Genomic DNA, 131,006 nt, shown 5'->3' with positions numbered 1-131,006 from the left:
CTTTCATGCACACAAGGCCGACTTCCTTGCTGGTACTCCAGGCCCTGTGCAGAGGGCGTTCTTCCCCCAGATGGCCCGGAAGTGCCAGGCCTGCACCATGGCTATCAGGAATGTGAGGATAAACCCCTCGTCTCCCTTATCTTCAGGTGGGAGGGCCCCAAGGCACGTTCTGCATTGTGTCCCAGAGCTCTCCCATGTAATGGGGCCCCGGTCACCCACAGTGGCCATCTGCTTAATAACATACTTTTCACTGGCTGCTTTCGTTTCTCTGTGTCACTTCCCCTTGCCCTACTGCTGTTTCCCAGAATCACCTCCCAAATAAATTACCCCTGAATCCTTTCTCGGGGCGAGCTTCTGGAAGAACCTAAACTAAGATATGCAGCAAACTAAGATATGCATAAAGAATCTCACACAGGCACACATACACATGCAGCAGACACATACAGCCATGTAGAAGTGCTCAGTGACACGGCCAGGCACATGTGGTCAGTCGTACTCAGACACGCACACATATGCGTGCACACACAGATACGCTCATACTCCTAGACACACGGACACATCCTCAGTCATGATGCAGACACATGCACACACAGCTAGGCACACACCTGTGTCCATTCCATGTGTGCTAGAGAGGGGACCAGAATGAACTGACTGGACCCTCCCTCCAGAAGCACAGAGATCCTCAGAAGAAGACCCAGGCCCGGTAGCCACAGAAGCGGAGGATCTGGCCTGAAGGAATCTGAGCAGCTTGAGCCCCATGGGGCCCGGAGGAGAAGCAGCCTTTCCTTCTACCTGTGGAGGGTGGGGGCATTTGAGCCAAGGGTAGAGGGTAGGATTTGCCCTGAGGGCTGAACACTGGGGTGTCCCAGGCAGAGGGAATAGTGTAGACCAGGCACAAGGATGGGAAGGTCTGGCCCATGAGGTGGGATGGGGTGCAAGGCAAGGCTGGAGCAGGGACAGAGCAGATGGGCTGTGGAGAACCTTGCCTTATTCTGACAACCAGAGGGGAGCCATGGATGGGTTTTGACTGAGGGAGCACACGGCAAGCCCCAGGGAATACTGACAAGTGTAATCATCCCACATCTACGTCAAACCCCTTCTCGCCTCCTCGAGGACCATAAGACAAGTCCCATCCCCTCTGGAATTCAGTGTCTCCCTTGCACAGGTGGATGCTCAGGCCCCACACATATGAGTAATCTGTTGGGGGGTGAACCTACCTGGGACCCAAGGATGACTCACCACAGGAGGCCTTTGTCACCTGAGTGAACCTCTTGGCTCCTGGCAGCTGGGATGGGAGGGGCCAATCCCCAAGGAGCAGGGGAACAGATGGGTGGAAACTAGGCAGTGGAGGTGAGTCCACACCAGGCAAGCTTGTCACTGCCTACCTTAGCCCAGAGGAGCTGTGTATCTCTTCCATCCCATAACTTGCCCTTCTGGGGCCTGGGATGCCATTTCTCTGTGGAAGACCTGCTTGTCCTTGAACCCCCCTTCTCACATGCCTCCTCCTGGAAGCCTCCCATCTTATCCACAGAGGGACACCCCAGTGCTGAGCTGGATGGAACCCCTCAGAGGACACTCACTGGGCTCAGCTTGCTTGATGGCTCCTTCTATCTGATTCCCCTGATGAGCCAGGCACAAGGGCTCCTGTGTACCTGACCCTCCATAATGTAGTGATCCCAGAATAGGGCTAGGCACACAGCTGGTACTTCACAGATGCTTGTGGAATTGAATTTCCTGCTACCAACCTAATAGAAAGCCCTTCTCTCTGAGTCCGGGCATCCCTGGGGCCCTTGAAAGGGTTTCCCAGTGTCGCTTGGGTCCAGTCAGTCGGGTGACTGAACTGTCAAAGTTCTGGTGACCTTTCCCTGTGTCAGGCTGATGATGAGTGCCCAGCACTGCACTGGGCAGGGTGACCCAGCAGGGTATGGTTCCTGCTCTACTGGAGCTCATGTTCCCCAGGAAGATGCACAAGAAAGCAATTGCTCATAAGCACCCTGGAGGATGGAGGCAGGAGAGGGTCCCTGGGGTGGGCCCGGAAAGAGGTGTCTCTGAGGGGTTAATGTTCAGGCTGAGACCTGAAAGTCCATGCATGAGACAAGCCATGATCTCAGAGAAGGGCAGGCCAAGCAGAGGAAACAGTCAGTGCAAAGGTCCCTGGGAGGGTCTGAGCTTGGAGTGCAGGAGGCCAGTGTGACAAGATGAGGAAGGAGAGACAAAGGAAGTCTGGCTAGGCTTGCCTCCAGCCACTTCCCTCAGGAAGTCTGCCCAACTACATCCACCCATTGAGACCAGAAGGGCCTTAGAGGTTCCCTATGGATGTCCTTATTGGACAATAGGGAAACTGAGGCCTGAGTTGCCCTCAGAGCAAGTTGGGACCACAGAGCAAGTTGGGGTCAGAGTTGAGACTTGTCTAGTCTTTGGTGCCTGGCCAGAGCATCATAGGTAGGTGAGAGCTCCCTTTGAAGGCAGGGCAGGGCTGTCCAGGTCCCCACTGTGCCCAGGGCTTCTTGGTGAGTTACCAGGACCATTACATAAGAATCACCCAGACCCATGGAGTCAGACTCTACAGCTGGCCTGGAAATCAGCATTGAAACCAACTATACCCTGGATTCTGGAAACCCTGTGCCCTAGGCCCTCTGAGCAAGCTCACACCCTTTGATGACCAGCTGGGAGACTCTTCTACAGTCCTGCTTCTTTTTTTTTTAATTAAATTAAATTAAATTAAATTTAATTTAATTTAATATTATTTAATTTTTTAAATGTTTCTTTTTTTTGAGAGACAGAGACAGAGACAGAGAGTGAGTGGGGGAGGGCAGAGAGACAGGGAGACACGGAATCTGAAGCAGGCTCCAGGCTCTGAGCTGGCAGCACAGAGCCCAATGTGGGGCTCGAACTCATGAACCATGACATCATGACCTGAGCTGAAGTCAGACGCTTAACTGATGGAGCCCCCCCAGGTGCCCCTCTACAGTCCTGCTTCTCACAATGATGGGTGATGGAGGGGGGACACGAAACTACAGGATACACTGGAGCATATTCCTGACTATCAGCATGACTTGGAGTGAACTGGTCCATCATCGAAACATTAATTTGATATTAAAAAGATATTAGAAGAGAAGTAGATGCCAAACCGACTTGACTAAGATAAAATATGAGACAACAAAGGACTTTCTAGCGTGGGGTCAGTCACTTTGGGACTCTTCGGCCCCCATCTCTGCTTGTTGGGGGTTAAAGTCTTAAGACCCTTTTAAGTTACACTGGGGCCTGAACTATGTAAGGGTTCTTAGTTTTTCCAATATGTGTTAGAATTAAAGGTTCTGTCTGTGCAGGCACACAGACTTGGGTTCTGATCCTGGCTCCCCACTTACTAATTCTGCACCTCAGTTTCTCCATCAGTAAAATGGACAAAATACTGCATCACTCCTGGGGTTGGCGCTAAGACTTCATGTGGTATTTGGGGTACAGTGACTCTGGTATATTAAAGTTATCAGTTATTTTATTGCTGACCTTATTCGAGGCCAGTTCACTGCACTGTAATTCAGGATTCCCTGGATGGGGGAAATCCAATTGCCTTGTGACTCTGGGCCCCTGACCCCAGCTTCTCACTCCAAATGCTCTGGGGGCAGCCAGCAGAGTCCTGCTATGGGGCCCAAGGGGCTGTGGCCTGCATTTTCCCGTCTTGCCCCACATCTCTGGAGTTGTGCTGGTAACTCCAACCACCCCCACTCCTCCAGCTGGGCAGTGGGGCACCAGGACAAAGAGTTACCTTGGCTACTGTGGACTGGGTCTATGTTCCCCGTGGCCTCACCAGAAGACTGAAGTCCAAAACGCTCAGTGACTTGCCTAAGACCACAGAGTCAATTCATAGTCTGGGGCTGTGCTGTCCAATACAGTGGCCACTGGGCACATATGGCTGTTATATTGAAGTTAATGAAAATTAAATATAATTTACAATTCAGTTCTTTAGGCACAGTGGCCACATTTCAAATGTTCAATAGTCACATGTAACCAGTGGCTACTGTATTAGCGTAGATGTAGAGAACATTTCCATCATCACGGGAAGTTCTCTTGGTCACTCTGGTTTAGAGCAGCTTGGGCCCAATGGCCTCACCTGGGGATCTTGTAAGACACTGGTACCTGGCCCCACCTGCAAAGGTTCTAAATGGCAGCCAGGGCTGAATACTGCTGCTCTCAAGCCCTGTCAGCATTATCTACCAGGAAGGTTCTCACGTTTGTGTTCAGACCTTTGATGGCATTTGCACCCCACCCCCAGCCCACCTGTGCAAAGCCAAGGCCAGGTGGCCTCAGTTTTTTGGGGTTTGTTCTATCACAGCTGGGCTGCCCTGGGTCCTTCTCTTTTCCCTGGACAATGTGAAGGGGAGGGCCAGCATCTTCCAAGGGGTTGCTTGGGGCTGTGAGAGGGAGGGCATTGGTCATGCTCACGGGAGGACTCAGCACACAGAGGCGTCCACATCTGACTTGAGTGGATGGTGTGGCATAGTGACTCTGTATCTTCACACCTCCTGGAAACTGGTCCCAGATCCACTGACATCACTGTCCCCAGGAATTGCCATAGCAGCTCTAGTCACGCATTCACTGTTTGCAATGTGGAAGGACAGGCTCAAGGTGGACGCTCACCTAGAGGGACACCCAGTGTCCCCACGGGTGTGGGCTTCTTACCAGAGTGGCCAATGCTGTTGGATGGAGGAGTAGGCCTGAGTGAGGACAAAGGCTTGTGGCCCCTTAAACCCCTCCTGCTTTGGGGTATGGCCTGTATTTAGAGAAGTTTGGCTTGTAGGGGTGTGCCATTTCCACAGGGGGTAAGACTGAGGCCCAGAACTGCAATGAGACTTCAGAGGGAAGGTCCTCCTGCAGGGGTCACTCCCAGTCCTGATAGCGTAGCCTCATCTGTGAGGGGTCTCTTTTGGCTCACCTCAGCCCAAGGAGGGGACAGACATGTGGCTAGTCCCCTGACCCGTTGAAACTGTTCCCCATGATTCTTGTCAACATTTGTGTCCTTATAATCTGGCCCTACTTCTGAGGCCATCCACTTTGTCCCTGGTCTCCAGATACTCCACCCTCAATCCTGTTACCAGACCTTTGCCTAGTCTGTTCTCTGCACTGGAATTGTGCCCATCCTCTCTCCTGTCTACCTATGCCCTCTTTGTGCTCTGAAGTTCAGGTTTTCCTGCCCCCACAGAGAAGCTTTCCCCAATTACCCTAATCCCTTCCCTTTCTCTCCTGCTGAGAACAAGTCCCACCCTTCACAGACCTCATTACCTTTTCTTTTATTTTTTAATGTTTATTTATTTTTGACAGAGAGAGACAGAGCATGAGTGGGGGAGGGGCAAAGAGAGAGGGAGACATAGAATCCAAAGCAGGCTCCAGGCCCTGACCTGTCAGTAGCACAGAGCCTGACACGGAGCTCGAACTCACAGACCACGAGATGATGACCTGAGCTGAAGTTGGACACTCAACCGACTGAGCCACCCAGGCGCCCCAGACCTCATTACCTTCTGTGAGCAATCTTGTCACGATTCATTTACTTAATTGGCAAATATTTACTGTGACCCCACTCTCTCTGGGGCCCTGTGCTGGGTGCAGGAATATAGTCACATCCTTTCCCTGGAACTGATGTTCTTTTTTTTTTTTTTTTTTTTTAACGTTTATTTATTATTGAGAGACAGAGAGACACAGAGCGTGAGCAAGGGAGGGGCAGAGAAAGGAGGAGACACAGAATCTGAAGCAGGCTCCAGGCTCTGAGCTGTCAGCACAGAGCCCAACGCGGGGCTCGAACTCACAAACTGTGAGATCATGACCTGAGCCGAAGTCGGTCGCCCAACCAACTGAGCCACCCAGGCGCCCCTGGAGCTGATGTTCTAAGAGGGGAGAAGATAACAAACCATCAAGTCCAGTGTGCCAGATGGCAATGCCACTTGTGGAAAATAAAATAGAGGGAAGGTAGGTTGGCATTTTAAGTAGGGTGGCCAGGGAAAGCCACACTGAGAAGGTGACATACAAACAAAGTCCTGAGAGGAGTGATGGGTTGAGCCAAGTGGACACAGGGACAATAGCCAATGCAAAAGTCCTGAGATGGGAGAACGCTTGGACATTCCTATTCAAGGAACAGCAAGAAGACCAATGTGGCTGGAGCAGAGGCAGTCGGGAGAGAGGTAGGAGCAGAGGCAGAGAGGTGTCAGCGAGATTGTGGGAACAGAGGAGGTATGTGATGTGGCTGAGGTCACAGTAAAAAGTCAAATGTATTAAGTGGCAGCTCAGTATCCAGCTCTGATACTGATTAATAGCTCACGGAATCCTTCCTCCCCCATTGTGGCAGGTATGTTATGGGTATTTTACAGTCAAGGACATGGAGGCTCAGAGAGATGGTGTAACTCCTGGTAGGTTACCCAGCATGAAGTTGGCAGGGCCTGGGCTCACCCCAAGATATGCCTGATGCTGGGACAAGCCCTGAGCTGCCGTGCTCAGTTTCAAGCCAGGCCGCAGTGCAGGGTTGAGTGACAGAACTGATGGGGCTTTCCAGGCATGGGTTGGACTGGGCTATGCAGGTGGGTGTGATCCCTACCTTTCCTCCTGCTTTCTCTGTCCCACCCTGAGGTGTTGGCTTTTGGGCAGAGGGTCTGGGAGTGATGACAGGGGGACAGTCTCTTGCAGGGGTGCCTACCCATGGGCTTTATACCAGGATAGAAACATTCTTGCCACAAGGGGGCTTGAAAAAGAAGCTCTCTTCTAGTCCCCCTCAACATTGAGGCCAGCAATGTTGGCTCCTCCAACGTTGAGCAACTTGAGGGACTCCCCAACATGAGGGACTTAGATAGAAATGGAGTCCAATCTGATGGAGGTGGCACAGGGTGGGAGTATTCAGTCAAACAGGGGAGGCACCAATCTTGGTTTATGCAGGTTGTGCCAGTGGTGGATTCTGGCTTGTCTCTATGGCGTTGGCGGAATGTGGTGTTGCAATTTTTGGAGACTAAATGAGCCAGAGTGGGTGGGGCACCCCCAGCTCCTCTTCTGATGGGTAAGGATAGAAAATAGTGGGATCTGGAAAGACCAGGGAGGATGAGTAAAATCTTAGAGTGCCTGTAACTTTGAGCAAGCGTGACATTTGAAAATCATTTTACAAAAGGGTTTCTCTAAATTCAGTTTTGTAGACTGTGAGCTTCTATGACCTGATTCTAAGTTGGTCGCTCAACTGACTGAGCCACCCAGGCGCCGCTGCCCATTTTTAATTGGATTATTCAAATTTTTGGTGTTGGGGGCGCCTGGGTGGCTCAGTCGGTTGAGCGTCCGACTTCAGCTCAGGTCACGATCTCACGGTTCGTGAGTTCGAGCCCCGCGTCAGGCTCTGGGCTGATGGCTCAGAGCCTGGAGCCTGCTTCCGATTCTGTGTCTCCCTCTCTCCCTGCCCCTCCCCCATTCATGCTCTGTCTCTCTCTGTCTCAAAAATAAATAAACATTAAAAAAAAACTTAAAAAAAAATTTTTTTTGGTGTTGAGTTGTATAAATCATTATATATTTTGGATACTATAGCTAAAATTATACAAACAAAACAACAAAACAAAAACAAAAAACACTACCAATAACAACAATAAAAGAACTCTGAGTTTAATGGATAGATTTTTCTGTATTTAATTTTTTTCCTTAATTTTTTCACCTTAAGTGTTTGCATAGCAGGCAATAGAATAGCTGACTAAGGTGAAGTTGGTGGGAAGACTTGAAAATCATCATTTGAACAGTGTTGAACAACTTCTGGGTATATGAATGATACAATACTTGAATTTTTAAAAACGTTTATTTTTGAGAGAGAGTGTGTGTGTACCACGCGCATGGCTGAGGCAGAAAGAGACACAGAGGATCTGAAGCGGCTTTTGCGCTGACAGTAGAGAGCCTGATGTAGGGCTCGAACCTATGAACTATGAGCTATGATCTGAGCTGAAGTCGGATGCTTAACTGACTGAGCCACCCAGGCACCCCACAGTAAATGTTGTTTTAAGGAGAATTTTGATATCTAAGTTAAATGAACCTGAACATTTGTAATGTAAAGAAACCTATGCCAAATCACCTTGAAAATGAGATTAAATGTATCTCCGTTTCTTCTTTATGGCTCCAGACTTTTCAGGTCCAAAGGAGAGATCCACTCCTCTCCATGCCAGCTATCTACATGTGCCTTTTTCTGAATATGTTCTGGTTTGAAGGTCCACGTAGATACCACCTTAGGTCTCAGGATGTAGTAAGAAACCTCAGGGCCTGGCCAGATCCTAATCAGTGTTGGAGTCTGGCCAAACTGGCCTGTCCAGGGGAGGTGACAGAAGGTTCCTGAATATTGCAAAACATCCGGTCCAGGTCAGTTCCAGGTTGGGAAGATGCCCGGAGCAGGGTTGAAGGTCTAGACAAGGACAGCCTGGACTTTCCACAGCATAAAGTGAGCAGGGATGGCCTCTAGTGGCCAGGCCCCTAGAAAGTCTCCTTCTCTTTTATTTTTTAATTTTATTTTTTATTTTAATTCTAGTGTAGTTAACATACAGTGTTATATTAGTTTCAGGTGTATGATATAGTGATTCAACAATTCTATACATTATTCAGTGCTCATCGCGGTAAGTGTATCTCTTTACGTATTTCACCCATCCCCCTACCCACCTCCTCTCTGGTAACCACCAGTTTGTGGGGTTTTTTTCCTTTGTTCTTTTGTTTGGTTTCTTAAATTCCACATATGAGTGAAATCATATGGTATTTGTTTTTCTCTGTGACTTATTTCACATAGCATTATACTCTCTAGATCCATTCATATTGCTGCAAATGGCAAGATTTCATTCTTTTTGATGGCAGAGCAACATTCTATTGTATAAATACAGCACCTCTTCTTTATCCATTCATCTACCGATGAACACTTGGGCTGCTCCCATAATTTGGCTATTGTATATAATACAGCACTAAACATGGGGAGAGGCCTATATCTTTTCAAATTAGGTGTTTTCGTATTGTTTAGGTAAATAAAAATATGGTAGTTCTATTTTTACTTTTTTGAGGAAACTTCTGTTCTCCACAGTGAGTGCACCAGGTTGCATTCCCATCAACAGTGCTTGAGGGTTCCTTTTTCTCCGCATCCTTGCCAACACTTGTTGTTTCTTTTGTTTTTGATTTTAGCCATTCTGACAGGTATGAGGTGGTATCTCATTATGGCTTTAATTTGCATTTCCCCTATTGATGAGTGATGTTGAGCATCTTTTCATGTGTCTGTTGGCCATCTGTATGTCTTCTTTGGTGAACTGTCCATGTCTTCCACCCATTTAAAAAAAATCTTTTTTAATATTTATTCATTTTTGAGAGAGAAAGAGAGAGCGTGAGTGAAGGCGGGGCAGAGAGAGACAGAGACACAGAATCTGAAGCAGGCTCCAGGCTCTGAGCCATCATCACAGAGCCTGATGTGGGGCTTGAACCCATGGACTCATGACATCATGACCTCAGCTGAAGTCAGACGCTTCACCCAGGCGCCCCCAAATTATTTTTTTAATGTTTATTTATTTTTGAGAGAGAGAGACAGAGCACAAGTTGGGGAGGGGCAGAGAGAGAGGGAGACACAGAATCTAAAGTATGTTCCAGGCTCTGAGCTGTCAGCACAGAGCCCGACGTGGGGCTCGAACTCATAAACAGTGAGATCATGACCTAAGCCGAAATTGGATGCTTAACCGACTGAGCCAGCAGGGTGCCCCCTTCCACCCACTTTTTAAAAATGTTTATTTTATTTATTTATTTATTTATTTATTTATTTATTAAAATTTTTAATGTTTTTATTTATTTTTGAAGGAGAGAGAGACAGAGCATGAGTGGGGGAGGAGCAGAGAGAGAGGGAGACATAGAATTTGAAGCAGGCTCCAGGCTCTAAGCTGTCAGCACAGAGCCTGATGTGGGCCTCGAACCCCACGAACTGTGAGATCATGACCTGAGCCGAAGTCAGACACTTAACCGACTGAGCCACCCAGGCACCCCTTAAATGTTTATTTTTGAGAGAGAGAGCATGAGCACACAAAGTGGAAAGGGGGCAGAGAGAGAGAGGGAGACAGAGAATCCAAAGCAGGCTCCATGCTGTCAGCACAAATCTGGATGTGGGGCTTGAACCCATGAACCCATGAGATCATGACCTGATTCTAAGTTGGTCGCTCAACTGACTGAGCCACTCAGGCGCCGCTGCCCATTTTTAATTGGATTATTCAAATTTTTGGTGTTGAGTTGTATAAATCATTATATATTTTGGATACTAACCCTTTTTTCAGATATGTCATTTACAAATATCTCCTCCCATTCAGGAGGTTGTCTGTTAGCTTTGTGGATTATATTCTTTGCTGTGTAGGAAGTTTTAAACTTGATATAATCTCAATACGTTTAATTTTGCTTTTGTTTCTCTTGCCTCAGGAGACTATCTAGAAATGTCTCCTTTTCTTTTAGAGATGGAATTTATAAACCCTTCTCAGGTCTGAGGAGTCCGGAGAGGGCCAGGCTGCATCACGAATTCCCTCCAATTATGGGTAAACTGAGTAAAATGGGTAAACTGAGGTCTGGAGCAGAGGTATTCCTCTCCCCCATCGCCCCCGCCTCCCTCAGGTCACAGGTCACACAAGGAAGTAGCAATAACAGAATAGAATCTAGGTTTCTTCACGTATGAATGTGATTCAGAGTGACTGGTGTTCTTTTAAATTGACACTTGTTTTTTTTTCTTAGTATTTATTCCTGAGAGAGGGAGAGATTGTGAGCGGGGAAGGGCAGAGAGAGAGGGGGGTACATTGGATCTGAAGTGGACTCACCGCTGACAGCACAGAGCCTGATGTGGGGCTGGAACCCACCCAACCGTGGGATCCTGTCTGAGCCAAAATCAGACACTTAACAGACTGAGCCAACCAGGCGCCCCTAAACCAACACCTGTTTTAAGTTCAGAGGAGCGAACCATTTAAAGAATCTCTGAGGGGCGACTAATTGGATCTTAAGGTATTGGGAGAACACCTGGCCTCCGGGGCCCTTTAAGAGGACAAGGCTACAACGACCCACGTGTCCTCCGCTTCCGGGATACTTGCTACAGGTGGTGAATCCCGGCTCACCCTCAAGGTATATTGGGAAGAGTAGTTCCACTTTCCGGCCGACGCATGGCGGCGGCCGTCTTGAAACTGCATTTCCCAGAAGGCTCTGCTTACCTTCTCAGGAACCGGGCTATGGGCCGGTGGACAGAATTCCTCATCCTGGGTTTTTAAATTTCTCAGGGGATGAGTGACGGTGGACAGATGCCTTTGGCGGCGGTGTTCGTGGGCTGCCTGGCATGTAGGCGCTGCGCGCTGACACTGTGGAACCATCCACACAGCTCTGCTTCCGGCCGGGGGCAAAAAGCAGAGGCGCTGCGTCTCCTTTAATCGTCGTGGGCGGGGCGGGGCAACGCGACCCGCGTTGCTATTGGCGGCGGTTGGGGGCGCGGAAACTGAACCTGCCGCAACGGCCGACGCTGCCTCGTCCGGCGCCTTGGGCGCCCCGGGCCCGCCATGGCTGCGCCCTGCCCTGTAAGTTTTTGCCCGCGGGTCTGCCCGGCCTTACTTTCCCCGCCCGGACTGTGGGCGCCTGGCCGGGGCGACGGCTTCGAGGGGGAAGCCGGGTTCCGAGCCAGTTCTCTCCGGTCCCAGTTTACTGTCTGTGCAGGGGGTGCTGGGTGGGGACACGTAGTGAGCACCTTCTGCGTGCCAGACCCTTTGCGGGCTCCCGGAGCCGACCAACCAGTCCCTGCTCCCAGGATTTGCATCCTAGCGGAGGAGACACTGGTACTGGTATGTTCCAACTGGAGGTCAAACCTGGGGTTAACGCAGGACCTCCCTTGGGCTCAGCCTCGCCATCCTGAGCAGTGGATAGCTGGGTAGGGGCCAGTTTAGCGTACCCCTTTATCGGAAGGGGCAGCCTAGGTCTGCAGCATGATCTGGGCCCGACGCCCTGAGTCTAAGGTTCCTCCAGAGGGAAGCACTCCAAAACTCCTCTTTCTGGCCTTTGGGCCGGGTTGAGAGGAAGATTGGGTGGTGCCTGTTGGCACCCTTAGGCGTGTGGGGACTTGAGCAGAGGGCCCAGGCATAGGATCCAGGCGTTTTGACCCCTAACCTAGTGCCCTTCCCTTAAGTCCCTCCCCACTTCCTTCCATATATAAGCCACCTTTGGGGGAGATGAGGAACCACAGAGCCTGGTGGGATGAGGTGGGAAGGGTGTTGGGAGGTTTCAGGGGCCCTCTGGTCAGAGGTGGATCTGAACTTGCTTCTTCCCACTGAGACTAGAGGTGAGCATTATCTTACCCTTGTTCTCCCAAGAGGTTCAGGTGAGGCAGTTGCTGTTCTCTTGGGGGCCCTCCCCCAGCTGCCACTCCCTTTCGTGTTGAAAAGGGGACTCTGGCAGGTGTGCTGGGGGTGGAGCTGGGCACAGGGCCTTTATTCTGGTTACAGCTCTGTGGAGGTGGCAGTGGCCTTGCTCTTTCCCAAGGACATTTTTCCCCCCCAAGGGGAGGTTTTGTGGGCCTCCCTGGTGTGCCTGAAATGCTTTTTTGAGGTTTCTGATATTTGGGGTAGGAGGAGATGTTTGCACAGCAGGGCTGTGATTCTTCAAATGCTAAGAAGCTGCTGTTGAGTGGACAGTCTCTGGACTATTATCTCCATGTCTTCCTAAGTAGTGACCTAAACTACTGCTTTCTTGACATTGGGCTGAGTGGAGATGATGGAAGCGGCCCTTGGGGCCTGTCCAGGCTGACCTTTGGGTTCACAGTGGGACTGAGGGTACGGAATCTGAATCCTGAGATGCAGGTTGCTGAAAGACTCCCCCATTTTCTCTCTTTGGTTCTTTTAGAAAAATAGCCTTATTGGAATATTATTCACACGCCATAAAATGTACCCTTTTAAGATGTAAAATTCATTAGTATTTAGTACATTCACATTGTTGTCCAATAATCATCACTATCTAATTTCAGAACATTTTTGTCACTCCAAAGGGAAGCCTGTACTCATTAAACAGTCACTCCCCTTCTCCTCACCAATCTAATTTCATTCTCTATAGATTTGCCTATTCTGGACATTTCATATAAATGAATCAGACAAAATGTGGCCTTTTGTATCTGGCTTTTTTCACGTAACATTTTCCAGGTCCATCCACGTTGTAGCATGTCTGTTTCTTCATTCCTTTTTACTGCTGAGTAATATTCTATTGTATGGAGAGATCACATTTTGTTTACCCACTCATCTCTCTCTTTTTTTTTAAGTGTTTATTTCTTTTTGAGAGAGAGAGACAGAGTCTAAGCGGAGGAGGGGCAGAGACAGAGGGAGACATAGAATCCAAAGCAGGCTCCAGACTCTGAGCTGTTAGTACAGAGGCCGACATGGGGCTTGAACTCACGAACTGTGAGATCATGACCTGAGCCGAAGTCGGAGGCTTAACCGACTGAGCCACCCAGGTGCCCCAACATTTATTTATTTTTGAGAGGGAGAGCATGAGTGGGGCAGGGCAGAGAAAGGGAGACAGAATCCCAATCACGCTCTGCACTGTCAGCACAGAGCCCAACTCAGGGGGCTCAAACTCATAAACTGTAAGATCATGACCCGAGCCAAAGTCAGACGCCCAACCAACTGAGCCACCAAGGTGCCCCTTTTTACCCATTCATCTCTTGATGGACATTTAGGTTTGTCCACGTTTTGGCTATTATAGATAATATTGCTATGAACACTTGTGTACAAGTTTTTGTGTGAACATGCTTTCAATTCTTTGGGGTATTTACCTAGAATTTGATAACTTTTTGAGGAACAATGAGATTTTTTTGTTTAAAAAATTTTTTTTTAAATGTTTATTTTATTTTTGAGAGAGACAGAGACAGTGCAAGCAGGGGACGGGCAGAGAGAGAGGGAGAATCTGAAGCAGGTTGCCGGCTCTGAGCTGTCAGCACAGAGCCTGACACAAGGCTCGAGCTCACGAACTGCAAGATCTGAGCCGAATTCAGACGCTTAATCGATTGAGCCACTCAGGCGCCCTGCAAAGTTTGTTTCCATAGTGACTTTTTCCATTTTTTGGTTAAGATTATTTTGTCTGTTCTGGCTGTCTCACATTTTCGTATGAATTTTAAGATCAGCTTGTCAATTTCTGCAAAAAGTGGCACCCGAGATTTTGATAGGGACTGTGTTGTATCTGTAGATCAGTTTGGGAAGTATTGCATTTTAACAAAATTGTTTTTCAAACTGTGACCATGGATATTTTTGCATTCATCTAGGTCTTTTAAAATTTCTTTCAATGACGTTTTACAGTTTTTACTGTGTAAGCCTTTATTTCTCTTGTTAAATTCTTTCTTTCTTTCTTTCTTTCTTCCTTCCTTCCTTCCTTTCTCCTCCCTCTTTCCTCTCCCCCCTTTATTTCTAGATTTTTTTTTTTTTAAATTAATCTCTCCATCCAACATGGATCTCAAACTTATAGCCCTGAGATCAAGAGTCATATGCTGTACTGACTGAGCCAGCCAGGCACTCCTCTTTTTAAATTATTTCGAAGTATTCTTTCTCACGTGTCATAAATAGAATTGCCATCATTTTTCAGATTGTTCATTGCTGGTGTATAGGATCGATATTTGTATGTTACTCGTGTTTATATCCTGCAACCTTGCTTAACTGGCTTAGTTTTTCTTAATGGATTCCCTAGGATTTTCTATATCCAAGACCATGCCTTGAGCATTTTTTAAACTCTTCCTATTATAGGAAGAGTCTTGGCCCTGGGGTCAAGCCCCATCCTCCTCCACATTTTCACTCATTTGACCCTGGCTGTCCCACAGGAGGACCCCTCGCTGGAGAGGCATTTTAAGGGCCACCGAGATGCAGTTACTTGTGTGGACTTCAGTCTCAACACGAAGCAGCTGGGTAAGAGGAGACGTCTTTTCCTAGGCCCTAGCTTATGAGCTGAGAAGGCTGATTTTCTACCTGTGAGGTGTGGTGTGGGGGAGGTAGGGCACAGTGAGAACCCGGGTGCTTTGTCTAGACCTGCATCTTGCTTCAGCTGGTCAGCTGTCTGGGTGCTGGGGGCTTTGTGAGCTTCATTCTACATGGCAGAGGTTGGGGGCCTTGCCAAGGTCACATAGGCTTTGAGGGTGGGACCAGCTTCTGGGCTTTTCACTGCATATATCCCAGCCACCTTTTGGGTCTGGCTTACGGAATGGCCCTAAACAGTGCCTTCTTTTCCTTGGGTCCTCCATTCTGTTGTCCATAGTATTATGGGAGCATCCAGGAGAAGGGGGTGGAGTAGAGCCGGGTACGCCCTCTTCTACCACTGCCCTTGCACACCAGCTGAGTACCCCTGCTCTTTGGCCGCTTAGGGATTCATACACAGCTGTCATGGCTGCAGCTTTCTTGTTTCTGTGGACAAGGCTCTCCCTTCATCCTATGGTCAAGGTCCCCTGTCAGAGGCTGTGGCCTTGTGATCAGTGTAGATTAAGAGCAAACTGAAGTTATTTGACCTGTCTTGGGGATCGCCAGGCTTCTGATTGATGTGGGCACTCTCAATGGTAAAAGGCCAATTGGATTGGACTGGCTGCCCTGTGTTGGGAGGACTTGCTCTCTAGAGCCCTTAGGGTGTGACTGTGCGGGGGCCCTGTGGAGGATAAGTTTTCTCAGAGGCCATGGGTTGCAGCCCAGGGCTGGCATGTGAAGAGCATCTCTTGGTCTGGCTCCCATGTGGGCCTGCTGCTCGGGGAGCTGACGACCGGTAGATTCTCCAAACACCAGCTCAGTGGTCACTGGAAGTGTGGCCTGTCCCCTGCCCCCTTACCCCTTTGTCTTGCTGGAGGCTCAAGGCCCACTGGACCTGAGGGTCACAGCATCCCTACTTTCTCAGCCAGCGGCTCCATGGACTCATGCCTCATGATCTGGCACATGAAGCCCCAGTCACGCGCCTACCGCTTTGCGGGCCACAAGGATGCTGTCACCTGTGTGAACTTCTCCCCTTCGGGACACCTTCTTGCCTCAGGCTCCCGAGACAAAACTGTCCGGATCTGGATACCCAATGTGTGAGTTATAGACGTTGAAGGGCTCATCTGAGCTTGGGGCCCTGGTGCCAGAGCTATCCACACTCAGGTCCCCATCCTGGCTCTGGACTTATTGTAGTGGGACATCTGCTCTGCTTCTGAAGAGGTGCCATCAGAAACTGGAGCTCTAGCTGGGCCCCTCCCCTTGGTGTTGGGAGAGGGATTCTGGGCTTACCCCAGCCATCCTGGAAGGGGTCCCATCTTGGTGCTGTTCACACATGGGCAACATGTGGGGCATGGGTACGCAGGCCTGTGTCAACTTGGAGGGGCTCCCAAGGGGTGGGGAGAGCTTTGATGTGCTCATGGGCCCTTGTGTCACTGTTATGGGTTTCCTGAGTTGGAGTACCCACTCCTGCAGCAAAGGCGAGTCCACTGTGTTCCGGGCACACACGGCCACAGTGAGGAGTGTCCACTTCTGCAGTGATGGCCAGTCTTTCGTGACAGCCTCCGATGACAAGACAGTTAAGGTGTGGTCGACTCATCGCCAGAAATTCCTGTTCTCCCTAAGCCAGCACATCAACTGGGTCCGCTGTGCCAGGTGAGCATTGTCCTGTCGAGACCTGGAGCTTGAGAGGTACAGAGACACTGCCAGGTGCCAGTATCATGACCTTGGGCAAACACTTTCACTACTCTTTTCTATTCCTGCGTCTCCGCTTCCTCATCTGTGAAGTGGGAACAAAGACGTTGTTACATTGTAAATTATTGAGAAGCTTTAAGCTCAGAGGTGACAAGTGCATGGGTCCTTTGCCAGCCGTGATTGGCTGCCCTGACAACTGTGCTGATGAGGCCCAAAGCAAGTCAGAAGGGGCTGTTTATGAGCACTAGCAACAACAGGATGATGTCACTGCTGCCTCTATACGTTTTCTCTTCACTCTTCATGGCAGCCCTGCAGGCTAAATGGTGTCGTTCCCATTATGCCGATGAGGATGCTGAGGCCCGGAAGAGTGCGGTTTCTGGTGGGGTTAATGGCAGAGCTAGGGTTTGAACCTGAGTCTGCTTCTCGGAAGTTGATTTTGCTTGAGCTGCCAGTTGGGGATCCAGGCTTCTGAGGGGGCTGGTCTGGAGGCCAGCTCTCCCTTTTGTGTGGCGGGGGGCAGTATGTAGATTCGGGGGGCCTGGGAACAGGATAACGGGGCTGATGGTGGGCTTTGGACCACCTTCATGCTGCTAGCATTAGGGGTCACCCCACACGGTGTAGTATGCCACGTGCAGTGCTGGGGGCTTGCGCGTGCAGTGCTGCTCCCTGCTTCCCGTAAGGTGGGCGCCATTCTTACCCATCTCACAGAAGGAAAGCCACTTGGCTGGGATCACTCAGGGTCAGAGCAGGGTGTGTGGCTTTGGCTGGTTCTGGGATCGGGGGGTGGGCAGTGCAGAGAGGTGGCTGTGGAGGATAGTTGTGCAGCACCCATGACAGTGGTGTGACTTGTGCCCTGCCTGGTTCAGGTTCTCTCCCGATGGGCGGCTCATTGTGTCTGCCAGTGATGACAAGACTGTCAAGCTGTGGGACAAGACCAGCCGGGAGTGTGTCCACTCTTACTGTGAGCATGGCGGGTAAGTCACCAGACCCTGTCCACCACCTGCAGGACCTAGTCGTGAGGGGCCCCAGTGGCCTCGTGTGGAACCACGTCTCTGCTGCTGTCTCTGAAGTTTTTCCTATGTGAATGGGAGGTTCAGCCTCACTCCCATCCCCGCAGATAACAGAAGTGTTTAACTTCAAGGCCTATAATTCTTGGGGCCTCTTTTTTCCCTTCATTCTCCAGTTCTCCAATTGTGCCACATCTGTCTGAAAGCAGGTGAGCCTGGACCCTCCTAAATCATGTTAGTATGTCACCTATGGTGATGGTTTTATAAAGGAAAAAGCTTGTCAGGTTCTTGTAAGTTCTTGGAGGCTATTCGTTTTGTGCCACATCACCAGGAGAGGGACTCACCTGCTCTGGGCTCCTCAGTGAACCCCAGCTTCTGCCTCCTCAGTTAGGCTGGGAGCCCCAAGGACAGGCTCCTCCTGAGAGCTGGCCACGATACCACTCTGGGTGTTACGTGTCGGTATATTGAGGGCCCTTGGCCTGTCTCTTGGAGATAGGTGAACCAGCGGCCCTGGGGCCCTGTTGGCCCTTTGGGACTGGGCCTCAGCTGGCAGGGCCTGCCCTGCCTCCTGCTTTGATGAGGGCGCCAGCTCTAACTCTGAAAACCCCTGAGCCATCAGCTGACCTTTGGGCTGAAGACACTTTCTCTACTTGTATTTAGAAGTGGATGCTGGGATTTGCTCCCTGGTGAGGCTACTTCTGGTTATTGCTAGCCACTGTTCTCACCCTCTCCTTGCTATTCCTTGGCCACCTGGTAAAGAAACAGGGCAGAAGGGAGGTGTTCTGGGTTGAGGGGACAGCCTGAGCAGGTATGCACGGGAGGGAAAGTGCTGGACGTTTTCAGGTCTGTTCTGAGCCAGGGCAGCCCTCCTGTAGCCTGCAGTGGCCCCTGTCTTTCCAGGTTTGTCACCTACGTGGACTTCCACCCCAGCGGCACGTGCATTGCTGCTGCCGGCATGGACAACACAGTGAAGGTGTGGGACGTGCGGACGCACCGGCTCTTGCAGCACTATCAGCGTGAGTGTCCACGAGCGGGACTGTGTGGGGCCAGGTGTCGGGCTCATTGCTGTGGTGCTTAAATGGGCCTGAGGATGGCCCCGGTCAGTGGAGAGAAGTCCCAGGCCTGCTGGGATCTCCAGGGGCGAGTAGTCCGTGTTGTAGCTATGCCGGTTTTTTTAACGTTGGCCAGGAGGTGAATCATGGCACTACCTGGCATCCACCAAGCCCTTTGGTGCCTGCTCACGAGCTGCCAGGGTCTCATATGTACTGCAGGGCCGGATGAGGAGCTCTCAGTGGGTCTCCGGCCAGGGCTCTGCTCAAGCGCCACTTCTCAGGGGCTGCCCGTGCTACTGGCCTCCAGGGCTAACTCAGGTGAGGGGGCCAGGTCTGTCAAAAGAGGTCAGTGTGTGTGAGACCTTGGCCACTTTGGGCCTCATGATGTCCTCCACTGATACGGAGCCATGAGCCATATGGAGGGTCAACTTAGGCTAGAGGCCAGGACGCAAGCCCTGGAGTTGTGTCCCCTGATCTAATTGTAGCCCTTGGGAGGCAGAGCCGCAGGCATTCCACGTGGGCCGGCGTCAGGCTCCAGCTGGGGGGCGGGGCAGGAGCAGACTTGGGTGTGATTAGGAGGCGCGAGCTGAGGGTACTGGAGTATGGAGCTGTCTTGAGAGCAGGTGTGACTGGGCATGGCCATGCATCACCTCAGTGGTGGGGATGGAGCCAGGGAAGGAAGCTGGTGAGGGGCCACGGGAGGAACTGGAGGCTGTGCAAGGAGCAGATGGAGGGGACCTTGGGGGCCTGGGGCCGAGACCAGGGAGGGGCAGAGCTGGAGTTGTTTGAAAAACTGTGGTTGTTGACTTGGGACTGAGTTTAAAGTCCATGGGCCACTTCGAGAATTCACACCTGAAGACGGGAAGGACGCATCTGGACAAAGGTGTCGGGCTTGGGGTTCAGAGCTCTGCTTTAAGCCCTTCCTAGCTGATTCTCAGACTGTGAGGACAGCACTTTCTTGAGGTAACCAAGGGAAACAGACCTCCTAAGAAGGGAGAGAGGCTCCTGGTCTTAAGAAGCACATGGTGGAGGGTGGGCTCTGCAGCCAGCCTCAGCATTCCTAGTTGTGTGACGTTGGACAGGTCACTTGACTCCTCTGATCACTCTGGGACAGTGATAGGGCTTCTCTCACAGGTGGCATTGGGAGGGTAATGAGTTGGTCCACATGAAGAACTCAGAGAGTGCCTGGCACAAAACAGAAAACAAGCACTATGTTGATGATGATGCTGTTGTTGCCAAGTCTTGGTCCTGGGGTCTGGTCTCTGGGCAAGGTGAGCCGTCAGTCACCGCTTGCGCTACTCTACACCACCACCAGGTGGCAGGGGCCAGCTGCATAACTGGTTCCTTTCTCTACAGTGAGCCCTGGGGTTTGTCACAGATGCCATTTCAGACAGAGCTTCTAGAACAGAGCAGATATGAGGTCTACCCCGTCCTTGGAGACCACGCCTCTCCTTCCCCTCCTTCAGGCTTAGAGGCCTCTCTCTTTTCTCGGCCAGGCCTAGATTGGAGATTGGGCCCATGTGCAAAGTTGACTAGGCGAAGTTTGGCAGGTGCAAAGGAGTGCTGGGCAGAGAGGTGCCTCTGAGTGTGGGGTCAGGAGAGATGGGAAGGTTAGGAGCATAGGCTGTTTCCGATCTGTAAAGGGGGTAGTGATAGTACCTTATGGGGTTTGTGAAGATCTGTTGGGGGAGTCCACATGAGAATTATAATAGAGTGCTGGAAATGTGGTTTGTACCACATAAGACTTTTATTATTACTTATTATTTTGTACTATATAAGTCTTGACACTGCAGGGAGAGGATCTCTAGGTGACCCTGGGAGGGTCCAGCCTCACCTCTGATGGATCAGGAGCCTGGGCCTGGTTGGTGTTTGTGGCATGCACCAGCAAGTACCCATTGGGGAGGACCTTGAATGCCGTACTCTGGATCATGGTCCCAAAGATGCAGCGGCAGTGGTGGGACTGTCCCATGGTTTGCAGAGTGAAGGTATGTCTGAGAGGACAGCAGTGCTGAGAGCCTATGGGAGTGGGAAGCCGGTATGTCTGGGTGAGGGCTGAGCATCCAAGTAGGGCAGGAGTCAGGCCCAGGGGATGGGTTTTGGAGATTGAGTAGAGTCAGAAGTTGATGCTGTGGGTAGGGGGCCATTTCTGCGGCTTGTGAAGGGCTCAGGCCATATCCTGGGTCCCTGTGATTGAGGAGCCATGAAAGGAAAGGTCCACAAAGCAGTCAGTGTGAGGGGTGGGAGCCCCCTCTCCCATCATGGGAGGGCTGAGGGGGGCAGAACCAGGGGTACGGAGGAGGACAGAGTCTCCCAAAGAGGGTGGTCAGGAGGTGGAGTGATGCAGAGCAGTTGAGGGGGGTGGCAGGTGCTGGAGAGAGGTCCCTGGGGTTTTTGAGGGAGCAGGCTTGGCAGTGGGTGGGGGGTGGGAGTCCGTGACTGGCAGGGCTGAGGAGGTAGTGGGAGGGCTCAGGTAGCATCAGGAGCCAAGTCCTGAGGGGACCTGGGGCACATGAGGTTGATAGGCTCTGCAGAGAGATTTCAGTGAGTTTTTGTTCTTATTTCCTCTGTGACAGAGCTACTCAGTGTCTCATTCCTAAGCCACCCCAATATAGATCAGAGACCTCGGGTGGCTTGGAGTACCCCATCAACAACTGGGTTTCCTCAGCTTCCTGCCCAGTGCGTGGTGCATGGTACATGGTGGGTATTCACGGTGCCGCAAACTCTTCCCACTACCTCTAGACTCACCCTCTGGGGCTCAAGAAGAGCCAGGTGGATCCGAGCACATTGCTTGGGGGACATGCCCCTCACCCTCTGTGCTGCCAGAGTGACTTGGCTAGGTCTGCTCCTGGCTGGTGGCTCCCCTTAAGAGCTCCATGGCTGAACCTCTACCTGAGAGACTCTCCCTAGCCCCTTAGTAGCAGCTGCTCCCCCACCCTTGGAGGTGCAGGGGCATCTGTTTGGAGGCTGATTCCCCAAGAAGGACTTCTGACCCTTTGACAGCAGACACCTGAGCTACTTTCTGTCTCCGATCCCTGGGAAACCCAGAGGAGAGTTCTTAGGGACACTGTGACACTTGGGGACTCTGGGTGAGAACCAGGCACTCCTGAGTGGGCTTTGGGCACATGAGGCTGTCGGGCTTTTCTGAGACACTTCGATTCATGCTACTGCAGTGTGTGGTCAGCAATCCTAGCCTGCCCGTGTCCAGCTGCCGCATGGTTGTGCTTTATGGAGGACACTTCCTGTCCCGTGTTAGGTTGTTGGGAGTCGCTTTAGGCAACAGCAGGTAGCTGGCACCATTTTTCTCGGGCAAGGAATTTCTTGGCTCTGGCCTGTCACTGTGGGGAGCAGTTCTGGTTTCCCAATTCAGCAAGGAGACAGTGGGGCTGTTAGAGCCCTGGGAGCACCAGTCCCCACGGAGGTGGGTTAGGCTTCATATGCTCTGAGCCCACATCAAGGCTGTTTAAACATCTGAGCAGCAGCCCCCATCCGGAACCCGTAATGTGGTTTGCGGTTTACAGGCACGTGCAGGTCCTGGGTGGATGTCAGGGGCTGCTCCCCATTTCACAGATGGGGAGTTTGAGGCTTGCCCATGGTCACACAGCTGGGAAGCTGGGAATCTGAGCCTCCCAGTTCAAGGCCTCCGAGTCTGACGTTCTGTCCACCACCCCTTGCTGGATTCTTACACTGTGTTGATTCTAGTCATTTACTTCCTGAGGCCTCTGGGAAGCCTTGGCTTGGCCCTCTCCAGAAATTCCAATTAGAGCTCAGAGTTCCAGGTTCTCTGTCCATCAGTTCTTTTTTTTTTTTTTTAATTAATTAATTTTTTTGAGAGAAGGAGAGCAGGAATGGGAGAGGGCAGAGAGAGAGGGAGACACAGAATCTGAAGCAGGCTCCAGGCTCTGAGCTGTCAGCACAGAGCCCGACGCAGGGCTTGAACTCACGAACAGTGAGATCATGACCTGAGCCGAAGTCGGTTGCTTAACCGACTGAGCCACCCAGGCAGCCCCTCCATTGGTTATTAACACACCCCTCTGTCCCACCCCAGCTACAGTCACAGAGAATTTTAAGGCAGCTATGCAGCTGGTGGGGCAGGCCTGTACCCTTTGCTTGGTTTTTGAGACTGAAACAGTTGGTCAGGAGGCAGTGCACTGTCCCACCTGATCTGGCCAACTCATTGGCTCTTTCCCACCATTCCTAAGTGAGCATTTATGTGACAGTCACAAAGAGGAGGGTTTTGAACATCCTTCCCTGCTAGTATCAGAGCAACTTCATTGTATGAATCCATAGCCCCTCACAAACCCAAAGTCACGGGTAGTTCCAGTTGCATATTATGAGAAGTCACCCCGGGTGAAGTTAAGCTGAGCCCTTTGTGATGAGAGTGGGGTGGGACTAGGTCTGGTGCGGCCTGCTTTAGGAAGGTACCTCCTACTTGGGTACCTGGGGGTTACTCTGGGCTCCTCGGTCAGTTTGAAGCCCACTGGGCAGTAGGCCAGATTTGCCGAAGGCTTGTACAACAGAGCTGTGTGGGCAGAGTGGCTTGTGGGTACCTGGGACTCTCCTCAGGCCATGTGCTGCCCGCAAGCTGTGGCCAGTTCCCAGGGCAGGGTCTGCAGTGGCCTCGATCCCACCCTCTCTGGGTTCCTGGTGGCCTGTAGAACCTTGATGTTGGTGTACCTCTGACCTTGAGTTGGAGTCTCTCTTTTGCCAGGAGCCCACAGCTGTGCCCAAATGGCAATCCGCCATCAGTTAACACTGATAACTGCCATGGAAGCAAGAAGAGGGCCTGTAAGTTTTGGGCTTGATGAAAAGTGGATTATTCCTGCACAGTCACTGCTCAGGACTTTATGGTGGGAGCCTACCTGGGGGACTGTCACGCAGGGATGATTCTTAGGACAGGGCCTCCCTAGAATGGCTGTCCCACCTCTGTAGAGCCAGAGAGGCTGCCCCAGGCTGGTGGGGCTGGTGGGCAAGGCAGGAGAACAAGGAGGGAAAGGCAGTAGGTCCTGGCGTCTGGTACATCCTCACCCCCAGTCTGAGCCCTTTTCTGGAGTAAATGGTTCCAGATGTTTCCACCCCAGCTAGGAGGTCTTTGATATTCCTGCCATTTATACTGGAGCAGAGCTTTTGGTGCCCTTTCTCTGGAGGAGATTCCCTTCCCTGGGGTGGACTTGCCCAGGTGGGAGGCCCTGGCATGGCATCCACATCCTGACCCCGCCAGCCTGGTGGTGCTGGGAAGCCCTGGGCTCCCTGAGCTCACCCTCCCCCGATCCACCCTCCTGACCCTGGCTGTTCCTCTGCCAGCTTTGTCTCAGGTGGGGTGGGGTGGGGTGGCGTTCTTTCCAGTACAGGCTGCCAAGGGTTGCAGAAACGAGAATAGAGTGCCCTTCTCCAGGCTCAGGGAGGCAGACATGCCAGGAGTAGCATTTGAAGCCCGAGGGAAGATGGGGCATAGGTAGCTGTTCTGCTGTGGGACTGAGGGCTTAGGGTGGCGGGGCTCCCCTGGGAGCATCTCCCAGTGTTTTGGCCCTCCTCGTCCCTCACTTCTCCACCAATGTGAGCCAGCAGTCTGGTGAGCATAGCTGGCCTCTCAGGAGTGCAGGGCACTAGCTCTTAGCCTGTAGACTTACAGCCTGAAGTGCTGCCAGGGCGATGCCAGGCTAGGCCTGGGCTCTGCCTCCCTGGACAGGACTCTCTATTGAGAGGAGAGAGGATTTGTTTTGTTTTTTGATGTTTATTTATCTATTTTTGAGAGAGAGAGGGAGAACACATGTGGGGGAGGGACAGGGAGAGGGTGAGAGTGAGGGAGAGGGAGAGGGAGAGGGAGAGGGAGACACAGAATCTGAAGCAGGTTCCAGGCTCTGAGCTGTCAGCCCAGAGCCTGATGTGGGGGTCAAAACCACGAACCGTGAAATCATGACCTGGGCTGAAGTCAGATGCTTAACTGACTGAGCCACTCAGGTGCCCCCCCTACACACAGGTTTTTTTTTTTTTTTAAGTTTATTTAATTTGAGAGAGACAGCACATGTGAGTGGGGAGGGGCAGAGAGAGAGGGAGAGAATCCCAAGCAGGCTCTGCACTGTCAGCGAGGGACCTGACGTGGGACTCGAACCCATGAACCGTGAGATCACAACCTGAGCTGAAATCAAGAGTCGGATGCTTAATGACTGAGCCACCCAGTTACCTCGGGAAGGATTTGCTTTTTATCATTCACCCAGTTGTGTAATCACAGTGACTATATACTGATGGTTAAAAAATTATTCTGGAAGTATGCAGAGTAAAAATTGCCTTATTTCTGTCCTACCCATAAGACTGTATAGGAGGGCCCTACCAGGAGCTTCTGTCCACATCCCTCTGCACATGTGTGTGCCCCTCTACATGTGGGTGGTGAAAGTCACACTCTGCACCTGTTCAGTTCCTGCTGGGGTCATCTATGACTGTATTCTTTTGTTCTCCATGCCCCAAATCTAAGTAAGCACTGAGGACACTGACCTCCCCGTCCCCAGACATCATCAGCCCCTCTGCAGGCTGGCTCCTGGAGTTCTGGTGCTTAAAGAGTGTTCAGACATAAATTGCCATGTTATGTAAAGCCCTGGCTGTCTCCCCCAAGTGTGCTCGGGAACATGTACCCACATTCCCCAGGCATATGAGCTTATCAGCTGGGCTGGTGTCTGAGGGGCTCCATGTTCCTCTGTGGGTTCTGCTGAAGGCCATTTTGCGGTGGATGTGTTTATTGCTCTTGCAGCCTCACAGTGCCAGGATGAGGGGTTGGTTTTAGAATTTGCCTTTCTGTTTGTGGCTGTTCTGATTTGGCAGGCCGCGGTTATCTTATCCCCGCTGATGTCCCCTCCCAGGCCTGAATAGTGGGTATGAAGGCACCGGGGTCGTCTTCAGCAGCTGCTTTAGAAGCTGCGATGTAGCTGGTGCTCACGTTGTTGTCCCCATGTGGCCTGCCTGGGTCCAACTCACCCACTCACCCGCTGCTTTCTGAGTCCCGCTCAGTGCCTGACACTGAGTCAAGCCCCTACCTGACAGAGCACACAGTCTAATGGGGGACCCAGCCCGGAATGAAATAGTTACACATAAATGTAAAACACTGTTGTGAGGAGTACACCCACTGGAGACTCGTGGTGCTTCAGGAGGACAGTTCAAGGGGGTGGCCCCCAGGAGGCCAGGAGGCTTCTCGGAGGAGGTAACTGAGTAATGAGCTTCAAGGTCAGGGGAAGAGGTGGGCAAGGGTCTCCTGGGCCCATGGGGAATACTTGGAGAGCTGTCAGCCTGGAGAGCTGTCAAGGGCTGGGCTGGCTGGATCCTGCAGAGTGAGGGACACCGGGACGGATAGTGGGGTTTGGGTCAGGCCAATGGGTAAAAGAAAGTCATGGATGGGATTGAGCTTTTGAGTGTTGGGACCTAGAAACTGCGTGTGACACCAGGGGCAGCCGAGAGGCACATCTGAGGGCTCACTCTGTACAGAGGCCCCATAGGCAGGCTTATCCCCACGGCACCCCTGACATGTGAGTGCCATGATCCAGCAGGAGAAACAAACTGGCTTAGATGTGTCAGGGTGCTTGCTCAAGGTCATAAAGTGGGCCAGCAGGGAGGCCAGGATTGGAACCCAGGCCTGACTAGTTCCTGAGCATGTCTTACCGTCTGCCTGCCTGCCCCACACTCTTGTAGGGCAGGGGCATGGTATTGGGACTTCAGGGGATTTCTTTTCCACCTCATTCCCCCTGAGTAGCAGTATGAAAGACAGACGGAGCATTACGTTTGAGCACTCCATTCTGCCCCAGCTCGACACTCTGTGTGCTGTGAGAGGTGGGGGAATCACCTGATCCCACCGGCCTTGTCGCTTGTGCGCCCGCTTGCCCTGCATCTCCCGCTGTTGGTTCTCAGCTCTGGATGAGTCTGCTCTTGTTCCTGTGCTGCACTTCTGGGAAAGCCTTGTGGGGCTCCCCATAGCTCCTTGGAGCCGAGCCTCGGTTGGTCCCGATTGCCCATCTCTGGGCTTCAGCTGTATCCCCTGGCCTCCCAGCCAGTGCCTGACAGATGTCCCTTCCCTAGTGCACAGCGCAGCGGTGAATGCACTCTCCTTCCACCCATCCGGAAACTACCTGCTCACGGCCTCCAGCGACTCGACCCTGAAGATCCTGGACCTCATGGAGGGCCGGCTGCTCTATACTCTCCACGGGCATCAGGTGAGGCCATCGGCCTGGCACTGAGTGGTGTAGAGGGAGGCGAAGGTGCCGCCTTGAGGCACATGCAGGGCTGTGGTTCATCTGAGGTGGGCCTTCCCTTGGAGCCCATTGGGGATGGCTTCTGTGGTCCCCTCACAGTCTGGGCAGTGGAGCGAAGGGCGGAAACAGGTTTGCCCCTCATGGGGCCCATGAGCTCCGGCAGAAGTGCTGGGCCTGGTACCGCAGCTGAGAAGGGGGTGCAGGAGCTAAGTGGGACGGAGCCATTCAGACATGGTTGGCACATTTATCCCAGGGAGCTACATGGAATCTGCCCCCTGAGTGACCTCAGGCATCCCTTGGTTGAGTAGAGCCCTGGACCCCATGCCCTGAATTGCCATTGGAGTCTCTTGAGGGTTCTGCAGATGTTGATGCCTTTGGAGATAGAAACTAACAGGTATCTCTCAGAGACGAGTGCTTAGGATGGACATCTTCCTGTGTGTTTGTTTGGGAATTCCTGAAATTGAATCAAGGGACCTCTCTGAGCAACCTTCGCCAATGCAGCTGGTGCCCTGGACTCTCTCAGTGGGCAGTGGCCAGGCACGGGGCCATGGTGAGGTGGGCTGCCTGCTGCTCTCCTAGAAGCCGGTCTGGGAGTCACTCTGTCACCCTCACCCCCACACCAGCCCCCAATTATGGCTGAGCTGTCTCCTGCTGGGCAGAACAGAATGTGTCCTGTTGGGACATAGTTGCCACACCCAAGTTGGACATGGGGTGCAGAGACCAGAGCTGTCAGTTTGTCACCTTCTCCACCTGTGAGCAGGGGGGCAGGCTCTTGAGGGCTGAGGGAGGCCCTGGGGTGCCCGTGTACCTTGGGCAGGGAGCAAGGTGTGGTGTCTAGCTAGGGCTCTGGATTCAGCGCCATCGGAGTCAGGCACATGGGGGCCATTGGCCATTGGCTGTGGCTTGGCGTGGGAGCATGGGCCTTGTCTTCTGCTTCCTTGGGACCTGGAAGGCTCCTGCTGCCCTCAGCCTATGGTGACCCCTTGTCCTCCATGTCACATGTCTGCAGTGCAGGACATGTCTCATTCTCCCAGCAACTGGCACATCTAGGTGTAATATGTGGCCCCGGGGCTGGGTGACCTCTGCTCTTGTTACAGAGCCACCTTTGTTATTTCTTTGGCAAGTCAGTTATTCAGATTCATGTGTAACCAGTTTGAGATCTTATAACCAAAGAGGGTATTTGAAAACCACCCGAATGGTGCTGTCTCTCCTGCTCCCCACAGAAAGAAAGCAATATGCAGAAACATGCAAACAGATGTGTGCCAAGTGATCATCCAGGGCTTTCAGTGTGTGTGTGTGTGTGTGTGTGTGTGTGTAAAGGTTCTTTAAACAGCTGACTCACCTCTTAGCCTGATAACCCTAGAAATGTGGTGTCTAAGTGCCTGTCCTGTGTTTGGGCACAGCATCAAGCACATAACGGAAACCCATTGACCTTCTTCTGGAGAAGTGAAACAGGGACCAAGTGAGACGGCGCAGCTGCCTGTCTGCCATTGAACCTGGAAATGTGGGAACTAGGCCAAGGGACATCTGGGTTCACATAGCCCCATGCAGATGTATAGTCCTCTTGGGCTCCCTGATCATGAAGTCCATTCCCTGGTCTACCTTTCCAGAAAGATTTGCACCTGGGCTGTTTGGTGACTTGAGCATTCACATTCTGTTCCAGGAGGTAGCTAAGTGCCCCCATAAGGCCCAGCTGCCACAAGCCACTTCTTGAAGTGTGTGACTGAGCGGCCCCAGGGGTCCCCACTGGGTCCTCAGTGCCCAGGGATTCCATCCCACAGATGAGGATGGCCGATTTGAAAGTACTTTTATTCCAGATGGGGCAACTGAGGCCCAGAGAGTGGTTTGAATTGTCGGGGTCCCATGCAGCTTAGGGTGGCAGAGCTGGGATAAGTATCCATGTCTCTACGGTTCGACCCTGAGTACTCACTTGCCTCACACACCCACTTTTATTTTACTTATCTATTTAAAGTTTATTTATTTATTTATTTATTTAAAAAAAATTTCTTTTTTCAACGTTTACTTATTTTTGGGACAGAGAGAGATAGAGCATGAACGGGGGAGGGGCAGAGAGAGAGGGAGACACAGAATCGGAAACAGGCTCCAGGCTCTGAGCCATCAGCCCAGAGCCTGACGCGGGGCTCGAACTCACGGACCGCGAACTCACGGACCGCGAGATCGTGACCTGGCTGAAGTCGGACGCTTAACCCACTGTGCCACCCAGGCGCCCCTAAAGTTTATTTATTTTTGAGAGAGAGAAAGAGAGAGCACAAGTGAAGGAGAGGCAGAGAGAGAGACAGGGAGACACAGAATCCGAAGCAGGCTCTAGGCTCCGAGCAGTCAGCACAGAGCCTGACATGGAGCTCAAACTCACAAACCATGAGCTCATGACCTGAGCCGAAGTTGGACAGTTAACCCACTGAGCTACCCAGGCACCCCCCCCACACAGCTTTTAGATGTCAAGTTGTGATTTCACTCTTGTCTTTAGATCACTGATCTGTGGAGGAGGCCAGCAGGCCTTGTGGCTGCTGTGTCCCAGCCTTGCTGCTACATGACCTCATTCTGATTCAGCAGGAGGGAACCAAGTGAAACTTTGGTTTGGACTTGGAGGACCTCCTTGTGACCATCCCTGGGCGTGGCCCGGAGAGAGCTGTGGGAGGGAAGGCTATTGAGTTTTTTCGGCCAACTGGAGCACACCCCCCTCCTGCTTTCAGTTCCACACCTGTGAGAAAGGCAGGGCCAGCTGGGCAGGGGGTGGCACACCAGCTGAGAGAAGCCAGCCACAGGAAGCCAATGCTGGGGGTGAGACAGCCCTCAGCTGGGAGGGGGCTCTGGGTATGTGCCAGGGAAGTGCCTGTGTCCTGCGTGAGGGCAGGGCCTGAGCCAGCTCCTGTGGGGGAGCACTGAGGGAGCAACAGCGTGGAGAAGAAGGATCAGGGGAAGCAGTGCTGTTGGGCTGACGCTTTCTTATCTGGGTTGAGGCTGGAAGTCTGATATGCCATTTAGTTGTGTTTTAATGTTTATTTTTGAGAGAGAGACAGAGTGAGAGCAGGGGAGTGGCAGAGACGGGAGGCATACACAGAATCCAAAGCAGGCTCCAGGCCCTGAGCTGTCAGCACAGAGCCCGACAGGTCTTGAACCCACGAACTGTGAGATCACGACCTGAGCCAAAGTTGGCTGCTTAACTGACTGAGCCACCCAGGTGCCCCATCTATTTAGTTGTCTTTTAAAGGCATGGGGGCACCAGGACGGAGGCACTTGCCAAGTGCCAGAGCTAAGATCAGGATCACCCAATGCAGCCTGGGTCTTCTGTACTGCTTTGAGGGCAGCTTGTCAACCTGGGAGTCTGACCATAGCAGCAGTTTGGTGGTTCTCTAGCATGCACTTGGTCACACCTCCCATTGGCCCATGTGAGGCTGGCTCACTTTGTGAGGTTAGAGGTGGATGTCAATTATAAGCTTATTGTGGGCCTCGAGGATTCTGGTGCTTTTCTTCTGAAGTCCTGGCTTTGGGACTCTGAGCTACAAAGGGCCATTTAGGGGATGTAGCTGGGGACAGAGAGACTCCTGTCCCATGGGTGTTTGATGCCACACAGACTGTACCCTGGGAATAGTTCCTTGGCTGCAGCTGTGGCCCTTGTGGCTCTACAGAGGCTTCCACGCATGAGTCTCTTCAAGTGCTTGGCTGCTGGGTGGCAGGACTAAGAGCTGAGCAAGCCCTTTGCTAGCTCAAGTCCTTGGGCCCCGGCCCCTCAATAGCTCTGCTGCTTCAGCTGTGATGGGCCTCAGTGATGAGGAGGCAGCGGGTGGCAAGTTACCAAATGCAACCTGAGCAGACACTGACCCCTTTGCCAAAGCAGGGGTTGGGGCTGAGCAGTTGGGTAGCCGTCTACCTCCAGCCTAATCTGCCCAAGTGGAGAGTGGACAGAGCAGGGAGGGCGCTGCCAGCCTGAATGTGGTACATTGCCCTCTTTCTTCTGCCTTTGTCCCTGGGAACGCAGGAGCAATTTCTCTCTCTGTGGCTTGAGCTGGTAAAGAGCCTGCACCAGTCACCTTTGCCAGCTTCTTTTTTTGAGGCCAAGTGCTAGGATGCATTCGGTTGAGGAGGGTTCATACAGCCTTATCTGGTCAGTGATGGTGCCAGCTTTTTAAGGAAACACCCCAGTATTTCCAGGAACAAATAGCTTGTACCCACCTGTTTCTGGTTTGGAAAAGCCATGAGTACTGTCACATCTTGTTCAGTTAAGTCTGGGTTTCAGGAGGCTGCAGATGAGAGGAAAGGCCTTGGGCATCAAGGTCAGGCCATTCCAGCGTTGCCTCTTACCCTGGGACATTGGGCAAGATCTTGACTTTGCTAAGACTTTGCTCATTTGTAAGAACTCCTGTATCTGCCTCATAACAGGAGAGGGTGTGTCTACATTCCCCAGCACCAGACATAGTAGATCCTCACAGATGTTGGTCCCTTTCCACTTCAGCTCTTGGAAAAGATCTTTTGTTGCTCTAGGTGAGAGCTCTTTAAAAGGCTGTTGAATGGGAAGCTTGGGTGGCTCAGTCGGTTAAGTGTCCAACTCGATTTGGCTCAGGTCATGATCTCATGGTCCGTGGGATCGAGCCCTGCGTCAGGCTCTGCCGTGACTTCATGGAGCCTGCTTGGGATTCTCTGTCTCTATCCCTCCCCTGTTCACACACACTTTCTCTTTCTTTCAAAATGAGTAATAAAGATTTAAAAATAAATAAAAGGCCATTGAACGTTTCTGTTATGGGCATGGTTCTGGCACCCTGGATGGGCAGTCAGTCTTTAGTAGGAAAATGAATCCATGGTAGGGGACTCTGATGGCTTCACCCCTTTCTATGGGCACAGGGCCATAGCCGTCAGCCCCTCCCCCGCTGGGATGGGAGTGCCTGTTTTCCTTCCACCCACTCTCCCACAGAGTGTTTCAAGGGTTTATCTGGCTTTTTGTTTAGTCTTGTCCTCATCTCCCCCAGAACATCCTCTTGCTTTGGTTTCTCTTTTGTCACACAGCTCCTGAAATCTGTCCCTGTGGTGACTCCTCTGAATGTACTTGTCCCCACCAGTTGCTCTGAGTAGGTGTGGCCTGCTGGTGCCTTGGTCCACAGGTCTGTTTGCAGTACCCATTATTAGTCCCGCCTGTCAGGCCACATTCTACGGCCCAATTCCTGGAGGACAGGCCAGGTATCTGTTGGCAGTGGCCTGGCAGAGGTGCCAGTGCCCTCTCTGGGGCTCTGGAAGGTCTTGCCCTGGGAATCTGCCACAGCTTTGACACTTAAGCAAGAGGAAAAGGAGCCCCTGCTTCTTTTTTTTATTTTTTAAATATATGAAATGTATTGTCAAATTGGTTTCTATACAACTCCCAGTGCTCATCCCAAAAGATGCCCTCTTCAATACCCACCACCCACCCTCCCCTCCCTCCCACCCCCCATCAGCCCTCAGTTTGTTCTCATTTTTTAAGAGTCTCTTATGCTTTAAGGAGCTCCTGCTTCTTGCTGAATCCAGTATAGACTTAGGGGTGTCAGGGCACACAGGGGCCTCTTCATCCTGTCCCACCCCTCACCTTGCAGCAGGGAAGAGCAGAAGAAGGAAGGACTTCCCCAGCAAGTACAGCTATTGTTTGAAACCTTGTGCCCTGAGCGAGGCCCCCATAGCTCTGGGTGGCAAGTGTGGGGGCAGTGTGCTAGAAATACAGATTTATTTTTCTGTATTTTCTGAAACATAATCTTGAGCCATGCTCATTTGGTTTAACTCCCCAGAGCTATTTGGGAGAGGATGGTGGGCGGGACGTGGGTGGGAGTTAAATCTGGTGTTTATGGCTATGCAGTTGGCGTTCATGTTGCTGTGGAGTGACTGAGCTGCACGGGAATCACTGAGCATGTGGTTCCACGCACCCCGGCTGGCTCATGGTGCAGGTGAGCAGCCATCCAACTAAGGGCCTAGAACCCAGAACTGGCGCTGCTGTCTGCACCTGGGGCTGTGCTCCTAGGCTTGTTTACTGTGAAATCACAGGCTCAGGGCACGGGATCCACCCACGTCCCTGGGAGCTTGTGTCATGCCAGAGCCTAGGCTGGGGCTGGGCAAGTGGCAGTAAAGGGGTACACATGGTCAAGGAGGAGAGGCGGCAGTGTGACAGAGTGGCCTGGGATGCATGGGCTGCCCCTAGGTGGCTCCAGGTGGAAGGAGGCTCTCTGAACGTGCTCCCCCCGCCCCCCCCCCCCCCCCCTGCCACCTTGTTTCTTCCGGCACTCTGTGGCCCCTTGTGTAGTCATTTCATTTTGAAAAATTAGGTTTATGCTTGGGAAGCTCAGACCTGGTTTGGATGGTTGGGCACCTCCTGGGAGAGGTGAGGGGACATCACGAGGGAGAACAGCTCATGTACTCCTACCTGAGTAAACCAAGAGGCCTGCCTGGCCTTCTGTCCCCTGCCAGCAGCTCAGGGTTGAGGATTGGGAGGAAGTGTCCTTGGCCAAGGTCAGGAGAGAGCCTCAGCATTTCTGGGCACCAGCTCTTCCCAGAGGCCACTCCTAGTCCACGGGGCCACTACTCAGACACAGGAGCCAGCCCACAGCAAGATGCTGGTGAATGAGTGCAGGAGCCTCCCTGGTGTGGGGCTTCTGGAAGAAGCAGCCTGGGGAATCAGAGACCAGGGCTCCCACACCAGAGGCCGCTTATGCCTCCTTGGTCTCCATGTCTTTGTTTAATGGTCACTCTTCTGTTACTTCTGACACCAGGCATGTGTTGTGACATTACTATTTGTTGGCTGGTAGCCAGTGAAAAACATTACAAAAGCCTCGTGAGGTGGTGGTGGATGGGGTACCTGGCTGGGTCTTTGCCAGCATAGCTGTTGTGGACACAGTGGTCAGAGTTCAGGTGCACAGGGGCCTCAGGGAGTCCGGTGGAAGGGAGTGAGGAGAGCAGAGGGGTCTGGACCAGCTATAGGGGCCCTAAAGGGAAAGTCACCCAGAAGCTATGGGAGCTAAACACCATGGGCTCCTTTGTTTTGCCTTTTTTTTTTTTTTTTCAAGTTTCTTGATTAACACCTTGCTGTTCAAGAGTGAAGAAAGCAGACTGTGCGGGGCTCTTGGTTTGGAGGTTGTCAAGGCAAAGATGGCGTTTGGTGAAGTGACTGGGTGTGGGCCTAGCCAACCTCGAGGGCCACATGCAGCTGCATCAGGAGGGAGAGTGGGGTGGGAGGCCAGGCTACATCCAGTGCTCATGACGACCAAGCAGAATGAATGGTCTCACCAAAGCTGGCCAGATCCAGAAAGGGAGGGAAGGATCTGGTTGAGCCTGTGAGGCATCCTACCTGTAGACATGGCCTGGAGCCAGAGGGAACCAGGATCTCAGGCAGATAAACACCTCTGGCATTCAGACCACACTGCTAAAGTCTCAGCAGAGGGTTCAGAGTCATATTCAGGAGTCTCTGGAGAGGCCCCTGGGTCTTGCCTGGGAGAAGAAACAATTTGGCAACATTCCTGCCCTGTGCTGGTGAACTAATGCATTGAGAGTAACTGATTAACCAAAAAGAATAAGCCACCTTGAAGGCAGAATGATCTCAACGTGTATCACATTGGATCAGTGTCTGTGACAAAAGCGCCCATCAAGCCCCCATGGTTTGGAAGCTACAATGCACTCCAAAATGTAACTGCTGGGCTAAAGAGTAAATCGCTGTAGAAACTAAATGTTTGGAGGTGGCCACCAGTGAGAATATTGCATATTGGAAACTTTGAGGATGTATCTAGGGTGGTAATCAGAGGCAAATGTGTAGCCTTAAAGGAGTTTATTTAAAATGGAGAGAGATTAGAAATAACTGAATTAAGAGCTCAATGCCAGAGGTCACAGAAAGATCCTGAAGCAAGAGAAGACTGGAGCTCGAAGTGAGGACCCCTGAGCAGGCCGGTGGGGCTGGAGCACCAGTGAGGGCAGGAGGAGGGGCCCTGGCGAGGTTGGTGGGGGCCGGGGTTGTCTGGGTGCCAAAGGGTTGGGATGATGTTTGTCAGTGGTGGAGAAGCTCGGTCTGCGTTCTAGTCCCTGCTGGTTTTGTCCCACAGCAGAGCCTAGGGCCACCTGCTCCCCGGGGCTGTTTTTGTGGGCCACAGACAGACAGGCAAGAGCGTTTGTGGAATGTTGCTCTTTCCAGGAACACCAAGGTACCTGGTGTGGGAGCTGAGTAATCCTCTGGGTAAATGGGCACTGCTGGGGAAGACCGTGGGTCTCACCCCCAAGATTCCCCTTACTGCTTGTATGTTGCTGGCATCATCCCCAGAGAGTTTCCTGGCATTTGGACTCCGGGGAAAGCGCTAGCCTCTGCTTTCTGGTCCCAGTCCCCCACCACGCCACAGGCTACCGGCCGCCTTCTTCAGTGGTGCTGCCACTGCTTGTCCTCCAGCAAGTTTTTTAAGTTTACTTATTTTGAGAAGGGGAGAGAAAAAGTGAAAGACAGGCTCCACTCTGTGTCAGCACAGAACCTGACATGGGGCTAGATCCCACGTACCGTGAGATCATGACCTGAGCCACAATCAAGAGTCAGACACTTAACTAAATGAGCCACCCAGGCGCCCTTGGCCTCCAGAATCTTGTCGGCAACTTGGCATCTGGTGGCTGAGTGACAACAGGAAAGGAGACTGGCTGATGAATATTTGTTTGGTTCCTTAGTTGCTCTGACTTCTTGGAAACCCGCTATTCCTCAGTGAGCTCTGGACAGGCAAAGAGCCTGTCTCTGTTGACACTGCATGTCCTGGTTTCCTTCTCTTTTCTCTCTTCCTTTTTTGTTTTTCCTCAAAATGAAAATAGCTTTGTTGTTTTGTTTTTATATTAACATAGTAATACCATATACTCACTGTTTAAGAGTTCGAAGTATGAGGAATTAACAAAGATTTCCAAGAATCAAGTGAAAGTCACCTGAAATTTCCATCCCGCACCCCACTGTGTTAACCCTTGGGGATTGTTCACCCGGAAGAGTATTAGGGTGATGCGTGATCTGCTCCCTCCCGCACTCGGCCCTGCACTTGTGGCTCACGATGCCTTGCACCTGGCATTTCACAGTCCCTGGCGTAATTGACATTCCCCATCATAAGAATGGATCTCCTTTGTCCTATTGGATGGCCATATAGGACTCCCGACTGCCCTGAACCCCAGGCCCTCGGAGACCCATCTGTGAGAGGAGGTGGGGAGAGGCACAGGCTGGAGGCTTTGTCTCTGACCTCTTGGGCCTTGGTCTCTCCTCTGGGACGCATCACCTGTAGGAAGGGTAAGCGTGCAAACCATCCTCTGAAGGTGAAGTGGGTAAGTGCAAGTTAGTGTTAGCTGGCCTTGTACTTACTTTCTTCTTCACCACCTTCATTATGGGCACCTTGGAGAGGAGGGGCCGTGGATACAATGGGGAAGTGTGGGGGTACATATTCCTTCCTGCCCAGCGTACCCAGGGGCATCTTTCCACCTGCCTGTCTCTTCTGGGCAGGCAGAAGCTGGTCTCGTTCCATGACTTCAGATCCGTTCTTTAGCCCAGAACTTCTCTGTCTTTTCCAGCATCGTGGAGGTGTGTCCCAGTGTTCCTCTTGTCCATGGCTCCACCTCCTATGTCTGCCCCATGGCCGGAGGCATCTCATTTGGGCAGTTGGGGCTCTTGCTGCTCCCTGCTCTGGTCTGGAGGAACTGAGGTGGCCTTTGTAATAGTGGCCATGCTGTCATCAGTTAGGAGAGAATCTGTTTTATCTGGTTTTTCTTTGGGAATGCCAAGTACTACCACACTGAAAGTTTGGCCAGGAGGAAGAGATGGTTCACGGTGGTGTGTGAACAGATTCTTGCTCCGTGCATCTTTCTGCAGCAGATTTCAGGCATGTGAGGAAGAGCCCTCCCTCTTTACTAGAGGATTATGCGCCCCTGCTCCAAGCCCGGATAAACTCATGGGCCCTCAAAGCACTGCGTGGCACAGGCCTGGCGTGTCCCTTCCGATGGTCATGTGGACCTTCAGCACCTGGGAAGCCAGAGCTGGTACTTCTTCCCCAAAGGTCCTAACATAAAGAAAGTGATTTGCACATTAGAGGGAGACATCTCGTTGCTCCTCTGTTCAGACACCTTTCATAACCCCCTCCCCAGCGTCCTTCCTACCCTGATTCTGGCCTCTTGTGTCACCTGGGCTCCCTGACTGCACCCCGTTTCTGCTCATTGGCTCCTCCTCAGGGCTGCACACTTCTCTGGTCAGCTGCAGGGTGGTGTCGGGGAGGAGCACGACCTGGGCCAGGGGGACCCAAGTTCTGGTGCCAGTGCTGGGCCTGGGATAAGTCAGTGTACCTGTCCGACCTCCATCTTATCCTTGGGAAGTGGGCACAGTGATGGCAACCCAGCAGGGCTTTCTGCCCACCTATGACCCCCTGGCTTGGCCTTTGTGCTGTCAGTGGTGGTGGGGAGCAGAGGCCTCAGCAGTGACACTCACGGCTGAGCTCTGCAGGTGTCTCTGCCAAAGGTGAGGGAGGACAAGGGGCTAAATGAGGCCCTTAGCCCTTTGTCCCGCTGCTGCTCCCATTCGGGAGCTTCTGGTTTTCTTCCTGTGCATTTAACATCTACGGTGACCTTTGGTGTTTTTTCTTGTTTGTTTGTTCTGACAGGGTCCAGCCACCACTGTTGCTTTTTCAAGAACGGGAGAGTATTTTGCTTCTGGAGGTTCTGATGAACAAGTAAGTAAAGATTGGTCTAAGACATGCTGACTGGTACTTATCAGAAGAGAACAGGAGGTCAGAGCATCTTGAGGATGGGCCAGGTTTCACTAGCTTCCTTGGTGTCTTTCAGCGACCATGAAGGCTGGCACTTGGGGTGGGGTACTTAGACCCAGGGTGCTCGTCTCCTTAAAGCAGGTCTCCTAGGGGTGCTGACCCCGTGGCAGCATCTTAAAACCCTAACTGCTCAAACCAGCATGGGTTGGAAGGATCCTGAGCTATCATTGCCATGAAAAAGTTAAAATGAAGGTTCTTAATAACTTCTTTTTCCTGATGAGATAATTAGGGGATACATACATAGCCTGGCAATGTGGGCAATGTGGCAAAAGCTTCATATTTCATTTAATCCTCATGGCGGCCCAGTGGACAGGGCCTCTGGTCCCTCCATTGTATGATGAGGAAACTGAGGCTCAGCAGATGACAGAGATCAGGCTGCCCTGGAGCCCCCACCTCTGTCATCTGCCCTCTTTGCTCCTATTCTGCAAATAGTTTTGAGGGATCAGATTTTCAGACTGTATGGCTGCAGGGAGAAGACACGTGTGAGGAGGTCCTGTCCCATTTTGTCACCCTGTGTGCCCAAGCTTTCTGCCCATCAGCCCAGGTACCTCCTGCCCAGAATGTTCTCTGTCTCTTTTTTTTTTTAACGTTTACTTATGTTTGAGAGAGTGAGAGAGTGCAAGCGGCAGAGGGGCAGAAAGAGTGAGAGAATCCTAAGCAGGCTCTGTGCTGGTGGCACAGAGCCTGACGCGGGGCTCATACTCACGAACCGTGAGAACACAACCTGAGACGAAATCAAGAATCAGACACTTAACCGACTGAGCCACCCAGGTGCCCCCAGAATGTTCATTCTCTTGATGCTGGGCCTCACAGCTCTGCTCAGCCAGAAAAGTCCCATTGGCCTTCCAATGAGCCCCAACCCCATTCCCGTGGACCGATCCGGGTCGAGTTTCTGCCAAGAAAGCAGAGGGTTGTTGGAGGCTCTTTCAGCATGGCTTGGATAAGAGGCAGTGTGTGTCTCCCCCCACCAGCACTGGTTTCTGTGCTAACCAGACAAGGGAGGAGGAAGACCAAGGGGACCCCTGAGCTGTCCCTGGGTGTGGAGGCCTGGCTCATTGCTTAAGCAAGAGAAAATAGTGCAGTAGAGTCATACTAGAAATAGTCATGGTAAAAGAAAGTCACATAGTACGAGAGGCAGCCTGGTAGAAAGTAGGGCTTCCGCCCACTCTGGGCCCTCCTCAGGCAGCCACTCCTATCAGCTCCCTGGCTGCTTTATTAAAGTCTGCTCTGAGAGCCTTTTTGGAGAGACATTTGAATCTTCACATTCGTAATACTGTTCTATTCCCGGGAATTTTTCAAGACTAGCACAGTTACAAATGGCCCTGTGAACAAGGGGGTGTGTGCTAATTCTGTTTGTAGGCAGGAGGAATGAGAGACCTTAATGGCCATGATTCAGGGAGCCATAAACGGTAGGCTTCTCTAGGAGTGGCAAACAGCCTCAGGAAAGTGTCCTGCTTATGCTGAGTTTTCGTCTTACCTGGACACAGGACTTTTCTGTGGTCTCACTTGAGCACTGGCTATGCTCCACAATTCCTGCTGTACTGGAAGTGACCCTGGCAGAGGGCAGCCACATGGGGCTGATTCTCTCCAATAGGAACGTTCTTGCTCCCCAGCAGGGCTGTTTGCCAAGCTTTTGTTGGAGGAGCCTTAGGATGTGAAAATCCTTCAAGTGGACTGTGGAATAAGGGGTGTGTTGCCCATGGCTCCCTGGGTACCAGTGTCTGTGCCAAGCTGTCTCTGTGAGGTCAGAAGATCATCCCCTTTTCACAAATGGGAAACTGAGTCACAGAGAGGTTGAATCCCTTGCCTAGAGCCACACAGTAAGGGACGGAGCCGGGAATTTGACTGCAGTGGTCTGGTGTAACAGGCCAGGCTACAACCCTCGGGAGCTTCTATTTTAGTGGGGAGACAGATGATAAATGAGGAAGAGGGACAAAGAAATTGAATAACTACGAAGTTTGATGCTATGGAGGAAATAAGTAGAGAGCTATGATAAAAGTTAGTAGGAGGTCAGGGAAGTGCTCTCTGAGAAGATGCTGTGGAAGAGGACACTCTAGCTTGAGGAGACAGCTACACTTGGGCTGGGACACGGCAGGGAGGGACCAGCAAGTACAAGGGCCTCGTGGCAGCATGCAGTGAGTCCATCCTGATGGCACACCCAGGTCTTCTCGAGGCCTGTCCGGAAAGCCTGGGAGGTGGGGCAGGTCCCAGAGTTGAACTGGGGTGTCTGGTGGGGACTATCCTGCCACTGGCCTAGAACTTTCGAGGTGGCCTCTGGGCTTGCATTTTCCATGAAGTAGGACTGGCAAGGGTTTTTCTCCTCCTGATTCTCTGTGCTTGTGGGTCTTGGCAGGTGATGGTGTGGAAGAGTAACTTTGATGTTGTCAATTATGGAGAAGTCACAAAAGTGCACAGGCCCCCAGCCACCCTGGCCACCTCCTCCAGGAATCTGGTAAGTGGCTCAGCGGGTATGTCCTGAGCCCTGAAACTCTGGTGGTCATGGCAAACGGTGAATAATACTTCGGCGCTTGTACTTTGTTTCAAATCTAGAATTAACAAGCAAGACGTGAGGACTGCAGGTGCCGAGGCCCCCTGCCATTTGATCAGGGGGTGTTTCCATGGCATATGCTACTGATGGTTGAGGAAAGGAAGGACCTGTCCCCTGCTGAGGCTTGGGCCACAGGACCCTGCAGGAGGTTCCTAGAGGGCGTGGGGCCTGGGCCACAGCTGGGACGGATGGGAAAGGCCCAGCCCTGTTGCTCTCACTTCCCTTTTTTTTTTTAAACCATGGAAAGGAAGTTCCTCAGCCACAAGCCATTTTTAGTACCTTTGTCGGTAAAAGGCCATTTGGTGTTCCCGAATTAAGATAGTTAATGGTATTTTTTGACAAATATTTTGGGGGAAAAATGTTTGAGAACTGATATGATCTCATTGAATAAAGTTGCATTCAGCTTTGGCTGAAATAAGCTTTAAAAGCTAAGGATGTGGAGCCCTGAAGGTTTTAAGTGCCAGTGGCCATAAGCTGTTTGAATCTCTCCCTCCTGGACCCTAGAGGCAGTGTAGCCTCTCCCACCCACGGAAACTGGCCTGAACAACAGGAAGCGGCTTGCCCAAGGCCCCCAGCAACTCAAGGCTGGCCCAGAATAGAACCAGGAAGTCTCTGAGTCCATCCTGAGCTTTCTTTGGCTCCAGCAGAGGGATCCCCCACCCCAGCGAGATACCCACACACACCCACACCCCCCTAAACATACCCATCCTGTGTGTTGGGGCTCCCTCTAGGAATAGGCCAGCTTGAGATTTAAAGTTTTCTTCCAAGGGTTGCCTTAGCTGGGAGGTTATGTTCTCCTCCACGTTTGCTAATGAATAGCTGATTATTAGCTTTGGGGTTTGTTGGGGTATGACTGGGTTGCATGGTGGTCTTTTTGCTGCTGTTTGGTCTACCTAGAAAGGCATCTATCTTCTTTCCTTTCCTTTCCTTTCCTTTCCTTTCCTTTCCTTTCCTTTCCTTCATTTCCTTCCCTCCCTCCCTTCCTTCCTTCCTTCCTTCCTTCCTTCCTCCCTTCCCTTCCCTTCCCTTCCCTTCCCTTCCCTTCCCTCCTTCCCTTCCCTTCCCTTCCCTTCCCTTCCCTTCCCTTCCCTTCCCTTTCCTTTCCTTCATTTCCTTCCCTCCTTTCCTCCCTTCCTTTCCTTCCTTTCTTTCCTTTCCTTTCCTTCCTTCTTTCCTCTCCTTTTCTTTCTTTCTTTCTTTCTTTCTTTCTTTCTTTCTTTCTTTCTTTCTTCCTTTCTCGAAATGTTTCTTTTTTTTTAATTTTTTTTTTTTAATGTTTATTTATTCTTGAGACAGTGGGAGACAGAACATGAGTTGGGGAGGGGCATAGAGAGAAGGAGACACAGAATCTGAAACAGGCTTCAGGCTCTGAGCTGTCAGCACAGAGCCCGATGCAGGGCTCGAACCCATGAACCGTGAGATCATGACCCGAGCCGAAGTCGGACGCTTAACCGACTGAGCCACCCAGGTGCCCCTGAAATGTTTCTTTTTTTAGAGAGAGTGCAAGGCAGGGTGGGACAGAGAGAGAGAGGGGACAGGATCCGAAGCAGGTTCTGTGCTGACAGCAGTGAGCCTGATGCAGGGCTCAAGCTCACAAACCACAAGATCGTGACCTGAGCTTAAGTCGGCAAAGTCTGACGCTCAACCAACTGAGCCACCCAGACACCCCTAGAAGGCATTTTTCAAACTGCAGGACTGGGATCCTATGGAGTCTGTAGCATCTATTCCCTATCTGTTGGGCATTCGCAATGAATGAGGTCCAGCCAAGGCCTTTATGTGTGCTGCCCTGTTTATCCCCTACCTTGGCCGGCTGGGTGGGCAAAGTTACTACTCTTACTCACAGATGAGACATCTGGGGCTTAGTCACTTGCCCCAGATGCCTGGACCTACAGACTCACCACGCTGGCCCCTCTGAGTGAGGCTGACTGAGCTGGAAGCTACAGGTGGCAGAGGGCTGCCTGTCAGCTTTTCCCCATCCCAGGGAAGGGCACTGCCACCTGTCTCTTGGGAATGGTCAGTAACCATCAGCAAGGGGAGAATCCTGTGCTCCTTTTCTTGTGGCTATTAGGGAAGTAGCTCAGGCAAGCCACCTCTTGTCCCTTCAGTCCTGCTCAGATACGGGGTGTGGAGCACCCTTGCATCCCAGAGCTGTGGGGCCTGATCATCTAGCATGAAGGTGTTCGGGGTGGGGGAAGCCAGCAGGACAGGGCAGTTTGGCATGGATGGGATGCCAGTGCTCACCAGTGCTCAGGAAAACCATTTGTTCCCCTACTACCTTCAGGCCCACAACAGAGCTGTAGTCAGTTCCACTGGGCATCACCACATGGTACTCAAACAGAGGAAAGGATATGGGCTCTAGGGTCAGAGAACTGGGTCTGAACCCTAGCTGTCTGGTCCCAGACAAAGCACCTGCTCTTCCCAAACCTCTGTTTTCCACGATGGGACCTGCGTACCCCTTTGGCGGGCTCTGAGGACCCCATGTATGACAGAGCTGAACTCTGCTGACCTACACCGTGACTTGACTTATTAGTCCTGAAATTGTTCTTTGTTTATGGCTCTTCCCTTATTTGTCACAAGCCCCTTTGGGACACTGAAGAGATGTATGGGCCCTCATCCAGACACACACCCATGCCAAAGCTTGCACACCATGTGGAGTACACTTGTAGGAGTGTGTCTGATCTCAGGACTCCCGGGCCAAGAGGAGAGCTAAGGGATTTTTTGTTTGTTTTGTTGCATTTTATATACATGACATAAAATTTCTCCTGTTAGCCATTTTTTTTAAATTTTGGTTTTTTTTAACGTTTTATTTATTTTTGGGACAGAGAGAGACAGCATGAACGGGGGAGGGGCAGAGAGAGAGGGAGACACAGAATCAGAAACAGGCTCCAGGCTCTGAGCCATCAGCCCAGAGCCTGACACGGGGCTCGAACTCACGGACCGCGAGATCGTGACCTGGCTGAAGTCGGACGCTTAACCGACTGCGCCACCCAAGCGCCCCCTGTTAGCCATTTTTAAGCGTACAGTTGAGTGGCATTAAGTACATTCATGTTGTTGCACAGCCATCACTGCCGCCATCCATAGAGTTATTTTGGTCTTCCCAAGCCTGGGAGAGCCAGCACCGCCTCGTGGTTAGGTTTGCCCCCATGGTGGGTAGGGAAGCTGACGAGTATAGTCTCAGCTTTCCTGCCCAAAGGCTTCCGTGGCACTGAGATGTGGTGACCGATCCCATGGCTGGCCAGGGCATCTCAGCTCCTCTGGGGGCCCAGGTGCTCTGCGGCCACGTGCCAGGAGCCGGTGCATCCGATGAGCCCCTGCCCCTCCGGCTATCCATATACTGTCCCTCCAGTAACCCAGTGGTTCTCAGCCTCGACACTGCTCATCTGTTGGGACAGATAAATCTTTGTTGTGGGGGCTGTCCTGTGCATTGTAGGGTGTTTAGCAGTATCCCTGGCGTCTACCCACTAGCTGCCAATAGCATCTCCCCACCCCCCTACTTGTGACAACCAAAAATGTCTTCAGGCATTGCCAAATGTCTCCTGGGGGGCAGAATGGCCCCCAGTCAAGAATCACTGCACTAACTCCTACCTCAGGAGTGAGCCCATAAGGGAGGCTGCTGCAGAAGCGGGAGGAGTGTGGGAATGAGCCTGGGGGTAGGGATGTCCTTGTGGCAGGAGGCATGGAGACAGCACAAAGGGTGGGCCACGCCGAGCCTGCTCGATTGGGCCAGATTTGGGCTTATCCCCGCAGCTGTGGCTCGGGTCTCTAGCCTATTTCTAGCAGAAGTCTATTTTATAAAAATGTCATTTGGCCTGTCACACTTTGGAATCTTCCAGAGGTGATGGTAAACAACAAAAAAAAGACCTTTAGCAACCTGATATTCTTCACTTACAATTGGAGTGTTCTTGTCCTTCCTGCCTGCTGGCTTCCCTGGCTCCAAGATAGTAACCAGTGAGTGGTTTGGTGGCTGGCCAGGGTGGCTTGGCTTGGTCTGTGCCCCAGGAGCTCTTGGATCTTATGACCCCTCCCTCTCTAGCTCCTTTTGTCCCCTGGCCCTTAGGCCCTAAAGCTGCATGAGACACACCTGGGCATTTGGGGCATCTTAGGAAGCCACCAGGCCAGGTACCTTGTGTCTGGTAGAGTATGGCAATCTAAAGCCAGAGGCAGGCCCGCCAACAGAGCATGGCAAGGGCAGCCCTACGAGCATGTGATGGCCCCTCTGCCCTGGAAAGCCCCCTGCCCAGGACCTTTGCTCGGGCCGCAGCATTCAGCTCTCACTCTTGGAATGAAGGCCATCCTTGAGCTCACTCTGAACAGAGCTCTGTTCACTGCCAGAGCTATTTTCAACCTCTGGTTGAAATTCACAGCTTATTTTTAGGCACATTTCATGTTGAAAAGCACAAGCCATTTCCCAGCCCTCCAGAATGAGAATAAAGGGTTCCGTTTTCTCTCTGTTCTTGGCTGAGTTGTGGAGGAGAGGGTTTAGGGCTGTGGCTGGGGGGCTTTCTCTGCTTGGAAGGCTGTAGAGGAAGGACTCCAGCCTAATAGCTGGGCCGAGGTGGGCAGGAAGCTCCATGCTCTGCCCCATGACATACTGCAAGGCCGGAGGGAGGTTGGGAGGGCTGCTTGCAAGCAGGTGAGTGCCTCCCAGAGGGGCTCATGTCGGGGCAGAGAGTGGGACCCCCACGAGTCATCTGCAGCAGGTGCTTGTGCTGGGGGTTTTAAGGGTCTGGTGCTTAACTCTGTCCTGTGCTGCAGCCCTGGCCTCTCTGTTTCCTCCCTGTACTCATCTACTCAAGTTCTAGCTCCTTCCTGCCGTTAGTGCTTCGGAGCCATCCCTGAGGTATCAGGGCCACTGTGTCTTGGCTGGCCTTGGATTTGGCCATTGCCTCCCAAGTCCCAGCTACCATAGGACTGGTTTTTACTTCAACCATAGAGGCATTTTTAAACCACTTTTAACAAGGATGCATTTATTCTGATTTACTCTTATTCTTGCCTTTCCTCCAAATACCTGAGAGCCCATTATGCAATTAGGAAGGAAGGTTGTGCTAGGCAGGTGGGAGGGGAAGAATGCAGAATTCTAGGTAATTCAGGAAAACTGAAAAACACTTCCTGAGTTGTCAGGGCTGGTTGCCTTCCAGTTCAGACAGTAACCTTGAGTTCAGGGGCCGAGGGCTTTTCTCCCTCAACCTCAGATGGGGAGGCACCAGGCCCTCTTTCATGAGATTTCACGAGGTGGTACATGCCAGGCAGGCACTTGGAACTGTGCCTGGCACATGGCAAGTGCTCACCAAGCTTTAGCTATTTTTAAAATGTTCCTCTTCCTTCCTCTGTCAGACTGAGGGCTGGATGAGCCCCCTGCCCAGTTGGGGAGATTGTTGGAGTAGGGAGACAACATGCAGGAAAGGGGGCAATTCTGACCTAGATAATTTTCGATGTTGACTCCCGTCTGCAGGTCGCCTTTGTGAGGTCCAGTGAGGGTTTTAGACCCTTGCAGGAATCTGTTGTGCTTCCTGATGAGAGACCGAAGTCCTCTGTGCTCCCCACCCCCATGACTCCTCAAAGTAAAGTGTTTGGGACCCCCAGAGCCTCAGTGCTAGAGTTGTCCCCAGGGGGAGGAGGCTGGGTTAGCTAACAGTATCTGAGGTCTCAGCCTTCTCTGAGGATGACCTGTTTCTTCCTAGTTCTGGTTCTGAGGGTGAAGCCCCCACCACCTCCCGCACCCATGTTTCTGCTCTCACATTTCTGTCTTGGGATGCTACACGGGGCTTGACTTAGGGGTTCTTGGGCTCTGATTCCAGTCTTGGCACTGGATCTTGCCCCATGCTGAGGATCTGGGGGTCCTGGGTTATCACCCCAAGCACTTACCTGGAAGAGTCATAGAGTTGAGGCAGGGGATGGGGTCCTTTTCCACTTGCCTTATGGATTTCCATCTGTTTGTGAGTGTGGAGGACTGGGGTCTCTTGCTGATAACACAGATTTCTGGCTGACATTTGCTTTCAGTAGTAGGGAGAAGTATGGATTCAAGGGGATGCTTGACAGGTAAGGCATTTTGGGTGTTTACAGCAGGGTTGAATCCCAAATTTATGTGTTGGAGGGGAGCCTCTCCTTTCTCCCACTGGCCCCCATTCTGGCTCTGAATTTCCCAAGATTGTTGTCTGGCTCTTATCAGCAGGTGAGTCGGAATATGCTCAGATACTTATGTGTCTTAGAAGAGGGTTGGTTTCATGGAAGCCAGACTCTCGACAGCCTTTAACAACTTGGTGGGCAGTTTAAGAGCTGTGCCGCCCCTGTGTGCTGGTCCACAGTGAAGCTAGGTCAAATCTCTCCTGTGACCTCAGGCAGTTCATCTTGATTCTCTGTACTCAGATTTCTCCCCACCGGTCCACATTACATCCTTTGGGCATTTTCCATTTTAGGGGCTTACTGTGGAAAAGATCATCCTGCAGGGGTGGGGGTAGGGTGGCCGCAACAGCCATTGCTGACTCTGGGTGGCAGAGGCCCTCAGACAAGATGTCTCACTTCACACTCAAGTTTCATTTTCGTCACCTTTACTTGAGAGGAAGTCATGGAAAGTGCTCTGGGTTTCTTAGTTTCAGTGGGAAGACAGAGACTAAAAATAAAGAAGATTCAATATTTGTTACCAAGTTACAATTAATTAATTTATTTGTTGTGTGATTGGGAGAGGGGCAGAGAGAGAGAGGGAGAGAAAGAATCCCAAGCAGACTCCTCACTGTCAGTGCAGAGCCTGCTGCGGGCCTCAACCTCACACACCATGAGATCATGACCTGAGCCGAAACCAAGAGTCAGACGCTTAACCGACTGAGCCGCCCAGGCGTCCTGTGAGCTACTATTTAAAGGAAGTTCCTGCTTGAATCAGAGCATCCTTGTACAGTGGCCGGGAGTAACATGGCTGTGTGAAGTCTAGAAGCACCAAAGATTCTGATGCTTCCCACGGAGGGGCTCTTTGGGCCCGGAATCAGTGTGGGGAGCTGGGCTCCTTCCCTCAGGGTCCGACTTGTGTCTGTTACCGGGAAGCAGGCAAGATCTCCTTTTCCTTCCAGAGGCTAAAACTGACTTTATTGGGAGGTGGGTCAGGGCTATCCCAGCACATGTTAAATAATTACCGTGTTTACCAGAAGGGAGAAGTTGCCTTTGGCAGTGCAGTGAGGAGACAGGCCCTTTAACATTTGACATAGATTGCAGTAAGCCTCTTGCAATGGTTCTCAAACCTTAATGTGCTTCAGAATCACCCTGAGGCCTTGTTAAACACAGCCTGCCCCATTCCCAGAGCATCTGATTTGGTAGGGAATTTGAAGTTTCTAGGTGATGTTGATGGTCCAGGGACCCACTTTGAAGAGTCACTGGTCTACTGGAAAACAGTCTAGCCAATTGTGACCATGGCATCCTGGGCAGGGACGTAGGGGGAAGAAGAGAGCCTCTGTCCATCTTGGGGAGTTTACATGCTCGTGGGGACTAACTATAGTTTGGGAAAAGCACTTGGGGGATTGGGTCCCTTTCAGCCCAGTTTGGAGAATTGTGGTCCACTTCTTTCCAAAAGAGGAAAATTGGTATTGCATTGGCTCTAATCTCAGTCTAGCGTTAAATTCCATCACTTCCCTGCGGGCTCTTTAAACCCAGAGGCACCCAGTAGGCCCTGCTTACAGTTGGGCAGGCAGATGTGTGTTTTTTTTAGCAGCCAGGATGCACTAGGAGGAAGGATGGTACCCAGGGCAGCCCTCTATGGGCCTCTGCCACCTGTCTTGCTGTCTTGGCTCCTTTTCTGCCCGTCAGTGCTGCTGCACCAGTCCAGTCACCTGCTCCTGAATCCACGTGCTGTGGCTCACCTGCCTCCTGTGTTGTCCTCAGTATCCCTGACTCCTGCCTCTTGCCCTCTAGACAGCGATGCCTATATCAGCTCCCATCCTCCAGAGCCTGAGGAGCCTTTAGGGAAGCTGACAGGTAAGAGTCTCTGGCACCCGAGCTTGAGATGGCCTGGTGCTCATGGCTCAACATCTAAGCCCCCAGGTGAAGGTCTTCTTTGTGGAGCCTTTTGGGGAAGTGCCTCCAGGCAACAAGAGTAGGACCAAGTCCCAAAATAGCAGCAACAGTAGTGGTGGCAAGAGGATGGGGTTGTGGGATGAGACAGAGGCTGCATCCCCTTCTCTGAGCGGCCCCTTTGAGTTGTAGTTTCCTGCCACTGGAAAATTCTCATCCATTCCACAAACAGGTAGCTCCCTATCCAGAGAAGAGTGGCAGGAAGGCCTATCCAGGAAGGAAAAAAGCCCTATTTAATGACTTAAACCAACAGGAGGCATGGTTTCAGAAATCCTGGGCAAGGCATGGTGAGATACTCACAGTGTCATGAAGATGGAAGAACCTGCCTCTGGAATCCTCACAAGGCCCGGGGACCCTTGCGTCTAGTTCTGCGTGTGTCAGGATACATTGGGAGCATAAACCTGGGCGCTCACACATACCTTTGAGAGCTCTGTTATCTCATTCAAGGCTCTCAGAACTATCTGCTTTCCTTTCGCTCTGGCAGCCATAGTGTGGGTTCAGGGTCAGTGGAGATTCCACGTTGCGTGTGGGGAAATGAGCCTAAATCTTGGGACAGTGTGCAGTGGGATCCTGAGACCATGATGCTTTGCTACAAAGCATGCATGACCCAGGGCCACTGCTGTGATGCTGCCATTTTGCTGACAGTGGTAACAAGTGTCTACAACCCTGTCAGGCCACACTGATAAGTCTCCTTCACGGAAGAGCCAACAGAGGCCATGTGTGGTTATAAAACAGAGAGGGTGGGCAAGAACTGAGACTGTTGGGATTTGAGAGTCTTCTTCAGTTCCATGCTATTTTTTTCAAACCCAGAAACCTAAAAATGGAGGAAATGAGCCACAAGTGGAAATAGACCCAGTTGCTTAAGTCTGACTAAGACTTTAGGCTGCCTTCGCCACCCCCCCACCCCCCCCACCCCCTGCCGCCCGCCCTCTGTTCTCCAGCAGAACTATACTCAGCCTTTCAGCTTCTTTCCAGATGACATTTCCTCCATGTGGCCTTCCCTGGGAGGCCCTCGGGTTGCGAATTCTTCCCGCCCCACCTACTGGAGCACTCGCTCTGCTTGCTGGAGCAACCCCTCTTTCCTGTAGTCAGTTATTCACTGGTCTGTCTGGTCTCCCCAGAGGGCTGGGGCCTTGGTCTTCTTGTGGTGCCCAGCATGTAGCTGGAACCCAAAATGCTCTGGAAATCAGAGCTCAGTGGACACGTGCCTGCAGTCTGTGGGCAGCATGGGTTGAACCTGTGAGGCAAGAGGCAGGCCCTGGCTGTTTCTTTTGGCATTTTTGATGGTCCCAGGCTAAATGAAGGAAATCACTTTCTGGCCTGGTTGGCCACTTTGGGGGCAGGTGCATGGGGTGGTATGGGCAGTGACTGGGCAGTGGAGCATGGTAGAATCTGCATATCTGGACTAGAAGTTTCAGTACTTCTCATTTTCAATGGAAAAAAGCCCTTTGCAGTTTATATTTTCCAGATTGGATGGCAGCGTTGGCCCATGTGTTGTAAGGGTGTTAGATAGTGCTTGTGTTTATGTTCTCATTGGTTACCATGGAAAAAATCAGAATAGATGGTTTCCATGGAGATTATCTTAAAATTAGTTTCTTTGAAGGTCTGGACATTGCTGCAGGGTTCACAGAATGCTTGTGGTGACATTGGGGGCTTTCTCTGCGGCAATGCCAAAGGCTGGTCTGAACATTCATGAATTGAGACAGATCTACCTCCTGGACTTGAAAGTGCCAGGACACCCGGCTGGGGACCCTCGTCAACTTCTTCCTAGGGTCCCACTTGCCTGGCCACCACTCATTCCAGTCACCTGGGAACTTTTTCTTTTTTATTAAATGAAACAAAACAAAAAACCTTTGAACTGTGGAAAATTTCAAGCTCACACAAAAGGTAGAGAGACTAGTATAACAGACCCCCATGTACCTTTCATCTAGCTTCAGCATTTTGCCAATCTGTTTTGTTCATCTCCACCACCCCCACCCCACACACGTTTTGTTTTTTTTTTTTTTAGTGGAGTCGGAGTATTTTTGTTTAATCCCAGATACATTATTTTACCCTAAATAAAGACTTTTCTTCGTTGTATAACTGTAGTGCTCTTTTCACACCCAACAAAATTAATAATTCCTTACTATCATCTGTCTAGTCCATATTCACATTTTTTCATATGTGTCAAGAATATGGCTTTGTGCTTCTTGTTCAAATAAAGATTTGGGAGGCTTTGAGAAAGTCCAATCTCTGCTCCCCACCGTGGTTCTGGAGCATGGAGAGATTGAGCAGTCTTGGCCCAGAGGTACAGGTAGGTTGGGGGCAGGAGGAGCTCTGGGATGCCTCTCTCCCACCATCCTTAGGGATATTTGTGTACTGTGAGCTCCAGGAACCCCTTGCTCCAGCCTGGAGATGGATCAGCTGCTGCCAGCTGTCCTGGGGCGGGCATCCGCTGGGGGGCGCTGTCCCTCTTTGCAGCCTGTGGGGGAGGCAGGGAGAGAGGTGATGTAACCTTGGTTCACAACAGCTGTATGCAAGTTAATTTTCCAGGAAGGGGAGGCTGGGAGACCCCACGGGATGCAGCCTCCCTAGACTCCTCCCTGGGGGTGAGCGCTTTGGCCCAGAAGAGTCCCGCCGCCTCTGCAGGGTAGGCAGAGCCAGTCATGGTTATCTGTCCTGGCAGGCTTTGCTCGTGTCCTGAGATGCTACACAAAATATGAATTGCCAAGCTTGGAAGTGATGCCTGGGTGTGGTCGTTGCCTCTAACACTCTCCATTGAACTAAGTGCAAGGAGAGTTTAAAATAGCCAGCCTTTGTTCCCGAGGTTTTAAAAATTCAACCCCAGTAGTTACAATGAGCTGTCTTCAAGTGGATCTATAAATAAACTGCTACTGTTCCTCTTTGTCACCGAGAGCTTCGGCGTCTTCCAGAGACGTCGGCTCTGCCGCTCATCTTCATTAGCTGCCTCTCATCTGTGGGGCAGCTGCAGCCAGCAGCAGGCTGGGCTGACAGCGTGTAGTTGTAATGACAGCAACACGTTCCCTCTTAAAAAGCCACATTTTAAAAGCCAAGATTAACTACACAGGGAAAGATGTATTTTCGCATAGGAGAAACCTGGCAGAGAGGTCACCATCACCATTGATCAAGGTCAGCACCACTAATAATATGTCCTGTTCGCATGAGTTCTGTGATGTCAGGTGTTTGGCTTTTGTGGTGTTCTTGTCAAAAATGCTAACCTCGATTCAATCCTGAGAAAACTTCGGACAGACCCTAATTGAGGGACATTTGACAACATAACTGATCAGTACTCTTTGAAAGTGTCAAGGTCGGGGCACCTGGGTGGCTCAGTCAGTTAAGTGTCCGACTTCAGTTCAGGTCAGAGTCGTGTCTCCATGCTGACCGCTCAGGGCCTGGAGGCTGCTTCAGATTCTGTGTCTCCCTCTCTGCCCCTCCCCTGCTCACGCTCTGTCTCTCAAAAATAAATAAATGTAAAAAATTAAAATTAAAAAAAAATGAAAGTGTCAAAGTCATGAAAGACAAGAGAAAACTGAGGAGCTGACCTAGGTTGCAAAAGACCAAGGAGAAATAACTAAATGCAGCATGAGGTCCCAGATGGGATTCTGGAACAGCAGGATCCAAGGACATTAGTAGGAAAACTGGTGGAGCTCAAGTGGGGTCCTTAGTTTGGTTAATGGTATTGTCCCAAGATTAATTTCCTGGTCTGATCATTGTACTAATGGTTATGTAAGACGTTAGCACTGGGGAAGCCTGGGGGAGGGATATATGGAAATTCTCTGTACTATTTTTTACAACTTTTTTCTAAGTCTAAAATTAGTTCAAAGCAGTTTAATTTTTTTAAAAGAAAGTCTCCAGTCAACACTGGGCTTTAGCTCCCTCCCAGAGTGCCTCAGCCCAGATGTTTGCTATGGAAGGGTAGGTGTTTCTGGCTCAAGGGAGGGGGTAGGTAACCCTGAGGTGCTCAGTGCGCAGCCTGGAGTGGGCCCTCAGTAACATTTGTGGAACGGAACTGAGCAAGAGCTGGCCCCAAGAGAAGCAGGTCATGTTCAGAGAGAATGAGCTGGCCGAGGTATTGGTCACTGGCATGGAGACTGTGCAGTGGCTTCATCTCGTTGTCTGTGTTGTCACGTGTGCGAATGCTTCAGAGGTGCATTGGCTCCAGGAGCCCCGGGGCAGACTCAGCAGATGTCCTCTAGCATGAGCACAGGCCCGTGACCGGCCTGCCTTCTCCCGAGGCCTCTTGGGGTTGTGTGGAAAACTCTACCCCCACCGCTGCCCGGTTCCTCCTTGGCTCTGGCCCTGGCCCCCAGCTCTGCCTTGCGGCCCACTTGTGTGAGTTTCTGGCTATACTGGGTATGATGGCCTGGAGGGCTTCAGTGCCTAAAGGCCTGGGATGTTTCCCTGTTCCCTCAGAGCCCTTCCAGAGAGGAGGGCCAGGGACCCCCTCTGTGCCAAGGGAAGTTCTTGCTGCGTGATAGCCTGCTTGCTTTCTCATGGCCTCCACCCATTTGTAGTTGCTTAGCCTTCCTCTCCTGGCTCATCCTTGCTCCTTTCTCCCCAGAGTTTCCCTCACCTGGCTGTGTCCCTGCAGTGAGACAAACCTTTCCAGTTCCACTGCTTTCTCTTAGGGGCATATTTGGATGTCGGAATGACTTCCCAGGTCCTGCTTATCAAGGCAATGCTTTCACTCCTTTGAAAACTTTGGCGTTTATACATCAGCCCTCTTGTATGTGGGGCAGTACTTGGAAACTCCCAGAGAGTGTGGCTGGGGGATAGCCGGAGGTTGCGGGGGCTAGAGCCTGGGAGTGGCTGTTAGACCCTGGGTGTGGAGGCCTCAGTCTTGATTTGGGCCTGGGGGAGGAGGTGGGGCACCTTGGTTTGTGCAGTTAGCATCTCCCATGTGCCAGGCGCGTCTGTGAGGGACACAGGTGTGATAGGATGCCACCTGCCTCAAAGGGACCACTCCCTGAGGAGAGGACTGTGAGGTGAGAAAGTGCGCCCTGAGCTATCTGCAGTTCTAGGGTGGGTCAGGCACATGGATCCCTCATCCATTTTAGACCCATCCTTTGACCCCTTCACAATTCTCACTTCAAAGAATACTCTTTCCCCTTCCCATCAGTGGGGGCCTGGAATCAAAGGGTGGCTTTTAGACCCAAATGTGATCCATCGTTATGGAGCGTTTGATTCCATTCTGAGGCTGCCCTGTTGGCCCCAGGCCCCTGTGCCCCTGAGCCTGTTGGCTCCCTCTGTGCACACAGATGACCCGGCACCCTACCTTCCTTGGGAGCCTACTGTGGGGAACACACAAAGGCACCCTGCACATTCATACTCTAGATGAAAGCCAACACAGTAACCAAATTCCATACTGATATTTAGGCTGGCTTGGAAGAACATTGGCAGGATTGCCGAACAATTAGATGATTTTAAGACACCAGAATTCCTCCTGGGTTCAGGGCTATGTTTAGAACCAGAAGTTTTCTCTCTTGTTGGACTCCAGGCCGGAACTCTAAATTATAGGGCAGACAAGACTGTTGTATATCTAGTCCACAAATATGTGTGGTGGATTCAGTACCAGGTTTCTTTTGAGCTCTGATTTGAGAAAATGGCCATGACTTTTTCCATTTGAAGAGCTGGAGAGGAGGGTGAGCTCAAGTGAGCTCCGTCCTATTTTCTGCTCTCCTTGCCAGCATCAGGTTTAGCAAACAGAGGCAGGCAGACATAGACACCTATTAACTTTTCATGAGGGCAAATTGTCAAAGCCAAAGGCCTGAGGCAAAGACTGTAAGAAACGTGTCCTTGAATCTCTGTACCTTCACTTAGCAGACTATGCAATGAGCAGTTGAATGAAAGATTAAGTTGAAAAGATTTAATCATGGTGCGTGTGTCTGTCCATTTCTTTCAGTTTTGTGCTCAGCCCTGTTTTGGAAACACAGTGACACACTTCAGTGTTTTTAGTGGGCGGTGGCCAGTCGGGCTGCTTCCTGGGTCTGTATGAGTTGGGTACCAATGAGGCAGCCTAGATCTTGGGCCCAGGTCACCTTCCTCTCCCTTTTGCGGTCCAGAGTCAAGCCGTGGACCAGTTCCTGGATACTTTTGTCTGTTACAGTTTCAGTTTCCAGAATAGGCTGAGCAGGGGGCAAGGTCCAGTGTTAGAGATTGAGAGAAGAGGAGAAATTTCCATCTTGAACAGGTGTTAATAATTGACCACCCCACTTACCATAGTGGGGAGTTCTGTCACGTCGGCTCACAGCATCTTTGTGGTAAATCTCCAGCCACTACTGGCTGCCGGCCAGGTGTTTGCAGACCTTGCATGTTCATGACTGTCAAGCTGCATAGGGACCCCTAAGTGGCTGGGGCCTAACATTCCATACACCTGGCAGCCGCTGCTTGGGAAATGCTACCTGGGCACCTCCACTGATGACCAGGGAGATTGAGGCTTTGGGAATTAAACTGTACTGAAATGTGAGTCTGGTTTGGAACTATAATCACCATACCAATGGTGGACCTCATGGACCTCACCTGGAGTCTTCAGCCGTGGGTTTTGCCCCCTGGTGATGTCCAATGGAGACGTAGTGATTTTCACCTTGAGTACAGAGTGACTGTGATGGGTATGCAGTGTCATGATGGGCAGGTCGGGCTTCAGGGGCATTTCAGTTGTAACTGCATCTTTTTTTTTTTTTTAAAGTCAGGCTTGCATGGGGTGCCTGGGTGGCTCAGTCGGTTGGGCGTCCAACTTCGGCTCAGGTCATGATCTCGCGGTTCGTGGGTTCGAGCCCTGCGTCAGGCTCTGTGCTGACACCTTCCAGAGCCTGGAGCCTGCTTCGGATTCTGTGTCTCCCTCTCTCTCTGACCCTCCCCAGCTCACACTCTGTCTCTCTCTCTTTCTCTCAAAAATAAATAAACATTAAAAAAAATAAATAAAGTCAGGCTTGCTTATTTACTTCTTTTAAAGCTTATTTATTTTGAGAGAGAGAGAGAGAGAGAGAGAGAGAGGGAGGGAGGGAGAATGAGTCCCAAGCAGGCTCTGCGCTGGCAGCATGGACCCCAATGCAGGGCTTGATCCCACAAACTGTGAGATTGTGACCTGAGCCAAAATCATGCATTTCATGCTCTACTGACTGAGCCAGCCATGAGCTCCAGCATTCACCATTAAAAAAAAACAAAAAACAAAAAAAACTGCTCTAGGAGTTTGGACAAACATATACAGTTATGTAATCACCACCACATTCAAGGTGCAGAATATTTCCATCATCCCAAAAGTTCCTTTTTGCCACTTTATATCAATCCACTCCTTCCACCTCCAGCCCCTGGCAACCACTAATCTGCTTTCTGTCACTACAGATTGGTTTGTGTTTTTCCGAATTTGATATAAATGGAATCATGTAGTTATATATTTTTTCTGGTCTGTCCCCCCCCCCCCGCCCCCGCGCCCCACTCAGCCTAATTATTTTGAGATTCACCCTTGTTGTTAACATGTATCAGTAGTTCATTTGTTTTTAATGCTGAGGAGTACTCCATTGAATGGATTATAGCACATTTGTCTGCTGTTGTTGAACACTTGGGTTATTCCCAATTTTGGGCTATTACAAATAAAGTTGCTGTTAACTTTTATGTACTTATATTTCTATGGACATAATTTCCCTTTTTCTTGGGTACATACCTAGCTGTGGAATGGCTGGGACATATAGGTATATGTTTAGCCTGTCAAGTAATTATCAGACTGTTTTCGAAAGTGGTTGTACCATCTTACATTCTCCCCAGCAGTGTCTGAGTTTGAATTTCTCTAACCTCCTTGTCAGCACTTGGTATGGTCAGTCTTTTTAACTTTAGACTGTTCTAATAGGTGTATACTGGTATCTTACTGTGATTTTAATTTGCATTTTGCTAACGACTAATGATGCAGAGCATCTTTTTATGTATCATTGCCATTTTTATATGTTCTTTGATGAAGTATCTGTTCACATCTTTGCTTATTTGTTTTTTGAATATTAAGTTTTTTTCTCATTGGTTTTGACAGTTCTAAAATATTCTTGATATGTGACTTATAAATATTTTCTCCCAATCTGTAGTTTGCGTTTTCATTTTCTTTATTTTTTAATTTTTTTTAATGTTTATTTTTTGAGAGACAAAGAGACACACAGAGTGTGAGCGGGGGAGGGGCAGAGAGAGAGGGAGACACAGAATCTGAAGCAGGTTCCAGGCTCTGAGCTGTCAGCACAGAGCCTGATGCCGGACTCGAACTCAGGAACCGTGAGATTGTGACCTGAGCCGAAGTCGGACGCCCAACCTACTGAGCCACCCAGGCACCCCTCTTTTTTTTTTTTTTTAAGTTTATTTATTTATTTTGAGAGAGAGAGAGAGAGAGAGAGAGAGAGAGAGAATGGGGAAGGGGCAGAGAGAGGGAGACAGAATCCCAAGCAGGCTCCGTGCAGGCAGTACAGAGCCTGATGGGGGCTCAAACTTATGAACAATGAGATCATGACCTGAGCTGAAGTCGGACACTTAACTGACTGAGCCACCCAGGCATCCTGAGTTTTCATTTTCTTAACTGTCTTTCAAATAGTAGTTTTAAATTTTAATGAAGTTCATTTTATCAGTGCTTTCTTTTATGGGCCATTCTTTCAGTGTCGTATCTAAGAAATCTTTGCCTAATCCAAAGTTACAAAGATCTTCTCCTATGTTTTAGAAAAGAAAATTATACAAATACTATAATTTTAGGTTTTACATGTAGGTCTGTGATCCATTTTGAGTTACTTTTTGTATGTGGTGTAAAGTATGTAACAGAGTTCATTGTTTTACATATGGATAGCCAGTTGTTCCTGCAACTGTCTTTACTAAGTTGTTTGTGTAACTGTGTTAAAAATTAATTGACCAGATATCTGTGGGTGTATTTCTGGACACTGTTTGTTCCATTGTTCTATTTGTCTGTCTTTTCACCAGTACCACGCTTGTCTTGGTTGCTGTAGCTTTAGACTAAGTCTTGAAATCAGGTAATGTGAATTTTCTCATTTTCTTCTTCTGTTCAAAATTGTTTTGGCTTCTCTAGTTGCTCTGCCTTTTCATACAGATTTTAGAATCAGCTTCTTGATTTCTGTAGTTGATTTCAGGGAGAATTGAGATCTTCATAACATTGAGCCTTCAGTATATAAACATGGTACTTCATTGATATTGGTCTTCTTTGACTTTACTCATCAACGTATGGTAGTTTTTTTGCATATATGTTATTAGACTTATATCTAAGCATTTTGTTGTGGGTTGAATGGTGGCCCCCCCAAAAGATATGTCTGTGTCCTGACCCCCAGAACCTGCAATTGTGATTTTATTTGGGAAAAGGATCTTTGACGATGGAATTAATTGGCCCTAAATCCAATGACAAGTGTCCTTATAAGAGATACACAGAGAGAAGAAGATAAGGCCATGTGGAGATGGAGGTAGGGACTGGAGTTATGCATAAACTAGGGAATCCTGGAGCCACCAGAAGGTGGAAGAGGCAAGAACGGATTCTCCCTTAGTGCCTCCAGAGGGAAGGGATCTTGTTGATACCTTAATTTTGGATTTCTGTTCTCTAGAACTCTGAGAATAAATTTCTCTTGTTTTAAGCCATCAAGTGTGACAGTTTGTTAGAACAACCATAAGAAAGTAATAATAAAATTCATGAGGGGTGCCTGGGTGGCTCAATCGGTTAAGCATCTGACTCTTTATTTCAGCTCAGGTCATGATTTCACAGTCTATGAGATCAAGCCCCGAGTTAGGCTCCATGCTGACAGCATGGAGCCTACTTGGGATTCTCTCTCTCCTTCTCTCTCTGCCCTTCCCCCACTCATGCTTATGCACACTCTCTCTCAAAATAAATAAACTTTTTAAAAAATTCATGATTTTTGTGCTATTAAAAAGATAATGACCAAGGATTTTTGAAAATTAATGAAAGGTGTCAAACCATAGATCCAAAAACCTCAGAGAAAGGACAAGCAAGCTGAATAAAAAACAAAACTAAAACCCTGCACAAATTATATTGAAGTTTTTGAAAATCAAACATTAAGAGAAAATCTTGAAAGTCGACAGGAAAGAGACATTATATACAGAGCTGGTCAAAGGTAAGAATCACAGACGAATTTTCATATGAAACTACACAATCCAGAAGACATTGAAGTAACATCTTAAAGCATTGAAAGAAAAAACTGTCAACCCAGAATTCTGTACTTAGCAAAAATATCTCTTAAAAATGAAAGAGAAAGGGGCGCCTGGGTGGCGCAGTCGGTTAAGCGTCCGACTTCAGCCAGGTCACGATCTCACGGTCCGTGAGTTCGAGCCCCACGTCAGGCTCTGGGCTGATGGCTCGGAGCCTGGAGCCTGTTTCCGATTCTGTGTCTCCCTCTCTCTCTGCCCCTCCCCCGTTCATGCTCTGTCTCTCTCTGTCCCAAAAATAAATGTTGAAAAAAAAATTTTTTTTAAATGAAAGAGAAATAGACTTTTTTCAGACAAAAGCTGAAATAATTCACTACCAGCAAATTTGGTCTATAAGGAATGTCTCTTTTCTCTCTCCTTTCCTTCTGGAATTCCACTCATACATGTTAGACAATTTGATATTGTCTCACAGTTTATGGATGCTCTGTTCTGTTTTTTTCACCCCTATTATCTTTCAGTTTGAGGAATTGATCAATGTTTAAGGACATTGATTTATTTTCCTCAGCTGAGCTGAGCCTATAAATAGCCTGTCAAAGCCATTCTTCATCTCAGTTACTGGGTTTCTTATTTTTAGCATTTGCGTGGACTCTTTCTTGTAATTTCTACCTCCCTGGTGGAATTCCGGATCTGTCTGTGTGTATTGTCCACATTTTCCAATTCGACCTTTAACATGTTAGTCATTGTTATTTTAAATTGTATGTCTGATAGTACCAACATCGAAGTCCTCTGATTCTGCTGATTACTTTCTGTCTGACAGTGCCTTTTTCCTTGCCTTTTGTATGTCTCGTAATTTTTGATTAAATGCTGTACATCATGGTTAGGACAGTAGAGACAGAAGTAAATAGTCTTATCAGGAGTTGAGCTGAGTTTAGTGTTACTGTGTACTTAGGTAAGGTCTGGGTGTTGGAGGGTTTTTCTCAATGTTCCTGCTCCACCCCCAGCTTTCAACCTTCCTTGGGGGCCTGTTCCTCAGAGGGCATCTATTTCCATGCTCTTACACCTCCCCTAGCAATAGCCTGCTGGTGCAAGGTTGTTGGTGCTGGCTAGCTTTGTTGCAAGTCTTCTCTGTTAGCCTGGCCCCAGCTTTAGTCTTAGACAGGCCCTATATCCCTCGGTCTTAGAAGTAGGGCATTCTTAGTAGCCCATCCCCTCCCTCAGCCTTAGGAAGCCTGAGTGATGTTGGCTCCGGATGGTTTCTTGCCTTTCCTCACCAGGGGCAGCGGGGTTTTATCTTTGCTCATCTCCCAATAACTTATGGGTTTTGTTCTGTAGGAGAGAAGGGTCCTGTTAGGGTTTCATGCCTTTTCCGTGTCAGCTGCCTTCCTCTGGGTTTGCACCCTCAGGGATGGTTTTCTCCCATCTCCTGCCCTGCCGCCAATCTTTGTCATGAATTCCCAGTGGAGGTCTGTGAAAAACTTGTGAGTGGATGCAAACTCCATTTGTGTCTGTGGTTCCCAGGGGTTCTTCACTCTCACACTCTCTATACTCAGCCTCTAGCAGTTTGTTGGCTTAACTCAGTTCTTCTTACCCACTTATATAACACCCAGTGCCCCTTCCTCCCATGCTTTGCCATAGGTGAGCTGATGTTCACTTCCTGTTTTCCTTAGATGAGTCTGCCTTTCCTTAGATTTCAGGCTAGCTGTTTGCTTTGTGACTTCAGTTCTCTGATTTAAGAAAGTTTTGGATTGCTATTCTTGCAATTGCTATATTGTAATTCTTTTGGATTGCTAGTCTTTTTCTTGTTAGGATGGGGTTAATGTTTTACCCAACTTTCTACATCCTAGGCAGAGGCTCCTTATCCATATCTGCATCTTGATGATGAATAAGTGAGACCATAGTCAGTCCAGATGGGTTGACTTCTTGTCACAAGGAAGACCTGCAGGCTATTTTGTTGTTGTGTTTTTTAATGAAAATTTATGGTTAGTGACCCATGTGTTTAAGTGACTGAGATCAACCACAGATATTTCTGCAGTTTCTACTGTGTGCAAAGTGTGAGTTCCTGGTGGCATGTGATAGGCTGGCAGCAGCAGAAACTGAGACAAGCAATTTAACCTACTATGAGAGCCCAGGATCCCACACCAGGGTGGGGTGAGAGGGGACCCCTACATACCCCAAATGAGATTTCCACAGTTAAACAGATTTGTCTTTTCTGAGTTTTCACCTTTTTTAAAAAAAATTTTTTTTAGTGTTTTATTTATTTTTGAGAGAGAGAGTGAGAGCATGCAAGTGGGGGAGGGAGGGAGGGAGGGAGGGAGAGAGAGAGAGAGAGAGAGAGAGAGAGAGAGAGAGAGAATCTCAAGCAGGCTCCATGCTGTCTGTGTAGAGCCCAATGCGGGGCTGTATCTCACAAACCGTGAAAGCATGACCTGAGCTGAAATCAAGAGTCGGATGCTTAATCAAGTGAGTCACTCCAGTCAGGTGCCTTCCCCCCCCACTTTTTTTTTAATGTTTGTGTATTTATTTTGAGAGAGAGAGTACAAGCAGGGGAGGAACAGAGAGAGGGAGAGAATAGAGAATCCCTAGCAGGCCCCAGCACTGTCAGCATAGAGCCCAACGCAAGGATCGATCCTATGAACTGAACCATGAGATCACGACCTGAGCTGAAATTAAGAATTGGACGCTTAACCAACTAAGCTACCCCACCTTTTTTTAATTTTGATGTTAAGCTGTTTATATTTGGGGTGCCTGGGTGGCTCAGTCAGTTGAGTAGCTGACTCTTGATTTCTGCTCAAGTTATGATCCCAGGATCATGGGATCAATCCCTGTGTCGGGCTCCGTCCTGAGTGTGGAATCTGCTTAAGATTCTCTCTCTCTCCCTCTGTCCCTCTCCCCCACTGGCACACTCTCTCTCCCTCTTTCTCTAAAATAAAAAATAACAATAATAAATAATGAGATGTTTATATTTGGCACAAGTGAAAGATGACAACTTGGTACAGCTCTGTAGGTATGTACGTGTAGGCTAATGTGACTTTACTCATGCATGCTATGCCTGCGAACCACCAGGCAGGGCCCCAGGACCCTTTGATGTTGAATGGGCAAAGCACTGATAGGATTTTCCTCCTTCAGTGCTGCTCCAGTTATTCCATCACTATCATTACTCACGGCCCTGGCGCGTGTGTCCCTTCCCACTCTTGTTTGTCATCTTATCTCTGCTTATCGCTTGTTTGCCAAGCTCTGGGAAATACCACATCTCCAGGGTGCTGGAGTGCAGGTGAGTGGCCACGATGCTGTGTCAGGTGGGGCTGTTGGCCCTTTGCCTTGGGAAGGTTTCATTACACAGGAATGTCACCGTGGTGGGCTTGGCTCTTTGAGGCATCCAGTGTGTGTGGAGGGCCCGCTCTGTGTTCAGCTCTGTGCCAGGCAGGCATTCCAGGGCAGGTGGGTGGGGGAATGACGCAAAAAGTGTTAAACACAGGATGTAAGAGAAGCTGGGCATGTGGAAGCAAAACTGCAGGCCATGTCACCTGTCAGTAGCTGCCTGATGTCAGGGAACTGCCTGTACTTTGGGTTCTGATCTCAGCTCTGTCGTTTCCTGGGTGACTTCGAGCAAGATTCTTACCTCCCTGAGCCTCCTTCCCCATCTGAAAAATAAGGTTAAGGGGAACCTGGGTGACTCAGTTGGTTAAGCGTCTGACTCTTGGTTTCTGCTCAGGTCACGATCTCATGGGTTCATGGGTTTGAGCCCCGCATTGGGCTCCGTGCTGCCAGCTTGGAGCCTGCTTGGGATTTTCTCTCCCCACCCCCCACCCTGGCCTCAAAAATAAATAAATAAACTTAAAAAAAAAAAAAAAGAAAGAAAAAAGAAGGTTACTAACACCTGCTGTGAAGGGCCCCTATAAGGATTAAGCGAAGTGACATGTATAAACGCTGGCACATGGTAGGTAATAAGTGACAGCAGTGACTGCCGTCTTTATATGCCGGCCTGGTGGTGTGTTAAGTGCTATAATGCCCACTGTTGAGAGAGGACAAGGAAGCAGAAAAGGGCCATGTCCTGGTGGACAGGGACCAAACGGCGTGGCCAGAGGAATAGCCTGGGGCAGGCAGGACCCTGGACCTTGTGAGTGAGGCTTGAGGCTGGGAACCTTCCGACAGTCACTTTCTTTCTGAGCCTCAGTCTCCTTTATTGTATAATGGACGCAGCCTGTGAAGCTTGGAGTAGGTGGGAAAACACGGTGGTTCCTGCTTTCCTTTCCTCCCAAGGCTACCTCCCTGACTTGACACATGGCTGCTGTCCTCAGTGCACCTTTGGAGCTGGCTCGGTTTTGGCTCAGAAGGAGGGTTCCTGTTGCGAGTCAGTGGTGCTCCCTCCTCCCTCCCCCCCTCCCCCCCCATCACTGGGCTTCCAGAGACTCCGCTCTGCACTGTCAGTTTCTGGGCCGTTTTTCAGAAACACTCAGAATTTCCATTCCATCTTTCCCAGGCAGCAGGCAGCGCCCGTCTGACCACTCCTCAAGGATGCTGGCTGTCGGGACAGAGGGCTGCCTGACTCCCACCCTCCTTCTCATGGCCTCTCCTGAGGGAGCCACGGGGAACTCACTGTCCAAAGGAAGAATGTGCGTGTCCAAAAGGTGGGGGTCCTTTGGAAGTAGTGGGCACAGGGCCGTGGCTACTTCTCAAGAAAGGTCCACTGATGATTTCAGATAAGTGCCTTTCACAGCCCAGCCCTTTGTGGGGCAGGCCCAATCATCACCCCCATCTTGCAGATGAGGAGGTGGAGGCCCAGGGAGGTTAAGCCTCTTGCCCAGGGCCACCTTGCCGGTGAGTGGTGGAGCTTGATGTGAGCCAAGCCTGAGTCCCTGCTCATCCTCTCTGCACTCTGCCGTGTCTCCTGACATTGCCACCTGGGTCTGGGGGCTGCTGCAGTGAGGTAGAGGCTGGTCAAGCCTTCTGAAATGTTTCCTTTCGGAATGGACTTCTGGATAGACATTGGGATCTAACATTGTGTGTCAGTCTCTGTGTTGTGGTTGAACCGCCCCTTAGTTCTTATATGATTATAAGACTCCCATCAGCAGTAACCATCAGGAAACTTTGAAAAAGAAAGGTTTATTACTTTCAGTACCTAGAAATAGCACATGTGAGGCCACACGACATGGTTGAGGTTGGCGGGTAGAGAGAGTGGGCACTCATAGGCCTGGGGTTCTACTTTTATTGGGATTGAAGGTAGGGGCCTAGGAATTTTAAGGGCTCACTCTTTATTCGTGGATTTGAAACTTAAGAGTGGGAATTTAAGAAAAAACAAGTGGTCCAATGGTCAGTTATCAAAAATCTACCAAGATCTCTAAGACAAAGGGGCCTCTGCAGTGGGAGGTGGCCTGGCTCTTTATCTGGTCGTGTGCTGGCAATGTGTTTATTCAAGATAGCCCTTTTCCAGTGGATGCCTCTTTGAAGTGGATGCCTGAGCAGTCAAGCTGAAGTCAAGCACTCGCATTACAAAAAAGAAGAGGAAAAAAAAAAAAAAAACAAAACAGCCACAACTGTCAGGGCTTTCACTAGCCAAGGGCATTGATTCCTAGAGGCCTGGAACCCCAGCCCTGGTGGGCTAGGGTCTTACAAAACGGCTGTAGCACCACAGCAGACACGCACACGATGGGTTTGCACACATGGCACTGTTCCTGTTTTCAAGAATGTGTCTCACATTCACTTTCTTTGTAACCTCCAAAGCCTGTATTTGTCCAGGTTCAAATGGACGTGGACTGGAGAGTTTGTTATCTATGAGATTGGAACACTTTCCTAATAAAGGAAGATATGCAGTAGGGTCCATGTGCTAAATTGCCCTCCTTGGCTGGTTGGGAATCATCTCCTGGGGTGATACTTTTCAAGGACTCTGATGTCCACCCAGGTGAGCATGTCCAGGGCAGAGCGTCTTTCTAGGGCTTGGCCACTGTGGGTTCATCCAAGAGATGGGGAGACTCAGAGATGCAAGCTAGGTGCTGGTGGCAGGTGTGCAGGCAGCCGTGTTGGGGTGAGACAGTGGACAGGTGTGCAGGCATCCGAGGTGAGCCCCAGTCATAACTAGTATACTCCACTGGCCATGGCATTGAGGGGTGGAGGGGTGCCAGGTAGAGTAGCCTTCGCTCTGTGGTATCTGGGTAGTTGGCAAGCTCTAAACTCAGTAATGTCCTAGATTCAGAAGGGAGAGGGGTGATGAGTGTGGGCAGGAGAAAGAGGGACATAGACGCATGGATGGGCAGCCAGCAGGCCCTGTGGGCAGGCCAGAATTGATCCATCCCACTCATGTGTCCTGGTCCTGGGGATGCAGTGGCTGGGGTGGGGACAGCCACAGGCGTGTGGGAGCACAGAGGAGCTTCTGATCAGGAGTTCAGGGTTGCAGAGTGAGTGGAGGACAGGATGCTGGGGCCAGGGGAAAGGAAGGGTGGATGAGGGCCCTTGGGAGGCCTCCCAATAGGGAGGACTTTGGGAGTTGGGCTAGAGGGTGCAGAAGCAGGAGGGGAGCTGTGAAAGGAGGTAGGCTGAAGCGGGGTGCCTTGTCAAGGGGCTTGAATTTTCTCCCAAAGGCAGCAGAGAGCCCTGGAGGACTAGCAAAGTCAGGGAGTAATGTGGTGACATTTGGGATGTCTGTTAGTGCTGTTAGTGAGGTCATGGTTTAAAGCCCTGAGCCCTAAGTGTAGCTGCATTTATGGGTTACTGGGGCCTTTGGGCCAGGCCAAGAGTGTGAGCCTCACCAAATATGTCATATCCACGGAGGAATTGGAGGCTCCAAGACCAAACTGGGGCATCTGCTGACTGTGTCCTTGGGAGTCCCACCCTGCACAGCACTTCCTAGGTTAGGAGAGGCATTCATCTGTGTGCAGACTGGTGCCTGAATTTGGGGGGACACATGTAGGACTGGGATGAGTCCCCTTAGGAAATCACTTGTGCTCAGTGGTTGTGGGGGGTGGCATGGACAGAGGTTAGGATGGCTTCTGCGTTTGGGAGCAGAAGGATCTTAGGCAGAAACACTGATTCCTCACATTCCCGGAATCCTGTCTAAAGAGCCCAGGGTGCCTGTCCTGTGGATTCTGACTCCCACCAGCCATCTGGCCAGGATGTTCACACAGAATGCCTGTTTTCCCAGGGGATGTGCACTAGGGCGGGATTAGAACATCCCCCCAGTTCTAGGCTATCCCTGCGCTGGGGGGTGGGGAATTGGCATTGATCTGACCAGGAAGAGGGGTGGCTTCAGAGCCAGGCTGGGCTTCAGGGTCTCTGGACTCTGAGAGGTTACTGGGGGGTGTAGGCTGCTTGAAGAGCCAGCAGCTGGCCTGGCCGCCCTGATGGCCACCAGGAGCCAGCGGAGTGCACTCACCGGCCCACCCGCACATCCCTTCCAGGCCCCTCTGTCCCACACTGCCAAATGCTCTGATTGCGCTCCTCACTCACAGCCTCTGCTTAGAAAGGAAGTCCTGGAAGGGGGCGTGTGGCCCGGTTGTGGGAGTACCCCCTCACTGTGTTTCCCGCCAATATTTGGAACTCATTTTCTCCAGTTTACTGGTCGTTTTTTACTTCATCCTTCAGAGGGGCTGTTCCTTCCTCTGTTGTTTCTTTAAGCACTGAATGAAGACTGAAGGACTCCCTTTCTTTTCGTTGTCTTTAGCCAGAAGTGGATTTCCCTGTCCCTCCAGGCAGAGACAGGAGTCAGGAGTCGGTGCAGAGCCAGCCCCAGGAGCCCATCAGCATGCCCCAGACGCTGACCAGCACGTTGGAGCACATCGTGGGCCAGCTGGACGTCCTCACCCAGGTAGGCCCTGACGTGTGTTCACCCCACCGTCTGCACTTGGCCTGGCATTTGGACCATTTGGAGTTGGCCAGCAAGTGCTGGATTTTTAAAAAACATAATCATAATGGACCTACTTTCTAGGCCAAATTAATGAAATTGCAATGCCTGCCCTGAGATCCTGGCTCTCAGAACCATCCAAGCCCCGGCCAGGCCACTGGACCCTAAAATCAGCAGTGCTAGATCCTGCCAGGGTATGCCCTCCCAGGGCTGGCCTGGACTGCAGCAGAGCTTTGGAGGAAACACTGTCCATTCATCCTGCACATCACCGGGTGGGCACTCCAGGGACGTGCCAGGGAACTGTAAGCCGTGAGTCAAGGCGTCTGGGAGCCCAGGCTCTGGGTTTGAGCTGGCACTGCTCCTTATCCTCCAAGCAACCTTGGCAAAATCCCTTCGGCTCTCTAAGCCCTGGTGGGTTCCTCTGTGATGTGCAGTGGTCATGGACTCCACATCCCACGTTTGTGGTCAGGATCAAAGGAGATGAATCTGTGGGAAGTGTTTGGCTTATGCCTGGCTCTAGGTAGCTGCTCAGTAAATGTTAGCTGTGTGCTGACCACCATCGTCAAGATGGACGTGGGCCCCGGCCTCTGGAGCACGTGGACATCTGTCAGGTCCCAATACAGAATTGTAGCGCAGCAGTTTCCGTAAGAGCAAAATGCCCTGGCGAAAGGTGGCAGCCAATACCAGGGGCGTGAGAGCAGTGCTGGCAGAGGGAGCAGCCTGCCTGCAGGACTGGAGGGGGCCATGGGCACATCCAGGCAATGGGCAAAAGGCCCAGTGTGGCTGACATGGGGCATATGGGGGTGGGGGGGGCGGTGGCAAGGCAGGATTTAAAGGTCCTCAGACCCTTCTCCGCCTAGGCTATGGGTGCAGACAGCCTTTTCCTATGCCAGCTCATGGGTAGAGCAAGGGTGTGGGAAGAAGGCAAAGGACCCTTGAATCTCTGACGGAGATGGAGCTGAAGTGGTGTGGCATCCTTTCCCTCCCTCTGGAGCCCACCCGCTGATGAGGCTCACTTGGATCTGGGGCCAAGTGAGAAAAGCTCTTCTCCGTCATGTCACGTGGTCCACGGAGTGTCACAGCATCCCGGCTGGTGCTGCACACCTTGGGCCCAGTGAAGGAAGGACATTTGAAGGGAAAGGCCAGGCATCAGTGGCTGGAGGCCGGGGGAACTGCGGGCACCTCATACAGACATTTTGGAAAATCTGTTAACCCTTGAGAAGGCACGTGCTAAGAGAGAAGTATGAGCAACATGCACATCCCCCACCTCAGATGCGTCAGAAACTGCCAAGCCTGCCTCATGTTCTTCACAGCCTTGTCAAGTGAGAGATCAGGGGAGGTGGAATCAATTAGAACTTTATAGGATAAAATTGGAAATTAAGTCTGAGAAGATGGTTAAAAATAGCTTCATTGGATCACTTCTTTGGAGTATAGCACTAAAAGCATTTCCCGTTGCTGTATTTCAGGAGTGCACATGGGAGGTTTTGTTATGTGTTAGCAGTTCAGAGTGTGATAGTAACTTTGTAAGAAACTGGCATCACAGAGAATAATGAAGGCTCTCTTGTGGCCTGGGCCTCTGGCCTGGGGTCTGGATGACTGTAGCACCCTCGTCCTACCTCACGCTGTCCAGCCCCTTGGTGGATCCAAACAGCACTCCGCCCTCAACCAGATGCCAGGCCCATCAGCCAGTCACCTGCTTTGCCAAATGGTGTGCATTCCTGAATGCCACCAAGTGAGACATGTTCCTGATGGACTTGACACATCCTGAAGAAACTTGGGTTCCACAGTTGAAGCCCCCACTTGAGGCCTCAGCCCATTTCAAAGTGGTAGGAGTTGCATTTGTGCTAATTAGATGCTGTCTTTGAGCTTGGTCACTGGTTTTTTTCAGGTCTACCTCCTCTCCTGGATTTGGGGCTCTAGCTGAGGTGTCCTAGCCACAGCCAGAGCTGTCCCCAGTGGCGTTGGGAGTTCCCTCCTCTTGGGACCAGCCTGGCTGTGGGCAGTCCCCTCTCTGGAGGCTCCTCTGAGGCCTAGAGCCAGGTAACCCTGCTGTGTGTAGCTACCTATGCAGGTTGCTCAGCGGCCTCTGAGCCTCCTTGGTCTGTAGGTATTGACACATGCTGCCCCCCTCAGTGAATGCTCCTCACCATCCCAATGTGCCTCTCTGCTCTGGAGAGGTGCTGTCAGCCACCCCAACAGTGACTCACACTTCACAGTCGTCTGAATTATGCTATTCTCTATCTCACTGCTTCGCTGCCCTTCCCCCCCCCCCTCCCCCCCCAAGGAAGTCTACTTCAAAGAGGCTTCTGAGAGGGAAGCTGCCTTCCAGGTCCTTCGGTCGTCCATCCTGCAGAATATCCTCCAGGGAAGCACTGTGGGGGCTGCAGTGACTGGGGATGTTTACTGAGTGAGTCACAGAGCCTCCAGCCCCTGGGTGATATGAGCAGGACACCCCGTTGTGGAAGCTCACAGTCCTCAGAGCCTGGCTTCCTGCTCAACAGGCTGGTGTGGCCCAGTGATTGAGTCTTCCTCTCTGGATGTTCGTAGCCCATTTACACTATTGTGAAGGCCCAGGACCCGTGCTCAGTCCTCTTCAGTGGCACCTCTGTGCAAAACAGAGACTCGGAGGTTGGGCAGCTGAGTGTGCCATGGAGAGATGTGACTCAGCTTGCTTGGGTCAAGATCTCAGTAACCTTGGGCAAGGTACTTAACCTCTGTGCCTCGGTTTCCAAGTCTGGAATACAGAATGATAATAGTACCCGCTTATGGGCTTCTTGTGAGGATTAGATGCATCGGCTTGTGTGAGGCTCTTTGGGTGGTGTCCAGCAGCGCCATGTGCTGCCCCTTGTCATTATTCATGGCCTGGCAGAGGTGGCGGGGGGATCCCAGCAGCACGAGAAATAGCTCTCCCGGCTCCCCACTACCTCCCTGCCCAGGAGAGCCATTCTTCAGCCCTCACAGTGGGGGTGGCGAGTTCCCTTCATTCCTTGAGCCCTTTCTGTGTCTGGGGCCAGTGAGCGAGCCGGGTGGCTTCCCTCCCAGGCCAGGCCATAAGGCCTGTCATCCCAAGGAAAGCAACATGCCCTTAGGGCATGTGCAGCATCCAAAATGCAGCCCTTTGACTCCCGATTTGGGGTTGTACCATTTTGTTGTTGTTTTTACTTTTTTTTTTTTAATGCTTATTTATTTTTAAGAGAGAGAGATTGCGAGCAGAGGAGGGGCAGGAAGAGAGGGAGACAGAGGATTCAAAGCAGGCTCTGCACTGACAGCAGAGAGCCTGACTTGGGGCTGGAACCCACAACCTGTGAGATCATGACCTGAGCTGAAGTCAGAAGTTTAACCGACTGGGTCGCCCAGGCACCCCTTTACCATTTTATTTCTTTAGGAACACCTTTTCTATAAAGTGCATATGTTGTTTTTCAAAAGTGTATCCATTCAGGTAGATAACTTTGGAACACGTTACAAGGTTCACAGGCCTTTGGCCATCCCCGGAGCAGGTGTGCTGTCTGGACCGGCCTGGCCTGGCAGGGAGTTGTTTTAGATGGGAAGTCTGCAGAGTGTGGGGTCATGTCCTCATTGCTGTCCTCCTCCTCCTGCCATCTGGCTGAGACCTGCAGCTTTCCAAGGGCTCTCCTTCGTGGCCCTCGTGTCATCCTCCTACTTGGTGCCCAGCAGCTGGCACCATGCCAGGTGTGGATAGGGTGAGAGTAACTGCTTGTGCATGGGCCAGCCCCAGGGGCCACTCAGCCTGGGGCTTCCCCTGCTAGACAGTTTTCATGTGGTCAGGAATGGCTTCATCCAGGAGTCCGTCTGCAGGCCAAACTTGATCTTCCTGAAAGTTACAGCCAGATGTTCTTGCTCTGTGATTACAGAGCCGGGCAACCCTCAGGTCCCTGGCCAGAGAGCATACCCCTTGCCATGGCCCTTCTTTATATAGGAGACACCCCTCCTTACTCCTGTGAGGTTGCTGTTGAGGGCTTCACGGATTCCTCCACTGAGAGCTTCTGGGGACCCTGATCCCAGCTGGATGCCACGTTCTGAACAGCTGGGGTCTCTCTGGTCTTACACATCCCTACCAGCTCCGGGGAGCAGAGTGAGCCACCTGCCCATCAGCCTGGACACACCTGCCCTCCTGGATTTGAGGACCAACCCCACCATTAATCACCTGGGTGACTTTAGGCAGGTGACATTGCTCCCCAGAGCCTTAGTTTCCTCCCTCGTAAAGCGGGGACAGCCGAGCCAGCTTATGTCCTCTGAGCACTGTTGGGAAGCTCTTGGTTAGCAGGACCGGCACCAGCTATTTCATAAAGCACAGCACGAAGTCGACGTCCTCCCAGGAGAATGTGGGAAAGTACCAGGGTGGCCAGGTGACACAGGAGTGTCAGGAGTGGACATTCCACAGGCCTCTGCAACTGCTGGACTTGAGTCCCAGGAATGCTCTTGAGCTGCCAGTGAGACTCTAGTGGTCTGGCTAGGCGCTAGGACAACAGGGAGAAAAGGAAGAGATCTTTCCCCAGATCCAGGAAGGGGAGCCCAGGAGGTGATGGGGAACTGAGGTGCCCAGGGGCTATTGAAAATCAGGGATGGGTCATGGGGCCCATTAGATGGGAGCCTTGAACCCAGACCCAGGCACTGGGCCAAGATTGAAGCCCTTCAAAGTTGTATACTTACTGTGATAGCTGTTCTTTGAATCCAGTTATCTTAATGGTTGTTGAAAAAAGTGTTTCCTAATAATGGGGTTTAGGTTTCTCTTTAGCGACTTTTTGCTCCTCAAAACTCCATCATGGGAATTCTCAGGAACTCCTGGGGCTGAGGTCCTGAGTGGGGGGCTGTGTACCCCCTCTTTCTCTCGTGACCCTGTCCATACATACATACACACACACACACACACACGCACCTGTCCTATGGCTACCATGGGTTACTGACCTGCTGGACCTGCCCCAAGTCTTCTCTTCCTGAGAAAGGTGGCTTGACCTTGGAGGCCTGTGGGATCCAGAGAAAAGCCCTGACCAGGAGTCAGAAGCCCCAGCTGCTCTGACCCAGCTTTGCCTGTTTCCATCTGTGTGGATCTGAGTAACCTTGGTTTTCCATCTCTATACAGGGGAGCCTTTAGGCACTGCCCATCTACCTGTCCCGTGGGATGGGCAACAGAGGTCAGCACCGCACGTGAGGCCAGGACTTCCCTCAGGTCCTTCTTTCCATGAGTCGCCTTTATATCTCCCCTCCCCTGGAAGAAGGACTCCAGGGTGGGCCCTGTGGCTGCCAGGGCTGCCTGCCTGGTGATAGGCATTCAGCATGCATCCAGACAGAGGCCGTGACCTTTCCCCTCATGTTCTTGTGGGGGTGCGTCAGGTGATCTAGGGGTCCTTTTCACAGATGCTGGAAGACTCACCAATGAGCAGGGAGAGGCTGCTTTCCACAACTAGCCTCACTGCATGAGCTCACCTCCCGGGTTGGCTCCCTTTGCTTCCTTTGCAGACTCCTGAGTGACAGAGGCTTGGGTGGTGTCTGGGAGTTCCAGAGTCCCTCAGTCTTTCTCAAGGGTAAGGGGTGGGGCACAGAGGCGTGGACAGTGCCCAGGAGCTGGGGAGGCTGCAGCGAGGGGCCCCGGCCCAACAAGCGGCTTGGTGGTTTTGCCTCAGAAGCCCACAGCAGAGTTATTTTCGACTCCAGTTTCACATCTTGCTGCTTTTTAAAAATACCAAGCCATGAAAATTCCTGCTCCAACTATGTTTTTTTTATGGCACCCGTGCTTCAGGCTGGCCACAGCCATGCTGTGATGTCACGTTCAGGTTCCTGTGACTCACTGGGGGCTGCTGGGCTCCAGGACTAGAACATGCGTGCAGTGGGAAGCAGGCGGGGGCAGGCCCACCCAGCCCTGCCAGTCTGGGTCTCCTGACGTTTGAGTTTGTGAAATATCCAGGTTGTTGTAGCTCCGCCGACCTAACTCAACAAGGCTAAGAACTTTTTTCTGTGAGCTTTGGGGAATTGGATAGAATGGCCTGTTTGTTTTGAGACATCCTGGCCTTCCCCCCTCAACCGCCCATGTCCTGGGGGTTCCCTATTTGATGCGCCGCTTGTGTGAGGTGCCTAGTTTCATGCTGGTGGGCAAGGTGGGAGCACAGGGTCTGCTCTCGCATGGGCCGAGCTGCCTGACCACTCTGTGGGGCTCTTGGTGTACCTCTTCCCTGAGCAGACTAGCTGTTGTTTGTGCAGACACACTCCAGATTTTAAAACAGTTCTGCCATTTTAGCTGGGGGCCAGCCCTCTCAGGTGCACCCAGACTCAACTTGTTGGGAAGGTATAGAGTAAAAGGCACCCTGCCCAGCCGCCCCCACGCCCCTGCCAGGATCCCTGTTTATAGGGCGTGTGCAGCCCCTATATCACTCACACATACGGCCAGTGGCGTGGGGGTGGTGGTTGCTGGTTTCCACAAAAGTGGACCCTCTCTCTACAGCACATCTGGCCACCGGGCCTGCACAGTCCAGAGGTCGTCTGGCTGTCCTCCTCTGTATAGACATTCAAGAATTACCCTTGGACCAAAGTCAGGTTCAGGACAGCCTGAACTCCTGCCCCTTGGGGTTTGGAGACGAGAGACTTGTTTTTCTTCTGTCAAGAAGCTGCTTCCTGGGGACAGGACACTCTCTGGTCTGTGTCAGAAGCGTACTTGGGGTCTGACTAGCCAGTTGCAGAGGGGCTGGGCCCTGACCCTTCCCCAACTCTGTCACTCTTTTTTGGCAGCTTATCCACAGGCTCCCCTGGCTTTGCAAAAAGCAAAGGCTGGTGCTGCTAGCAGCGCTCAAAGGCAGGACAGGCTCAAGCTCCGTCTTCTCTGCCATCTGTGGTTGTGGCAAAGAGCACCCCTCCCCAGAGAAGCTGAAGAGGGAAGGCCCCTGCCCACCAGATGGGCTTAGGGTGGCTGCCTCTAGGGCCTCTAGGGCCTGGGAATGTTCACAGTCTTCCGAGATTTCTCCTGTGAGGCCCTGAGCAGGCCTGGAGAGCTGGGGGTGGGGGCACGGGGGCTGGAGCCGGATAACAAGGCTCATGCAGGGGCATCTCATTCAGACTGACTGGGATTACTCTAGAGGAGGGGAGATGTGGACCCCAGATGGTTTGCTCTCACTCCTCTGCGGACCCACGGGCCATCCAAGGAAGGGTTAAGTACAGGCCACAAGAAGGGGCCTATGAGTATTCTGGTTGTGAAAGGCAGTCCCAAAGAAGCCTTCATGGTTCCGTGATGAACCAAGTCACAGCTGACCCTGTGGCCGTTTGGCACTCTCCTGCCACTAGAGCAGGGTCAGAGAAAGCTAGAGTCAGGTCTGCCACTTCCTTCGCCTGCCCTGTGGAGGGCCCTCTCTGGGCCTGGACTGTCAGTACAGACCCTCTCCCTGGGTGGAGGAGAAAAAACAGAAAGAAGCTTTAAACTCAGTGGGACATGGCTTTTAGGGGAGCAGTTTCATGTCCCCCTTTCTGATCTGGGCTCAGTTGGTGGCTCTAGAAAACCATCCAAGATGAGAGGCTAGGTTTCCTCCCTGGATCGCTGGGTCCTTGGCAGGGCAGGGGGGAGCCTGTGAGCCCTTCTTCCCTGAGGTGGTCCTGTCGGGCTGGGGCCACAGCCTGACTTGCCAGGCTGTACTGAGGCCTCCAGGAGGCTACCTGACAGTCTCTCTGACTTGGGATGATTGTGTTTTATCAAGTTGTGGTAAATTAACTAACACTTTGGATTATGGATTGTTGGGAAAGTCGACTTCTGAAGAAATGGAATGCAGAAGGTGGCCAAAGCCAAGGTTCACAGCCCGTGCTCAGCCCTATTTGGACTCACCACGGAGTCAGAGTACAGCAAAGCCACTGGTTGAGAAGTGACTGGCATCCTGCACCTTAGGGCGTGTCCCTTGTAGACCCTTGCCTCCCTGGCAGCCTGCCCAGGGCTGACAAGGAGATGAGCTTGAACTCAGGCCAGTTTTGGCAGGGTCTGCAGCTCAGAACTTTTGTCCTGGTGTGGGTAGCACCCCCTGGGCCCCAGGAGCATTCCGTTTTATGGATAGTGGTTAGTGGATCTACTTTTTATAGCTTCTCTTTTGGGGGTAAGCAGTAATATGGAAAAGCCTGTGTTCATTTAAAAGGAGCTGCTCTAAAGCCACAAGGAAGGTATATTAGCCAAGATTCTTTAATCCCATGGCTAATCCACCAATAGAAAATAGTGTTTCATGGACTTCCCGAAGAGAGCTAATCCTCAGTAGAGGTGGGGGCTGGGGGATGCAAAAACGTCAGAGAAATCCTATATCCCTGAGATAATGTGAAACAGAAACATAGACCTGTGGGCTCGAGGGACAAAGGCTCATTTTGTGTTATTAGCAGCAAACGTTTGGGTGAAGGGGGTTGGTTAAAAAGACAGTTGCTGAGCCCAGAGAGATTGGGAGGAATTTCTGTAGAAACACGTTTTGTTGTGCATCAGCTGTGTGTGATCCCGGGCAAGTTAGCATGTCAGACGTCAGCAGGAGAGGGATTCTCCCATTTCTTCCCCTCTGAAATTCAGGCCTCGAAGCTGCTAGCCCTCATCAAATCAGGCCTGAGGTGGGAAGGGGAGGAAGTAGACTGCTTCCTGGACTCCCATCCTATTTTGCACACCCCCACATCCTGCTGAGGCCAAGGCCAGCTGGCAGGGGCCCCTCTGGCCTATCTAGCCTCCAGTCCCTCCCCCGCTGTCCCCTCAAGCCTGCCAGGTCCAAGGCCCAACCTGAGGGGAGCGTCCCTCACCAGCCAGGTGGTCTCATCCCAGGAGTAAGGCTGCGCCTGGGCCTTGGGAACATGATGGGCTCGCTGGTGCAGTACCTGAATTCCTGCATCTTCGTGGAGCTCAGGGCCTGGCATTTGTCCATCCAGCACTCAGTGTGCACCTACTGTGTGCCAGGAGCTGTGCCTGGAAGCAGGAAGACCGCAGTGAGCAAGAATAGACAAAAACCCTTGTCCTTATGATGCCAGCATTCAGACTGATGGACGTCAGCAGGCTGTTGAGGGCCAGCATTTGCCCCTTTGACTAGAAGGCCCCTGTGCCACAGACCACTGGGTGCTGGACAGAGGCCAGGGCAAAGAGGCAGAGCCTTGGCTGGTGGGAAGCACTTGGCTCAGACCAGCAGCCTCCCAAAGCCAGGCTGGCCCTTCCGGCCCCCGTTCACCCCTGACATGTGGCAACTGGCTGACCAGGGCACCATCAGCAAGACAGGGCCCTGCAGACATACACCAACAGACAAAGCTGGAGCTGGCAGGAGACAAGGCAGAGCTGTGCAGGCGCTGAGCCCAGCAGCCCCACTTTGTTTTGATAGCTCACAAGACCCCACAGCAAAGAGATTCCCCTTTTATTGCATCTGTTTTAGATCTTTAGAATCTGAGTGAAGTCAAAACCATGCTAGAGGGGAGATTAATTCCATATTTTTCCATCTTTGCAATGAAACGAAAGGAAAGTTAGACATTCTGTGCGGCACAGTCAAGACAGGGGCATTGAGCCGATGGCCAGCGCCAGGATGCTCCCCGAAGCCTGGCACAAAGGCCCCCAGTGGTGTGGCCAGGCAGGTGCATCCTCTCCCTAAGCCCCAGGGCACCTCGGACACTACCACCGGTAATCTGGCTTCTGTCTTGGGGGGAGGGGGTTGGGATGCCCCAGCCCCTGTGGGAGACCGCCTAGAGGAGCCAAATCAACCACAAGCCTGGAAATGATTAAAAGGAACTTTCCGTCACAAGAGAACTTTAAGGAGCAGCCAGACCACCACGTGCCCTGATGGCTCAGACCCTACCAGGCCTGACCACAGGCTGCCTTCTTTGGGGGACTCATCAAGCCCCATCTATACAAGGTCCCCTGCAGCTCAGAGCTTAGCCATGGCCCCCATGAAGTAGGGAGCCATGTTGCCCACGGTGCACCCCCATGTCCAGAGCAAGGGCCATGTAAATATTAGCTGTTGATACAGTATTACAACGGAGCCTCGAGAGATGCAGTGTACAGATGAGGAATCTAAAGCCTTGAGTCAGATAACTTGCCCAAGGGCACTCAGCAAGTTAGCAGTCAAGTTCAGATTTGAACCTAGGCAGCATAGCTCTGGAGCCTGTGCTCTTACCACACAGGACAAAGGTAGGGACCAGGGGTCACCATAATAGCATTTTCCAAGAGTCTGCACCTGTGCTATGGCCAGGACATCCTGGGAGAGGAGCTGGGCAGGCACTGAGCGTGGGGGTGAGCCGAGGGGGACTTGTGGGGAAAGAGGGCTGAGGTGGGGCTTTTGGTAGGTGGCTTTGGTCAGAGAGAGCAATAGTAATAGGCAACGTGGACCTTGAGTGCCATGAGAATGCATGCCAAGGAGTTCGTCCGTTATCCCTGAGCTCCTGGATAGGAAAGGGACACGGCAGAAGCAGTGTGGAGGTGGAGGGTGACCCAGGAGTCCCGGAAAGCCGAGGTGGAAGGTGGAGCCTGAGCGGAGTAGTCACCGAGAGGGGCCTAGGGCACCCATCTCATGTTGGGAGCCCTGGGGCAGGAGTAGCCTACCTGGGTCTGGTGAGGACACTCGTGAGGCAGAGCCCTGATGTGAGGATGCTGCCCAGCCCGACTCGGCAGCCAGAAGAGTTGAGAACAGCACGGTCTAGTCATGCGATTGGTTTCCTACATGCCATCAGCCCTTCCTGCGGTGCCCCCCTGCTCTGGCGCCCTGCTGTGCTCACCACCCCCACCGCCCTCTCCCGGCCCCACATACTTGGCCCCGCATACTTGACGTCTCTCTGCCTGACTTTCCCCCCACACTGCAGCCCTGCCTCACGCCTGCTTGGGCAGCAACCCCCACCCCAATTGCTTAACCCTCTCGCCTCGCTGTCCCCCAGGCCCCCTTCAGACATGGGTGGCCCAGTGTCCCAGCTTCCTGCTACACTGCTGCCCATTTTAGTTCTCCTCGCTGCGGTGCCCCCAGCCTGGCAGAGAGCTCGAGGGCGCCTGTGGCTGGATGTTTGCTCTCTGGCCCAGCCACCCTGTCCACCTCTGGGCCATGTTCCAGGGAGGCCCAGGAGGGGATTCTGACCATAGAAACCACCTAAGAGGGCTAGGGCTCTGCTCAGAGCAGAAAGTGGACATGGAGAAGTTCCCTGGCTGGGGTCGGGGGCCCTGGGACAGAAGGGCTGCGCCGGAGCCGGATGGGGTGGGGAGTGCTGCGGGGAGGCCTGGAGCGAGGTCTGCACGTGCAGCAGCATTCCAGAAGGAACTGGCCAAATATCTGAGAAATGCACACAGAAAGGCTGGCTGGTTACCTTCTGTCTTTCTCCTTTCCTCCAAAATGTTACTCACTGTCAGTCATGGTCGAGCAGCTTCCCCAAAAGCCAGCCCAGACAGGACCAGTGCTGCGGCCACGCCAGTGCCTGGAAGCCCCTCCGAGCCGGTCTCTTGTCTGCTGCATGTGGTGGACCTGACAAATGTGTGGGGATGGGTGAGGCGGTCAGGAGGGCCCTGTTGGTGTGCTGTGGCCCCTCAGGTCTTTGTGGAAGTTATGGCTCCAGTCTTCCTGCTACATTTGCTCGTGGGCTGTACAGGAGAGACACTTTCAGCAAAGGTCGTAGTAGCAGCAGTGCTCTGGGAGGAGCAGCAGCTGCTGGAAGGCCCCTGGCTCACGAGGTCTGCCCTTGGTATTCTGAAGTGCCAGTTCACCCCCTTCCGTTTCACCTCCGACTGTGGCACCTGGTGGCCGCAGTCAGTTCCCGGGCTGAGCCTCTTCTCCCAGACTCACTCTAGAACCAGTTCTGAAAACTGACCACAGGCATGCAGGAGCCCCATCTTCCTGGCTGTACTTGCTCAGACCTGTGAGTGTGATAAGGCAGTGCCAGGGTGGAGGCTTCCCTGTTCCTGTCCCTTTTTGGCCAAGGGCCCTAGGGTCCCTCCTCCACCTTCCTTGTGGCCACCACACTCTCTTCCCTGTTCAACCACTCCAAACCAACAGCACTCACCTCCTCAACAATGCCATATTCTTCTGTGCCTCAGGGCCTTTGCACCTACTATACCTTGTGTTTGGAACACATTTCCTTTAGCCTGTCTCGGGTTGTTGTCTCCTCACAGAGGCCTCCCAGGCCCCAGTCCGAGTCAGAGCTCTTCTTCCCAGGTATATCAGCCCCAGAGTAGGTGAGCCATGTCAGGGGCCTGGGCTTCACTTGGAGCTAACTCTCTGAACATATCCTGCTCCTTTTCTTCTTGCCTTCTCTCCAAACACAAGTGTAAAGGGGATGAAAAAGAGACCTAAAAAGGAGGTAGAGGGGCACCTGGGTGGCTCGGTCGGTTAAGCATCTGACTTTGGCTCAGGTCATGATCTCACAGTTCGTGGGTTTGAGCCCCGCGTCGGGCTCTGTGCTGACGGCTCGGAGCCTGGAGCCTGCTTCAGATTCTGTGTCTCCCTTTCTCTCTGCCCCTCCCCTGCTCATACTCCATCTCTCTCTTTCTCTCTCAAAAATAAATAAAACATTTTTTAAAAACTAAAACAAAAAGAAAGGAGGTAGAAATGAGGACTAGGGGAAAGAGCTGAGGAAAAAAAATGCAGGACAAGCCTGCCTCAAGAGGAAACCAGTCTGGGGAGAAAAAAGAGGCCAGCAGGGCTGAAAGAAGGGGAGGTCATGCCATAGGAAGAGGGGGGCTGGGAAGTAGGCAGTCCACTGGAGAAAGAAGGGACAAAGGAAAAGCCCACCAAGCCCAGGGAAAGCGTGATGGAACTGGCAGGGAGAGAGCGGCCATGAGAGGAGCATGAAGAGCTCCATGAAGGGAGCGAGCGGGGCCTCCACGCGCTGGGTGGCAGAGCAGCCCTCCTGCTTTGTTGCACCACTTCTACTTCCAAGGGTAGGGATTATGCTCTCAGGGAGCACTGGACTCTCGCCGCCTCCATGTGACACCCGCGCAGAGCCCGTGGGAGCATCATGGCTCCCAGCCCTCTCAGGCAGCACAGTCAGGCAGAGGCCCTGTAGATGCTCTTTGGCCTCTGGCAACACTCTTCAGATGCCTAAGTCCCTGTCACACATCAGGAGTGGAGGCTTTCCCCTTGGGCACCTCAAAAGTCAGTGGAGATACACGCCCCCAGGCTCTGCCCCACTCAGGGCACCTGGACTGGCCAGTTTGGGCCATCGGTGGGCAGGGGGCCAGTGTGGGAGCTGGGCTCAACTCTTCCAGCTCCCAGAGCCCTGCAGCCATGGGCAGGCATCTGATACTTTGATGCCATTAGGGAAAAGATATCCAAGGCAGCGAGGTCCAGAGCCACGATGGCTGTCTAGATGTCCCTCGTGTTGTGTCGTCTCCCGCTTGGAGCTGGGGGCCCTGGGTGCCAGACGTGTGGCTGAAGACTGGCATTTTGGCACAACTTCTTTGGGCATCACTATAGTTCCTAGGGGACTAAAAAAACAAGCCTGTCGCTTTAAAATAGGTTATTTTTAGACCCCACTCAGAAGGCCCTTCAGGGTGTTACATGAACCGTCTTACACATCTTGAACTGTGAGTGAGAGAAGCCACTTGCCCTGTTAATGTTGCCTTGACAGGGGACAGATCACAGCGTCTGTTCTCCCCTAGGCAGGAAGATGAGGATTTGAATAAGATGCCCTTGTTCAGCCTCTCCCAGAGGATATTCCTCTGGAGAGCTCAGGCAGCCAAGTCAGGCTGGGAATGCTGCCCCACCCCCAGCCTGAGCCGGCCTCACTCATGCTCTTGGTTTTGGTTCGTTGTGCCTCCAGCACTCTCCCTGACAGGTTCCCTGAGTTGGCTGTCCCTTCCTTGTCACCCACTGAGGGGCTAGGCTACTTTCCAGTGGGCTTCAGCAGTGTCACTGGTATCATCCCGCCCCAGATTCTGTCTGGTGTCCAGGGGCTTGTTCCTCTGCTCTCCCTACCTCTTCCTCCCCCACTCTGCCCCCAGCAGGGATGATAGTGTCAGAATGCAAAATAGCCCTGTTACTGGCTCAGGCCTCCTGCCCAGCCCACTCAGAGGCAGAGGGCCCTCACACTTAACCCGTCCTGTCTGGAGCCCATTCTCTGCCCCTGTCCTTTGTTCTGTCCTATGTTTAGGGCCTCAGGGAATGGTCCCTTCTCCCATCTGCCTCTGACTTACCCCCACGTGGTGGGGGATCATACTTCGTTGGTATCTGGTTGGGCCTCCAACACACCTAACCACAGCCGTGTGCGCAACATCCCCTTGTGGCGGCCAGAAGGGTCTGCTCCCCACTTGGCCCAGGACCACCAGCCCTGTCCTCTGCTCTGAGGCTGAAGGCAAGGCCACCACCTAGCATGGCCCGAAGGCCCCGGCCCCATCTCTTGCCTCCACAAGGCCCTTCCTCACTCCCTCAGACATGCCTCCTTTGATCCATCCCTCTGCTCGTTACCTTCCCTGCCACCTCGGGGCTCCGTGCTCTGCGATCCTTTGGCCCCAGCGCCTTCTTGCCCCGCTTGCCTGGTGAACTCTTCCTTAGCCTTTGCTCACCGCTCCGTTCCCGGGCCCACTTCCCCAGGCCAAACCCCTCTGTTCTTCCCAGCACACGCTGCTGGTCTGTACGACTGCTTGGTACTTGCCTCTGCAAACTGGTGTGCGCCCTGCAGGCCTAGCCGAGTCTGTGTGCACCGTTGTCACCCTGGGTTACACGGGCCAACACAGGGGTGCTCAGTGAGGATGAGTGAGTGAAGACAGTCTGAGGCAAGGGTTGGTAAATATCTGGTTTTGTGGGCCGTAGGGTCTCTTGTCACAATTATTCAACCTGCCATCATAGCCAGAAAGCAGCCGTAGACAACATAAACAAATGGGCGTGACAGTAAAACCTTACTTACCAAAATAGACAGCAGGCCAAGTACACCAAGCCTCGGTCTAAAGATACAACAGACTATGTTCAACAGCGAACAGGAATGTTTTTAAGGGTACTGTTTCCCATGACAAGGGCTGTGGCTTTCTGGAAATTGCTGGTAACAGCAGCAGAAGGTGGTTCAGAAACAAGCCCCCAAGTGACCCTCTGACAGGGGTGACTTTGAAGATGAAATTTCTGAGTCTCCTATGACTTTGTCCCATGAGGCTTCTCCATGGCTGGCAGGTGAATGCCGTGACCTTGGAAGTGGACAGTGTTGGGCGAGGGTGACAGTGTCCAGGTGTGGGGTCTGAATTCTGCTTCCTGTCCCCATGGTTCAGGGAGAGAGGTGCCTTACTTAGTTGAGCCCCGTCTTGTGAGGGGTGGGACACCCAGCAGTGACCAGGGCAAGTCCCACAGCATGTTTGGGAACTGCTCACTTATGCTGAGTGACACCACACTCCAGTGAAAGAGAATGTCTAAAATTCAGGCGTTTGGGTACTTTCTCATCGTGTGTCTATTAAAGGGTTCTTGTTGGGATGTCCCCTTTAATCCTATAATATTTTTGTAGCTCAAAATCATGACTTTTATGATAATTCCAAACCTAAATGTTAAGTGAGGTAAGAGACTGCTTTATAGGGGATTGGAGGCGTCTGAGGCCTAGGAACTGTCTCTAAGTGTGGCCTGATGGTGTGAGGGGACTGCTAGGTGACTCTGGGGGGTGTCCCTTTTTACTACTTCTGCTCATTTAATCTGGAGCCAGGTGTCCAGGTGGCCTGGACAGGACAGATGATGACTGTTGCTGGGTAAGAACAGAGATCCACGAGTTCCTCCTCGGGCTGCTCGAGCTTGGGCACTGGGTGGGGGACACACAGGCCTCCCGGGGTTACGTAGCCAGTAGCCCTCAGGCATGGCTGGAGCAAGTGGGGAGGAATTAGGCCAGGCCTCACCCTATATGTGCTTGATGGGGACAAAGCGAAGGTGCAGCTCCCGGTGCCTTCGCCCAAACTCTGAAGCCAGGCCGCTGTGGGTCATGGCCTGGTTTGTCATTTATAAGCTGTGTGACTCTAGGCAAGTTGCTTAATATCACTGTGCATGGATTTCCTCATCTGAAAAATGGGCATGTGGAAGGCTCCCACGCTGAAGGATTGTGGAAGAGGGCTCGGCAGGATCACGAGCGCTCCATGAACTTGAGCTGCCGAGAGCAGCCCCTGGAGCAGAGTGTGTCAAGAAGCATCAGGATGAGCCCCTAGGGCCTGTCCCGGGTCCTCCCACCAGTCTCCCCTGGAGTCTGGGCTCCACACCTCAATTATGGAGGGGACTCTAGAGTAAGTTGTCCGGATGGCACAAGGGCCAAGGAGAGGGAATGAGTTGCCTGGTTTCTCCAAGGTCAGCAGGCAGGAGGGACCTTTCTGGAGGAGTTTGGACTCCACCATGCAGGAGTCCTGGGAGATGGGTCACCTTACCCAGACAGGTCTGCCTAGCAGCCAGAACACTGGCCTCCTCAGCCCTCTCTCCACATTTCCTTTGCCCTGCTGAGAAGACAGAGGTCCACAGATGCCCAGGTCAAGCAGGGCTGCTTCTCTCATTGCCATTTGCCACCAGAACCAGCCTGTACCCCCTTGGGGACTTTCTCTCACCCCCTGCTCCTCTGGACAGAGAAAGGTGAGGGGCCATGAGGGCCCAGGGGCTGCTTGTGAGGCCAGCTGTCATTTGCCCTGAGTGAAAGGAAGGTGAGAATGTTGGCGGGAGTGGGGGGCTGTCAGGAAGACTGTGGAGCTGTTTGCCTCGGTAGTGCTCCCCCCCGCCTCTGGGGCAGGCATGCCACACTGCAGACGCCGTGTGGAAGGACCCGGTGCACAGAGCAGGGCGAGCAGCCTGCTTGGCGTGGCCCTGGACAGCGGGAGAAACGAGCTACGGCCTCTGCCCTCTGGACACTGAGGCAGCACGTGTTTACTGAGGCTTGCTGTGTGCCTGACACTTGGTGCGGGTGGGCATGTTGTTCTGAACCGGCAGGTGAGGTCACACTGCGAACAAGGCCAAGTGATATGTCCCGGAACCAGCCCTTGCTGGGGATACCCTCGCCCACCCACACACTGTCCCAGATGCTTTCCCTTCCTCCCTCCCACAGGCCCCAGCAGCTGGGAATATGGTGACACCGTGGTGGCCTGGACTGTCCCTACAGGTGGCCCACCTGCCCTCCTGCTGTCTGTGCCTCCAGCCCTGAGTGTGTTTGACCTCTGCTCCTCAGATGCCCCACTGGCAACCTTTCCATTGCTGTGGAGACCCTTCCCGTGGTGGAGGGAAGGCACATCAGCAAAACTAGACGTTGGGATTTCTAGGTTTTACTTTATCATGAGAGACACCATTTTCCATGAAAGTGAAGCCTCGTGTTTTATTAGAGTAGGATTATTCAGGAAAACTTGTGGAGCAGAGAACACCAAGACAACATTCTAACATACAGAAATCAAAAAAATCGTCCTCTCCCTGGCCCATCCTTCTGGCTCAGACAGGGGTTGGGTGGGATTAAATGTGAGCTGGAAGAGCCTGGTAGACTTCATCCCTGGATGGTGGCTGCCACCCAGCATCTTGGCAGAGTACGCCGGGGGCACAGGGGAGACAGGAAGTAGAGAGAAAAGACAGAGATGATGACTCTTCCCGAGTCTTTCTCAGCTAGAAAAGGGGGGAAGTAGGAGAACGTCAGGGAGAGGAAGGAGCTGCAGGTTTGAGGAGGAGTGGACTTGTGAAAGCCTTTTTGTCTACAACATGCCACAAAGCACCCTCTCAGAGCTCCCCCAGGAAGGGCCCAAAATTGGGCTGGCACCCTCCTTTCAGGAGGGCCCTATTTCTACCGAGCTAAAGTATGGGCCCCCCCCATGGAACTAAGTGGAGGCCTCATGAAATGCGTGGCACCCCCGGTATTGACATTGGCCCACACTTTGCCTCCACACTTGAAACTTCGGTCCCTGTGAAAAGTTTAAAGGGGCAGGGAGGGGGTGGGCAAAGAGGAAAAGCAGGCGGGCTCCCCCACTGTGGCCTGGAGTCCGGGACCATCGGAAAAAGTCTGGATGAAGAATGATTTTGGAGCTTGGCTCGGCACAAGCTTTGCAGCAGTCTGTGGAAACTTCCAGGAATGCTGCTCTGGGCCAGCCAGGGGCTGTTTCCGCCGCCACTTTTACGAGGTACAGACCCCTCGACGGCTTCTGGCCAGCACAGGGGGAGTGTGACTCTCTTTCAGCTCAGCCCTGCCTCTCAGGGTGCAGTGCACCTTTTCAGAGCCCTCACAGCCCAGGCCAGCTCAGTTAGAAAGGGCCAGCCGCCAGGAGGAGCAGCCTCCGTGAGCGGCTGACGTCCGTGCGGGATGCTGTGAGAATTTATAGCAGCCTTAGAGGGGAAACTCCCTCCCAGAATGTTTCAATGTTTTATTAAATGTATGAAGGGAAAGTTTCCTTTTCACTGGACCAAGGCCCACAGCCTCCGTGGAGCCTCAGGGAAGGTGGCAAAACCTCTTGGGAAAGCCCACAGACAAATGGGTAAAATTAATAGAAAGTATTGTTTCTTAATCTGAGCCTTTCTGCTGGCTGTAGGCGGCACCACACAGGAACCGAGCCTGCCTTGCTCACGGCAGACTCACCCAGTGCCAGGTGCGGGTCTGACACGCACAGGCACTCACCCAGCTCTCGATGGGGGGAATGTGAGCTCAGCCATAGTGGCCAGCATGGGTCAGGCTGGGCGATGGCTGGGGTTGGCCGTGTGACCGGTGTGCAGGCCCGGGAGCACACCGGCTCCCAGATAGCACCTGCCCCTCTGCCAGCACTCTGTCCAAAGCCAGAGGAGGTGGGCAGGTTTTTTGCAGCCACGTCTGCAACACTGGCCCTGGCCCATAAGGCGCATGCAGCCCCAGCAGCTGGGGGCGTGGGCAGGCTAGACAGCTAGGTCGTGCTGGGTGTGCAGGAGAGGCCAGGGAGCAAGGGCTCAGCCTCCGGAAGCCAACATGATGACAAGCATTGCCAACATGGGTCAAGCTAAGAAGTGCTGGGTGCCATCCTGAGTCAAAACCCATAGTGTCCAGGACTCCTGTGAGCTTGGCGTTATCCTTCCATTACAGAGGAAAAGGGGGGCTTGGAAGCGGAGTTAGGGCCAAATTTCCAGGGGGCATATTCCTGCAATGGTCCTCACTGGACTTGGACAGGCAGAGGCCCTCCTAGGCTCGGGGTCGCTCAGTCGCTCACCTCCCAGTCTGGGAAGTCCCTCCAGGTATAGAGGTGAAGAGCCTGAGGTGTAGGCAGGACCCTAATTTGGTGCCTTCATTTGGGGGTGTCGTTTTCTTACCTTTGGAATGGAGATGGGTGATGGTCTCCAGTTGGTTGTGGATAGAAACCTGGCCCAAATGAGGAAGTGGTTCTGTTCCAGACCCCAATCTAAGTGCCAGACCACCAGGGCCAGGGATTCTGACCCAGGGCTGTGGGACCTGCTGCCGACCTTCCCTCACTGTGTCCTCCCCCTGCCTGCAAGCATCAGAGAACAGCCATCCAGAGCCAGGAAGAGACATGAAAGCAAGAGCCAGGGACCTGACAGGACAGCAGGCCGAGCAGCTGAGCAGGAATGGCTGGGGGGATCCCTAGGGCAACCCTGAAGCCTGACCACCATTTATTTTGCAGACAGTCTCCATCCTGGAGCAGCGGTTGACACTGACGGAGGACAAGCTGAAGCAGTGTCTGGAGAACCAGCAGCTAATCATGCAGAGAACAACACCGTGATCAGGGGAGCAAGAATCAAGAGCTTGGTCGATTTTGGGGGGGTGGCAGACCGGGGATTGGTACTGTGGGACTTGGGGACTCATTTATTTAAATGAAAGGGATTCAGCTCTGTGGGCATCACATTCATCCCTGAGCCCCAGAGATTATGCCCCTATCTCTGTCCTCCACCTGCTGTCTGCACCTGGAGGCTCTCCACCTGGCAGTGGGAGGCCGGCCCCCTGTGGGCAGGGCCAACACATGCAGAATGGACTGTGTTTGGTTTAATGTGAAGGAGTCAGCCGGAAATGTTTGCTACCTCTACCTCGGAGTCCCAATGAGCCCTAAGATCGCAGCTTCCCTGCCCCCTCCAGAAGAGTCCCCTTCCTGGGGTTTGTCCAACCTTCTGTCATATGACTGGCTCTTCCCACCCATAGCAATGGACTACACGTTGGATGGGGAGCCAGGAGATTTCTCTAAATCTGACAAAAGGCCCAATGTGGGTCCATCTGAGGTTTATCCAGGACCAAGCACTCGAGGCGGGGAGGCGGTAGCTTTGCAGTGGCCTCGATTTCTGCCTCACGCATGTTCACTGGGGCCTGGTGGCTTCCTCCTCTGTATGCACGAAGGTGAAGGAATCTGAAATTAAAATGGACTTTATTGAGCTTCTCATAAAAGTGGCTTGTTCTGAGTGAGACCTTATCAGTGCCTCCATCCCCAGGTCCCATAAAGGGAGAATGAGAGCGGTGACTTCGGAGAGCCCCTGCCAGGTTACCTCTGGAGCTCAGGGTATTGGGGGAGCAAGGACAGCCAGAGTCCCCGCATGACATTCACCTCCCCTGGCCGGCCCCCCAGCTGGCTTCCTCGATTGGATCCTGGAAGACTCAGGCACCTGCATTTCCACTTAACTCCTGAGGGTTCTCATAGGCGCCTTCCTCTGCATCCCTGCAGGGAGAGCCAGGCAGTGTTTGCCATATGTCTCGGTGTCTCGGTCTATGCCTTCAGCATTTGGCTTCTTGGGACCCAGCCAGCCAGGGAGGTATTTATCCTTCAACATACCTGCCTTGCCCTGGGAGACCGGGGTGGGGGGTGGGGGTGTTAGACCTTCTCGGGAGCTGTTAGTACCACGCAGCTAATGAGGTTCCCAGCCTCTGCGGCTTCCAGGTGGGAGCAGAGCCTGAATGCCTAGGAGCTTGGGCCGCCAAGGAGGCAGCCTGTGTTGAGCCCTGATAAACGATGAGAACGGGGAAGCTTCCTCCCCCGGCTGTGTGGAGAGAGAGCCGCAGTCCAGGATCAGGCTACAGATTCTGCCTTTAGCCAGCTGTGTAACCTCCGCATGGCGACATAACCTCTCTGAGCCTCAGGTTCTTGTGTTATGTGGTGGTGGTAACCACCCCTCCAGGTGCTTACGAGGGAGGCTCGCTCCCCATGAGCTGTGAGTGGGAAAGTGGGGAGGAGGCTGCTGGCTCAGGCTCTTCTGAAGGTCCCCAGGGATCTGCTGAGGCCTCCCATGTGTCCCTGCGTGTAGAAGAGTTGGGCGGGCCTGCTGGTTTGAATTGGCAGGTGAGGTGCTCAGCTGCCTCGGGAGGTCATGGGATCCCCCTCCGTAAAGGCCTTTAGGGAGTCTGGGTACCCTAAGTGAACCTGCTCAGAGAGGATGCAGCTTGTGGGACTAGGTTTGTCAGCACCCACCCACCCCACCCCCCGCCCCCACCATGCTGGCTGTCCTGTTGTAGCTTCCAGTCGTGAAGCTGGAGGTCTGTGTTGGAACTCTGGTGATTTGAGCAGCCATCTCAGAGTGAGGTCATCTCGGGAGACATAGATGGTACCTCTCACTGGGGACAGCAGGACTGGAACCAGGTCTCCAGGCATTGTATGGCAGCTCTTGCCCTCCGGCCGGGCCCAGGCTGCCATCTCCCTGCCTTCAGTTTACACCAGGATTGAGTTTTCTCTGTGAGGAAAATGGAGATTGAGAGCCTGCTAGGGATTCGGGGAAATGGCCTGGGGACAATGGTGTAGTGTTTGTCCCTGGAAGCCCCACCCTAGTTTATCAGCCCCCCTCACCACACCCCTTATAGGCCAATGTCCGTGTGTTCTGAGGCAGCCCAGCCTGGGCTCTCCCGTACTGAGGCAGCCACGGGCTGTCTGAGAGGACTTCTCTGGAGTGGCCCAGGCAGGGCCCTCCTGAGGGCTTTCCTGCACACTCACACACCTGCCTTGATGGAGCCACCAGCCAGACCCGGAATGTGGGGGAAGAAGGTTCTTGGAGAGCTGCGCTGGTCTTTGAAACACCACAGAGAACCCACCTCCTCCAAGCCCGAGGGTCAGTGTGTCACACACACAAGGCAGAGCAATGAAGGGCCTAAGTTCTAACCCCAAGAGTTCTTTCTTGAAATTGCTCACGTGGGGCCTGAGTTGGGACCTCACTGCTCAGTGAGGATCTAGGGGGCCCAGATTTTTCCTGAGGAAGAGGGGACGGGAGATTCTAGGGTGCTCTGACCCCCCACCCCCAGCCCATGAAGGTGCTACAGGACCCTGAGCTGGGCAACACTGGGCTGTTTGGCCGTGGGGACCCTCACAAGCAAGGGAGGAGCGTGAGGCCTAGGTGGGCTTGAGGTGGCTTGGCAAGGTTGGGGGCCACATGACAGGGCCTTTCTTGTGGTGGTGTCTCCCTGCCAGCCCTTGCCGCCGGCTCCCCCGTCGTAGGGGCTCTTACCAGTGCCCCCACTGGTGTTTCTGCCTTCTGGAAATGCAAGTGCTTCAGCTCAGCCACCGTATTTTCTGGTTGTAGATTTTGATAACAGTCCCCCAAAATCCAAATTTCAGGCATCTCTCTCTCTCTCTCTCTCTCTCTCTCTTTTTTTTCTTTTTGCTAGGAAGGTGAGATTAGGTTAGGGGTTTTTCGTTAAGAAGTATATCCTAGGGGCGGGTGACTCAGCCGGTTAAGCATCTGACTTCAGCTCATGATCTCGCAGTCCGTGAGTTCGAGCCCCACGTTGGGCTCTGTGCTGACAGCTCAGAGCCTGGAGCCTGCTTCAGATTCTGTGTCTCCCTCTCTCTCTGGCCCTCCCCCCGTTCATGCTCTCTCTCTCTCTCTCTGTCTCCAAAATAAATAAACGTTAAAAAAAATTTTGTTTTAAAAAGAAGTATATCCTAGTGGCAATTCCCACCACCCCCTTCTCTCGTGCCCTGATTTTCCTAACGGGAAATAAAAGAACAGGTGTTGGTGATGGGTGATTTAAATTGTGATTCCCTCCACCTACCCTTTGCCAGATTCTTGGGGTTTCAAGATGAACCTGTACTTCTGCCAGAGAAACTGCAGGGGGCAGCTCAGGTGGGCCGGCCCACCAAGCCAGAAAGCAGCAGCAGCTGAGTCCTGTCCTGACCCCTGGCAAGCCTGCTACCCTTTCTTTCCCGAGTCTCCACTCCCCACGAGCTCTGACCATGTCCCTTCAGAGACTCAAGTGGCACCAGCCAGCCTGACCTAGAAACTCTGCCATTCTCCCACCCAGCACCATCCTTGTCCCTCTGTCCCAGGATCTGCTTGCCACAGATTCGCGATTTCTCCGTGGTGGCGGGCTGTGTGCAAGCAGGCTGCTGAGAGGTCGAGCAATGGAGTCAGGGGTCGCTGACTCCCAACTCCAGACGCCGGCTCTGCCACCTGCTAGCTCCGTGGTCTTGAATGAGTTTCCCAAGTTTGTAGACTCTCTCTGAGGTTATATGCCTATGTATTCAGGCACATGAGGCGCTCAGAGCAGTGACTGGCACAGAACAAGAGTGTGGTCAGTGTGTGACTGTTGGTATGACCCCCGCCACCACCAGTCTCGGGTGACACTTGTGACAGGTCAGGCCCCTTTCCTGGAAGTTGGTCCATGTGTCAATGGGCTGATGGTCCCACAGTCCCTCTGGCTCTGGAATTCTAGACGGCTACAGTTACGAACTCCTGATCCTGTGGCCCCCGCCATGAGCATGCCTGTGGTGAACGGGGATTTGGGCGGGCAGGCAGGGGGACTCAGGGCAGCCCCTCCCCACCTAGGGAGGCCAGCACTCTAAGGCCACCTCTCTGCTATCACCCAGGCTGCCACCAGGGCCAGCACAGGCTCGAGGATGGGTGTTTGTGATTACCCGGAATCCCGGAAACCCAGCCCGCTGAGCGAGCGGGAGCATGGTGACTCACACGGGCCCTGTTGTCCTGGCTCCCTGTCATTAACCTCATTTTCCTAAATGATTTGCTCAAGATAGGCCCCTGATGGCTCCCACCTTAATTGGTGTATGGCCATTTAAGGGGACCAGAAATCCCCCACGGGCCTTCTTACTGAGCACCCCTGCTCCACCCCACCCACCCCAGGCTGCTGAGGGAACCACTTTGCCAAGGCAGCAGTGGCAGGCTGTTGGCAGCCCGGTGTCCTGGGTGTCCTTCCACTTCCTGTGAGCGCCACACCTGGTGTGGGGCCTTGTCCCATTGGCTGGTGGGCTCCAGCTCACCCTAGCCTGGAGGCCCTGGCAACCTAGGCTCACTTGGCCACCCTGGGGAAGTCTTTTAGAAGCTTTGCCCCGGACTCCCGACCCCTGAGGGCCCAGCTGAGCTCAAGATAGGATTGGAGCCAGGCCAGAGAGCCTGGGGCAAAGCCATTAGGAAGCTTTCATGCCAGCCCCTCCTTGGTTGGGAGCTGCCAGTGCACTCTCCCGAGGACCTATTTATAAAGCAAAGCTAAGGAGTGCTTTCACTTTAGGTGAGCCTCTTTCACCTTAGGAGCGCTTCTTGCTTCAGGAATGCCAGCCCCCCACCCGCTGACCTACCACTGATGAGAAATCTGAGCACCGGGATAAGGAACCTGGGCAGGAGAGGGAAGTCGTGTTCTGCCGAAGCTTCCCTTTCTCGGCCTTGAGTTTCTCCTTCAGGCCCAAGTGGGTGCCCAGTAGGTGGGGGGCTGGCCTGCAGGAGCCAGAACCCACGCTAGGCAGTGTCACTCCGCCACGCATCCTGACATCAGCCCCAGTCTATCTCCGTTCTCCTCCCATTGGGTGCCTGGACTCAGCTTTGGAATCAAGACTGCCTTCAGAGCCATGGACGTCCCTGAGCGCTGGGGGCCCATGTTTAGCCAGTCCTTGTCACTCTCCTGGTCTCAAGCCTGGCCGAGGGCACATGCACCCCACAGATGCTCTGCTTAACTGGCCTCTTCCAGACCTTTGCCCTGCCCCCTGCCCTCCCCTGGCAGCTCTCTCTAGAACCATCTAGATCTCCCAGAAGAACTATGATGCCCCACCCCACCTCTGCACTGAGCCCCGTAAATCCTGACCGCAGCCAGATCCGCCCCAAAGACATGCCCTCCTGCCCAAGGTTGGAATGGAGATGCTGGTTTTGCTCCCCAGTCCCAACTCAATCCCCAGAATCTTCCTCCCGTGACAACTGCTCCTGGATTGGCTCCTCAGAAGCCTCTGAAACTTGCAGCCAGAGAAGCGGTGTAGTTAGTCCTCCCAGACCCTCCAGGCAGCAGCTCACATGCGCCTGCTAACTGGAAACAGGAGGTGTTTTCTGTGGCAGAGGGCGGGGCCAACCCCTGTCTGGGCTGCTTCCATGGACTTCTTAGCCGGAACCAGGAAGCTGACCTTTGCTCTTGGGGTTGCCCTGATCCTGGGGTTGGGTCTAGCTCCCCTGGTAGTTAGGGTGTGTTGAGATAGAGACATCTGTGAAACCCCACAAGGATGCCCGTGCCTTTTGAGAGGTATCCTGAAGTCTCCTGTTGGGGGATAAGGTCTCTGGCCTGGGGTTGCCTCAGCTCTATAGGCCCCTCTGGTGAGGGATAGGAGCCTCAGGCTTGTGCAGGTCAGGTGAGGGTCCTGTCAACCTCCCCCAGAAGTTTGGGCCTGCCCACCACTCATGCCATTCCCAAAGCTAAACCCTCAAGGAGCCAGAACCTGCTGAGATGCCTGGTCTTTTTCTCCCTGGTCTCCCACTTTCGCTCTTGTCCCACCCCATCTGTTCTCAGCAGAGCAGCCAGAGGCTGACTAAGCTGTCAGAATAAAAAGCAATAAATAATGAGAACTGGTAAGATAGCTCATGCCATCCCTGCTCAACTGCTTCCAGTGGTTGGTTCCCCAGCCTCCCCGACAGTGAATAGAGGCCCCAGTGCTCACCACGACCACAAGGCCCCACTCATTCCTGCCTGTCCCCTACCCCATCTCTTGCCACCCCCTCCACCCTCCTCTCATGCCCCTCCAGCCACACCAGCCTCTTCGCTGTTCCTTGGACACACCAGGCACATTCCAGCCCCAGGACCTTTGCACCCACTATTTCTGATGCCAGGAATGCTCTGTATGCACCTCTCTGTACCTCAGCCTCCTCCTCCATGACATAGGGTAAGAGCAGGAGTGACCTCATAGTGCTGCTGGAAAGACTCACTGAGACAATTCACACAAAGCTCTAAGAGCAGACCTTGTCCTTGCTGGGCTCCAGACCATGGCTTGGGGAGGGGGCTGGAGGTGGGGGCTGAAGGGCTGGGCTCCTGGCATCGGAGTCCTGCAGGCTGGCCAGCTGGCTATAAGGCCCACTCCAGGCTCCACCTTGGTCAGCTGGCTGGAAACCTGGGGCTCAACCGGTACTCCTGGGAGTGGGGGGGGAATCTGTTAAGGTAGACTCTGCTCCTTACCCACTGTGGGCCTCTCTCACCAGACACCCCACCCCACATGTCAACATGGCTCCTGCACAGCCTTTGTTTTTCCTAATGAGGTTTCCAGCTACCAGGCCAGTCCAGGTGCCCACGTGAGTGGGAGGGGTGGTAGGGCAGCCAACCCACATGCCAGGCCTCCCTGCCCACCCACTAGCCAAGAGGGGCAAAGGTGGGAGTCAGGGTTGACGAGTCAGTGGCCTTGCTGCACCCAGGGCTCTCCAGTGGAGTAGGGGAAGCCGGGCTGGATCTGGAGGAGTATTTTGCTGCTGGCCAGGCTGGCTGGCACTGGAGGGGCTTCCTTATGTCCCCATGGTCCCTCCCACCCAGCGGGTTCTATCCTGCCCCTAATGGCTCAGAACCCCCACCAAGCAGGGCCAGGAGGTTGGGGCTTTTTCCACCTGAAGTAAAGAGGCGTAGGCCCTCTGAGGGGCCTCCGACAGGGACTTGGGGGCCTGGCAGTCAACCTCGTGAGGGGTAGGCACCAGGACTTCTGAGAATAAAGTCTCCTCCTCTTGCTGCTCCCCTTCCTTCTCCCCCACCTCTCTGTCGTCCTCCCCATCCTCCTTCTCCTCCTCCACACATGTTTCCAATCCTCAGGCCCCTCTCCCCCACCCCAGCCCCTGCCCGTTTCCTCTCCGAGGCATCCACTTGCATGTGGAACTCATTAGGAGACCCTCAGGGCTCGTAACCCAACTCTGGCCTGGGCTTGGGGAGGGGAGCCCGTCCGCAGCTCCCAAGCCGAGACAGCACAGCCCCTCTATCCACCCAACCTGGCCCTGTGCAGCCTAGAGCTAGAGGCCACCGGAGCCAGTCGGGGCCAAGAGGTGGCAGCTGCCGGTTGGGAGAAACATGGCTGAGTGTCTGGCTCATCTTCTTCCTCTCCAGCCTGTTGCCCAGCATCCATTTATCACCCTCACCTTCCCACCAGACTAGCTTCTGATCCCACAGGGGTGGCTGGACCTGCTGGCAGAAAGCAGACCGCAGGGCCCTACAGCAGGCCAGAGGAAGGGTATGGGGTTCTGAGTGATCACCTTGATGACCCTGAAGATGGGAAGCACAGTCCAGGGAAGAGAATGTGGTGTGAATAGCCACTGGGCAACATAAGGCCACTTTCTCCCCCGAAGGACATGCTGAGGGCACAGTCCCATGAGCTGATAGTGGAGGTTATGCAGGAAACTCATGCTGTGGTTGCCAGAGTTTGGGAAATGCTTGATGAACAAAATAAATCCAGCTCAATCCTTGCAGGACTTGTCAGAGCATTTAACACTCCAATGCTATGCAGCTTGGGCCACAGAGCTCATAGTGTTTTCCAGGCGTTTGACCACTTAACTTCTTTTATCGAGGTGTGCCGGGCCAGCCCAGTATTCCATGGATCCCATTTTGGACAGTGCTACAGGAAAAGCCCTTGAGGAGGCAGGAGGTATAGGTCAAAGCCCCATGATGGGAAAGGCTCTCTGGATTCAGAGCAGGGGCTGTTGTCTGCTGGGTCTGAGCAAAAGGTGGGAACTGAATGGGGGTGACAGCTAAGGAAGGGTGAACAGAAGGCAGCAGGGGGCTGGCATGGCCAAGGCTTGGAGGTAGGACCATGTTTGAGCCATGTTGGGGTCCTGATGACTCTGATTCCCTCCTTCATTATGGGAGGGCAGCCAGGTGGGTGGGCAGGCGTGGCCACAGAGTCAAAGGCAGAAGGCTGGCGGGTAGGGCCTTGCCCCACGGGAAGGGACCTGCACAGGCAGGCCCCAGGTGTTGGGAGCGTCCATGCCACCGCCCCCACCACGACATCAGCCTCAGGACAGGGCAGCCAACAGCTCCAGGTTCAGAAGAGATGCTGTGTCTCCTCAGTCTCTGTTTAACCTCCCCGTCGGGGCCGGCCTCTCTGCTCAGAGCCCATCTTGCTCACGTCCCCTGGCACAGCTGCTACAAGCCCCCTTTCCATCCCTCTGCTCCCGGAGGCCTACCCTTGGGGGTCATCACCTGCCCCCAGGGCCCTGTCCCAACTGTCCAGGCACAAGAGGGTTGACTCAGGGAACATGTGCTCAGCCCTTGGCTGGGCCCTTCAATGGTGGGCTTCCTCCTGCCTCAGAGCAGTTTGCCTGGTATACTGCACCCCTAGTTTATAGAGGAGGAAACTGAGGCCCAGAGAAGGGAGGCCTGTGGTAGAATCAGGATTAGAACCAGGTCTCTTGGTCGGGTCCCCCAATCTCCACCCACCACCCTCCTCTCACTCCTGCCCTGTCCCAACACACATGGTATACTCATCTTGGCTCCTGCTCGGGGCCCTAAGAGTCAGAGTCCCTTAGACTCCTCTCTCCCAGGAGACCCTAGTCTTTGCAGGGATGGATCCTCCCAGGTTTTGGGGCACGTGCCCCTGTGGCAGGAGTAGGGGTGGGTAGGAACAGACCAGGAAGGGAGTCCTCTAGACTGTTTTCTGGTGCTGCTACTGGTCCCCGTGAGCCTGGGAACACAACATATCCAGCTCCCGGCAGGCAGCTTGACAGCTGAACCCATGTGGGACAGCACAGGGCATGAAACCTGGGATGGGGCTGGATGCTGAGGCCTCAACCCAGCAAATTCATGCCTGGCCCAGGCCACCTGGCTCCCGGGCCATTTCCCCAGCCTCGTCATGATCATGTGGTCACTGTCACTGTCACCAGTGCCTTGTAGGAGGGATTCCTGAAAAACAGGGCTGTTTGGGCCGTTGGGGAGGGAACCAGACAGGCCCGGGCGGCAGGCAGATACTAATGAGGCAATTAGGCCTGGCAGCTACAGAGAGACCTAGCAGTCTCCACCCCTTGGCCCACCCGAAGAAGCAGACCCAGCCCAGGCCCCCGGCACTTCCGCCCTGCTCAGATACCCTGGGAATTCCCAGCCTCTCCACCCTCCCAGCCTCAAAGGTTGGACTGGCTTTACTGTCAGGAGCCTGCCACTGCTGGCTCTCCCAATCAAAAGACCATAGGCTGGTTCAGCAAAGACAGGACCTGGACACACACACACACACACACACACACACACACTCCTGACTCCATCACTGCTTCCTGATTTTGCTCTGACTGGGAACCTCTGTCCAAGATCCCTCTGGCCTCCCACCCCTTCTCAGGCCCTGGGACTCCAGGCCCTTCCTGGCAGAGGTGGCCTCGGAAGGATCAGAAGCCTGGAGCAAGAGGTCAAGGGCAATATGGTGACTGGATGGGCAGGTTGTTAAGGACTCCTACTCCCAAAGCCCTGGCTTCCATCCCTCAGAGCCTAGGTGGGATCATGAGGTGCTGCCCATAAGCCCCAAATGTCACAAGAGGGAGGGGGAATCAGCTCAGAGTAATGACTCTGGGGAGGGGGACCTGTGGCTTTGGGGTAGGGAACTGGGTCACCTGGGCTTATCTGGACTATTTCTCTCTCTCCTCTGCCTTCTTCTGAGCACTCAGGAAAGCAGGCCCAGCAGCTTCTGGCCCGCTAGGGATGACCTCAGTGTCAGTGGATGGGCGTCCCAGCTGAGTCTAGCCCCCAGCCCAGCCCCTCCTCCAGGGTAGCTCTATGCAGGATTGGAACCCAGGCTTGGGACCTCTGAGGCCACCAAGAGGTAGAAGTTTTGGCTCAGTCTTTGGAGGAAGGGTAAGCTGCACCTGGATGGCAGGGTAGGAGAGCCCTCTCTGAAACAGCAAAATTGAGGCCTATAGCCTGAGGCTGGGGACGAGGTCCTGCTAGGCAAGTTGAGAGCAGGAATCCATCCCTTCATGGCAAAGAGCCTCTTCTGGCTCCAGGTGATCTCACGGAGTGACTGTGGGCAGTCATGCAGGACAGGCTGAGGTGCAAGTGGGAAATGGAAGTGAGAGGCTTCCAGAACCAACCAGTGTGCAGGGAGAACCAAAGGCATTTTAAATCATAGGACCATCGGCTCGGGGCTGACAACACAAAGTCTAGAAGGAGAGGGGGGTTCCAATGCTGGCTCAGCCACTTCCTAGATGTCCACTCTGACTCTGGAGGATAAGTGGGTTTGGGGAGAAGCATAAGAAGGTATTTAAAGGCAAAAACTGGGGGAAGAGGTTTCCAGCATAGGGACCAGTGAGTGCAAAGGCCCTAAACACAGAGCAGGAGGACAACATGGGGACAGGGCTGGGCTGGGAGAGTGGGGGCAGTCAGAGAATATTGAGCCCTGAGAAGAGGCAGGGAGGTGGAGAGAGGGGCAGAGTCACATCATCAAGGGCCACACTGGCCACAGAGGAGCTGGGACTCTGCCAGGACAATGGGAAGCTTTACAGCAGAAAAGGCCAAGTCTGATTCACATTCTCAAAAGATCCCTCTGGCTGCCGTGTAGGGAATGGAGCAGGGGCTGGGAAGGAGGCTGGGAAGATGGGCCAGGGAGAAGTAGGAGAGCCTGGGAAGGCAGATTCTGAAACTGGGTCATGGGATGGATTATCCAAGTATGCCATGGAAGCAGAAAGAGCGTTTGATAGCACATAAGCTACGTGCAAGATATAGCCCCCTCTTGTTATGGGGCGAATAGCTGTACATGCCTCCTGTCTGTCCCCCACCCTGCCTGTGTTGGCCCCCTGCCACCCCAGAAATGGGGAAGAGCAAGTAGAGCAAAGGCTCCCTGTGGACTATGCTTGGGTCTCCTCCTACAGGGTCCTGGAGCTGCAATAAGAGCCAGCAGGGAGCCCCTCACCTGGGGGAAAGGAGCTCTGGGTTTAGTCTGGGGCCCAGCCCCCTGCCACAGCTTGATTGGTTACCATGGGCCTCAGTGTTCCCGTCTGTCAAATGCATTGACAGCCTTTCCAGAGGTGATGCAAAGCCTGGACACAGAGCCAGAAGGGAACAGGATGTGAGACCATCAGGTGTGCACCTTCCCAGTAAGCCCACAGGGGCCTGTGTGTGGGAGCTCATAGCTGGGAGTCCCAGGCAGGCACTACCGCCCCCCCCCCCTCCACCCCCCGTCTCCAAGGTTGCCCTTCCCACTTGCCCATGTTTATGTGTTTCCTTCCCATCACCTGGGCCACCATGACTCACCCCAGGCCCAATGGGTAAGTGAGTAACTGGCTGGGCCTGCAGCCAGGCCCTTGGGCAAGACATTTCCCTTCCTAGGCCTCAGCTTCCCCACCTGTGGAACAGACAAGCCCTGGTCTCCTCACTGGAGAATCTCGGTGCATGCAGGGCTGAGGATGTGAAAGCTGCCATAGGATGAGGGCAGCACAGGGTGTGGCCTTTGTGCTAGGACAAAAACCAGGCCTGCTTGACATCAGTCCCAAATCAGCCCTGAGCAGAGAGCAGCCCGGGAGACCCCCATCTCCCTTAAGGGGGCCCTCATGCTGGGGAGAGCTTGGAATGGAGGGAGGGCCGGGCCATGAGAAAGGCCTGGTTGGGTCCTAGGACTCTGGGTGACCACAGTGGGACTCCAGTGATGAAAGGAGAGCTCACATAGGTGAAGTCACAGGTGAGGCTCCATGACTGGACCTGCTCTACCACAGATCCCCATGAGCTGAACTGCCCTTAAGTGGGGAGAGGGCAGAAAGTATGGACTGCACAGGAAGGACCAGGAGAAGGAGCAGACTCTGCTGAGATCAGGCAAGGCAGGCTTCCTAAGGCTGAGGCCCCTCAGAAGCTGGAGATGATTTCAGAGGGTGGGAGTATGGAATGAGGAAGTGTGTGGAAGCAGAGGTGCTGTGTCTGGGCACAGAGTAGGGAGCAGGAGAAGGTCAGGGTGAAGTGAGCTGGGGCTGGGGACAGAGAGGCCATTGCTGGTCTGGCTGTGAATCGAAGCCTTAGCAAATAGGCTTTATCTCCCTTGCCTACCACAATCAATCAGCTGGTCATGCCTGCTTGGAAGGGTTTTGAGGCCAGAGAGTGGCTCAGCAGGAGAAAGTGCTGTGATTGACTAGTAATGCCTGCCAGGGACAAAGCATGGCAAAGCCCTGTGTTTGTGTCCTGTAGTCTCCCTCCTCAGGCTGACCCCGGTGGGCTGGGTATGCAACTGAGAGAAGCACACTCTCAAGTAAGCCACGGGGATCCACTTGGGGAGGGAGGTCGGCTGAGGGCCTGCTCTGCCACTGCTGGGTGGGGAGCTGGGAGAGGGAGGAATTACTTTGGCCTAGCTCCCCTCTCAGGTCCCAGTTGCCTTCCCTGCACACTCCCTGGCCCAGGGCAGGTGCCCCGAAACGTCTGAGCATGAATGGTGGGGAGCTGGCTCTCCTTACTTCTTCCCCTTTACCTTCTCCAGGCAGCCTTGGGGAGTTTCATCCTGCTGAGTCTTGTTCTCTGCTTATCCTGGGTGTAACCCTCTCCCACCTGCTCCCCAGGGCCCTGTCCTCCCACCTCTCTGGCCCACACACCTGGGCAGGGCAGGGGGGGTGGGGGATGAACAGGCACGTGGCTCCCTAACACTAGCGCCGCCTGTCTGGGCCATAGCTTCCCCATGCTGCACTGCCATCACCCAAGGCCTGGCAGCTCCCCACCGGAAGGAAGACAGCGGCAGAACGTGGTTCGATTCAGAACTTGTCACCACAAGAGATCCTAGCAATAGCCAATAGGACAGGGTGAGTCCAGGTGACTGGAGGTCTGGGGGAGGGGAACGCGGATTCCCTCAGCCTGTAAGAACCCTTCCTGGCTACCTCCAACAAGAGTGGCAAGTGCCCAGACGTGCAGGGTCTGTGTGTGTCCATGTGTATTGTATATTTCTGCACACACACATATCTATGCCTGTGAGCATATGATACAGCATATAGTGTGTGTCCTTGCATGCGTGTATGTGCACGTACAAGCACAGGACTGCACAGCAAGAGTTCTGTCCAGGGCAAGGGAGTTGCCAGGGCCTTCCACAATTCCCTTCTGGCCCAGCTTAGACATTACCCGTTCTGACTGCAACTCACACAGGCACCCCACCAAAGGATGGAGAAGAAGCTGTCTCAAGTTCAGGGACAAGCAGAGTGACCCTCAGTCTGGGTCTCAGGCACAGTTGGCCTGGAGTACCCGGCCCTCTCCCCAGCCCCTTCTCAGATCTCATGGTGGGATGTGAAATCCATCCTTATTGCCAACTGCCCTCCTGGAAGGAAGCAGGAGCTCACCCTAAATTTGCACTAGCCTTCTTAGGCTAGGAGGGCAAGGAACTGACCCCCCCTGCGTTCCTCGCACTCTGGCATATGCTATTCAAAACCATATTGGCCCATGATCTCCCAGTTCGTGGGTTCAAGCCCCACATTGGGCTCTGTGCTGACAATGTGGAGTCTGCTTGAGATTTCCCCCCCAACTCTCTCTCTCTCTCTCTCTCTCATGCTCTCTCAAAATAAATAAATGAACTGTAAAAAAAAAAAAATGTTGGCCTATCTAAGAAATCCATGGGCACCAGTGGAAAAGGGAAAGTTTGCTTCCAAGATGCTTAAATTATTCTTGGTGACATAGTTCCTGGGTTACCAACCATGTAGATGTGTGTGTGGTGGGCAAGGGGGGGCATATCAGTTCATATCCGCTCAATTCACATCGAACATTCCACTGTCATAGCCGAGACTTGCCCTGCTGGGAACGCCCCTTCACTGTGCTTCTGGGGATGGATTATGTGCAGACAGGGAAGGTAGCTCCAAACACGCCTCATGGGCTCAGGCCTGGCACCTGAGGGGAACAGGGATGAGACAGATGGCAGGAGGAAGAATGGGCTTGAGGGGAGGTAGACATGCCATTGGGTGTCCAAAGGGAGAAAGTCTGGTGGGGGGTGTTGAACAGTGACAGTGATAGATTCCAGAGCAAAGATGGGGGCAGGGGTCCCAGGGGCACAGAGCAAGGTGGGTAATTCTAGCCTGGAGGATCAGAGGAGACCTCTCTGAGGGTGACACCTGAACTGGGATCTTCTAGAAGGCAGGCAAAGGGTGAGGTCAAAAAATGTCCAGGCCGAGGGAGTAGTGTGTGCAAAGGCCTGGAGGTGTGTGGGAAAAAGGGACAGCCTTCAGAGAGCTCAAACATACCCTACCTGCAGTTCCTCTCCTGAGACCAGCTCACCTCCAGGGACCCAGACCTGTTCTGAGGGCCCCCACACTGGCCCTCAGGGAGACCCTGGTGAGGGGGAAGAGGGGAGGTGGGGCACCTCTCCTGGGGGCTGCAGGGAGGGCCTGAACCCTGAAGGGCAGGAAAGGCCACATTCCTGAAGAGGAGGAATGTCTTTGATCACAAGACCTTGCCCAGGGCACCAGGCTCCCTCTTCCAGGTACCCTTTCCCAGAATTCTTGAGGGCGGCTCACTGTTAAAGGGCAAGGCCCTGGACAGAGGTAGTTCTGGTCTCTTGCTGTCTGAACAAGGGCAAGTTCCTGCTATGCTCTGTAAGTCAGAGGATTCTGTGTTCCCCCTTGCACACGCCTGCACACATATACACATACATCCAGGGCATCCCTGCTATGATCCACTTTATTAGCTGTTCAAGACTGGAGGCAGGGCTTCCACTCGGGAACCAAGGCTTTGGGCTACTCCTCCAAGCTGAGTGATGGGAGCCCACAACCTTGCTGGCAGCTCATACTGCCATACTAATTCTCTTCCACTCCTTTGCTTCTAATGTCACCCTCTTCTCGGTGCCCCCCTCATCCTGTAGTCATCTGAACGCTGCCTCTTCTTACATCCCTGCTGGAGAACGCCCCCACCTCCTGGAGAGTTTCTGTATTTCCACACATCGTCACAGGTCTCTCCTCTGGCGTGTGCATGCCTCCTGGAAGAGTCCTGAGGGGGAGACAAGGGAGCCATCACAAGCTAATGGGAGGGGTGGCAGGGCCTCCTTTCCTCTGTCCAGGGAGGTTCTTTCTCCTCCATGGGGGGGGGGGGGGACAGGGACTGTGGGGACACATTGGAGGTCCCCATTTCAGTTGTGCCCCCACTAGTGAGAGCAGTGACCAATTTTCTCCTTGGGCACTGCTGTACCTGAAGCTCCAGTAAGCCCTCAACAAGCCCGCTGAGGAATGATTCACCAGCCAGCAGGTCCCCTCCAGTGTGGGTCTGCTCAAGCTTCTTTTTCACTTGCTGCCTCCATCCCTGACAACCAACACCTGGACAGCCAGCCAAGGGCCCTACCGCAGAGAAGTACCCTCACAGCTGGACAGATCTGTGATGGGCTTGCTGGGCTCTTGCCAAACCAGCACTCTCCTATAATCTGGAAAACTGAGGCCCAGGGGTGAGAACTATCGTCAGTCACAACATATCAGCAAGTGACAGGGCAGAGTCTGGATCTGGGCTTCTCAGACCCTGGAAGCTTTTCCACAGGTCCTAGGACTCCAAGGAAGTAGGTTCTCCCTGCAACCCATCTCCTCCCCCCGCCCCGACAGCCCTGGGCAGAAGCCAGAGACACGATTCTCCTTTCACCTCTCTGGTCACGGAATCCCGGGTGGTAAGACCATCTCTGGCTGCAATGCTCTGGAGTTTCTGAGTGTGACTGTGGGAGAGACCCCTGCTCCTTTGAGACACAGCTCTGTGGCTCTGGAAACCCTTCAACCTCCACATGGAAGACTGGGGCAAGTGGGGACTGCTCCAGCGCCGCCCCTCTTCATGCCTTCCTGTCAGAGGAAAGCTCAAATCCTCCCGGTTCCAGAAGCCCTCCCTTCGGCAAATCTCAAGCACCTCCGGCCCCGCCTCTGACCCCGACTCCCTCCAGCTAGGGGTAGGTAGAAGCTAGTGGCTGTTTGCCGACCAGACTCAGGCAGAGTGGGAGGGTTAAACCGCAAGGAAGTTAGGACACTCCGCCTGCAGAAAACGGATCGGGCGGACAGCAGGGCTTAGCCGCTAATTCCCTCCCCGGGCAGATGACACTGGCTCGGTAGGAAAAGCGCGGCAGTCCCTGCGCACGCGCGCGGCTCGAGTGGAGCCGCTTTGTTCCAGCGCTACCTGCGGCTCCATTCACCTCCTCCGCCCCGCCCCCCTGCGAGCCGATACACGGCGTTCGCGGAGACTCCTCCCACTTCTCCGCACTGGGTGGAACTGGTGACGAGCCTCCGCCTCACTCCCCAACCACCTCCTTCGGTCTCGATTGGCCATCTGAGTGACGCACTCCCGCCTACCTCGAAAGTTGATTGGTACATTGGGAAGGAGGTTGGAGAGGGAGACCTGATGATAAAGGAGAGCTCCCCCTCCCACCCGCCCCTGTGAAAAAGTCACGTGGCGCTTCACTCGGCGCCTGTCACCTCCCCGCTTGTAAAGCTTTCTTAAAGGGCTCGCTCTTTCTTCCCAGGGCCGGTCCTTTCCAGGATTTCACCACTCTTGCCCGTGGAGTGTGGCACAGCCCTGGGTCCTCCTACTCCAGCCGTCCCCTGGTTGCTGATTCCCCATCAGGCCTGCTGGGATGGGACCCCCTTTCAGGTCTCAGAGCCTGTGGCCATCATAGTGACTGGTCAGTTGCCTGAAACGGTGACCTCCTAAGCACAGTGCCTGGCGCGTAGTAGGCGTTCAGTTTCCAGTTGTTGAATGAACTCGCTGAGAAAATGAATGAATGGGGTTGATAGAAGGAGGGGAGGTTGGCTCAGCGTGACGGTCCCCACCCCCCGCCCCATCTCTGGGGAGACTCTGCTTCAGTGAAAGTGGGGGAGGGGATGCTAGGCGCAGGAAGACCCTAGGGCAGCCCTTCAAGGTAGGACTCGGAAGACCTGGGTGCGCGGGCTTAGAGGGAAAGGTCTTGGCCGGGCACTCCGGGCAAATCACAGCCGGTTCCGGGCTGAGGCAGGGAGAGGGCCCGGGCAGGCGCAGGTCTCAGGACTCACGGGGCCGCCAGCGCGCCCCCGTACTCCGTGAGGAGGGGCGGCGGAGGCGCGGCGCCTTTAAGCCCCGGCGCCGGCCCTGCAGCCCCGCCCCCCGGAGGACGCCTCGGCGCGCGGCCGCCAGAGCCGCGGTTTAATTGGGGCTGTCAGGCCGCGGCGCGCGCGGAGGGCCGGGCGGGACGGAGGCCGGGAGGCCGGGGCTGCGGGCGCGCAGCTCGGCGGGAGGCGGGCGCCCGGAGACGCGGCTGGGGCCCGCGCGGCCGGGGCGCCGTCCCAGGGCAGGGCTGCCCGGCCCCTGCCCCGGGCCGCCCGCGCTCCCGATGAAAAACCAGCTCCGCGGCCCCCCAGCGCGGGCGCACATGTCGGCCTCGGGGGCGTCGGCTGCTGGGGACACCGGGGCGGGGTCGGATCCCGGTGCGGGGTCCGGGTCCGGCGCTAGCACCGGCGCGGGAGCTGCGACGGGTGCGGGAGCCATGCCCTGCAAGAGCGCCGAGTGGCTGCAGGAGGAGCTGGAGGCGCGCGGCGGCGCGTCCCTGCTGCTGCTCGACTGCCGGCCGCATGAGCTCTTCGAGTCGTCGCACATCGAGACGGCCATCAACCTGGCCATCCCGGGCCTCATGCTGCGCCGCCTGCGCAAGGGCAACCTGCCCATCCGCTCCATCATCCCCAACCACGCCGACAAGGAGCGCTTCGCCACGCGCTGCAAGGCGGCCACCGTGCTGCTCTACGACGAGGCCACGGCCGAGTGGCAGCCAGAGCCCGGCGCTCCTGCCTCGGTGCTTGGCCTGCTCCTGCAAAAGCTTCGCGACGACGGCTGCCAGGCCTACTACCTCCAAGGTGAGGGCAGCACTGAGACCCCTGTCCAGGACTGGGGCTCTCCCGCGGCTCCCTGACGCCCCCGCCGGAGGCTACTTTCTCTCCTTGCGCTCCGCCTGCCCGGCCGGCGCCACGTCGCCCCCGGCCCGCATCCGCCGCTACCGGGAGCTCGGCCTCCGCAGTGAGCGTTTAGGCTAGTATGGGGTCGCCTCTGTGCCCCCTTCTCGGCACGATTCGAGGGGGCCGAACAAACTTTTCCTGGCCTGAGATTTCCTTTTTTTTTTTTTTTTTCCTCCCCCTGTCGTTGGGGCCATGGCAGCGCCCAGATGAGCCCCTCAGAGGAGGGAGATGTCTCCTCCTGGGACCCGAAAAGCGACCGGGCACCCAGATCCAGCTCCTCCGGTCTAGAATGCGTGTCCCTGGAAGACCTGGGTCAGGCTAGGGGAGTCTTTGGCAGCATTATCCATGCCCTTAAGGTATAGGGACCGTTTGGGTTGGGGTACCCTGGGCATCTCAGCATTGGTCTCACTACTTGGAGACACAGCCTCTTGGGGCACTTGGGGCAGGCCTATAAGCAGTGTCCCTTTCCCTGGCTTTCCAGGACCCCTAAATCCCCAGCCTCCTGCCCTAGAGCTTGTGGAAGGGGGAGGCAGCTGGGGGGCGAGTGGCTGCAGCCGGTGTTTCCAATTAACATTCCAAAATGGCCTCTTGCTGGCAGCAGGCGGGCAGGCGGGGAGGGGAGGCCTGCAGCACCCTCGGGCGCAGGGCCCATGCCTAGTTGCAAGACGCTCCCCATTTCTTCTCTCTGTAAAGCCCCAGCAGCTCTCTCCCTCCGTGTTTCCAAGGCTGGGGGTCTTGTGTTTTAAGGGAGAGAGGGGGAGTTTGGGACCCTTTTTATGAACTTGCCACTGTGGGGGGGAAAGGGGCAACCAACACTTTTAACATTGCCCTTCCTAACTTGTGGTGAGGAGCAGGTACTGGACTCCCAGTCCGGAGGCCCAGGCCCTCTGTGCCTCTAACTGACCTAGACACAGCACCAGCCCCTGCAGTCTCATCTATAAGAAGGGCTTGCAAACCCACAGGTGCTAGCCCGAGATTGGGTTGTCGGCTCTCCTTTACCACTTAGCAGTTATTGAGCACCCATGGGTGCCAGGTATGCATGGGAGCTGTGGAAGATGAATGAGCTGGGGCCTGGCCTTAAGTGCCCTAAAGCTGGTGGTATGGCCAGGGCTGTGAAGCCTTATGGGTAAGGGAATGGAGCTCAGGCATGTTACTTCACCTCCTGGGGCCTCAGTTTCCCATTCTGTCCAGTGGGTCGTAGGATAGATCTAGAGAACACAGGAGAAGGTACATGTGTAACAAACTTTGCCTGGCCCACATTGGCTGTTGGGTTATGGTGCTTGACATGGGCAGCTCTGGCCATCGTTGGTCTTGTGCAGCCCATTGGTCTAGTGGCATGGGCAGTCTCTCACCCAGGGCCTCTCACCCTGGCCACAGGTGGTTTCAACAAGTTCCAGACAGAGTACTCAGAGCATTGTGAGACCAACGTGGACAGCTCGTCCTCACCAAGTGGCTCACCACCCACCTCAGTGCTGGGCCTGGGGGGCCTGCGGATCAGCTCTGACTGCTCAGACGGAGAGTCAGACCGAGAGTTGCCCAGCAGTGCCACTGAGTCGGACGGCAGCCCTGTGCCATCCAGCCAACCAGCCTTCCCCGTCCAGATCCTGCCCTACCTCTACCTCGGCTGCGCCAAGGACTCCACTAACCTGGACGTGCTCGGCAAGTACGGCATCAAGTATATCCTCAACGTCACGCCTAACCTGCCCAATGCCTTTGAGCACGGTGGCGAGTTCACCTACAAGCAGATCCCCATCTCTGACCACTGGAGCCAGAACCTCTCCCAGTTCTTCCCTGAGGCCATCAGCTTCATTGGTAGGTGTCGCTGGGCTCTGGGCAGGGTGGATGGGCAGGTGCGTTGAGGTGTGTACAGGACTTGGGTGTCACCCGCGCCTGACTGGGTACCTCTGGGCCTGTCGAGGCCTGTGTGTGCCCTGCATGTGCCAACATATGCCCATGGGTGAATCCATGCCTGCTGTGAGTCACCAAGGCCCTCAGTCCCCTGAGTCCTGGGCTCACTGCAACTGTTGGCACCCCATGGACTTTACTGTCCAGCTTGTGTTTTTCTGGTTCTGCTGTTTGGGGCTCATCTAGCTGAAACATCACAGCTCTCAGACCTCCCACGAGTCTTGCTTGCTCTGCATCACGCCTCAGCACACATGTCTCTCCAGGAGGGGGCTGTCACGGTCCCTCTTTGGGCTTTGGGCTTTATTTTGTACCTGAGGGGGCTGAAGGGTGGCCCTGAAGCCAGAGGCCTACCCCAAATAGGCAGCTTTTGGAATCTGGTGACCCAGAGTGACTTGGTGGGGCACCAGATGCTTCCGGCAACCTATGGGGCTTGCTTGGAGTGTAGGGGCCCTCCCCTAGAGCATTCTGCAATTCTGCTGTTTGGCTTAGAGCCCTCAGCCCCCTACATCCCCAGCTGACTCAAGCTCCACAAGTTGCCTTATCTTTGACCTCCCCATCCTGCTTCCTCCATGGCCAGCTGGAGGCTGTTAGACTACAGGCCATCTTCCCGGCCCTGGCTCTTCCCAGGGTGTGGGGAAGAGATATAAGATCAGGGTGTACGTAAACCCTTGGTTCTCTGAGCCTGGTGACCCCGTGTTTCTCCCCAGCCTCCAATGGTAGAGGGGAGGTGGCCTGGACAGTCCTCTCCTGCCGGCAGCCCTGTCCAGTGGAGGGCGTTTTGCTGTCAGCTGGGCTGGGCTAGCTTTAATAACAGGAAGTGGGAGGCTTCCCCGCCTCATCCGCTTACTGGGAACCAAAACTAGGTGCCTGGCTGGGAGGAAGGAAGGAAGCTGAGGCCTGGGGGAGGGGCTGTGACCTGGCGATGGGAGAGCTTCCCAGCTCTGCCCAGGAGAACGCTGCGGCGGCGGCGGAGAGGTGTGTGTATGCTGCCTGAGCATTCACTCTCCCTCACTGAGAAAGGGGAGGGGAAAAGGGGACCCCGGACAGACTCCAGGGGCTGAGCCTGGTCATGGGTGTCTTTGTCCTTCTTGAAGGCCCCTCTGCATCTGGGGGTGTAGGGGTGGAGGGACACAAGTGAAGGAATAGAGGCCCAAGCATCCCCTAGGACTCAGTGGGACAGGATCAAGCCCCAGCCCCCACACTGTTCAGCCACACCCTGAGAGTGCTAAAAATAAAGCCAGCGGAAGCAGTTTCACTTTGGATCACCCAGGAGTGGGTTTGGGGGCCAGGCGTTCCCCATATCCTGGTGTGTCACCACTGGAAGCTCATCTCCACCACCCCTTTAGCCCGAAGTCTCAAGGTCAGACCACAGGACTCTGCACAAAGCCACAATATGTATCTCTTGCCCTGCTAGTCTTGCCCCTAGTCAGTCCCCGAATCTGGATTATGTACCTATTGCATACTTAGCCTTGGGTAAGTATGGGGTGAGAAGGGGAAGCTCTGCTGGGCCAGAGAGAGTGAGCATCAGAAGCAGAACAGCTTGTGAACCTGCGTGTCATCTTGTGCGAGTGCACTGATTAAGCGCCGCCTTTGTGCCTGGCTCCCAGTGGTCTCAGAATCAGAGGTGGGGACCTTGAGGGCCCCAGAGAGCTGCCTCTTGTTAATCTACATCCTTGGCACAGAGAGAGTCAGCTACCCTAGGCCCAGGGGTGGAGGGATGACAGGACTGAGTTGTTCAGTGGCTTGACCAATATTTATTGAGCTCCTACTGTAGGTCAAGCGGAGGGAGTGTGAGAGCGGCACCAGGGGAAGCTGGGTGGATTGGCGGAAGCTGGCTGGCTGTGGTGGGAGATGTTACTGATGCATGGGCCTGCTGGGGGAAGTCGAGTAAGTGAGGTGGGTGGGCTGCGCTTAAGCAAACCTCGCTTGTGAAGCCTCAAGTGCAGCCTTCCTCCCGGGCCCTGGGAGGCTAAGCTGCTGGGGCTGGGGCAGAGCTGAGTGTAGGGCCAGGCCCCGATTCCCTTTTGAGGGCTTCCCTCGGGCCTGTTTCCCAGGAGACTCTCAAGGAGTACCCATGGGAGCTGCACCAGGAGAGCAAGCTCAGCCCCCACCGCCAGGTCACGGACTGACGGCATGTGCTGTGCATTAGGAGGAGCCTCTGTGTGGCCTTGGGCTTGTCACTTTGTCTTTGCGTCTGCGTCCTCCTTTATAAAATGAACTTGCTAACCGTGGTGCAGATGGCCTGAGAGGACACGGGTGACACCCTCAGCACAGTCTGCACACTCAGCTGTAGCAGCAGCGGGACTAGCCGTGACCACAGCCGTCACTGGTGCTGGTGTTTGTGGAGCCCTCTCTTGGCTCGGGTCCTTACAAGAGCATTGAGAACAAGGGGGCCCATTTTATAGGTGAGGAAACCGAGGCACAGGGATGTCCAGTGACTTAAAGCTAACGCCACAGTCAGTCATGCTCTTGACCTCCATGCCAAGTTGCTGTCCTGCTCATGTTGGACTTCACCAGGTCCCTCAAGAGTCAGGCAGCACCAGCTAGTGGCCGTGCCACCCTCTGTGCCTCTGCTCCACCTCTGACTCCCTGGAGGAGGAGCCTCCCTGACCCATACTTGTGTGTTTCAGACGAGGCCCGCTCCAAGAAGTGTGGTGTCCTGGTGCACTGCCTAGCAGGGATTAGCCGCTCGGTGACCGTCACCGTGGCTTACCTGATGCAGAAGATGAACCTGTCACTCAATGACGCCTACGACTTTGTCAAGAGGAAAAAGTCCAACATCTCGCCCAACTTCAACTTTATGGGGCAGCTGCTGGACTTCGAGCGGACGCTGGGGCTAAGCAGCCCATGCGACAACCACACCCCCAGCGAGCAGCTCTACTTCTCCACGCCGACCAACCACAACCTGTTCCCACTCAACACCCTTGAGTCCACGTGAGGCTGGGGCACAGGTGGGTGGGGCCGGCCCCTCCCGACCCCCCTTGGGCCAGGTGAGCTGCCCATTCCTGCTGTGTCCGGCCGGAACCCAGACATCATCGGACATGGCCTGTGCCCAGAGGCCCAGGCTGGTGGGTGGCTGAGCTTCCCTCGCTGCCCTGGGGAGGGCGGAAACCACAGCAAGGCCTCTCTCTGCAGGACTTTGTGGAGAGGCCCTGAGCTCTGAGACACATGGCCCTGGGAGTCCAGCAGGGCCTCATCCTTGTCCCAGGACACTCCATCAGCCAATGGCCCAGCCGGTTTGGCTATTTTTTAAAGACACATCCACGGACCTGAGTTTACTTTTTACTTTTGGCAGGTAAATCCAAGCTCCCTGGAGCACGGCAAGTGTTCAAGCTCTTCTTGATTTTTCTTTTTTAATGAAAAGTGTTATTTTCAGGCTACATACAACAGTGGATTGTATAAACCAGTATTTCATCCCTTCCTTGATCCTGAGAGAGAGAGAGAGAGAGAGAGAGAGAAATGTTCTCAGTTTTGTTTTTTCTTCCTATTTCAAAAAGCAATTATTGGTTTTTGTTTTTGTTTTTAATGGAAAAGACAAACCCCGTGTTGATCTTGACCAAATGCGTTTTGCACATGTGTGAAGCCTCCGTTTCTGCAGCAGGTCCTTCTTGAAGGGGTGGCTTGCTGCTCTCTTAGTGTCAGACCCCCCCACCCCCAGTCATGCACACCCCTCGGCCCAGCCCCCTTGGCACTGCACTTGCCCGTGATGACCTCTGCAAGGCGTAATAGGTGGGCTGCCCTGGGTGGCCTCTGCATTCTCTGCCCTCCAGCGGCCCCTGCAGACCCCCTGAGGCAGGAGATGGGAGGCCCTGCCGCTGCCCTGCTGGAGGTGGGGTCGTGGGGGACTGCCAAGCAGTAGCATTAGCCCTCTGGGCTCAGCCCGTAGGAGGGTCTGGGCCCCGGGCCCTTCCTATACGTACCCACTACTTCTGTCTCTCTCTCCCTGTTTGTTTGTGACTGAGAGTGGAGGCCCAGTGGCTGGCGGGGGAAGCTTCGGTGGTGGAGGCCCAGCCCTACCTCCTAGTTTCTGTCCCTCACTCTGGCTGTTGCTTTGGTCCAGCTCTACTCCCAGACCCCTTGTCCCGTGGAAGCTTGCCCTGCACTCATCTTGCCCATGCCTTCTACTACCAGGAAACTCGCACCCGTTTCAATCCCAGGGCAGGGGCGGAAGGGGCGAGGATGGACAAGTGAACGGGGTGTGGGGCTCTGTCCACGCCCCTCCTAGGATCCACAGAACAAAGCCACGGATTCCGTTATCCTCTCCAGTTTTGTTCCTTCTCCAGCCTCAATCCCTCCAGGTGTCAGGACTGCAGGGGCCCGGGGAGAGGTGAGTAGTCAGGCTGGGGTCCCTGAGCAAGCTGGCACTTGGCATGTGAGTGAGGCCATGGAAACTCTGCCCCACTGCATCTTACCTCACGGGGCGGTTTTCAGGGATTCTTTAAGGCAGCGGATTAAAATCTTGCCACAGTCGAGAAATTGACGAAAAGCTTCCATGCTGTACATGGTTCTTTCTCTTTTTTACTTTTAAAAAGAAAAACCCAGAAAGATGCATCAGATTTGTGTAAATGAGAGTATGCCAAGAGGGTGGCCAGTTTTGCTTTATGATCTTATGAAGGAAAATTTGTGACCCTACATATATATACACACACACATACATATATATATCCCGAACCAGCAACGGGACTTTGTTTATATTGCAAATAAATATTATTTTTTCTTTAAAACAAGTTGTGTTGTCCAATAAGGGCCTGGGCCCAGGCTGGGGGGTGGCAAGGAGAGTGGCTGTCACCTGCTCTGTGTGAAGTCCCCTAAGGCCCTCACTGGGAGAAGTGGCCAGGCCTTGGGGGAGGAGCGGAGGTGTGGCATTTGCCCAGCCTTCAGGCACTGCAGGCAGGGACCTCAGGGCTTTCTCTGGGATTTTGCCTATTGGTTGACAGAAGATGGAAGCTTGGACAGGTTTTGTAGACCAAGGTCACGCAGCTGAACCTCTGCCCACCCTGAATTGCTCAGGGCTGTCCACTCGGGCATCACCCAGATTCGCGATACCCAGATTTGACTGGGCCCTAGGTTCCTGACCCTTCTCTTGCTGCTCTCGTGCATGGAATGGAGGCTATGCTAGTATTACCTTCTCATCCTCCTGACCCCCACCCCACAGTCCCTGGGAAGCCAGTGGGATGTAAAACCTGCCTGGTGATGGGTCAGCACTGCTTCGCTCCTCAGGAGCTGGGTAGCCTCAGTTCCCATCTATAAAAATCAAGCCAATCACACTCAGATACTCAGTGCTTTTCTGGTGTTTGGAACAAAATGAACATGTTACGTTCCATTTCCTGGTCTGGGCCTGGACCTACAGGGAGGAATCGGCCATGCCTGGCTTCTTCAAGGGAGCATCCACCCGCCAGGTAGGCCCCCCCCACTGGGGGCTCAAAAACAGGACCTGAAAAACAAAACAAAACAAAAAAACAGTTTTGTTCCTTCTGGTTGGGAGCACAGAGCAAGAAAGAGGGAAGGGGCCTGGAGAAGGATGGTGGCCGTGGCCTGGGGGTGTGAGGCCCTCAGTGGGCAACATAGATCCATGTTACAGATGGGGAATGGGGGCTCCTTTATGTTTCCTTTGCCTCTGGCAGAATTGAGTGAGCCCTGTCGGGCACTAGGTGCTAACTCCATTTCCTCATCTCTGCCTGTCATCTGGCTTTATCCCTTCCACTATGACCAACACTGGGCTGGCCCCAGGTACTCTTTCTAAAGACTCCCAGTTGGGCTGTCCAGGAGGCTCTGCTTTTTTCATCTCTGCCCATGAGTTAGGTTCAACCAGAATGCAGTCACGCCTTCAGGCATATGATGAGTGGTAGAAGGTAGGTTCTTCAAGCAAAAGGACCTAGGTTCTAGTGCCAGATGTATGGCTACCAGCTCCTTACCCCTGTCACTCAGGTTTCCCATCTTTCGAATGGGGGAACACTTGTGCAGCCAGCAGACCTGTGGAGGGGGGAAGGGGAGTCTCGCAGCCTTGGCAAAGGGGTGGGTGCTGCTTTTGCACTTGGGCTCCCTCGGGGCCCTGGTCCGTCTGTGCCAGGGGCAGGCAAGGGGGTGGGGGCTGAGCAGGCAGAGACTGGGCCTTTGTTCCCTCTTGCTGCCCTTGGCTGGGGCTGGGGAAGCCCGCGGGTGCCGGGCTGGGGGCTGGGCCCTCGACAGGCCGAGTAAGTGCCTGGCAGTGCCAGTGTGCCCAAGCACAGGATGGGGGGTGGGAGCAGCGTTGCCTCCTGAGCCAGCTCCTCAAATGGAGGACCAGGGGGCTTTCCGTCCTGTGCAACCTCAGGCCAGATGTCCTCTCTGACCCTCCGTGTCCTCAGCTGAGGAAATTGACACCTCAGCACCATGCCTGGCTGTGGCTCCCTTCTGCTCCCCTCTGGTGAGGACAGAGGGCCAGGTCATGACCGGGTGGCTGGGACTCTGGGTCCTCACTCTGTGACTTCGGGCTAGACCATGCTTACTCTGGACGGCTGTCTCCACCCGGGCTCCCAGGTTCCCACCTCATGGTCCCTCTGATCTGTCTCATGGTCCACTCTGAGCTCCTCTTATTCTACCCTATTTCTGCTGTGCTATACCCCCATGGGCCCTGTCTGTCCCAGGCCATTTGTCTCTGTGCCCTCAGTCCCGTCTCTCCTCCTGACCCCTCTTTGCCTCCCTTTGGATTCCTGTTTCTGTCTCCATCTCAGCCCAGGCCCAGGAACTCCCCCATCCACTTCTTGGCCACTTCCTAGCCTTCTCATGGGAGGAAGATCTGAGCCACTCACTCACTGACACATTCATCCAGCAGCCATTTCCTGTGCGGGCTGGGCTATCCCAGGAGTGGGAACATGCCCGAGGGAAGTTTGGTGATGTCAGGCTGGGTGGCAGGAGAATGGGGCCCTCAGTTTGTCCTCTGAAAAATGAATCAGGTGCAACAGCAGGAGTGACTAAGGCCGGACATGAGAAAGAACTTGCAGCACTATGAAGCAGTTCCCCTGCAGGACGTCAGACAAGAGATGAACATTTCCCTAAGGTGGTCCTCCTCTGAGCCTGGGGGAGAGGCAGGCAGCCCTCAGGAGGAGGACTGCCCACAAAGGGCCTATCCCCAGGGTACAAACCTAGTCACCCCTCAAGAATAGGGCAGTATGGAGGCAAGCAGTGAACCCATGCGGGAACATGCCTCCTCCCCTCCTGCTGCCGCTGCCGCCTGGCACACTCAGGCCTGCCCCTTGACGCCCAGTCTGCATGGGGGCTGCCCTCCATGTCCATCTGTCTGGATGCGGCTGGGAACACCAGCACGTACACCAAAACCCTTAACCAAAGCCGGAAAGCCTGATGTGGGAGCCAGGTGTCCCTGGAGGGAGCATGCTAACTAGCATGCTGAACTTTGAGCACCCCAGGAACCTGGGTCGCATGGGTGGGATGTCTGAGTCCTGATCTCTGACATATTTCCCCTGCTCATTTGGGACCCCACCTGAGCACAGCCCTCTCACTTCCTCCCAAAGATCTCCTCAGATTGGTCCCATCGGTCTCTCCTGATACCCAGCAGACCTGAAACCCTTGGGAGGATTCAGAATCATCCCACTGCCCCCAACCCCATGCAGATAGGAAAAGCGAGGCTTAGATGGGGTCATAGAGTGAGTCATGGTAGAAGCCAGGCTTCCTCATATTGCTGTCCTGAGTCTTTTCCCCCAGGTCCTGCCTTCCCAGTGAGGCTGGGAGCCTTCTCTCTTCGGCCCTGTGAAGGACCAAACACATATGCATGCGCACATGCACACACACACACACACACACGGCCCCCTCATTTCTCAGACAGGACAAGCCCAAGCAGGTCCCAAGTGATGCAGGAGCCGCCTGCCTCTGACTCTAGTCTCCTCTCATTAGGGAGCGGCAGGGGTGAGGTCATTCATTCCCAGGCATGGCCATTAAAGACCATCATTAGCAACCCTCCAGAGGTAAAATGAGGCCTCAGCCCCATTGTCTCTGGCTGGGTCAGATTAACGCCCACAGGCGACGTGGGACTTCAGTGCCTGCCAGAACATCCTTTGCTCAAGCAGTCAACCCCCTTCCATCACACACCTCCAGGGTCATCATATATCCTGTAGCTTCTGTGCATCTGTAGGACCTCCATCTGCCCCCTCCATACCCACACCTCCTCAGGCCCCAGGGCCCTTCCACCCCTGCTACAGGCAAAGGAGAGGCTGCAGCCCCTTCTCCAGAGATGGATGGAGCAGGGAGGAACCTGGTGTGGTCTGGGGGAGAGGGGAGCCCCTAAAGAGCTTTAAGTCTAGTGCTCACAGGGTCTGGTGGTCCCTAGAAAGATCCCCTGACTGCTAAGTGGAGAACAGCCTGAGGGGCAAGCACGTCGGAGAGGGGACAGTGAGGAGGCTGAGCTGGTCATTCAGGGTGCGGGGGGGAGGGGGTGGTTCGGGGGACTGGACCACTGTGGATGATATACGTGCAGGACTAGCAGTGTTTGGACCTCATGGGAGGCAAGACCCATGGTGTGGACAGAGCATCCCAGCTTGTCTGACTCCACATCCATGGCCTGAATGGCAGACACCACACCACATAGAAGGATGGGTCTTAGCCAGGACATGCGTGGGTCCATGATGAACCCTGGCCACTGGAGTCTGTGTTCCCACTCACCTGCTCCACCCCTTCAATGTGTGCCCACACATTGAATAGCCAGAGAGTGGCAGGGCTCACAAAGGTCCTCCCTCATACTAAAGACTTTCCCAGCACAGCACAGCCCTGGTGGCCCCTCTCAGAGCCTTGGTTTTCTCTTCTGTACAGTGGAAATAAGAAGTGTGGGTCTTAGGGTGCCTGGCTCAGTCAGTGGAGCAAGCAAATTTTGATCTCTGGGTTGGGGGTTCAAGCCTCATGTCGGGCATAGAGGTTACTTAAAAATAAAATCTTAAAAAAAAATTGTGGGTGTAAGAGAAGAAAGCAGGATGTAGGGTCTTCTTCCCAGTGAGACCTTGGGGATGTGAGTCATGATGATGCCAATTTGACTGTGACCACCCCCAGAGGGCCACCTCCCAGGGCCAGCTATCGCTGATGGCTGTGTGACCTTGGAAAGGTCTCCTCCCCATCCGTCTTCAGGTTCCCTATTTGTACAGGTGAGAAATGAGAATAATGACTCTGAGGGACCCAGCCCTAGGACTTGTGACTTAGGGATTATGGCTCAGATCTTCTCTTCTGTCCCAAGGCCTGGACAGCCTGGCATCCAGAGTAGCCTAGGAGCTGGTACACATCCTGAAAGAAGAAGGCTGGAGTTGAGGGCTGGGGGACCTTGGGCAGGGTGCCTGCCTGGGGAGGGGTGGGTCAGGCTGGGCCCCTCTCTGCTCCAGGAAATTCTTTTACTGCAGCCCCTTGAGAACACTTTCTCCTTCCATCTACCTGCACAGGGGACTCCCCCACAGTGTCCCCTGGCTCTGAGGACCTGAGAAATTTAGAGTTCTGCCAAGCAAGAGGGCTCCAGAACTGCCCCTCCCTGCTCCAGCCCTGCCTGGGGCTGGTTTGTTCAGGGGTTCTAGGTGTCTTCCTGGGGTTTTCAGAAAGGTCCTTGAGCTCAGTCCCCTCCCTCTCAGTCTACTGCTTTGTTCAGCCTGTTTTCCTACATTGCTTGTCCAAAGACCCTCCTCACCAGCCCCCTGCATTCCCATGTCCTGCCCATCCACAGCACCTCACCTATGTAAGCCTGCCTCTGGTCCCCCATTCACACGTGCTCGAGACCCCGCTGGCTGGAGCTGCTTCTTTTCTCTCCACAGAGAATAGCATGGGGGCTTGGGACGGTGGCCCAGGATGGGGCATGGCAGGAACAAAGGCCTGGATCACACTGTCCCTGACATCCCCGGAGCCAGGCCCCTACAGCCCTCTCCCCTGCCCCTAGGAAAGAGAGAGGCTGGACACCACCGCCCCTCCCTGGTCGCTGGGCACTCAGGTTGTCTCTCTTCTTCATTATCCCATCAGGACCTCTGGCCCAGGACTCTGAGTGGAGTGTTTTCTGCATTTCAGGTTCTTTCTCTGGGCCCCGTGCCCAGAAGTGGCATTTCCGGGGCAAACACCTGTGCTCCATTTTTCCAATTGGTTTCCAAAAGGAAAGCAGGATCATTTATCTTTTACGTTTTGGCTATTATTGTAGCTGCTTTGGAGAAGCCGTGTGTCGATGGTGCCAGGCACCCAGCAGGGGCCCAGCAAAGCACGGGGGCTGAGCCTTTCCTCAGCTGGAGCCCCCGCCTGGCTCAGCAGCTCCAGCCGTCCCTCACGGTTGCCCTGTCTGGGAGTTCTGTTGAGTATTTGGTCCTCTGGCAGCTCTAAGTGCAGGAAGAGTATTAATAACAACACATGTACGTGGCCCTTGCTCTGGGCCAGGGTGCCTTGCCAGCTCTTCATGATAAACTCAACTGATGCTCCCAGCAGCCCTCAGAGGGAGGTGCTGGATTATCCCTGACGAACAAAGGAGGAAGCCAAGACAGAGCAACGAAGCCTGAAAGGTGCTGCTCTGGGGTCGGGAGTCCCTCCTCTCAGCTAACCCAGGCCTGCCAGGTAAGAGACAGCTTTGATCTTTTGATCCCTCCACCCCCATCCTGATACCACCCGGCTCCTGCCTGTGCCAACGCCAGGAAAGCAGCATCTCAGAGGAGGGAGTCTATAGCCCCCTTTCCGAAGGGAGTGGGGTGCACGTGTGGGCTCCTCAGGACCAGGCAGGGAAGGCAGAGGAGGAGAGCTGGCGACTGCTCAAGAGGCATGGGAAGGAGTGTTGAGTCAGGGCTGTCCTGGAGTGTGAGGGCTGGAGGGGCAGAGACTCGGGGACACCAATTCTAACCAGTAAGGCTGTCTGGGAGGCTTCCCAAAGAAGGGGACATCTTGTGGTGAAGAACCTCCTGCTGTTCCTGCCTCTGGGCCTTTGCATATGCTATTTCCTTTTCCCTGGAATACTCTGCATCATCTACCCCCGCCTTTCAATTAGCTACCTCTCTCTACTCTTTTCCTGAGCTTGGCTCAAATGCCTCCTCCTCCAGAAAGCCTTCCCAGCCTCTTCCCCTAGCTGGGGTTCTGGTGCCTCCCCTAGCTCCCATGGCCTTCTATGCAGCCCCATCCCCTGGAGGCCTTGCTAGCCAGGGTCCTGGTTCCAGCTGCACATCACCAGCCCTTCTGGCCATTGTCTGGGGTGCTTCTAGAAACCTGCCCAGCTCTGGATGTCAGGCCTGCATGACCTGTGCCCATGGAGGTGTACCTGGAGTACACGCCTCACTTTGTAGCCTCACGTGTCCAGGTTTTGCTGATCCTGCACCTGCTCAGGCCTTTGGTGGTGCCCAGGAGGTGGAAGTGAGCACCTCTGCACCACTGGCTGGGTCTCTGGCCCCTGCAGCCCCTGTTCTCACTGTCTCTATGCCCACCACGACTGCCTGCTTTCCCCCTTGGTTCCAGCCAGACAGAGAAGGGTCTGGCAGCTCCTGTTTATAAATATCTGCTACTGCCACAGCTAAGTGGAGGGGTCTGGAGGCCACGCTAATTGATTAATTAAACCCTCTCGGTTAATTAGCTCCATCCCTCCAGGGAAAAAAGTCTAGAGCCGGAGCCAGAGCCTCGCCTGGGCTAGGGGAGGGTTTAATTAGCCTGGGTCAGGCTGAGCCTGATGCCAGCTGCTGGGGGCAGTGGCGAGTCAGAGAGGAGAATAGTTCTAGACCTCGGAGCCAGCTGGGCCACCTGGGGTGAGAAGGGGCTCCAATTTGGACCTGGACCACCCCCTCCTGACCACCTCTGCCCAGCTTCCTGGCTCTTCACCTGAAGCCCAGAGGCTGTAGACAGGTGGATCTGGAAGAGAAGGGGACCTGGAGGAGTGGCACGGAAAAGAAGGGGTCCCTCCAGAGGGCAGGACCTGTGGGAACAAGGAATGACGGCTGTATCTGGGGAGATAAAACAGGCTTTACTGTGGTCAGTGCTGAGGGACACTCCAGCACAGGGGCTGAGGGACACTCCAGACTCTAGACAGGGCTTCTAATCCCTGACTGCTACAGCACAGTGAGGGCCTTGAATGCCAGCACCAGAGTTTGAACTTTCTCTGGTTGTGGGAGGCCATGACAGGTTGGAAGCCAAGGAGGGACCTAATCAGTTTTGGGTTTAGAAAGATCTCAGGGGAGAATGGATTAGAGGGGCAGGAGAAAGGTCCCGGCAAGGAGGGGGCTTCAAGAGTCCAGAGGGTACAGAGGTCCATCAGGTGTGGGGACTTGGGAGGCAGCTATGTGGTATCAGCCAACCAGCTAGTGTGCTAGTGCTGTGTCACCTAGGGCCACCCAATTCTCTTCTCTGCGCCTCTTTCCCTTCATCTGGAAGGTTGGAGGAGGGTCCCTGAGGTCAACAGCCCCAGCATGTGAATGTCACTGGCAAGTTTCCTTGCCGCAGGACAAAGCACCTTCTTTACCCCTCAAGATCGCAGGCATCCTGCCTCACACAGTTCACATGTATGTTAAGAGCAGAGCAGAACCTCCCCCACTGGGGGCAAACCCCATTCATGATCTACCATATCATTCCATCGGGAGAGCTCAGTGGAGGGAGGAAACAGGACACTACGGTCAGTGGACACCTGTGCTCAGTCTGGCCCTGCAGGGTGGTGGCCACGGGTAGGAGTCTGAGAGCCCAGGATACTCCGACCGCCGCAGGCAGCAGGCAGGGCTGCAGCCTTGGCATGAAGCCTGCTCCTGGTCGGTCCTCCAGCTCCCTGAGTGGCTGCCCAAGTGGGAACAATGACCCTTTCACGTCACGCCTCCTCCAGTCACAGCAACTTTGGCGCCGCAGGACAAAGGGGCCATTTCATCATTGTTGGGCTGGATCAACAGCCCGCCAGCCTGAGCCCTGCTGCCCCCACCCAGCCTAGGCCCCGGCAGGGAGGCCGACTACCCTGCCTGGCCAGAGCCCGACACCCTCGCCCCATCTTGCCCAGTCACATCTGTCCCAGAGACCCTCCCTGCCTTCCTTACCTTTCCCTTTCGGCTCAGTCAGAGCTGGGGCAGAGCCAGCCACTCTGAGGGCACCAGGTAGCGCCCCTGGTTCTTTCCCTCATAGCCTTGGTTGCCCTATCTGCGAGCAGGGGGCTGGGTGTCTGCAACCCTGAGGGGTAAGACTTCCCGCCCGTGCTCCTGCCCCGGCCAGTGCTGGCCCCAGTGAGAGCAGAGGCATGGAGGCACCCCTGGCCCAAGTGGTGGGAAGAGCAGAGAAGGTCTCTCTAGTTCAGTCTTCACCAGGCCTCTGCCTAGCCTCTGCTCCCAGTGACCTTCCATGGTGTGAGCTAGCTCAAGGCCACCTTTGCTTGTCCTTGGGCTAGTCCCAGCCCCCCATGGGCACCTGGCTGTGCAGAGGCCAAGAGAACTAGGGCTCTCTCCCAAGGCACACAACCGCACCCTCTGTCTCTCTTTGTTAGGGGCTTTGTTGGAGCCCTGAGCCCCCCATGCTTCCTCATTTCTCTATTTGGCCAGGGTTTGCTGGGCTTCTCCAGTGGGAGAGGGGTGGGTGGGACTTTGGGGAAGAGGTCCCAGACCAGGGATCAAGATAGAAACTGCCTCTCCTATCCACTGTAGTCAGAGCTGAGTCATGGAAAAAATCCTGAGAATCCAGACATCAGGGGTCCAAGGTACACTCAGAAGCAGGGGCTGTGGTTGGGGAGCAGCCCTGTGACAGGTGCCCACAGCCCAAGCCTGCAGGCAGCCATAGTGTTGATAAATCACCACCCTGTGAAGGGCAAGGAGGCTCAGTCGTCTGGGCCCAGCCAATGGTGGGGATGCAGACAGCTTGGCCAAGACCGAGAGCTGGGGTATCACCACTGGGCACGCCTGCACCACATAAGCTGTTCAAGCGGGCAGTTCTTGAGAGGGCCCTGCATTCTGAGCCTGGATTGCCCCTCTGCTCAAGGAGGGCAGAGACTACCCTGGTGGCCTCTTTCCCCAGGATCCTGAGAGTGGGCCAAACTGGGAGGGTGGGCCCCTGATGTTGGGGCAGGGGAAAGCCAGGAGCATAGGGGTTCCACAATTTTCCCACTTCACAGATGAGAACGCCAAGGCTCAGAGGGTGGACGTGACCGGTCTAAGCCACACAGCAACAGAGCAGAGACTCAGCAGCTGGGTAAGAGGGAGCTGGAGTCAGGGGCTTGGCCCTGGTCTCGGGCAACCTGCCTGGGTGCTGGGCAGTAGGCTGGCTGTTGAGGGCAGACCATGATGTGTATGGCTGTAGGGGATATGCAGGGCCAGGGACACTCCCTGGCTCCTACAGCTGCCGTCCTCCCAACCCAGCCCTGCCAGGCCCCGCGGCACTGCACACACATTGCCCATTTGCCCTGCCTCACTTCCTCTGACTAAGGCTAAAGAATCACCCCTTCAGGGGACTGGAGCCTGGCACCCGTCAGCAGGAAATGCCCGGCCCGGCCCTCCCTGGAGCCTGCCTGCCCTGGCACCCCTTCTTCTGGGCTCCCAGGAGCATGTGGTGGGGGTGGGGCTGCTGCCCTGGTTACAGGGTGCTGGGTTCAGCCTGGGTCACGTCAGGCAGCCTGGGAGTAGAGGTGGGTGCTCTCCCACCCAAACCTGGCCAAGGGCCCCTTCTGTCGCAGCTACCCTTCTCAGAATCCCTGGTGCCTCAGGCCTCTCCCCACCTACTCAAGCCCGGGACCTGGGAGGGGGTTGAGAACTGAACCCCCGCTGTAACTCCAGCTGCAAAAGGCCAAGACTTGGGTTCTGAGCGCAGCTTGGCTCCTTCAATTCCAAGGGAGCCCCTGAACTGTTCACCTTAAGGGAACAGAGAGGTTGAGGCTGCCTCGAGGTACCCGGGGACAGAAGTGGGGACCTGGCCCTCTGACGCTGAGGGCTGTCCCCAGTAGGATCCCAGAACAATCTGTTGTAGCTGCCATCAGGGTGAGGTGGGTGTCACGGGGATGGGGCTTCAGGTAATTTTCAGATCCAGGCAGGACCACGGTTCCGACACAGCCCCCAGTCTCCAGCCTCTACCCCAGTCTTGGGTCCCAACAGTGGTCAGCACCTGCCTGAGCTGGACCTGTACTAAGCAGAGGGGGCTGCTGAGGTCTGAGGGAGAGACAGTTGGCCTGGGTGTTCCTCAGCAGGGCCAGGAGGCTATGGCTCTGGTTTCTGGCTCTAGCTCTGCCTCTGAAGGTCCATGGGCCTGCAACTATGTCCCTGCCCTCTCTGGACCTCACTCTGCCCACTGCACCCCGGCTGGACTCATCAAGGATCTGTTCCCAGTTCAGACCCTCTGAGTTCCTATGTAACACCTGCTAGGCCAAACCCACCAGCATCTATTAGCCAATGGGACCCCAGATGGTTGCCCCATCTGCCTCAAGGATTCCAGGGTAGAACCCGACTCTGTCCTCAGCCTCCATTCTCTCATGAAATGTTCCTCTGAGGAGGACACACAATATTCTGACAGCACCTTCCCTCAGCCCGGGACTCGTGGGAGCCTCTCTCTGTGTAGGGGTACAGCCCACTGCACCCTGGGCTCAGTGAGCGGCTCCAAGCTATGTGACCCAGGGCCAGCCCTGCCCTCTCTGGGCCTCAGCTGCCAGTCCTGAGGGAGTCTCCCTGCTTCTCAGGGGCTGTGGTCAGGATCAGAGGGCTCTGATCAACAAAGGCTCTGGAAACAGCCAAGCCAGGAAAGTGTCATACAGGGCCTTCGTGTCCCAGTGGGGTGGGCCGTGTGGCTTTGCATTCAGATGGGCTTGTAGTCCCGCCTTCAGAGGGGGTCAGCTGTGTGAACCTTCCTGTCTCCGAGCCTCACTGAAATGGAGATAACAAAGATACCGGGCTCCTCAGGTGTGGGAGTAACTTGTCTGAGCCACCAGGCCCAGGGAGGACAGGTGCAACTGTCATTGGGTGTGGCTGCTGGGGGCGGGCTGTAGGAGCTCCAGGACACCCTTCCGTGCCCGCTGGCCCTGGGCCGGGGTGCATTCCCCTCGGACACACCTTCAGTTGCTGTCCAGGCAGTCACACTCTGGAGGACTGGGGGGGTGGAAATGCTGCCTTGAAGGTGGGGGACACAGTGTGGTGACCCTGCAGGTGAGTGGGCGGGCAGGGTGCTGGGCCACTCCACCCTATGCCCGGGGCCTCAGAGGACAGAGACAGGGGCAGGGGTGAAGTGCTCAGAGAAGGTAGTCTCAGAGATCTCTCGTCTGACAGCAGGACTCTGCATGCTGTGGTCTGAGTCTGAACTCTGGTTGGGGGTCGTCCTGGGGCCTCAGCCAGTGGTGTGTGGGCTCTGCCACCTGCTCCCAGGAGCCTTCTGCTCCCTGGGTGTCTGGGGCCTGCAGAGACTCTTGCTCAGAGCTGGAGGCTTCACATGAGTTCTCCAAACTCCTCCACCAGGTTCCCGTTTTACTATATGAGTGGAAGCTGAGGTCCGGGGAAGTTCAGTCCCCTGGGGTGTGGAGGAGGGGCCACCCAAGCCCCAGCCCTTGTCTGGGCAGGAGAGATGGAACTCAGGTGGGGGGCCTTCGTCCTGGGGTCAGGCCCAGCCCCAGAGAGGCTTGGGGACAAAATAAACCCAAGGCCTAGCTGCCGTGAATCTCCCTTCTATCTCCAGCCAGCTGCCTCCTGCTTGAGCTGGCATGGCCTCTTTCAGGAAGTTGCCCTGGCCCCTGACCAAGTTAAATGCCTTCACTGTGCCCACCACCCTGCCCACCAGTGCTGGGAAAGCTCATCTATCTGCAGGGTCCCCGTGAGACTCCAGGAGGGCACAGCTGGCTTGAACACTGCTACGCCCCACGGAAGGAAGGGGCTGGGTGAGGCTATGGGCCTTGATGTCCGTGCAGGCGAGTCCTGCCACCAGGGCAGGGAGCCCAGGGGCTTTATCCCAGGCCACAGGTATAAATGAGCCTCCAGTGTGGGGATGAGGTGGTCTCTCCCCCTCGTAACTGCCTCACAGCCCACCAGAGGCATGGGACCGGAGATACTTTCGGAGGCCACTTGGCAACTTGAGTTAAGAGGCCTACCTAAAAATACACATTACCTTTAACCCAGTAGTTCTGTTCCTGGGAATCTGCCCTAAGAAAATCACCGCTTGAAGGAAAGTAGAAGCAGTTAGCTTCTAATTTGCTCTGTGGTCTTAGGAGAGTTACTCTTTGGACCTCAGTTTCTCCATCTGCACATGAAGGGCTGCAAACACACAGCCATCCAACCTCATCTGGTCCATGGTCCACCTTTGGTGGACATGGCTAATAGATCACAGACTCCTTCAGGGACCCAACTTCTGTGTCTTCTGATGGGTTCCAGATGCCCTCTACCAATGAAGCAGGACCCCCCCTTTATTCCCAGGATTGTCCTTCCAGTGCCCTCCAGCTGGGGGCCCTGTGGGTCTAGAAGCCTTTGGGGGACTCAGCAGACCAGGCCCTCTCTGGGGCTAGAGGTGGGCCAGACAAGGCAGTTCTGCAAGCTGTGGGAAGAAAACTGTCCTTCCAGAAGCAGCCCCCGGTATGGTGGAGGGTGTCAGGGCACCATGTCTAGAACCAGGACCTGGGTCTGTGACCCTTGAAGCCACCCACCATTGGCTCACATCAGTCCCAGAAGCTGGTGTCCAGAGTCCCCTGAGTGGACTGTTCCCTCCCACAGGAAGTGGTGCTCTTGTCCTGCCCACATACTACCACTGCTTGGACCTGTGTCCCACATCCACAGCCCTTCTGTGTCCTCCCTCTCTCTCTCTAGGACTCAAGCCTTCTCTCTCCCCGGTCACGAGACTTTCAGAGCTCCCCTCCTCTAGGAAGCCTGTTCAGACTTCACCCCGAGTCCTATCCCCTATTGCTCCTCTGTCCCGTGGAGGTCACTGGGGGACTGTACCCTGCCTGCGGGTCTTGATTAGGGCTGTGGTGGGAGTGGACTCTGCTCTCCACAGAGCTGTTTTGCTACTCCCTGATTAATTATGAGAGTTTCTGGGAAGGTGCGAGACTGATGGCCTTTTCTAGGAGGGGCTGGTGGGCACTTTGACAGCACATCCCACAGGGACCCATTTAATGGTCACAGGGATGTGCCCTCACGTTCCCCCTCTTGGGCCATTCCCCAGCCTCAACATGGCATTAGCCCACTGCTTGGCCTACCTGTCTAGGCCCTGAGAAGGTTAGGGCAGGACAGGCCCTCAGGAGGTCATCTGTCCCTCCCTTGTCTCCAGGCCATGCTACCTACAAACTCTGTTTTCCCCACAAGAGGAGTGGAGCTTCTGGCCTGGGTGCTCTGTGTGGGTCCATGAGACAGAAATACCAGCTGCTGGACGAGGAGTACAACCCAGTGATTAGGTGATTGATCCACCAGCACCATGGGCTACACCAGATAGTTCAAGCCCGCTCCCAGACCTCACAGGCCAACCGAGTCACGGAAGAGGAAACTAATGGATTCACCTTCCTGTGTGCCAGGCTCTGTTCCAGGCACCTATCACCCCACTGCGCCGTCATGGGGAGGGATTATCTTCCCCATCTTTTGGGCAACCGAAGGGAGGCTTACCTGAAGGCTGAGGCACTGAGCCACAGAACTGAGCTGTGGAGCTGTGATCCTGCAGGCAGGGGGCAGGGAGCCCTGGGAGGCATGAGAACAGGGGTAAAGGCCAGGCGGGGGTCCCTTAGGCACCCACAGCACCCACCCTACTGCCGGTGCCGCAGCAGGTGCCGGGGGGTGTCCGCTCTGGCCTCTTTCGGCCGTGCAGCTTGGCTTCAACCCCACAGCCTCTGGATGTGCCTGGAATTCCAAAGTGGAGCTGCAGCGTCCACTTGCCCGGCACCTCCCCAGCTCCAGGCCAGGTCTGGCGCACTTCCTGGCACGGCACGTGCTGCTGCAGCATCGCCCCGACCTCAGGGATCCCCGTGTGGGGAGAAGGGGAGAGCGTACAGCTGCAGCCTCCCACCCCTGCAGCCTCCCACCCCTGCCTCCCCTGGGAGAGGGGCGCTGGGGGCCAAGGGGGCTCCTGCAGAGCCCAGCATACCCAGCTGGGTTCAGAGCCCACTCTGGAGGGCTGCACAGAGCCATGCGATGTGCTTTGTGTCCTGTGGGTTCAGACGCTTTGGGATGAGGCACCGGAAACCCTGTGCAAACTAGGCTGCCCTCTGCTGAGGACCACAGATGCGCTCCATGTGTGGGCTGAGCAGGTCATGGGAATGGAGTTGTGGCTGCAGGTGCAGGACAGCCTGGATTTGAGCCCCAGCTCTGCCACCTGCAGCTGGGTGACCTCAGGCATGTTGCTAACCTGGCAAAGCCCCAGATTCCTCATTGGGAAAATGGGGAATGTCAGACCAATACCTCTGAGTTTTCCACAGGCCACGCAGGGCCTGGCGTGATCACAAGAACACTCCCATTGAGTGTGGCTTTGCCTCACACGGGCCCTGCACCACGCATTATGTACGCTTGATCTCACTTCATCGTCACAAAAATCCCATGAGATGGGCATCATTCTCCTCGTCTTACAGATGAAGAAACTGAGGCTCAATGAGGCTGAGACACACCCTATTCTCAGAGAATGATGGGAGTCGGGATGTGAGGAAGTGAGGGCTGGAGGGGGCAGTCTGTTGCAGCCACAGGCTGAGGGCAGGGGCATGGGGCCTGTCCAGTCTACAGGAACAGGGAGGAGGCAAGGGCCGGTGCTGCACTAGCTTGTTGAGAGTCCAGAGTGGGGCTGGTCCCAGGCGACCTCTCACACTGCCAGGGAGGGAGGCAGTGTGGGCGGGAGCTGAGGTCCTGGGTCTAGTCTTAGCAGACGATCCCCCTGAGCCCCCAGTCCCTGCTGTCAGAAGACCCTCATCCTCATTGCTCATTAGCATAGCTCAGCCTGGCCAGGGACAGACAGGCACAATCACAGCTCAGGAGGAGGCAAGGAGACCCCAGGAGGCCAGGGATGGGGCTTGTCCCGACCCCGGCTGCCCCTGGGCCACCATTGCAGTCCCTGTTTCACCCCCCACATTCAGCCCAGGAGGACAGTCAACTCTCTGGCCTGCACATGGGAGCTGGCCATGCCGCCAGAGAGGTCATGGAGCAGGAAGGGACAACCCGCCATGCCCCTCAGCAAAGGGAGAAACAGCCAACACTGGGGACCTCCTCCTGGGCCACCTGCTGGAGCCGGAGACCCCAAGCCAAGGGCCCACCTTGTCTTCTCTTCCCAAAGCCCTGCCGGGTAAATGTTCTGAGTTAGGCTCAGGGAAGGTGCACAGCAGCCACCTACCTCTGTCCCTCTGTTCTTCTCCCGGCGGGGCATCCTCTCTGGTCTCTTGGCCAGTCACAGTCTGGAGCCCCACCAGGCTTGGCACCAGGCACCGGAGAGGCCCCTGTACACCTGGTAGGGGAGTTTTGGGCATGGGAAAGATGCTCTCCGGAAGAGCTTCTAGGAGGAGGGCTTGGAAGGAGGTGACAAGCTTCTGTCACAGGAAGGGAGCAGGAGGACAACACACCTGGGAAAGGCACAGAGAGGATGCACCTGGGGCACTGGGCCTCAGGCCTTGGGGGCTGCTGCTAGGATGGACAGGGAGTGGCTGGATTCGTAGCCAGTTCTCAGCAGGCTCCGTGGGAGGTTGATGATTTCCCGGCACCTTGTCGAAATAGAAATAACCTGCACGGAATAGCTCTGAGAAGGATGGGGTGGACGGCCATGCAGGTGGACGTAGGGCCAGCATAGGGCTCAGACAGCCCCAATCCTGGGCCAGTGTCTGGCAGCCTCTTGCTCCACTCACACTACGGGCGGCCTGAGAGAGGTAAGTGGTTCAAACCCTGGCACCAGCATGCTGTGGCTGGGTGGCCTTGGGCGTGTCAGTTTCCATGTCACCTGAGGGGAGCGATAGGACTTAAATGAAGGAGGTGGAGACAGCGATGGGAAGCGTCTGGCTCTGGATAAGCCTGTGATTGTTGGGAGTTGTCTCCCCGGGTCCTGGTGGGCATCTCCAGGGTCTGTGCCTTCTTAGTCCATCATCACCTTGCCCCATTTAACAGATGGGGAAACTGAGCCTGGTGTGGTGCCCTCACTGGCCCAAGACCACAGCTTAAGAAAGCTACCTCTGTGTTCTGGGGCCGCAGGGAACAGCCAGGCAGGCCTTGGGCTAGGGGCAGAGATGGAGAAGCACAGGGGGCCACGACCTGTTCCAGGGGGGCCCATCTGCAAGGGCACAGCTCTGGCCCTGCTTCACTGCCTCCTCCATTTCACACCTCCACCTTCACGCCCTCTCCATCCTCCATGCCCGCCCTGGGAACTGCCACCACCCCGGAAGCCTCTATGCTCTGACAACTAACTCCACTGGGCCTCCCAGGGCTGCCACAGGTAGATGGGGACATCACGGTCAGCCAGGCTGGAGGTGCAGCGTGAGTGAGGCTACAGCCAGCACGGGCCAGCCTGACCCGAGACGGACACCCGGAGGCAGTGTGGGACTCCGGCCCGGGAGGCAGGGCTGTGTGTGACTGAGGCAGCATGACGTGTCACTTGTGTGGCAGTTGCCACCGAAGAGAGCTCAGAACCTCTCAAGGATGAGAGGGCAGTGGGAGCCAGCAAGAGAGAAGCAGAGAAGGAGAGGAAGAGAGGGGGCAGGGAGCTGCTGAAGAGGGGCAAAGCCACAGCCCCCACCGTCTGAGCCAGTCTTCCAGCCCCAGGCAGGACTCGGCACCCTGGACCTGGGCCCAAAGAGAGAGAGCGAGCGGACGCGTCCCCTGTGAGTGGTCCTTGTGTGGGCAGGCATGCTGAGGTGCCAGGAGGTAATGCCCTTGGGCTTGGGCTGGGTGCCCTCCAGCACACGTGTAGGAAGGTGTCCCAGCAGCCCTCGGTGGCAGCCTGGGTGTTGTATCTATAACACATACACACATAAATGGGTTCCATCTGTGCTGACTGCAACTACCAGCTATGGGCTTGGACTGCTTTCCGCACCAGATTCCACGTCCACCTCATTGAGGTCCTGTCCTGTGCGTGAACCTGACTGATGGACATTTCAGGTTACCCAGTGATTCCTCTCACCCACCCACCCACCCCCACCACATTCAGGGTTCTGCCATCGCGGATGCCCTTGCACGGAGTGTGCTCGTGTGCCACGGGACGTGCCCTGGAAAAGTGCCGTGGCCCCTCTGAGTGTGTGCACATGAGCCTTTAGGATTATTGATGTTCTGCAACTCCGAGCCCGGACTTCAACCCCTCCAGGTCTTGGCTCTTCGTCTGTGAAAGAGGGATGAGCAATTGTGCAAACCTCAGAGGGTCTTGAGATTTAAATGAAATGGGAGAGCGGCAGGGAAGCCTTGTTTAGGCGTGTCTGGGGCACACCCAGAGCTCAGCAGGGCTACTCTCCAGGGTTTTTGGGTCAGGTTTTTTATTGTCAATATTTTTGTCATATGCCTGCACTGTCCCCCAAGGGGCTGGACCAGCTCAATGTGGGGTTGGCCAACTGCTGCCCCTCTCTCCACACACAACCACCAGGGCTCTTCCAAAGATGGCAATTTTTCTGGAGAAGGCTTCCCAAGGCTAGTCTCTGCTGGTTCAGGGGGCAGTCTGGTGCTTCTCTCTTAAGGACTGGGGGCTTGTATCTTCTCTTGGGTTGACATGAGGTGACCCAATCAGTGTCAGAAGGTAAAAAAAAAACCTTCCACACCTGAAGTTCCAATGCCCCCAGCCAGACTCGAGGAAGGGCCCCTCTGGGTGTGGGGGCTCCTGCATGGCTGGGTGATGAAGCCGGCACTGCTGTGCCTGTTTGTCATCCTCCCCTTCCCAATACAGCCCCTGTGGCCTCCTCTATGCACAACTGTCATGTTCACAGGCTACCTTCCCAGACCTGAGGACCCTTCCCTGCACCATGCATGGCCCAGACTCTCTCCCTGCCCAACATGACCTGGGCTAAAGGCTACCCAGAGCCCTCCCCCGACCCCCCACCTTAAAATGTAGTCATGGGCCGAAGGACCCCAGTCTTCTCAAAGGCCACCCCCTCCCCCAATGCCTGCCAGATGAATTCCAAGGCTCCCTAGCATGTCTCCCTCAGCCCTTCGTGTAGAATACTTTCCAAAAAAGTCTCTGCAGTTAGGGGATCAAATCACTGCCCTGGACCCTGAGGCTGAGAGAGGAGAGCCAGGGATCATCCCCAGACCAGCCCCAGTTCCTCCCTGAACACACCAGCCCATAGAGCTCCCACTGGTGAGGGCTGCAGGGCTGCAGAGGTCTCCACAACAGGGCATGAGGAGTCCAGCCCCCTGCCCAGGAGCAAAGTCTTCTCCTTCTTCCTCCTCCCCCTCCCCATCTCTGCAATCCAAGGTCTAGGCTCTTCTCAGCTCCCAAGGGTAGCCCCATGTTTTCTGGTCCAGCAGGTGATGGACAGGCATTTCCCAGGCAAGGAGATATCAAGACGAGTGTGTACAGCCCCTGGTATGGGCCTGACCAACCCTAAGAGCTCACAACGTGGGGGCAACATCATTATTTATGCTCCTGTGGCCGCTCATTTTCGACTTAATTAATTTCAGAAAAATTTACTGAGCCCTCCTGAGTGCCAGGTTAGGGACTTGGGGTGAGCAGAGCAGCCTGGGAAAATTCTGACAGTTTGAGGGTGTCAGATTTTAGCTGGGCAGTGGGATCCCAGAGCTGTTCTCTGCCCAGTGGGTTTGCATATGTGCTGCTGAAGCGAGGACTGCTCAGTGGGTTTGTTCTGGCCGTTGCCAGGCACCGAAGACCCCTCTGGGCAGACAGTACTGTTCAGTGGCCAGCTGAGGCTCTGGATACCACTCTGAAGCCCCCAGTTTAAAGTTTAGTTGAGCCACCTCCCAGTGGTTCAGCCTTAGCCTGGTGACCTCACTCTCTGGCCATTGCTTCCATCTGGGAAAGGTAAACAAGGCAAGGCCTTTTCTTCCCTCAGGTGATTGGGGACAGGGCAGAGGCCATGCACCAAGTCACCGGGGACATAGTAAATGCTCACTAACACAGTGCCCTGTGGATTTTCCCTCCCACACTGTGCAGGAGGGCTGAGGGCAGGGTTAGGACAAGGGCAGTCCAAACCGTCCCCCTGCGCCTCAGTTTCCCCATCTGGAAATTAGGCAAGGCAGCATCATAGGGGCCCTGCTGTGGTACAGAATATGAAGAGGAAATGTGCTCCATGCCTGACTGAAGCACGAGCTCCTTGTTCCTGGAGGACAGCAGATTTTTCCATGAGGCCAAGACAGGCAGATGTCTGAGGTCAGCAGACTTAGGGGCAGGTGTCTGAGCAGGGTCTGGGGTGGGGCCTGGGTGGCCTCAGGATGGGGACAGGAGCCCTTCCGTGCCCTCTGAGTGACCGCAGGTTATCTGCTCCAGACAGCTCCTTCCGCCAACTCTGCCCTCTGGCTACTGCTTATCTCCCTGATAAATGGTCCCACTGTCCTGACGGAGGAAGAGCTGTCTGTGTCCTTCAGAGCCCTCCCTGCTTGGGCAGGGCACAGCTGGGTGAGGACTGGAGCCTCCGCACGTCAGCACAGTGGCTGAAGATTCCAGGCCACTGACCCAAGAGTCTGGCCAAGCAGGGATGGGGGCTCTGGCCTCACTTTCAGCCATCTTCCTGGTTTAGGCCCTTGGGGCCTCCAGTCTGAAGCAGAAGATAAGGCCCTGTCTTGAGGAGTCTGAGGGGAAGGCAAAGCTTTGTTCTTCCAGAGCCCCCTCTGTCCTCTGTGTGTCCCTACCCAGACACACACATACACAGCAGGACTCACTGAACCATGATCTGGCAGCAAGAAGGGGCTGCTTTGAGCCGTGACCTGTACATGACCCTTATGTGACCCTTGACAGAAGCTGATTTGGGGCCAGATCCCACGTACAGGCCATGGAGTGGCATCCTGTGGAAGGGGAAGAGGGTGGGCTGGCTTCTGTGGGGTCCATTGGCCCATCCCAGCCCTAACAGCTGCTTGAACACTGGCCCCAGAGAGTGAGGGCAACTGGCCCAGGCCCCAGCAGGGACTGCAGTCTCCAGGTTCCCAGGCT

General features: G+C 54.0%; 2 protein-coding genes across 3 annotated transcripts; both read left to right on the top strand.

Annotated features, from left to right (window-relative positions):
* The first annotated feature begins 11,226 nt into the window (after positions 1–11,226).
* POC1A (POC1 centriolar protein A) lies at positions 11,227–86,526 on the top strand. 2 transcript variants are annotated; one of them, XM_043587508.1, is made up of 11 exons: positions 11,227–11,558; positions 14,831–14,915; positions 15,886–16,057; positions 16,434–16,613; positions 17,519–17,626; positions 18,560–18,675; positions 26,770–26,903; positions 37,562–37,630; positions 40,080–40,178; positions 66,109–66,252; positions 85,775–86,526. In XM_043587508.1, exons 1-11 carry the CDS (start codon positions 11,541–11,543, stop codon positions 85,871–85,873), a joined length of 1,224 nt encoding a protein of 407 aa, XP_043443443.1. In that variant the 5' UTR covers positions 11,227–11,540; the 3' UTR covers positions 85,874–86,526. The 2 variants fall into 2 exon arrangements, with proteins under 2 accessions (XP_043443443.1, XP_043443444.1); XM_043587509.1 differs by lacking the exon at positions 11,227–11,558 and having other exon boundaries at positions 15,890–16,057.
* A 16,914-nt stretch (positions 86,527–103,440) lies between these two features.
* On the top strand, positions 103,441–110,794 carry DUSP7 (dual specificity phosphatase 7). The gene is made up of 3 exons (XM_043587506.1): positions 103,441–104,063; positions 105,540–105,974; positions 108,698–110,794. Exons 1-3 carry the CDS (start codon positions 103,547–103,549, stop codon positions 109,003–109,005), a joined length of 1,260 nt encoding a protein of 419 aa, XP_043443441.1. The 5' UTR covers positions 103,441–103,546; the 3' UTR covers positions 109,006–110,794.
* Positions 110,795–131,006: the final 20,212 nt, after the last annotated feature.

The sequence above is a fragment of the Prionailurus bengalensis genome, chromosome A2 (genome assembly GCF_016509475.1).
Source record: "Prionailurus bengalensis isolate Pbe53 chromosome A2, Fcat_Pben_1.1_paternal_pri, whole genome shotgun sequence".
Taxonomy (NCBI): Eukaryota; Metazoa; Chordata; class Mammalia; order Carnivora; family Felidae; genus Prionailurus; species Prionailurus bengalensis.
The sequence above is the reverse complement of the archived record's forward strand: the minus strand, read 5'-3'. Positions and strand labels throughout refer to the sequence as shown.

Coding starts and splice junctions, on each gene's coding strand:
- POC1A (XM_043587508.1), top strand. Junction 14,916..15,885: donor TCTCAACACGAAGCAGCTGG/GTAAGAGGAGAC, acceptor CTACTTTCTCAG/CCAGCGGCTCCATGGACTCA. Junction 40,179..66,108: donor CCACCTCCTCCAGGAATCTG/GTAAGTGGCTCA, acceptor CGTTGTCTTTAG/CCAGAAGTGGATTTCCCTGT.
- DUSP7 (XM_043587506.1), top strand. CDS start 103,547: ATGAAAAACCAGCTCCGCGGCCCCCCAGCGCGGGCGCACATGTCGGCC. Junction 104,064..105,539: donor CCAGGCCTACTACCTCCAAG/GTGAGGGCAGCA, acceptor CCCTGGCCACAG/GTGGTTTCAACAAGTTCCAG. Junction 105,975..108,697: donor TGAGGCCATCAGCTTCATTG/GTAGGTGTCGCT, acceptor TGTGTGTTTCAG/ACGAGGCCCGCTCCAAGAAG.